Below are 112954 nucleotides of genomic sequence, written 5' to 3'. Positions count from 1 at the left end.
TGTGTGTGTGTGTGTGTGTGTGTGTGTGTGTGTGTGTGTGTGTGTGTGTGCAGTTTAATATACTGTTTAAAAATCAGAAAAATCTAAGAAACTTAAGGGTCAGTATCTTAAAAACATCTGTCCAACAATAGATCAAGAAAAGTATTTGAAGATAAGAAAAAGAAAACTATTTGAAATAAAGTATGACATAAAAAGAGTTTTTATAGTTAGTTTGTAAAGCGTTCATATAAATTGAGAAGCAAGGCATTAATTAAAGCTGAGTATAAAATCTGAAAAGCATATGAACAATGTTTATATGAAAGTTCAAATGAGAAAGATATGAAAGGTGTTTAAACTTCATTTGTAAACAAAGAAATGCAGATTAAGGTTTTTTTTAAAACCTAAACTTTTATTTTTAACCAATAACATTAATGAAAATTGAAAAAAATACTCAGTGCTGTCAGTTCAGTGGAGCAGGCATGAGCATTGCTGATGTACATACAACATTTTCCAGAAGCATTTTGGAGAGAAGATTCAGTCGCTTTAACTAAGCCCATAACTTTCCACCCAAGAAAGCCCTGGAAACCTTTCCAAAAGAAATAATTAGAAACCCAAAGATAGTCACAGCAGTATTATCTTTAACAGCAAAAATTAGCCTAAATGCTAAACAACTGAGAATAGTTAAAGTATCCTCAGTGAAAATTAAGCAATCATTAGCAATGGTGTTTCCGAAACGTATTTACTAAAATGGGGGAATGCTCATGCTATGTGAAAATTGTTTGTACTACACAATTTTAGATTTGTAAAATACATGTATATATACACACACACAAAGAAAAACTCATGAAAGGTGTCAAAAGATTTAAATAGCAATCTCTGCATTATGAGCTCGTGTGTGGTTTTTAGTTTCTCCTTTATTTCCTTCCATGGTTCCTACATTTTTTAGTTTAATAAGAACATATAATTATTTCTTGAGATAATAGAAAGTATCTACAATACAGGGGCAGGCATTTCCTGTAACATAACCGTGCTGAATCATAAAATTTCCATTATAGGGTGATTGACTCTCCCTGTTTTCTTGGGGGTCTCCCAGTTTCATCAACAAAAGTGTCACATTCTAGGAACCCTCTCAGCCCCAGGGAAAATTGAGACTGTTGGTCTTCCTCCTGTTCAGCCTTAAAAAAATCATAGAAGTGGAACTGTAAACTGCACCAGTAGTCTTGATAGTCCCTTCAGCCTCCCCAAAGAAGTGGCTATTTTGACCTTGCAGATTTATGAAGATGGCTAAATAAGTCCCATCTTTAAAGAGCTAGATGAAAGTAGAGTGGATTGCATAAATGTTAAATAGGCTGGTTAAGCAACTTTATACAAGCTCTGAACGTTTACTCAAATAGGTCAGGAACAAGAACTACCTCTTGTCTTAGGGAAGAGAAGCCCATTTGTTTCTCGTGTGTGTGTGTGTGTGTGTGTGTGTGTGTGTGTGTGTGTGTGTGTGTGTGTGTGTGTGTGTTCTTTCCTTTTGCAAGAGAAGGAGTGGCAAGTGTATCATGTCACCCGAGGAAAACTGAGCTCTGGGGAATCAGCTTAGAGGATCAACTCTCCGGTTAGAGCCAAAGCCCAATGGAAGAACAAGGATTCAGGTTAGAGCTGCTTTTACCTGCCTTTCTTACACAGTCAGGACTAATCCCCTTCCATGTTCAATCTCCAAGAAGCTTTCCCACATCTTTGCATAGGATAGCATCCCGGAGATATGATAGAACTAAGGTATTGTGTGTGCTAAGAGCAATGTGTGTGTCACAGAGGAGAATTATGCGTAGCAGCTCAGGGGTGGCAGAGACCTCAGATGTCAGTGTTGGAGTCAAGCCTTGCCACTTCCCGGCTGTAGGAGTACCTTGGGCATCCAGTTAGCCACACTGTGCCTCAGTTTCTTTACATATACAATGGGGATGCTAATACTACCTACCATAAGTTTATAGATAAGGGCTTGGAGCAGTGCTTGGAGATGGGCATGTGGGTGGTTTATTAGGACCATTCCTAAAATCAGCACCAGGTGTAGCTAAAGGATGGAAGCAGAGTTGAGCAGAGTTTAGTTGTGATGAAATCTTGACAGAGCCGCAGTGGGGGCCCTCCAGATCTGTGTCCTGAGTTGGGGGAGAGTTCATTTGGCCTTGAAAGGCCTACAATCAATCAGAGTGTGACTCTGGTGTGGCAGCTGTGAGTCACCTCTCAGGACTCCTGCTGCAGTCCCAGGGGCTGGGATTTGAAATCCAGCAGGTCCCTTCCTGGGAGGTTGGGGACTGATCTGATAGCTGATTTTTGTCTGCAGAATTCCCCGATGGCCTTGCTGAGCCCTCCTTAGGTTTCACAGCATTCTAGGATGACCTCACCCAGCCTTCTGTCCTAGTCTCCTCTACTTAGGACCTGATTCCTTAAAATCTGTAGTGAGCACTGTGATGGTCTGCCCCAACCCCCTTGAGGAACAAATTTTAAAGTTTGGTTATGTTTTTAGTCCTCTTTTATTTTATGTTTTGAATATGTAAAACTTTGCTATGTAAAAACCAAAACTAAAAATATTAAACAAATAGAAAAAAGAAATAAACTCAGGGAATTCAGATGCCCACCCTGAAAGGCAGAAAACAGGGTAGAGGAATTGTTTTAGACTAAAAGAAACTAAAGAAACACAGTGACCAGTTATTTCGGGGTGGGGGAGTGGGGGGAGGAATCTAGCTATCTATAGCTAGCTATAAAAAACTAATATGGCAAAATGCTAACAATTGTTGATCTACATAAGGAACATTGTATTAGTCTTTGAGTCTTTCTGTGGATTTTGAAAGTTTTCAAAACTGTAAACACAGGGGAAAGGTAAGAAATCTCTCCTGGTTGAAGTATCTGGCACTTGGGTTCATATTTAATTGCAAAACAGAAAAAATAACAATGTAATCTGAAAGGAGCACATAAGTCAAACACTTAAACTACATCTTGATTTCTTACAAGCCAAGCAGGAATTAGTACAGGGAGATCTCTGGGTTTTAATATACAGAACCCTTTAATTCTCAGTGAAATTACAGACAGAAATTAAACACATAATGTGGGAGAACTTAGAAAGGAAAGCAATGATCACTAGGAGACGGCATACGCTCATGAAGAAAAAGTCATGCAAAATACACCTTCCCCAGTGGGGAACATCAGAGGTATAATTTACTTACAACAAAGTGTTTGAAAAAGTCGATCATATTGGCTGTGTGATTAAAATGGAGAAAAATAAGCCGAGTCATTAGCTGAGCTTTCCTTCCCATCCTTCATTCCTGTATCTCATCACTCATTCATTCAGTGTTAATCATGTGTCCAGCACTGCAGTAGACAACCCTATGAGAATTAATGAACACATTACTGTCTACTTAGGCTTGAAGGAAATTCCTAAAGATGTTTCTAAAGTGTGACCTAGAACCAAAAGCATCAGAATCATATGAGCTTGTTACAAACGCCCCTTCCTGGAGTTTCATCCCACACTCACTGAAAATTTCTGAAAATGAGACTTAGAAATCTTCATGTTATACAAATGTTCTAGATAATTATTTTTTACCCTAAAATTTGAGAGCCACACCAAAGTTCTCTGTCCTCTGTCCTGAAATCTTAAACATACTGATCAGCAAATTAGATAAACTCTGATATAAATTTTACCAACAAATTTGTAGAGGACTGAAAGTTGGAGGAAAAACTGATAAACCATATTAACTTGAAAAAGACCTTGACAAAGGAGAATGATAGAGTAAAATTAACAATATACAACTTAATAGGGTTAAATGTTAAGTTCTGCATCTAAGTTCAAAGAATCAACTACTTAAATACAAGGTAGGAAAGACCTGGACTGACAGCAGTTCACTTGAAAAAGATTTAAAGTTCAATGAGAGTCAAAAATGTGATATTATTTTTTTAAAAAAACTAATACAAATTTTAGACTGTGTTAATAGAAACTAAAATTAAGGAAGGGATGAGTAAGGTTATAACCATCATGTTTTGCATTGGCAGAGCACATCTATTTTTAAATATTTAAATACCTATTTTTTAAAAAGACTGTCAAACGAGAGTGTGTCCAAAGGAAGGTGACTAATAAAGTGTTTTAAATCCCCATGATATGAAGAATTAATTAAGGAATAGAATATGTTTTATATAAAAAAGTGAAGATTTATATGTCATGATAGCTAACATTATGGGATTGAAAGGCTATCAAGTTGAGGATTTAATTTATTTTTTCGGTTTGGTTCCTCAGGAAAGAGCTGGGAATATTGGGGCAAAGTTATAGGAAAGTTATTTTTGGTTTAATGTAAAAAAGAATTATATAAGAATTAGAAGGTTCTGTATAGGTATAGGGTGTTCCCTTTAGAGATAGTGAGTCCCAGCAGTGGGTTAAAGCTTCCATCAGAGATATTATGGAGAGGATCCCAAAGAATCAATAAATCAATCAAGGGAGGCCTTGCGTGGACCAATAGTGATGGTGGGCTAGAAACTAAGGAGTATGTTTAACTCTATTAACTGTAACTAAAATACAAAACTTTCTTTCTTTTCTTCCTTTTCTTTCTTTCTTTCTTTCTTTCTTTCTTTCTTTCTTTCTTTCTTTCTTTCTTTCTTTCTTTCTTTCTTTTTTCTTTCTTTCTCTCTCTTTCTTTTCTTTCTTTCTTTCTAAAATGAAAACAAACAAAAAAGGATACCTGCATTACATAGGTGCTCCCTTCAAACAAAGTTTCCATTATTTAAATTTCTGTATAAGTTTACCCAGAATTTTGGTTTCAATGAAAACTTTTCAGAATCTTATCTGGTGATATCAGTTGTTTACCCTTCTAATGAGATCCTTCCTGGCACCTTTTAAAGGGACTGTTTTGGAGAAGGCAAGAGTAACAATGCCCATGACACACTTTTCCTGCAGAGGAAAACTGGCTGTGGTGAATCCTTAAACTGACATAATTCTAATCTTTAAACAGTGGTACTTCACTGTTTAAGAGCCAACCTCACCAGAAGAGGGAATGAATGTCAGGGCAAACAAAGTGTAGGCTGGATGGTGCTCTATAAGGCAGCTTGGTACAAAATCTATGTTAAAATAGGCATCATGTGATTAATTGAAGGAATTACATTCTCACTTTTAGAGAGTTTACATTTAATATACAAATTGGTTTGCACATTTAGAAAATGGAGCAGAAACAAAAGATACCCAAAAACAAAGTAGGCTGAGGAGGCTATGAAAGATCACTGAACGTACTAAAATTATTGGGCAAAAGTTATAACAAAGTAGAAAACAAAAGATATATAAAGGAGTGGGAGGATGGCTGGCTAGTGGGAGAAAGTACTGTTGAAGGAGGCATATAGACCCTTGCCAGAGTTTTCTTCAGGGCAGGGGATGAAACATTCAGCTGCTGAGGGTTTTTCAAGATATTGATAATTCATTTGCCAGAGCCATCTTGAATTTTTTTAGCTAACTTTATTTTTTAACAACATTCTAATCTCAAACATTAACTGTTGTGCAGTTCTTGCTATTTATTGTCCGTATTTTTTTAACTTTAATTTTTTTTTCAATTACAGAAAGACACACAACATTATATTAGCTTCAGGAGTACAACACAGTGATTAGACAGGACTGTGTCCTGCCTAGGGCCACCTGCGATGAGCCACAAAACAATTTGAAAATGGCCACCACCTGCACAGGAGTTGCTGGTGCTTTTGGAGGCCAAGCCACTAAAGGAGACTGACTGCCACTAGTGCTGGGTTTGGGGCTGCCTAGCAAGATGTACGAGACACGCTGAAGCCCGGTGCTGCTTGTTTGGGATTTGTGAACCTTTGAGAGATTTTAGAAAAGTTCTCAGCATGAGCCATTTGTATGGAAAAGCCACTTGAAGCTGCTTGGATGAGCCCACTAGTTAGGTGGGGTAGGGTCTCAGGGAATCATCAGGTTGGGGAAAATGGTGTCTGCCAGGTTGATGGAGACTCAGATAGGGTGGATCCCTGGTCTGCATGCTGGGAGTGGGGAGGGCTCAATAAAGAAACAACGCATTCTGCCAGCATTTCTGTCTGGAAGAAAGCTGCCCCTCCAGCGCATCCTTTAGCCAGATAATTCAGTTCCTCCCTGTATATCCCTGACACGTTTTGAGCTGCTGCGTTAGAGCTGAAGTTCAGAGCTAGTAAGTCTATCAGCAAGTAAGTCCATGGACAGACCCTTTATGAGGAATGCCAGGGACTTCAGCCACCCTCATCTCACTCAGCCACAATCACTGCTGGCTTTCACAGCCAGAAGTTGTGGGGACTTCCCTTCTTGGCACTGGATTCCTGAGCTGGGGAGCCAGCTGTGGGGTTGGGACACTGCGCTCCTCCAGAGACAGGGCTCTACAGCTGAGGTGTCTCCTCTAACTTTTAATCACCACATGTGGGTATGGGATCAGCCTGTTTTGGGTCTCTGCCACTCGTACCAATCTCGATGTGGCTTCTTCTGTATATCCTTAGTTATAAGACCTCTGTTTAGCTAAACGTCAGGTGATTCTCAATGATAGCTGTTCTGTAGTTTAGTTGTATAATAATTTTGATGTGGTCATGAGAGGAGGCAAGCACAGCATTTACCTCTCCACCATCTTGACCAGAAATCCATTGTCCTAATTTCTATGTGAATCCTATACATTACTTCTCTGACTTTTCCACTTAACCAAAGAAAAGAACATACAAGTATACTATTGGTAGTCTGTGACATAGCCCAAGCAGTTTATCACAAGTTCAACATTTTGCAGTCTTGTGTTATTTTTATCTTTAAAAGTTTAAAAATTTCTTTAAAAGAGAAATTTTCATTCTCCTCCTTAAGAGACCTGTACTAATGTTTATATAAAAATTAATGTTTAATCCATTGACTTAAATTAACAATTTAGGGAGATATGCCACATTTTTTTTCCTTCCCATCCATAACTCCTGGCTGATAGCTCATGTAATCCTCTGAGGTATGGCTACTTACATTTGAGAAATATGATCTTATAATAAGCTTACATTACTTGAGATTATCTAAGTAACTGTTCCCTGAAGATTCTAACTAATACAGTGGTTTTAGAGAGATGTGTGTGTGTGTGTGTGTGTGTGTGTGTGTGTATGTGTGTGCATGTATACCCCATTCCAGAACCTCTTCTGAATCACAAAAACCAGAACAGACAGCACTCTAAATGTTTTAAATACTTATTAATTGATTATAAAATTAAACACATGCTACAGAAAATGGAATTTAATATTTAAACTCAATTTTTTTTTTAAGATTTTTTTATTGGGGAATTGGGAAGATGGGAACAGTGCTGGGGAATTGGGGGAAGGGGAACAGACAAGTTGCTGTCGTTTTGTTCTTCAGTCTAGTTGTGGAGGACGTTGCTTCACTGGCCCAAGTTGGCACCATCATTGCGCTCTTCCCTGGTGAGGCAGATCAGTCGCCGGCTTCTGGACGGCCGCTCACTGAGGCTGCTGGCAGCTCACACTGGCTGCTGGCTACACATGGTAGCCCATGACAATCCACTGCAGCAGGGGCTGCAGCCTACGCCGTCGCCGGNGACTCACGGCAGCCCAGCTCCAGGTTGAGCTGTTGTTCAGCATCTTAGCTGTAGAGGGCAGTGTCACTGGCCCTCACATGTGGGATCCGAACTGGGCCCTCTGGCGTCCCAAGCCAGCTCTTAACCAATGCGCCACTCAGCCGGCCCTAAACTCAAATATTCTTATCTGTAGACATTTTTATATCTTCCTATATATTAAAAGTAAATATATGTTGTTTGTTTTTCTTAAGTTAGTGTTTATTTCCCCCACTTTGTTGTGGTCCATCTTCTTTCTCTTAAACTCCACTAAAGAAATAATAGAAAAAAAGAAAGAGAAAGTCACAGACAAGAGCAATACAAAGAGAACCAAGGATGAGAATTAGAGTTAAAACTTGGTTAAGGTTTAGAGATGCATGTACAGTAATTGTTTCCATTACATTTTATTTAAAAATTAATTGTGTTAAAAATTAAGTGTTTTTATGTGCTGAAGTGTCATTGGTAGTTATTAAAAGTTATTATTTATTAAAAACACAATAAGAATTAGATTTTAATTAAATATTGACTCCCAGTAAACTAAATTTAAATAATTAAGCCTAATATTAATGGTGAAGAATTATGGGAGAGGAAGAAGTCCATTCTGAAACTCACTTTTTATTGAAAAATTTATATATAAATAATATGTTAAAAATTACCAACCCACCTTTTTTGCCCATTGCTAGTGTCTACTTTCTTTAGAGACAGGTTTATACTTCCCAGGCACTATAACATCCAGGGAAATTTACTGAGAACCCACTAATGATTATACACACCAGTTTAGTTCGAAAGCCCTTGCTGCACAGTAATATGCACCTAAGACAGTAAGGGAGGAGCACTGAGCTATAGCCTTGACCTTCAGGAGCCCACAGCCTGGAGAGAAGGAAAAACACGTAAACACATAATTACAGTGCAGCATGATACACACAAGAGGGAAATGTCCACAGAGCATCAAGTTAGGAGGCCCAGAAGAGTCTTTATAGATACGGTGGTCCCTGGGTAGGATTTTGACAGAATACTAAGTAAGACGTTGACAGTAGACTATTAGAGAGGAGGATTCCAGGCAGAAGCATTCAGTATGTGCAGAGGTGTGAAGCAGCATGGGGTGTTAGAGGCAGCTATTATTTTAGTATGACTGGGAGAGGTTAGCGGAAATGAACTGTAGCATGAGTGAGAAAATAAATGAGGTCAAGGTTAAATGTGTCCTTTCTTCTCTCTGTGTGACCTTAGGCAAATTACCTGACCTCTATCAGCTTCAGTTTCCTTATTTATAAAATGTCATCTTAAAATTGTTTTGAAAATTGAATGAGATAAAGCAGTTCAGTATTATGGACAAAAATTGGCCCCTAGCACTAGGTAAAGACTAGCTGCTTATGATGTTTATGGAGTTTGATGCATTTAAATACAGGAATAGACCACCAGACTCATGACCTCACAGGACCACCTCAAACTCACTGCCACGCCAACATCTGTAAATTGGGAGCAGAGCAAAGATGGAACTCATGTGTATTAACCTTGGGAAGCAGGAAATTTATTCCACCTTGTCTTATCCTCTGACACCCAGGTGATTATAATACTTAATCTACTTTCTATAATAAAATAAGTATGTTAGTACAACACCTGGCTTGGACAACCATGGAGTTTGTAGGGATTGCACGTTCTTCCTCCACACTCTCGGAAATCCACTGGACTACAGCAAGTGAACATAGCTGTATGAGTGACACCTGTTAAAGTGAAATACAATACACATTTTTACCACTTTATTGAAGTGTGATTTGCATACAAAAAATTGTACATAATTGGGCCAGCCGGGTGGCGCGTTGGTTAAGAGCTGGCTTGGGACTCCAGAGGGCCCCAGTTCGGATCCCACATATGAGAGCCAGTGACACTGCCCTCTACAGCTAAAATGCTGAACAACAGCTCAACCTGGAGCTGGGCGGTCGTGAGTCACCAGCAACGGCATAGGCTGCAGCCCCTGCTGCAGTAGGTTGCCATGGGCTACCATGTGTAGCCAGCAGCCAGCGTGAGCAGCCAGCAGCCAGCATGAGCGGCCGTCCAAAAGCCGGCGAATGATTTGCCTCGCCCGGGAAGAGTGCAATGATGGTGCCAACTTGGGCCAGTGAAGCAACGTCCTCCACAACTAGACTGAAGAACAAAAAGGATAGCAACTTGTCTGTTCCCCATCCCCCAATTCCCCAATAAAAAAAATGTTTTAAAAAATTGTACATAATTAATATATACCACTTGATGGGTTTGGAGATAAGTATACATCCATGAAACCATCACCACAATCTATGCCATAAACATATTACCTCCAAAGGTTTCCTTCCACCTTCTTATTTATTATTTTTTGTGTTAAGAAATGTTAACATAAGATCTACCTTCTTAGCAAATTTTAGGTCTACAATGCAGTATTGTATATAAGCATTTTGCTATACAGCAGATCTCTAGCATTATTCATTTTGTATATCTGAAACTTTGTACCCTTTTTTAAAAAATATTTTTATTGGGGATTATTGGGGAACAGTGTTTCTCCAGTACCCATCAGCTCCAAGTCAAGTAGTTGTTTCAGTCCAGTTGTGGAGGGCACGCCTCAGTGGCTCATGTGGGAATTGAATTGGCAACCCTGGTGGTATGAGCACTGTGCCCTGTGCTCTAACCACATGAACTAACCTGCCGTCCCAACTTTGTACCCTTTGACTAATACCTCTCCACTTAGCCCTCTGCACAACCCCAACCACCACCATTTTACTCTCTGCTTCTATGAGATTGACTAATTCAGATTCCTCATATAGGTGGTATTGTGTATTATTTGTCTTTCTGTGTCTGGATTATTTCATTTAGTTTAATGTCTTCCAAGGTTCATCTAAGTTGTAGAAAATGGCAGGATTTCCTTCTTTTTTGAGACCGAAAATATTCATTGTATGTATATACCACATTGTTTTTATCCATTCATCCATTGATGGACATATAAGTTGTATCCATGTCTTGGCTATTGAGAATAATGCTGAAATAAATATGGGAGTGCCGATATCTATTTGAGATCCTAATCTTTATTCCTTTGAGAATATACCCAGAAGTGAGATTGCTGGATCATATGGTAGTTTTGTTTTTAATTTTTAAAGGACCCTCTAAGCTGATTCCCATAGCAGTTGCACAAATTTATATTCCCACCAACAGTGTACAAGAGTTCCCTTTTCTCCACAACACAATACACTCTTAATAAAAGTCTTCACATCAAAGTCCAATTGGACATCTTTATGTTTTTTGATAGGATAGTCACCAAGAGTTCATTGATCTGACAGCCAATTTCACTGAAGCTTGCCCCCAAGCTTGCATCTCTTCTTGGCTCCCTATGCTGGTCATGGCTTCATTCTACACCCAGCGCTCTTACCAGGAACATGTAAGTCACCCTTGATCCTCACTCTCCTTCACCACTCACACTCAATCAATTACTAAGTCCCAGTAAATCTAACCCCAAAACACCAAGCCTGTCTTCTTCCTTCCACTTCTAATGTGGCTTCCATCTTCTATTTTTATGTTCAGACAACATAATTGTAAAAGTTTCACTGAACTCCCTGCATCCAGCAGAGTTATCCACATGGTGACAGAGAGATCTAACATCACACACCTCTACGTAAAATCCTTCCAGGGTGCTCTCTGTTATCTACAAAGTGAAGCCCAACAGGGTGGACACGGGTCTGCCTGCTCTGACCCTGCCTTTCTTTCTAACCTCTTCTCTCACCACTCAACACTTTGCACTCTGGGCTCTGATTATATCAAGTGACTAGTTGTTTTCCAGAAAAAACTCTTCCAATCCTCCATATCTTTGCACATTCATCTCCCTTTGTCTAGAACCTTGTTATTCAAAGTGTGTCCATGGACCAACAACATCAGCATCACCTGGGAGCTTGCTAATAGAAATGTATGTTCTCAGGCCTCACCCCAGACCTACTGAACTGGAATCCACATTTCAACAAGATCTTCAGGTGATTTTCATAAACATTAAATTTTTAGAGTACAGTAAGCCCTCACTTAACATCATCAATAAGTTCTGCAACTTTAAGCAAAACAATGTCTAACAAAACCAATTTTACCATAGGCCAATTGATATAAACAAGAGTTAAGTTCCTATAGCATTTTATCAACCATATAATGAAAGAATGTTATTCAAGGACCTGCTGTCCTGCCTAGAATGCTCTTTCCACCTACTTTGCCTGTCTCACTGGTTCTCAGCCTTAGAGACCTAACACCCTCTTTTTTATTTACTAAAAAAATAACCTGCCCTTTACTGTCTTGAAATAAATGACATGGATAACATAATATTAAAGATCCAATATAATAGTTTAATTGTAATAATAAAAAAGGCAAGTGATCTGAAATAAAATATGTATTTCTGTATGTAAATTCTTGGAGACAACTACTCTCAACAACATAACAAAATGATGAAATGTTTACCTAGAATCACTGGGGATTGACAGATATAAATGAAGACTGACTCAGGTGTATTGTATAGGTGACACAAATACCATGAGCAATGAGACAGTCAGTGATATGACTTTTCAAGATGGTGAGTGGCTCTTGGCAACGTTCCAGAGAGAGCAAAACACAATCTTCCTTTGGCTCATAAGGGAGTCATATTCCTGGAAAATATAGTTTTTATTGAAACTGTGCAAAGCATGCTTTGTATTTAAATGTGACAGGAGTTGGGTTTGGGGCTCATATCATTATAATAACCAGATCTCACCTACATGAATGCCTGGGGGAGACACTCAAACAAGATGATTCATTGTTCTACAGGACTAAATCATGCATAGCAGGACATCTAGCATCTCTGGCCTCCATCCACTAAATGCCAAAGCTATCCTCCCATCAGCGACCAGTCAGTGACCACCGGTAATGCTCCCTAAGATTTCCAAACTCCCCAAGGGGGAGATACCTCTCCTGTGGAGAATTGGTGTTCTACTTGATCAACTTAATGCTTTCTTCAAGCTCAATTTACACAGTCACCCTCTCTATCCCCAGTGCTTCTCTGGCTCTTTCCTTCTATGGTGCTCTCTTAGCTCCCCTGAGTTGTTCTGGCCAAGCCCATTGTAGTGCAGGAGGGCAGGTTCATAGGGCAAGACTGTCTCTTAATCACTTTCTTACCCCCTCAGGGAATTGCACAGTCTGAAACTGAGTAAATGTTCAACAAATGTTTTTGAATAAATGATTTGAAAATAATAATAATAAACAACTTAGAGCTTGTAGATTAGAGATATTGCAATCCGTAACAACTGAATGTTTTCTAATATACATAATTTACCCTGAAGATAACATGAGAAATACGGGCAACATTTGGTAATCTTTTTGGTTCTTCTTTATAACTGCAAGTATTTCTGCAATCTTTATTCTTTAATTCCATGTATTCAGTTCCAGTTGTGTCAGGCACTGAGCCGCACATTCCTTTGAGGAATTCACGGTGAATCATGAGAAACAGCAAAATATATAACTTGGTATGTTTAAGTCTGATGTTATGCCTCCCTCGTGGCACCAAGGGAAGGAGTGATTAATTCTAACCAGGGGATTTGAGATCACGTCTTCCTCATGATAATAGTGAAAAGGTTCACATTTTAGGACTCACATATAAAGGCAATATGAAGAAATATGTGATTTCTTCACTGATGGCACTTTTAAAAATCTCTCTTAAAAAAAAAAAAAGAAAAAGAAAAAAAGCTAGAAAATAGGCATTCCCCCAGAGGTTCACTGTTATGGGTAAACTATCTGCCCTTCGTTGTATGACTTGCGGCCCTTTTACAGACCTTAGGTCAACTGCTAAAATTGGCCTTCTAAATGGGATGGCCTCATCAGAGCACTCTTGTCAAGCAGGCAATTTGAAATTAATATCATTGTGTTTTTTTTCCCACTAATGCATTGAGTTTTGTACTTGTGCTCTGAGGAATGTACCACTAAAAAATACTTCTTTAGTTCAAATAGTAAACAGGATAGGTCTTGAATATGTTTGTACTTTTAGGGATGGGTTGTGGGGATGGTGATAAAAAAATTAAAACAAAAATACTTTTGGCAGTTCTAATATTTAAGAATTACAACATAGATATTTGCCTGGTTTTTCTCTGTGCCAGAGTATCCCATAGCTCTTGGCATATCTGAGGCATATAACAAATATTTGTTGAATGAATTAATGCATGCCTACATGAATGAAATGGCCTATATTTCCATTTGTTCTGAACTTCAGAATTTTTATTAAAATGACTAAGCTTTAGGGGAGTCAGAAAATGTTAAGGAACACGACCATGGAAGAGTTTCCTTCCCACCCTGGAGTGAATGCAGTCTTTGAGGCACCAAGGACTCTCGGTCAGGGAATGCTATGACCTCCCAAACCTAGCACAAAGGTGATCTTTTTTGTTTTCCTCCCTCTTTTCACTGGCTTCATGAGCTGGTGCCAGCTGAGTCTAGATGGTGTGCACTTTACACTTGAATGAAACACTCCCTGCCCTCGGTTCTGGGAGCTCCACTCTGTTGCCTCCATCTGCTGCTTCTGATAAATGCTCACATTTTAAATATATTACTCTCAGCTCACTCCCAAAGTGGTTTGCCAGCTCTCCACACAGCAAACAACCCCACTGGCACAGAGCCACTTCTTGGGTGGAAAGGATTTGGGCAGACAGAAGACATATCTCCCAGTGAGGACGGATGAGAGACAAGAGGGAGGAAATTGCCTGGAGAAGCTTCTGACAACAGCCCCGTCTGTATCCTGTGAGTCTCCAGGGGCCCTCAAGACCAGCGCAGCGCTCCAGGGTATCCATGCAGAGGGGGACGGGGTTTGAAGCGTGGCTGTTCTGAGAGTGGGGCAGAGGTGACGTTGAAGAAGATGCTTTGCGTTTTCTCTGAAAATGAGTTGAATGTCGAATGTCCTTAGCCCTGGTTGGCTGAAAACTCTGAATTACGAATAGCCTCCAGGAAAGGAAGATACAAGGAAATTTGCCTCTAGCCCTCAAAGCCTCCTTGGGCACATACCCCATTTAAACAGCTCTTCCAAGTCCCCCTGATAATTTCAGCTGGCAGGGCCTCCCATTCAGTGTTTCTTCCTCCCAGCAACTGATCTCTAGCCAGCATAATCACCAATTGCATTTGGGGAAGATGGAGTAATGCAGTGTGGAAAGTCTCCCTGAAGAACACAATCACAGCAGAAGCCAGCAGGGTAGATGTTTATTCTCTCACAATTATGGAATTGTAGAATAGGAGAGCTAGAAGGAGAGTTAGGGAACATTTAATCCGACCCCTTTATCCTAAAGGCATCTTAAATTTTCATGTCCCAAACTGACTCCTGATACCTTCTCAACTCCCTCACCAAAGTTTCCCTCTTGGGTTTTCACCATTTCAGTAGGGGTGACTCCATTTCTCCAGTTGCTCAGGACGAAAACCTTGGAGTCATTCTTGGTTTCTCTCACACCCCACATCTGGCACAACAGCAAATCCTGTGGGCTCTATCTTCAAAATATAACCAGTATCTGACCTTTTCTTGCCACCTCCACTGCTACCACCCTGGTTCTAGCCACCTCCATGTCTCCTCTGTATTATAACAGACCAAGGATCAGCACGGGCCAAATCTGGCCTGCCACCTGATTTTATAAATAAAGCTTTATTGGAACACAGTCATACTCTTTAGTTAGCTTTATGCTATAAATGGCCTGTGGATTTGGGGAGGTACTTTATTTCCCACTTCCTGTTTCCATCTTACTTCTTACCATGTAACTAATGTCGTTGTGCTATTTCTTGAGTCGATAGCTATAGTTTCTGTAGTGTTTCAGATCTTGCTCTTTCTTTTCCACCTATCATTATTAAAACATATTTCTCTGTCTTCTATTACCAAAGACTCTGGTCCCATTCCCTTCTAAGCTGATAAACTCATTAAAGCCCAAATATTAATGAATAATAATGTCTCTACCTCCTAGAAAATAATTTGCATTTAAACAACTTTCAGTGCCTGAATCCAAAGAGGCCAGCGATGTGGGAATTTCCAGCAGGCAAAGGGCCTGGGCTGGCTGGGGCAGTAATGGAGAGGTCCCTGCAGCAAAATCCAATCACAGCCCATCGGCAGCTGTCCACTTTGCCTCTACAGGGTGAGTCCAGCCACGTATATTTCCATTAGATGTGCAAGCACACAGATACGCAGGGTGTCAGTTAGAGGCACTGAGAACGTCTTAACTTGCATGGAAATGAGCCTGTCACTTGTGATATATGTACACACTTATATATATTGCAATCGATTCCTTCCCTTCGTGCTTTGATAGCGCTCGTCTAGCTTACAGTTTCACTAGCACAAGGGCACTTCTTGGGGAGGAAGAAGAAGTTGGATAGGAATAGAACTCACCCTCCAAAGAGACAAGAGAGGAGAAAAGGGAGGTGACTATTTGAGCACAAACCACAAGCATGTTCCATTGGCCATCTGGGGCCATACTTACCATGCTCCAAAGCACAGTGAGGGTTCTGAGGAAGAAAAGATTGAGAAGAGCAACGTTTTTTGTCGTTTTTTTTAAAAAAGGTTTTATTGGGGAATTGGGGAAGCGGAACAGTGTTGGAGAATTGGGGAAAGGGAACAGCCAAGATGTTGTCCTTCAATCTTAGTTGTGGAGGGTGCAGCTAGCTCAGCTGCAAGTCTAGTCGCCATCGCCTGTAGGCAGCTCGCGGCTGCTCAGCTCACGGTGCCGTGTTCAATCTTAGTGGTGGTGCATAGCCCACCATCCCATTCAGGAGTCACACTGGCAACCTTGTTGTTAGGAACATGTGCCCTAGCCAGCTGAACCATCCTGTCACCTGTTGGCAGCTCAGCTCAGGTGCAGCTCACTGGCCCACGTGGGAATCGAACCAACAACCCTGTTGCTCAGAGCTTGTGCTCTTAACCAACTGAGCCACTCGGCTGGCCCCGAGAAGAGCAACCTTTTCACCAAAAAAGGATCTCCCCTTAAAAAATTCCTGATTCACAAGATTCTGTGCTGTGCAAGGAAACCAGTAGACTTTTTCAGGCAATTCAGTACTGCCAAACAAAATTAAGAGAATCACCTGAACATCTGAAGAAGAGGAAGATATCTATTAGAAAATCTGACTGATGTGTGTATCAGGGGCCCTTCTCACATCTTCAGAGGAAGAGGCACTCACTCTCACCCCATAGACAAGGATGCCGAATGCCTTTGAGGCTAGTGTAGGTTAAGATGAGCCCTTTACCTACCATCATTTGCCAGAACCAGCTCCAGGTGGCCTAGCCTATATGGCTGTCATAAATGAATGAATCATTTTCTTTTGAATTATGATAGAGTATGACTAGTTTCTCTCCTACTTCACATACTGCAATGGAGGTGCCTCTGAATTTATCATCTGGTGAAATGGGTAATTGATCTGTCATTCCTCCAGGGATCTTCTGGTTTCTTGACTTCATTCTCTAGACAAAGAGACACAATTATGTGTCCATATGTAAGATTTGTATATTTTATCAAAATGGCATTAGCACAGATTTCAGATACTAAAGTACCTTGATGGACACACAAAATAGGCAGTTTGTAGACTACAGTGAAACCAGCTTCTCAGACCACTCCTAAACTCACTAAATATAGAACTAAGGAGATCCTCAAGCCTCCTGGAAATACACATTGGTTTCTATCGGAACAGAAGTAGGATATGCATCCCTTCAGCACAAGACATCACAGAAACCCTGCTTCCACAGGGGGTCTTCTCCTGGAGCTGACAGGAGTCTCTCCAGGGCACTGCCACAGCCCAGTGGAATTTGTGGCCACAGCTAATACAAAATGTCCAGTGGGCCAGGAGACAACCGGGGTTCCCAGGTGTGATCCACTATTCTATAGGTAGGTCTTTCCCACCAACTCAAAGGGAACAGAGTTGGTGATGATATTTTTACCAAGATGGATCACCTCCTAGGCAAGCCACCTGACTGCTGAGGTCAGATCCTAAGTGAGTAACTTCAATGTGCACCAATGTTACCTGGAAGACTCCCTAAACCACAGATTGCTAGGCCCAACTCCATAGTTTTTTATTTAACAGGTTCGAGCTAGGGCCCAAGATTTTGCATTTCTCCCAAATTCCTAGTACTGTACTGCAGGTGCTGCTGATCAAGGTACCACATTTTGAGAATCATCCCTCTAAGCCCAGTGTTTAACTTTTTCGTTTCCTCCTACTATTGTGGTTCATGGGGCCTGTGTTTAGGGAAGAGAGGGTGAAAGTTGCAGCTGTGATAGCAGCAGCTGGCAAATGGGGGCCTTCAAGTTCAGGCTACCACTCAAGACAAACAGATAAGTGAGGTTAAAGGGGCGTGGAATCAAGCAACCTTTCTCACGATTCCAAGTGTGCATGTCTGCCTTGTCGAGCAGTTTGATCCTCATCTTTCCACTTCACTTTTAAAGCCCATCTGATGATAGTTTGAGTCTGCTGGTCCTCACCCACAGCAATTAGGCCAGTATTAGAGAAAAAAAGATTGGCAGATGTACCCAGAGAACTCATGTTGCATCAATAAACAAACTTCATGAAGCACAGTGTCTCAAGTAATTTTGCACAAGTGGCCATAGCAGGACAGGGAGGAACGCACCTAGAGATCCCCAGTTCCAGAAGAGAACAAAAGTTTCTGAGCAGAGTTTCTTGGCTGCTGCAGGTGGGGCTCGCTTCTGAAACTGGAGATGAGACTGTCAGCCTGAAATACAGACAGATACTCTGCAGCTAATTTCAAAGAACGCCCATGCATTCTTGCCTTCATTCTTTTTTTTCTCTAGAAAACTTGCCCCTCTAGGGATACGAAAGGCTGTCTTTAAAATCTATTTCTTTCTACACCTTGGCCCCAAAGAAGAACGATAATGCAGTAAAATATTGCCAGTGGAGTTGGGTCCAAGAGGAACAATGAAACTGCAAAGTGGTTTTGGTTAATGGCAGTGTTCAAGTGTGTGTTCATATATAAGGAAGGAAGTGGGGAGCTGCCTTAGCTGCTGGAAATGCCTCTAAAGGGCTGCACTATGGTTATTAAATGCTGTCATTGGTGTCTGTGAGGAGAGATAACGCATTTACTTCTATACTTGTTGCATTTCCTTTGTAGATCAGCTGGGGCTCTGCTTTGCCTCATCCTCACCCAAGGACCCAGGCTGAGGGAACACCCACTGTCTGGGGCACTGCTGATTGCCTTGGAGGAGGGAAAGAAAAAGTGGCAAATTGCATGCTATGTCTTGAGCTTTTGCCCAGAAGTAACACATTTACTGGCTATATGGGTTGAATAGTATTCCCCCAAAATTCATGTCCACTTCCAGAAACTCAGTGTGACCTTATTTGGAAATAGGGTCTTTGCAGATGGATTTAGTTAAAGATCTGGAGATAATATCATACTGGATTTAGGGTGGGCCCTGAATCCAATGACTGCTGTCCTTCCTAATTAAAAGCAGAGGACAGAGAGACAGAGAAGACGGCCATGTGAAGATGGAGGCAGAGGGTGGAGTGTTGCAGCTCAAGCTAAGGAGCTCCAAGGATTGCCAGGATCTTCCAGAAGCTGGAAGAAGCAAGGAAGTTTCTTCTCTAGAGCCTTCAGAGAGAGTGTGGCTCTGTTGATATGTTAATTTCAGACATCTAGCCACCAGAACTATGAGAAAATTAATTTCTCTTATTTTAAGCCCTCTTGTTTATGGCAACTTGTTAGGGTAGCCCTAGGAAACGAATACACTGGACAAAGCAAGTCATATTATCATACCCAATTTCAAGGCAATGGGGAGCGACAGTCCCGCTGTGCTGAACAGTCTCCCTCAGATCCACTATCCATCCTTCCATGCTCTGAGCCTAGAAAGCTAAACTTCAACAACTACTTGAACAGACCATTTTCCCTCTGACTTCTGGCTGAGATTTGCCCAAAGCAGGTGTTCAGAGGGTGGGAGGAAAGTGAAGTCAGAGTATTTACTTGGCCACCTTCCTCTCCACCAGGCTAGGAGTGGCTCTGTTACTCTACCAACAGTCATAACCCCTGCCAGGCAGCCCTCCTTCCGTTTCTCCTTTCTCTAGGGGTTCTCATAGCCATTCTCCCCCTTGCACCTCCAGAGCTAGAGACCTACGAGCAGCAGTTGTTGTTAGCTAACGGCACCTCCATTCCTTGTCGGTTTCCATTAACCCTGCCCACACCCTGGTAAATAGTTCCTTCTTCTCAGTAGCTTCATTTGAGTATGCCATCTGTTTTCTGCTGAGACCCAGTGGGTACACATATCGTGCAATGAGGAGCAGAACTGGAAAGTTGGTGGACATGCTGGGGACAACCTCAGAGTTGAGAAATCGCCCTAGTGAAGCAACAGAGGAAACTGCAGTGAGAATGATGGATCGCATAACTGTTCTGCTGCCACTATTCCTTCATACTAGCAGAGGAAGGAGCATGAGCCCCGAAGCAAAACTGAAACTCCAGCTCCAGCATTTATCACCTGTGATATAAACGTCTCTGAACCTCAATTTCTTCACATGTACAATGGGTATAACCATGCTCCCCTTATTGGGCTGTTCAAGGATTCAGGGAGACAAATATAAAAAAGAATCTAACTGTGGTAGGCAGAATAATGCCTCCCAAAGATTTCCAAGCCCCGGGCCAGCCGAGTGGCGCGATGGTTAAGAACTGGCTTGGGATGCCAGAGTGCGCCGGTTTGGATCCCACATATGAGGGCCAGTGACACTGCCCTCTACAGCTAAGATGCTGAACAACAGCTCAACCTGGAGCTGGGCTGCCCGTGGGTCGCTGGCGATGGCGTAGGCTGCAGCCCCTGCTGCAGTGGGTTGCCATGGCCTGCCGTGTGTAGCCAGCAGCCAGCGTGAGCTGCCAGCAGCCTCAGTGAGCGGCCGTCCAGAAGCCGGCGACTGATCTGCCTCGCCCAGGAAGAGCGCAATGATGGTGCCAACTTGGGCCAGTGAAGCAACGTCCTCCACAACTAGACTGAAGAACAAAAGGATAGCAACTTGTCTATTCCCCTTCCCCCGATTCTCCAGCGCTGTTCCCCTCCCCCAATTCCCTAATAAAATCTTTAAAAAAAAAGATTTCCAAGCCCCAACCCTGGGAATCTTTGAATACATTACTTTATATGGCAAAAGAGACTTTGTGGATGTGATTAAGGTTGCAGACCTTCATATAGGGAGATTATCCCGGATTACGTGAGGGATATAATCTAATCAATTGCTTACTCAAAAGTAAAAGGGAAAGCAGAGGAGTCAGTCACAGAAATGTGGCAGAAGAAGAGGCAGAAGAGACATTGTAAACAAGAGAAGGCTTTATGTACCCATTGCTAGTTCCAAGATGCTCGGAGACTACACGCAACTAAATACAATGATCCAAAGCAGGCCTCCTGATGCTAACCACCACCAAGATGGCAGCCAGCAGGGTAATGGGCACCTCAGTCCCACAGACACTGAATTCTGCCAACCACCTGATGGAACCTGAAAAGGGATTCTCCTCTTATAGCTTTCAGAAGCGAAAGCAACCCAGCCAATACTTTGATTTTGGCCCCAGGAGATCAGAAGCTGAGAAAGAAACCACTGGACTTCTGACCTACAGAACTGTGAGATAATAAATGGGTGTTGTTCGAAGGCCCTCAATTTGTGGTAATTTTTTCTGGCAGCAATAGAAAATAAATATGCAAGCATGGTAAGGTCTTGGTGCATAATATGTACCCACTACATGTATGTTATCTGTCCTCAAAGAAGAGAGTTAAGGAAGGTACAAAAAGGCCTTCCCAGGACCCCAAACATTCATTAAGTGCTCTCAAAGAAATAATTCTGCTGTGATTTTACAACTCACCTAGAAGCTGGCTTTCCTAGTGCTTTCCAGCTGTCATGAGTATGGGCCCCCTACCAGCAACAGCAGCAGGAGGAGGACCAAAAAATGCCATGCTCCTCCCTGACCCCAGGCAAAAGTAGCCTATGCACATCAGACATCCAGAAGAAAATTTATGACAGATCAGACTGTCATCTCTCTGGTAGGATATCCTCTACCTGAAACCCTCAGTCCCACCATCCTCCTACCTGGAGGCAGTTTCTATTTCTAATATTTGTCCATAATTGAAGCACAAGCTAGGAAGAAGATCATTTCCTGCTGCTGGAGCTTCCTTCTGTTTCCCTCAGCCAAATCCATCTAATTGCACATCAATATCTTCCAGCTGCCTAGCCATCTAAACCCAGTCCTTGCACACTGAGCACAGACCCTCATTGCTACACTGCTTGATTTGATGACTGGGACAATTATGCTCTCATAACTGGTTCAAGTTGAAATAACACCCTAGGACACCGGGACCTGAGCCAGGTGTCAGAGATGTGGGTCCCTTTGTGTTCAATCACCAACAAAATGTGCAGGAGACCACAAGGATTAAGGGCTACCCACTGGGCACAGACTTGTACCTCTAGCTTGAATAAAAATTGTAGACACTTGGGGCAGCTGGGTGGCTCAGTTGGTTAGAGCATGTGCTCTGAGCAATAGGGTTGCTGGTTTGATTCCTACTTGGGTCAGTAAGCTGTGCCCTCTGCAACTAGATTGAAGACAACAACTTGAGCTGAGCTGCAACTGAGCTGCCGGTGGGCGGCCAGATGGCTCAGTTGGTTAGAGTGCGTGCTGTTAGGAACTCCCGCATGGGATGGTGGTCTACGCACCCCGCAACTAGATTGAAAATGGTGACTGAACTTTGAGCTGAGCTGCACCTTCCACAACTAAGCTTGAAAGGCAACAACTTGACTTGGAGCTGATTGGTCCTGGAGAAAACACATTGTTCCCCAATAAAGTTTTACTAAAACAACAAAAACAAAAACAAAAACAAAAAAACTCTAGACACTTGCCAATTCAGTGCTTCTTCAAGGCTTCAGGCCAGCAACTGGTGATCCTTTAGATAATAATTTCCACTGTCCTTCTAGGACACTCATCATCTCACTGTAAGAAGATTGCAATAATAAGAGCTAATATTGATTGTGTGTTTACTGTGCACCAAGCACTGCTCTGTGTAGCTATGAAAGTGTTAACATTAAATTCTCAAGGCAATTTAAAAGGGTTAATAACTTCTATTATTTTTATCATCGAGCTTTACAAACGAGGACATGAGGGCTCAGAAAAGTTAAGTAACTTGTCCAAAGCTAACCAATAGTACATGGCTGGAGCTCCAACTCAAACCTAGGCTAAAGTGTTTCTGTATCCTACATATTGCACTGATTTTCTTGGTTGATTCAACACACACAGAGCCTTAGGTCTCAAACAGGTACTGTGCCAGACCCTGGAAATACAAATGTACCCGGGAAAAATTTCATTTTTTCCTACTTAACACAATAAAAAAGGAGAGAGGCATGTACAAAGAAATCTATAGATACACTTTATTAGCAGCATAAACAAAACGTAATGAAAGAGATAATTAGATGTTATAGAGTGAAAAAAAGTAGGGGAAAGAGGACATAAACAATAGAGATGGAGAGAGAGAGAAGTATCACATATAACCGTGAGTAAAGTGCTCACTATCCCCTTCCCTTTGTTTCCTCATTGTTAAAATGGAGACCATAATACCCATTCCAAAGCTGTTATGAAGACTAATCTAGGTAATAAATCAAATGTGTACTACCTCTGTTTAAAACATTCTACTATGCATTACTCTGTCACCTTCCACCCAAGAAACCCCTTACATAAAGATAAGATGAGCTCATAGTCCACATAAGAATGCTTGGAAACGTTAAAACGGAAACACAAATGGAAAGTAGTTAGATACTTGAGAAAGTAGCCCAAGGTTACCTCAGAAAGAAGATAATCAAACCTAGGCAGCTTGCTTTGGATTCTCTCTCCTGTCCCACCATCAACACATCCCAGCTAGATTTCAAAGAGCAGGGGTGGTCACCCAGGAGGGTTCTTATTCACAGGACTTAAACCTATTCTATTTTTCATACAAATCTACATTAAGTACATAGCCCCAGTAGCTCCCAGTATAAGATAGAGCATCACTCGAAGTCTACCTCTGAAGGTTGGGGACAGCCCTTCCCTGTCACTCTTTAACTTTCGGGGTGTCGGTTGGTCTCAGGGACAGCTGACAGCCTTATTTAGCCAACCAGCTGCTCTGTGATACACAGTGTCCCAAATGCTCAAAGTCTGGTGGACGATTCTTTTGTATCCATATAAGCAGCCGTTGGAGGAAAATCTATCAGCCCCTTTGGTAGCCTCAGGATGTCAAAGCTGCCATTCAAATCATTTCTACCATAATTATTAACCATTGTTTTAGCGAGATACCTGCTTGTCTTTCTTTTTTTTAACCATTAAAAACAATCAAATTTCAGGGGAGCAATGCTTGCCTCAAGTCACATCAACACTTGAATTAAACCTCTTCTGTTTGCCCGGTTCAACAGGAAGTCTTAGAGGAAGGAATACTTAAAATACTCTCTCTGGTTTTAAAAATTGATGTGCTGTGGGGAAGAGGTACACACCAAAAAAAGAAAAAAAAATGTAAGGAAAAGTTACGTAGTATATATATAAATAAAATACGCTGCTGCAGAGTGTCAGAGAGTGACAATTTTATTTCCTGGATTTTATTACTATGGGGCAGGGATGCAATGGAGGAGATACCATCAGTAGAGGATTTGGAGAAGTGGGATATTGTAGCGGGAAATTGCTTTCTTTTCCAGCAGGTAAGAGAAAAACAACCTAAGGAGAGGACAGGTTATGCAGCCCATTAGAGTAGCCACCAGAGCCTGACTTTGTGACAAGACAGTTCATCATTTGGGATAAACGTTACAGGTAGTTTTAAAGGGAGCTTTTGCTTCGGTTTGAATGATGTGGGCTCTGTGATTCGGTGAGATATTCAAAGGCCTTGTTCTTGTTCATATTGCGGCTTGCAGCCACATTTTGAACCCATTTTTCAAGCATGCTAAAGCCAAACAGCGCAGTGGCTGGCTGCCCGTGGCGCTGTCACAAATCAGGCTGAAAGGCGTTGGTGGAAGGGATGTCTTGAATGTCAGCTAACGTTTGTGACCACGCCTGATCGCCCCTGGGGTTTCAGCGTTAACCATGTCTTTAAATGTTTACCACATCGGGTGGAACTTGTTTGAGTAACTCTGTGCAATGGATGAAAACACTAAAACAAGGGGAGAAAGATGAGAACTGCAGGGGAAGCAAAAGCAGGTGGGGGCGGATGAAAGCAGCAGAACGCGGGAGCCTTCCACCCGCGAGTGGAAGCTCCCTGCGGACAGAGACCAGCCATCGCCTGCCCTCGGCGTGGCGCCCTCCTGCTCGCTGACCGCGTAGGAAGTGCAGAGACGCCCCCACGCGCGGTGCGCCTCTGGGACAGGCGGCGGAGTTCAGGGGGAACCGCGTAGAGGTGAGAGGCGAGGATACATCGGGGTCGACGCGCGCGGCAGACCTCCAACTCCAGGAGAGCGATCAGGGGCTCAGGCTGGGCCACGGCACCGAGGTCCGGGCGAACAGCGCCCGGCCCAGTTCCGGAAGCGTGACGGTGGGAGCGAAAGCCAGGAGAGGACAGTGGAGGGAGGACAGTGGGGCCCAGGGCGGTGCGAGAAAAAGAAAGGGGGCCGCGGACAGAGGCGGGTGCAATGATGTCTCCGTAGCGCGTGGGAACACATGCTCAGCCTCCCATGGCAGGCGGCGGGGCGTGCCCAGGAAGCCTGGCCCGCGCCACCTCCCGGGAGCGGTCTCTGGGTCTCGGCGGAGCCGGGGCGGGGGCGTGGACTCGAGTCGGCGAGTTGGGAGGACCCGCGTCAGCAGCCACCGCGGCGGGGCGGGGGCGAGTGCGCGTGCGCGTGCGCGGCTTGCGCGGGCGGGGGAGCGGGCGTGGAGGCACCGGGGCGCGCGCGCGCAGCCAAGGAGCCTGGGCGGTGGGTCCTGCTTGTGACCAGCGGCGGCGCGCGGTCCTGATTGTGACAGCGGCGGCTGCTCCAGACACGGGCGGCGGTGGCGGCGGCGGCGGCAAGGCAGCAGCAGCAGCGGCGGCGGCGGCGACCCCGTGGCGGGCGCGGAGATGTGGCCCCTGGTGGTGCTGCAGCTGCTGAACTTAGCGTACTGCGGTGAGTGGTCCCTCGCCCCAGGTTCTGCGGCTCACAGCCTCTGCGGTTCACCGCCTCCGCGGCGCCCCCGCGGGCGTGTGGGCTGCGCCCAGGCTGGCCCCGCGGCGCCCTAGAGAGGGTGGCCGGGGCGCGCGAGGCGCGGGCAGTGCACGCCCGGGTGTGAACGTGGGAGGGCCCCGCGGGTAATCAGGCACCCCCGTCCTTTTCTTTCTTTCCCTCCTTTCCCTCTTCCCCCCCTGGATGGAAGCGGGGCTCATCTCCTTCCCCTGTTCTCCGCCTCCAGATGCATACCCCGACAAAGACTTCAAACCGTTCACCTTGCTCAGAAATCAACTGTAGAGAGAAAAGGCGCGATCGGAAGCGAGTGGGTGGCAGCTTTTAGGGTCCCCCCCCACCCTCTTTCGCACCCCTCTTCCGCCTCAGTGCTTATACGCAGTTAGGATGAAGGAGGGAGAGTGGGAGGGCCTGGGCCTCCTGCGATGGAAGGGTGCATTTTGGCGAAGTCTGCAAGAAGGGGGTTTCTCCTGTTCGCCCTCCCACGTGAGCATGGGAGTTAAGGGGACATAAGGAACACAATTAAGTTTTATTCCCAACCCACCATTTAATCAGAAGAATGTACTGGCTGCCTTTTTTTTTTTTTTCTTTTTCTTTCTTTTTCAATTAAACCCTAGAAATACGCTTCCTGGAAACTCTCGCTATCCCCGCGCCCCATCAGCCACTTTTAATATAGTCCAAATTGTACGTTCACGTTTCCCCACTTTATTTGGGGGAACCGTTTTTAAAGTAATACAGATTTTGCTTGAAATATGAAACAATAACCTCTAGTCAAAACATTTGCAGCTGAGTGGGATTTGGTGTTTTTCCACGCCAAAGGCGTTTTGGCCCCCAAGCTTTTGGAACCCATTTCGCTGTTTAAAAACGTGTGCTTCGTTAAGAACTGAGGAAGGAATAAGAATTTTCGTGACTCTATATTCAGTGTTTGTCACACTTCACATCAATAGAGCCTTTTGTGAACTTCTTGTTAAGATTCAGAATTGAGTTTGAGTAATAGTAACAAGCAATTGTTGTATTTAATTCTAGAAGGCTAAATTAATTAGATTTTAAACTGGTTATTAGTCACACTGTGCCGTTCGTTCATAAAGGCTTATGACTTCAGTTATTTTCAAGATGTCTTTGAGACCCTGCTTACCACTTTCCCCACTCTGAATGTTCTGGGATGTTGGAGCTGTAATCACTATGTTATCTAAAGGGTTAATATTAGGCGACAAAGTAGTGTTTCCTGTCATTAATGGCTTGTTGACATTACTGTTGTTATAGCTAAAATAATACTGCTTTCAGAAACCTGTTGTAGGATCAGAAAGCATATTGAACCAGATTATAAGTTTGTTATAAAATATCACTAATTTAGACTGTAGGCATCAAAGCTAGTCTGAAGGATAAACACTGTAAAAATGGGGTCCTATTTTCAAGTATATTAGAAAGAACCCCTAGTATGGTACTTTTGGAATTCTGTTAGGCCTCCTTTAGTAATAGTTAAGATCATGTATAACTAACACTTATTTACATGCAATATTAATGGACTCAAGTCCATAGAGTCCTAGATTCAGAATTTATGGTGTTTTGTACTTAGTTAATAATAACCTTAAAAAAAAAACAAAATAGAGGCGTTATGCATTTGAATTCTGTTATGTTTTGAATATAAACCAGGAAGTGATAGCATTTGTCATAATATATCATGGAGAGAGAGGGAGAGAGTGTTAGTTTAAAAACGACAATTGTCGTTTTAAAAGGACAGGTATGAAGAGATGCTAACAGTCTCAGAACACAGGTAGTAATAAACCAAGGTATTTGGGAGACTGAATTAAGAATCTAGAATGAGTAAGAAAGTCCATGGATTTGTAGGTTTAGTTCTGCTTGAATGTAGATTTTGCTTTCAGTTTCATTTATAAATGACTGGCAATGGTGTTACTGGGCTGTGATCATTTTTCCTCGATTCTTGACTTCTGGAGGGAAAGAATTCAGTCGAGAGACAGAGTTTTGTGCAAATATAGGATAGTAAGAAGTTTATTAGTAATGGCAGCTACACTCCCAAGATGTGGAGCGGACCAATCCTAGGAGGGGAAAGGCCTCTCTTTACATTGTATGAAGGCTTTTATGTCTATGGGTAGAATTGCCTCTCCTCTCCCTTCTTCTTCTCTCTTTCTCTCCTGCTGAGATGCTCAGTCCTCCCTTTTGGTTTTCAATGTAGTTTCTGTCAATTTTCTTTTTGTGATTTGTTGGAGAAACTCACTAAAATGGTCCTGATAGGCAGGATGTATATTCTGATAAGGGGGATGTCTTCTTTCCTTCTCTGGCTTCTAACAACACATCTCTTTGATTTAGGGGCATGTGTGAGTCTGGAATCCTGCTGGGCTAATAAGGCATTGGTGCCCTAAGTGAGGGCAGCTGCAAGTGGTCTTGATCCCAGTAGGAGCTGCAACAAGAGGCTTTCTAACCCGGGCTAGGTCTCTTCTTCTCCTCCTCATTTCTAGCTACCTACCCTATCCATCAGAGGCCATTTCCTGGTAGCCACTACAGTTTACCTTTATAGTAAAATAAGTTATCTAAAAGGCCCTTTCCGTGTAATTACAGGCAAACTGCAACCCCCTGTATTGGTTTACAAGATGCAGAATGAATTACTATGCTACTTTCCTTCCCCTTGCCCCATATGTCCAATTATGCTTTGTTTAAAAGCACATCAACAGTTTCAGTGGTATTCACAAATTGGTAAATAAAATCTTAAATAATGAGGGTCTGTGAACTGTCTTTGCAGTGTTTGGATTATTTTTCTTTGTTCAAAGTGAGGTTTAAAAGCCAAGGGTACATGTGATTAAAATACATTTTTATTGTCTAAGTCTAGTAGTAATTTGGCTTGGTTAAACAGAAATATTTTCTTTTCTCCTAAACAGCGTATTACTTTTAAACACAAGTTGCCATTTTAAGGAAGTAAATGCCTATTTAAAAGCACTTATTTATGGGGCTGCCCCAGTAGTCTAGAGGAAGTGTGTTAAACCATTGTACTAAATGCCTACCATTTAGGACATTTGCTCATGCTGTCATATGTATTTTGGCAGATGTTTTATCTTTGCTACTGAGTTGTTCATGGAAAGGGCAGGTTCTAAAGATGAAAAATAGTTCGTTTTCCTGAAATTGATAAATATTCTAAATCCAAAATAATCACTCATTATTTTTGCATTCCTTAATGTTAATTCAACTATTGTTAGTATAGGCATTGTTTTTAATACATCAATGTTATTTTTTATGACATAATTGTCATAAAACCATTTTACACATCTTTTAGGTTTTTGCTGTCATAGCTTTTTATACAAGATCAAATCCTCTATATCTTTATATCTTGTATCTCAGCCTAATATAATGCACTCTTGGGTTGTTATACAGCTACTTTGACTCGTAGTAGTGCAGATATTTCTTTTACGAGAAAAGCACAAGAATAATAGTGTAGGATCAATTTTGCTAAACCCATTGTAGTACTAAAGTAGAAAATATAGAGCACCCAGGAAATTTGATTCTGACATACCTAGACTAAGACAATAGAACCTGGAGTTCCCTCCTTTGTGGTTTCCTGGAGTTGAACGAGAAGCTACACCCTCTTCTATTTCATTCCATATCTATGGAGCAGTTGTATAAGACTCAGGATCTGGCCCACTCCAGGGTTTGAGAATAAATGTGCATATTTGAATACATGCCACATTTATGGGATAAAAGACAAGGCAGGGAATGTGGCAGGCTCTGTCCATATTGCCTTTTCTATTTCAAGCAAGCATGAGCCCTGGCTGTGTATGCTCTTGTGCACTTTGTTAGGCCTCCTTGGACATATAGACACATTTCAGACCCTATGCCTCTTAATAACATAATGTGCAGTTCACAGAGAGTAGGAATTCTTTGTTTTTATCTTTCAGTGGTATTTAATATATTTTAAGTGCTTGATAAGGCCATTATTCTGGGTGTTGCTGACTTGAAACTGTCCTTCCCCAAGAATTCTAGGTGGACCACTTCCATTCTTGTAAGGCCACTTTTAAATCTAGTAGGGGAATACTCGGAGTCAGAAGTAAACACTTTGTGGACATTCTCACTTTACCCCAGACCTTATATGATTTCTGTTCAGGAGAGATCTGACTCAATCCTCCTTTTTGACCTTAATTCTAATCTGATTCAGTTTGAGGCTCCAGTTTTCATACCAAGGTGAAGGTCTGATGGCAAAAACTGGTAGGATTCATTTATAGCAGGTATCTTTACTCATGAGATTTGCTGCATTTACCTTAGTGATTGCTGGGGCTTGTTACCCCATTCCTGAACATCCATTCCAAGCAGACAATTAAATTGGTACTCCACTGCAAAACAAGTGATGTGTGGTATAGACTCTCAACTTTCCTGCCCCCATTGCTACACTTATCTGCAATATCTTAGGCAACCTTCATATCTTTCTCCTTTCTCACCCAGTTCCAGAAGTATACCTAGTCACTCACCTTTTTAAGTATACCTACCTGTCTACAGCTCTTTCATTTCCACCATCTTGGATGCCTACCTAATCACCTTAATTCTTTAGTCTTGTGTCTTAGACCTTTCCCTCTCCATTGGTTCCTTTACCTTAGCTGGCAGACATGCTCAAGTTTTACCCAATTTTAAAAGCAAACAAGAAAAAACAAAAAACTTTGCCCTTGTCCCTGCCTCCACAGTCCTTCCATTATTGCCTTCTCTTTGCTTTTTTACATTGCCAAATTTATTGAAAGAATCACGGCCTCTTCTTTCTCCCCTCCCATTCACTTCCCAAATGCAATCTGACTTCTGATCCCACTACTGTATTGACATTGCTGCAGATAAAGAAGCCAGTAATTTTCAATCTAGAGCTCTACTCACCCCACTTAACATCTACTGTATTTCCCCATGTATAAGACGTTCCCATGTATAAGACGCACCTTAATTTTGGGGCCCAAAATTTGAAAAAGAAATGTATTACATAAAGGTATTGAACTCAAGTTTTATTCATCATAAAATTCATATAACTCCTCATAACTGTCCAAACTCCCAACCATTAGCTTGTCCTCATCTGTGTCTGATGACGAATCACTGTCTTCATATATTGCCTCTCATGGCCTTCTTCTGCTGTGGCGTTTTCAGTAGGGTTTCTTCTTCCCGTAGCCAGTCTCCGATTGTTTTCTCAGTTGGAGGAGGACCAAACTTACATTCAGCAGCACGATTTCCATTCACTTTTGCAAGCTGGATCACTTTTAACTTGAATTCAGCACTGTACGAAAATCTTTTCAGAGCCACTTCTGGGCAGAACGTGGCAAAACATAACCTACTGTAATATACTGGTAACTAGTGCGAAACAATGAGCGCAAATACAACAAGCGCAAAAAAGTGGGAAATGCAAGTAAAACTATCTACAACCACTGTATAAGACACACCCTGTATTTAGACCCCAAATTTTTCGAAAAAGTGTGCGTCTTATACATGGGGAAATACAGTATTTTGTCCACAGTTTAAGACCCTTCCTTGGTGTCTGCAGTGGAGTTCTTTGCTGCCTCACCTACTTCTCTCACTTCTCATTTCCTTAGTTTGTTCTTTTTTAAATTAACTATTTGCTCCATAGATACTGGTATTTTCCCAACATTTTATTCTCTGGTACCTGCCCTATTTGCTCTGGAAGGACTCGGGGCAATCTTGTTTATGCTCACAATTTCAATTACCAGCTGTATTCATGGTAATTCCCAGATCTTTGTCGCTCTGTCCTTTCTCCTTAAATATAGATCCATATATCTTGGTATCTACTGGACATCTCCATTTCATTATACCGCAGGCACTTTAATACTCAGCCCATTAAATATTAAAAGAATGTTCCCCCCAATTCTCCTAAATGTCTTTTCTCTATAGTTAATCCATAACCTAACTAGTTACACATACTCTTGGTTAACAACTAATTCTTCCCTCTTTTTCTCCCTTACCTTTTTATTTCTTTGTTTTTTACTGTAATTTTGGTCTCATCTCCAGCTGTCATTTACCTGGATTATTGCAATGATCTCTTAATAGGCTTCTCGTTCTTATCTCCCTTTCTGCCCTCAAGCCACCCTTCATATTGCTGTATTATTTTTTTAATTCAAGTAAATCTGAGTACTTTGCTTATGTTATCAAGTCCAAGCATCTCAGAATGATATTCAAGGAAGCCTTTACAATATTTCTTAGCCATCTTTTCCACTCCCCTTTTCTAGAGCTCACCTGAATAATATTTTGCTTCCAGTTATTCCCTTTCATGCCACTGTACACGATACTCCTCTGCCTAGAAAGCCTTTCCTTTTCCATAATATTTTTACTCATCTTTCAAGACCCAGTTTAAACATCACCCTCTAGAAGGATCGTTCTTAGATACATTCATGTATTTGTTAAGGAACTCTTCCATCCAACCTGCAACTGACTTAATTGAGATTTTCCATTAAATTCTTTAGCTTTATGTTTACATAATCAGGCCTATAGACGTGAGAACCGGTGGAGGATTCTCTTGATGTATGGAAGTAGAGTGAATCCTCTCTGATAATGATTTTAAAATTTTCCTTTTTGGGATTCATACTTTAACTTTTTTACATTTGTAAGGAACATTGAGTCCTACTTGCTGGACTCTGGGTTAGATCTATAGGGCACCAAATGAAGACATTGTTCTTGCTATTCTACCTTTTGTGCCTAATGGAGAGATAAGTAAAACAGTAATTACAAGATTCAGTAGTAAGTGCAGTGACAGCATTTGAGCAGGGGGCAGTGGGACTAATAAGCTGAGGATGAATACAATTGAGTAGTGGTAGGGAAGGGGAACAGGATTAAACATCTCAACTGTGCATTAGCAGGAAGAGCCCAGGTTAGCCAACTAGAGCTGCCATTTATCAAGCATTTGCTATGTATGTGAAAGACACTGCAATGAGAACTTAATGTTCATTATTTAATTGAATCATAACAAAATATGAGGTATATATTATCATTATCCACATCTTATAGATGAGAAAACTTAGGTACAGATGTTAAATAACTTGCCTAAGGTTATACCTCTAGGAAGGGCTAAGGCTTGAGCCAAGATCTGACTCCAAGTATTCATGGTAACACACTTAGAATTTAGCATGAAAAGAAGGAAGGGTGTTGTTAAAGTATATTAAGCAAAGGAATGTACATTTGTATGTAGAACATTTATTTGGGGGAACTGTGGCAAATAAGTTGGGGCTGGGATGGGGAAGTATTGAGACTGAAGGCAGGGATCTAGTTAAATGGTAACAGTTCAAGGGAGAAATGATGAATGTCTCATTCATTCATACAATAGACATTGGCTTTAGGAACTATGAAATAGGTTGGGTCCACCCAAAATTCTCCATGCTAAAAAGAGGGAAGAATCCAGCATGAATGATTCTTAGGTCCAGGTCTGGTTGACTGGTGGATAATAGAATATACCTTAGGGTGGTGACGATGTGGAGAGGAGTAGGAGGAGGGTAAATAGATTTTGGACCTGTTGACTTTGCAATAATGGTAGTACATCCAAGTGGATATGTACAATAGACAGTTGGCTTTCTAGAGTCTTAAGTTAAGGAGAAAGGTGGGGGGCCTGGTTAGTACCGTATTTGCCAGCGTATAAGACGACTGGGCGTATAAGACGACCCCCTAACATTTCCACTCAAAATACAGAGTTTGTTATATACTCGCCGTATAAGACTACCCCCTCTTCCGCACACCTTCCACACACCAAATAAAAAGTAAAACAATATCAGATTTGATTTCAACATTTATATTTATATTCAAATGCTTATGACATGCAGGAAAACTGTCACAAGGCTGTATGCAATCAAACATATACATAAATCGCGATTCGCGATTTTGCGCTATCATACTGGGTGTATGGTCGGCTGTGTGTGATTTTGCGAGTGTGGTAAAATCGCATAACAGCAAAATCGCATAACAGCCGAGCATACACCCAGCAGCGCTGCTTATGCCTGAACGGTATGTGGAATGAAGTGGGAGGGCATCCGGAGGCCACTATGGCACGGGGCAAGCACTATGGGCAGTCTACCTGAAGTGTACCTGGCGTATAAGACGACCCCCCACTTGGAGGCATATTTTTCAGGGCCAAAAAATCGTCTTATACGCTGGCAAATACGGTAGTTAAAACCATAGAGTATGGGAGAATACTGGGGGTAGGGGGGTATTGCTGAATATGAAGCTTCAGGAATACTAATATTTATTGTGAGTCAAGGAATAGATTTCAGTAAAGAAAGGAAACTAGGATGGATGGACAAAACAGGAGGAGGACAGCCAGAATCAGGAGATGATACAGAGGCCAAGGGACAAGAGGGAGAAAGGATTGCCCGTTGGCCCAAGAGCTGTAGTGAAGTTAAGCTAGAAAATGAACCATGCACATTTGATTTTTCACAAGGGATTATTGGTGACTTTGGCAAGAACTGTTGTAGTCAAGTACAGAGGTAGAGAGGTGGTGGCCAGATGGCAGAGATCGAAGAAGTGAACGTGAGGTGAAGGAATGCTTTTAGATTATTATTTTAGGATGCTAGGGAAGAGAGAGAGAGAGAGATGATGGGTTTTTGTTTTTGTTTTTGTTTTTTTTTAGAAAGTTGGTGAATATTCAAACATTCCTTAAATGCTAAAAAAACCCCCAAAAACTTATGTAAATGAATTGGGGGATGTGGGAGGCTGATAATGAACTATGGGAAGTCCTTGAGGAGATTGATGGCTGTAGTGGCAGAAATGGAAACCAGCTCTGGGGTGAAGGGAATCGTTTCTGAAGAGGGGGAGGTGCGGAGGAAAGAAGTGCGGGTAGTCGGGGTTGCAGGTAAATTTCTAGGTGGGGGGCAGTGGAAGCTTTGGCTCCTCGTTTGAAGGACTCAACTTGAATTAAATGAGAGAGGGCTCCCTTGGAGAGTATAGGGTTAGCTCTTGCCAAGGAGAGTGATTTAAAAGCTGTTACAAAGGAGAGAAAATTTACATGGACTCTGTGGAAAAGATTGAAGACCCTGATGGGTTGTGACTATGACAACTTCCTGTTGATTGCCTAGTATCCACACACATTTTCTTAGCCGTCTGTAAGGCTGATTCCTCTCCTGCCCTTCTGTAGCACTTTGTTCATACAGGAAGGATAGCACTTCTCATCACGTTATAGAAAGTAGAAATCATTCCCCCAAGTGAGGATTGTAAGCTTTGAGAAGATAATTCATACTTTTTTTTTCTTCTTCAATGTATCCCCATATCCTATCATGATGTTTCAGATTAGATAATTCTCAATAAATGTTTGTTGTTTTTTTTCAATTTCTGAGCTGGACTTCAGTGCTGTGACTACCATGTATTGAGCTTTCTCTGCAGGGGTTGTTTTCAGGACTGTGGTATGAGGTGATTTCGGTTGGTGACCTGTATTCACACAGGTTATAAGGTCCAATGTTTTTGGCATTTGATGTAAAATAATTTCTCCATTTCGTTTCTAATTTATTGGTAACCCTGCCATCACTGATGGTTATAGTTATCTATTCCTATCTGATGTAGACTGCTATAGGCATATCTTGATTACTCAGAATTTCCTCATTCATATTAATTATCTATGTTCCTTTATTTGCTCTCTATATTTCAAATCTTTTCTCCACTTTGCTGTTTCATCAGAAAGCAGTAGGCAGAAAAGAGAAAACCCAAATCAGATAATTGGACAAAATAATAGTTTTGAAATAAACATTTGTAGAAGATGAAGTTGTAGTGAACAGCTAGTGGAGTGAATTTTTTGGACTGCCCTTATTTATTAATTATTAGTGTAAGGGCTATTCAACTTATGGCTTATCCAGGTCAGTTTTACTTTGAATTTTATTGACAGCATTTATTCTATTTAAACTGCTTCAGCTATAAGATTTTTTTCTTGCAACGATGCAGTGCATTAGTGCTTTCCCATATTTAGAGAATTCATTCTCTAAACGTAAGTTATGAAATTGTACAGTGTTTGCTGACCACTTCTTGCTTACCTAGAGCCTTCTCAAAAAGTTCACCAGGATAACTGAGCTCTTTACGTGTATCTCTTTTATTGAAGGATGATTTTTAGAAAGTAAAATCTTGAGTCAGACAAATATAACATGAACACGGGTCAAAGATTTTATTCCACGCATTAATAAGTAAACCACCAAGATGGTAAGACCATCTTGGTTTTTAAAGAAAATTGGAAGAACAGACACATTTATAGGCAATCAGGAATGCTAAAATGAATTCGTAAATTTATGCAAATTGGTCAATATCCTCAGGGCGATAAAATGTAATTTTTTGAAATCCTTTCTTCCACCAGGCAGAAATCAATTGCAGAACAAAGTTTATTTGCATCTCTGTGGACATGAATCATTTGCATTACCATCAGTTTTCTGCAACTTACAAAATTGTAAAATAGCCCAAACACAGTGAAAGGCACAGGCTCCTATAGAATCAGATACTCCCCAAAGAGTTGTCAGACACTGCCCAGCACGCAGTTGAAAGGACACCTAGTAATCCTTTTGTCTATTTCAAAATTGTTCTCCACATTTTCTGACACTGCCTTTCTGATTCCAACATCACAGTCACTTACTTCTCTCCTTTTTGTACACTATAATCTCCCCCTCAATGCTTCTTTCTCAGGGGAAGTAATTCAGAACCCCAGGGTTTTTAAGAATGCAAATGGAAGTCCAGGTTTTGTGCAGGGCTTTCTGATATTTGGATGGCTAGAAATGTAGAGAACCAGGACAAGGTGAACTGTAGACGCCCACAACCTTGGTTCAGACTGCAAATTCTCAGAAATATAACAGTTTGGACTTGCCAGTCCGAGAAGGTCTAGATCAATACATGAAAATACTGTGTTGCTTAGTTGTTATAGTATCACCTTGCATATTTATAGCCCAATATTGTTTAGAGGGCACTTGCCCATAGATTAATATTTTTTTCCCTTGATGCTCACCACAATTCTGTGAAGTAGTCCAGTGTTAATTTTGGATCCTCTTACTTAGAGAGTAAACCAAGGCACAGAAAAGTGAATTGCTTAAGGTCACACACATACTGAAAGTGACAGGATTTGTACCCAGGCCTTCTGAATATTGTCCAGTTCATATTCCACTATGCATCCTAGCATTCACTTCCATGGGCATTTACTGAATAATATGTTCCTAGAATAATAACATCCTGTGCCCCTGATTTTTATTCCTAGTTTATATAGAAGGAAGAACTCTTAAGGATGAACTGTTAGAGTTGATATTTATATTTGTTAGTGCTTTTTTTTTTTTGAGGGAAAAAACCAACTAGCTACTTAGATAAAAGTTGATAAATGGATGAAGAATATGGAAGACGACTACAGTTTCTCCACATTCTTGCACATTTTAGATGTAAAATGAGTAATTGCATTTTCTTTCCCAACCCCTGTTTTACAAGGCAACAACTGGTAGTTTATCCTATTGAAAAGAGTTGATAGAATAAACCCTACTTATTATGAGTATCTCTCATGGTTTCAACTTGTTTCTTAGCTTTATTGTGAGTGGTTTATGGTTTCTAGGGTGAAGGAATACCTGGGCTATACATTTGGAAATTGTATGGAGGTGAGAAAGTGCCTTTCAATTGTATATAATCCTTTATAATACTTGCATTTAAAGTGTCTATTGCCGTCTATATTTTTCAGTAGGAAAATAGCCATAGAGAATATTGTTTTCTCCTTAGCATTCTAAGACTTTCCATCCTAGTGGAAAGATGTGCTTTGATTCATCTGATTTACTTCTTATATTAAAGTATGGTACAGCCCACCACCTTTTTTGGAAATGCAACATAAAAATAGAGATAAACTTGTATCGGTTTAGCAAGTTCTGTTTGGAGGAAGTGTATAGAAGTTGAGACTGTATATAGTATGTGATTTGAATTTCTGTTCAAAAATTTCCTATGGTAAGGACAGTAGTTTTCTACATACATTAGTAGGCAGTAATGATTACTTCAAAGCTTCCAAAACCAGATACTATACCTGCATATTCCAATACAGGTTGCTGAATTTATTCCCAAGATACATGGTAATGTATACTTGGTATTACTGAGAATGAATAAGGAAAAGTTACAATATTGTCCACCAGCTGTACACCTTAATATTAAAATAATTTGTTTCTCTTTTTCACCTTGCCTATGTTCTCTCTGTGGCTGCACTGCTAGCTTAAGTAAACAATTGAAGCATTTGTCTTGTATCTTAAGGATTTGTAACATACCTCAGATCTCATAGTAAATAATTCTATAATGAAATGAAACTTTTCTTTTTCTTTTCCAGGTTCAGCTCAGCTATTATTGAATGTAACCAAATTTGTAGAATACACCAACTGCAACAATACTATTCTCCTCCCATGCATCGTTTATAATATAGAGGCAACTGCCCTTGCCGATCTCTTTGTAAAGTGGAAATTAGGAGGAAGCTACATTTTTACCTATAATGGAGCTACCAATGAGTCCATCCCCTTCAACTTTACGAGTGCAAAGATCTCAACACGAGATTTACTAAAAGGCAATGCCTCTTTGGAGATGGATAGGAAGGATGCCGTTCCAGGAAACTACACCTGTGAAGTAACAGAATTAAGCAGAGAAGGTGAAACCACCGTTGAACTAAGATATCATACTGGTAAGACTTCTATAAAAGCTTCCCTGTTATTTGTCCTGCAGCAGCCTGCTCCTGTTAGAAAAGGGGCAAAATGGGACCAGGAACTCCTTTGAATGAAAAAACAGGCTAGTAATAATAAATGTTGATGTAATGTTGAGCAGCTTTAAGATATGAGTTTTATCTGGTTTCCTTTTTTTTTTTTATAGTAAAACTTTTTGCTGTTGGTAATTTATATGTTGTGTGGTTCCCAGACTTTGGGTCTGAGGACTATTCTGTTGGGGCAAGCAGTCCTGGGATCATCTACTCTGCATTTCTGTTTGCTGCCATCAAAAGCATTTTCTTTGATATGATTCATTTTCCAGGCTGTTTCCAATTATTTAGCCTTTTTGTTTGTTTGTTTGTTTGATCAAGGGTTGACAAGCCATGCCTGTGCTGGAAAGAATAGATTAGGAGGAGAATCAAGAGATTGGAAATCAGGTAATCATGGACGATCCCTTGCGACTTCCTTTGCCTTGCTATGGTGTTCTCCTTGGCAAAGATGTGAGAGAGCTAGGGATCCAGTTGAATTTATTTGAATTCATCCTGGATTATTGCACCTTGCTTCTGCCCTTTCTTCATAAACTTGGGTTGGTGAGTTTTATAAAGCAGTACAGTTAGCAAAAGTAGACAGTCTCTTTCTTTTCTATTCTTTGCTGCACCAGCTGATTTCTTTAACCACATACAGGTGCATTCTGACTTGATATTTTGAAAGCTCTTTAGAATCACTAGACATATTACTGATCTCAGGGTAAGACCATCCTTTGAGAACCTCTGCTTTATATGGGATCAGAACAGTTTAATTGGATCAACTATTTGCCTTCTATTCTTCTAGCGTTTGCTGTTTCAAATTGTCCATTACCAGATTGGGAATGGGGTGTTTAGTTTGATGGACTGTTTTGACATTGTTTAGGGTTGGGAATTGGGAGGTCTGAGTTATAACCCCTGTTCTGCAACTTAACTATTGGCCTGTATTGAACTTGAGAAGTTACTTCACTGAGTCAAGTTAACCTTTATCTCTAAAACGGGAATGAAAACAGATTCCTGCTTCCAGTATTCCACAGTCTAATGAGCATCAAATGAGATCCCTTGTATACAAGTCCTTTGTAAACCGAAGTGTTTTGCAAATGTTAGTTGTGTTCCTGGAACATTTATTTTATAAAGTAAGAGTTGTTGAAGCTGGTATGTTGCGAGAGCGAAGTTTGTGCAGTGAGGAGCGGGCAGGAGATGGCTTAGACTTTGGGGATTTAGGCAATAGAAATCATTTTTACTGTGTTGTGCTTTTTTTTGCAAATATAGTTATAAATGAGAACTAGAAATTGCTTAATAGAGAATTAATAATAGTAGAACGTAAAGTAATGGTGGCCATTCTTTGTTCCCTTTTGGGGTGCACTAGGACTGGATATGGAAATACTGTCTACGAGGTATAGTTTTATATACCTCTGGTGTCTATGTACAGTATAGTATCATGGAAGGAACATAGAACTTGAATTTAGAAAGCTTTTCCTGTACTGCACCATTTTCTAGTTTATGAAAACTTAGATAAGAAAAAACAAACGCAAAAAAGAAATTCAATCTTTTTGGCCCTCAGTTTTTACCTATAAAATGGGGATATCATCTCCATCACAGGATTGTTAGAGATATAAATAAGTTCATGTCTCTGTTACTAAAAAAAAAGATTTATTGAGTGCCTACTATGTGCCAGGCACTGTGCTAGGCACTTTGGATTCAGTGATGACTAAGATATGATCCTTGCTTTCAAGGAAGTGATAACAGTACAAATAAGAACAGTAATGTAACCTAACATTTATTTGAGCACATGCCAGATACTTTATGTATGCTGCATCCTGTGATATTCTAGGACAGTGATATGAGTCTTCCCATTGAACAGATGAAACATGCTAGGAGATGCATATAGGCCTTCGCAGGAACTCTAGGAGCTAGATATAGGCCTTACCATTTAACAGAAGAGGGATTTAGGGTACTTATTCAAGGTCAGAGTCATAACCAAGGGTTTAACCTAGATCTGTCTGTCTTCAAAACCTAGGTTTTTTTTTTTGTTTTTTTTTTTACCACTATGGCATATGGTTTCTGTGAAAACACCTTGTAAACAACCAAATACTAAATGTAAATATAGTTATAAAATTTGTTATTAACATCTATATTTATATTATTAATGATACAAAAACTTAGAATGTAACATTTTACATTTTTCCAAGTAAGCTATTAGAGTTTTGTTTAAAAATATCAGTTCATGTTCAGCAGAGCTGCTTTTTCCATCATTGTCAGCATTATATACGTTATGTTCATAATGTTGACATGAAGGCATTACAAGATTACTGTATTAGTTTTTAGTGCTGGACAACAAATAACTACAAATGTAGCAGCTTAAAACAACACCCATTCATTAGCTCATGGTTTTGTAGGTGACAACTCTGGTCATGGCGTCGCTGGGTTCTCCACTCAGTTTTACACGACTAAAATCAAAGCGTTGGCCAAGCTGTATTCTCAGGAGCTTGGAGTCCTGTTCCAGGCTCATGTGATTGTGGCAGAATTCAATTCCTTATAGTTGTAGGACTGAGGTCCCTGTTTCTTTGCCACATGTCTGCAAGGGCCTTCTCTCAGATTTTAGAGATCGCTCCCATTCCTTGCCATACAGGCTCTTCCATATTTAAGCCAGCGATAGAAAATCTTCCTCTTGTTGAATTCCACTCACATGTTGAATTTCTTTTGCCAGGAAGAGCCCAGACCCTTTTGAAGGCTAACTTGATTAGGTCAGCCCCCTCTATCCCAAGGACTATCTCTTTTTCTTAAAGTCACCCGATTTGAGGACCTTAATTCCACCAGCAAAATCCCTTTTGCCATATGACACAACATAATCATGGGAATGAAATCCATCCTATTCACAGTACCTTGTCCTTCAAGGAACAGTGGTTATATGAAAGACTGATTTCAGGAGGCCAGGGATTTGGGGAGCCACCTGGGTTTGATCAAATAACTGGGACTAGAGCCTAGCCAAGTCAGTGTACCTCAAAAAAAAAAAATCACAATCCTGAATTATCAAATAAACATTTGGCTTGAATTTTAGTGTTTTAACTTTTATTGTCATCTTCTTTGTGGAAACTGGTGTTTCCTATGTTGACGAAGGGTTACCATGTACAGGTGTACCTTGGAAATGTTGTGGGTTCAGTTCTAGACCACTGTAATAAAGCGAGTTTTACTGGTGGAGGGTTTTACCTTCAATGTGTAAAAAAATGCAACATCTCTGAAGCATAATAAGCGAAGTACAATAAAATGAGGTTTGCCTGTATATGTTTGAGGGAGAGGCACTCTTGGTTGGAGTGACTTCTTCACTTTTTGGGGTTTATCTCATTTTGTGCACAATGATAAGAGAAATGGAGTACTGGGTTTTCATAATTCTTAGGCTGTGAAGCTAAATTTAAAGACTCACCCATAGACCACACCCACTTAATACCATTTCTTTGCCTTCCCGCTAATAAGAAGGTTATCTTCCTGGGAGCCACTCTACTAGACCAGGAATTGGAGGAGAGTAATGGGCAGAGTTGTCAGCCATAGCTTGGATAGGATGACAGTATAGATGCCCTTGAATTATTTTTCTTAGCCCTGCGGTGGAAAAATATCTGATATTGTTTAGTCCATTGTAAGCTTAATTTATTCTCTTAGTGCCATAGAAATTTAGAGCTGAAAAAGGGCCTTAGAGAAGTATCTTGTCTCCTTCTCCCCTTGGGAAACAAGAGTTAAAGTCACCTGACAGTACGACCATAACAAATCAATAGCTTAATGGACATATGAGTGGTTTTATATAAAACATTGGGTTTTCCTCCAGTATCTCATTTAGTACTTGACCGTCTAATTCAATGATCCTCAAACTCTTCCCACTTTTAACAAATTAGACACAAGTAAAACATTCATGTAAATTACAGCAGAAGTCTACAGCAGTGACTTTTAACCTGAGAGAATCATTGACACCCCCCTCCCGCCACACACACACACACACACACACACACACACACACAGAAATTTGCCATGATGAACATATTAAAATCTTGGGGTGGGAGCTGAGAGGGGAGAGTGTGAAAGTTTAAATAAACCCTCCCATGATTCTGATAAGCTTTATTTAAGAATCACTTAGACGATAAGATTCTTTGTTCTATGATCCTACCCTCTTCTGTCATTGAACTATTATTTCTGCACAGAGGCTTGGAGTCCTCTCGTTGTCATCTAGTCTATCTTGCCATCTAATTCAGGAATTGCTTCTATCACACCCCAGGTAATTGATCATTCATACTTTTTACCTAAATGCTTGACATGATGAGACCATTACTTCCTAAAGGATCTTGTTATCAGGCAGTTAGGATTCTTCTGTTCGTCAAGCTAAGACTTGCAGTCAGGCAATTTCTCACTCACTAGGAGGGCTGTGGTATTTCTCTCCCAAGTTTATTCTTCTTTAAGGTAAGAATCTCTGCTGCTTTCAGCCATTGCTCCTGGTTTCAGGATCCCCATTCTAGCCACCTGCCTTTGGAATTATTCTTTGTTATGTCTTTAAATATGATGAGTAAACTCAGGACTGCCTTTGTGGGCCACATCTTCTCTCCTGTCTCTACCCAATTGCTGCAGTCACTTTCTGATAGGTCCTGCTTCTCTAGAATTCATTTTTCACAGGGTCACCAAAGAAGATTTTAAATACATCAGGTCATTTTTCTTCTGCATTTGAGGCTTTCCAATCACTTATCCTTGCTCTTAGAATAAAATGCAAATTCTCTTAACAAGGTGTTAAGACCCAGCATGGCCTTGGCCCAGCAAACGCTTCGCATCTCCTGTTGTATCTCTAAATTCTAGCCACAGTGGCCACCATTTGGTTTCTCGAAATTGCTGTTCCTTTGGAGTCCCTTCTTCCCTGTCTTCACATGGCAGACTCCTTCCTATCCAAGGCTCAGACCCAGCCTCTCCGCAGAGGCCTTTCCTTACTACCCACAAGAGTCTGTTCTTCCACCCGTCTCCTTCCTCAAGCTAGTGCCCCCCCCCCTTGTTCTGTGCTAGTGAGTATCCTGCCCATGTTGGGCTTTCGGTGAATGTTTGTGGAATAAGTGCAAAATGAGTGATCACTAGTAGATTTCTGTTACTAGAGCCCAAAGATTGTTATGTTGTGTTGGGGGAGAGGTCAGGGAAAGAGCATTTCCTTGTCAGCTCATCTTGAACATGAGATCAGATACTGGCTATATTTTGAAGGGAGAACCTGCAGGACCAGATGTGGGGTGTGAGAGAAACCAAGGAGTCAAGGATGACTCCAGGGTTCTTGGCCTGAGCAACTGGGGAAACGGAGCCTCCACCACTCAAATGGCGCAAACCAAGAGGGGAGGTCTTGCGGGGAGAAAGAGGGCAGTAACCAGGAGTCAGTTTGGGACATGAAAATGTAAGATACTTAAATTAAGATCCTTAATTTACTGTTCTTCAGTTTCCTCAGCCTTAAGAAAGGGTTAATAATTCCTCATGTAATAATTATGAGGATTTGAGAAGTCAATGTACCCAACTCGAAACATAATAATAGAGAAAGTAGGTAGAGAAAAGTAAGAATAGTCATTAGATCATAGAGCTTTTACCAAATCCTTTGGGCATTATATATGAAAACCTAAGCATAATTCACAAAGGTTTTCCCTGGTAGGATTTTAGGCTGAATTGAAATGGATTTTCCATGCTATAGGAAGATATTCAGTAATTCAGTTGGCAGTTAAGGTGGTGTTGGTTCGTATATCTGAAAACGTCTCTGTCTTGGTGGAGATCTGCAACCACGGGAGCATAAAAATAAACAAGTGTCTTATATTCACTTACTAACCTATCTTATGACCATTGCAACCTTCACCAGCAAACCTATTGAGTCTCTACCATGTATAGGTCAAAATGCTAGATACCAGAAAGCTAATATCTCTAAGCTAAGCATGTGTAGTGTTATATTCTGGGGATTATTGTGACTATTTACCAGAGTTTAACATGATAAGCTTAACACATGAAATGCACTCTAGCATTATGGTATGATAACCCACAATGCTGGGTCACATGCTGATACAGAGAGGCAGAATGGCGGAGGGCTTGAAAGGGTTAATTTGAAAGGACCACTGTGCTTGCTTTGGCCAGTACTCTGAAGTGCGCTTCACACAGCAGCCTCTTACCCTGCACAGGCAAACACTGAAATACTTTCAGTGCATTTACTTGGCTTTATTGTTACAGAAGAAAGTTTGAGAGTTGACAAGATGCAATTAAACTTAACTTTTACAAGTTCTCAACAAATTTCATTTGAAGTCTTACTATCACAATTTCCTTTATATAGAATGGATGGCGATAGTTTCACTATCTAGGTATCATGTGAACCACTTACTAGAAGCTTCCCTAATACCTAAAGCTCTTCATGTTACTTTGCATGTAAATACTCATTTTAAGCCTAATTATTCACAAATATACCTTCTATTCAAGAGTAAGTTTCAGAAAAGCTGGGGCTCCCATCTGTCTGGGTCTTAAGTCTCAGTAGGGGAGAGTACTCAGCTGTATAGCTTCCTCTCTTCCATCCCCTGAGTTGGTCTTTACAGGAAGACTTACTTCACTATTGCTTTAAGGTAAACCCTTGGCACTCTACACACACGGGCATTTACCGTAAGAGCATATACTAATAATTGTAGTTAATGTTTACTGAGTACTTGGTAAGGGCCAAGCTTTGTTTTAAGCCGTTTTCATATCTTAACTCTGTTAATCATTACCATAGTCCTTCAAGATGTAGGTACTGGGTTGTACTGGCGGCATAACAATTGAAGGACAGAGAGGTGCTGAGGTCACAAAGATTGTAAGTTAGAATTGGGTTTCAAACCCAGGCAGTGTGGCTGCAGAGCCTTGTTCTCAGCTCCTGTGGCATACTAGCTCATTCCATAAATCCTAGGTTAGGAAAAATGTGGTGAAAAACACTTAAATAACCAGTTTGTGTTTCACAAGTAAAATGTGTCATATAAGTAAATTATACATGTAATTACGTATGTATGTATTTTAAGGCCACAGTTTTAATAATTTTTATTTTTTATCTCCACAATAAAATATATTGTTGACCATTCGTTGGCAGGACTTAAAGTTATTATAGTAAATATTAATTGTGATTTTTGTTTTCTTTCTTCCCAGTTTCATGGTTTTCTCCAAATGAAAATATCCTTATTGTTATTTTCCCAATGTTGGCTATACTTCTGTTCTGGGGACAGTTTGGTATTGTGAGTAAGTATTAATTTCTATTTTTCATTTATATTTTAGTGATGAAATTATTATTTCTGGGAGGCAATATTAGTGAAAAATTTTATTTAACCAAGTTGTATTAGGAAGTGTGATCGTGTTATAAACATGTGTATAGTCACCCATAATTTGCAGCAGTTCCTAAGTATTTAAAAAAAAAAAAACAATGAATACAATGAATAGTGGGAATCCTAATATCATACCTAAAACTCATGCTGATTTTAATATTTACAGAGAATTAGACACACATTACTTTCTTTGGTGAAGTAATGGTCACAATTTACATTATAGTGTTAAGATAGGATGTTGCACTTTTGAGCATTAAGACATCCCTCTATTTATTTTCCCAGTTTGAACTTCTTTGTATACCTGTGTTCATCCTTGGAAAAGTCTAATTTGAACCGTGCTTACCACCGTTACTGTTTATTCTGCAGCCTCTGAGGAAGTAGCCACAGGAGGGTTGTGTTCTTTGATCATGTTTTGCTGTAATAATCATGTGACCAGACTTCTCAGGGCAGATCTTAATGCTGTATCAGATTTAGCATTAACGATGTAGCCTTGTCACTACTCAGTAAAAAGGAATATGCATTCTGGTTGATGATTATACTGAGCCATACAGTTCACCCTTAAACAACAGGGTTAAACTGTGTGGGTCAACTTATACGTGGATTTTTTTTTTCCAGTAAATACTGTAAATGTATTTTCTCTTCCTTATGATTTTCTCAACATTTTCTATTCTCTAGCTTACTTTATTGTAAGAATACAGTATATACATATAACATACAAAATATGTGTTGATCAACTGTTGAGTTAATCAGTGAAGCTTCCAACAATAGGCTATTAGTAGTTAAGTTTTTAGGGAGTCATATGCTGATTTTTGACTGCAGCTCTCCTAACCCCTGTGTTGTTGAAGCGTAAACTGTATTTCCATACCAACTTGATAAAGGAAATTTATTAAATTAGTGAAGTTTTGAGGTGACAGTCTAAACTTTTAAACTTTTAAAATATAAGATTTATTACTTATCTCCCAATAGTGCACTGAAGTCATGGAAAGCCAGTTAACATTTATGCAAGCAAGGAGTAAAAAAATGCTGATTTCGTTTATTTATTTTACTCTGCAACCTTTAAAACAAAGTGAAAGCTAGTAAAATATTGTAGTGGATTGGTTGGTTGTGTATTTCATGGATTTTACTTTTACTCAGAAGTTGAAGGCGTGTATATCTAAAGTGATATATAAAAATGAAAAAGGAGATGATTGGGTACATCTTTTTAAGGGCTCTTCTCAGTGGATGGCACTTTGGAAGTGCGTTGTGATTTCAAAGCTACTCTCAACCTTTGTCTAAAGAGCAAAAAAGGGGAAAGAAAGGGCTAATGGTGACAGTGATCAAGACATTTCACAACTCTCACTGTCAAAATGGTGTCTAGAATTCTTGTGGAAAACTTCTTAGAATTTTGGGAAGCGAAAGACTGGTGTAGCATCACTGACTGACTTGAAGGGAAGGCCTTTAACTCTATTGGCTGACCCAGGCCTTCAGACCTACGACATTTAATTTAGGGAGGAAATTGACTATTTTTAAGATCATGAAATTATTTCACAGGGTGTGATTTGTTGTTTTTGGGTTGATGACAGTTTGCTGATTATGGCATTTTCATTAGTGACATTATTTTTAGTAGACTGAACCAGGAGTGAGTCTGTTCCTGTTAGCCCTATTTTTACTAAATAAGCTTGACAAATTTTTTTCTGACTTAGCACTTTAGGATACCTTATACAATATAGAGAAAAAAAAACAAAAATCATCTAAAGTTCCCACAACCTAGAAATAAACTATTGGTGTATTCTAGTGAATTTCCTGCTTCCTTTTCTGTCTTTTTTTTCTATGTATTTTTGATATCTCTCTTAAAAAAAGAAAAACTATAAATGGACTTATATAGCTCATATACTTATACATTCTGATTTCCCTTTCAATGTTTTCAGAAATCATTTTATAGCTGCCTATGCTCTTTTAGGAATGCACTATAATTTTCTTAACTCTCATCTTGATAGATATTAAGGATGTTTCCAGGTTTTCTTTGTTTTTTTTTTTTTTTTTTTTTGATACTGTGAAAGTACTATAGTACCAAAGTATCACTCTGCTAAAGACATGTGAGACTGGAAATGGTAGAGATTTTTAAGGCTTTTGATACATACTGACAAATGTTTTCTAGATACATTGTATCAATTACTACTGTAGATGAGAATACCTGTCTTTTACCTTACAATCCTGACATTATAATTCTAAAATGTTTGCTAGTTTGATTGGTAAAAAAAAATCTTGTTTTAATTTTCACTTTTGTGTTAGTGAGGTAAATGTTCTTTTTTATATTCATTTTACTGATCATATTTTAAGGAATGTGCTTATGAACCTGGAAATATTTTGGTGGCAATTTTTTTTTTAGGCTCATTTTAGAACAAATAACTGTGTGTGTGTGTGTGTGTGTGTGTGTGTGTATGTAGAAGATACATATATACCTGATTCGCCTAGCCTGTACTGACTTTTAAAGGTGTTTACGATAGATAATAATAATACCTAAACATTTGTGGAGCTCTTGCTCTGTGTGGTAGTTACTGTGCAAAGTTCTCTCCATCTGAAATCATACTCAGTTCTCCCAGGAACTTTATGGGAGTAGGTACTATTAATAATTACCATTCCCACTTTATGGATAAGAATCAGGCACAGATAGATTAGATAGTTCGCCTACAATCATCCATCCAGGTGTTTCTTTGTGGTACTGGGATTTGAACCATTGTTATTTACCACTACGCTATAGTTCCTCCCTGTCTTGAACTTATTTTTTTTTTAATTAAAGTTTATTGGAGTGACAGTGGTTAGTAAAGTTACATAGGTTTCCAGTGTACAATTCTATAATAATAATACATCATCTGTTCAGTTGTCGGAAAAGTCATGATGCATTTTTGCAACGAAAAACAGAAAACAATACATCATGACTTTTCTGACAACCCAATATATATCACATTGTGTGTTCACCATCTGGAGTCAGTTCTCCTTCCATCACCATATATTTGATCCTGTTTGTCTTGAACTTATTTTGAGAATGTTTTTTTTCCCCCTGAAGAGTGAACCTGTATCTGGGTACACAGACTGAATAAATTAAACTGATATTGATAGAGCAGAATGTGGACCTGCTTGGTTTGTTTAGTCAACAAATGTCTATTAACAGATGCCTACTGATTGCTAGGCACGGGCGATATGCACAAAATATGGAGGTAAACTGCATAGTGCCCCTAGCTTTGTAGCACTCACATTTCTGTTGAGGGGACAAGTAAGTGGGCATGTTCTGTGCCTTCTGGGACATCTTTGGGATAGACATGGATCTAACCCTACTTTTCTTTTGGTACCTTTTGTAAGAGGCCACCTGTTTATGCCCTGGGGATTCAACCAGCAAGAGAGTCCCTCTGGTTTCCATTCGTTGCTTCATTACACACTTTTTGGGGTGTGGTATCTTACAGTCCCTAGAGTAGTAATAGTAACTCAGACACGTGACTGCCACTTTTTAGATCTCTAGTTCTCCTTAACTTCTCCTGATTACCATTTATGGTCTGTACTTGACCACAGGGGTTTCTCATGGTGGTTTTTCTATCTCAGCATGTCAGATAAAACCTGAACCTTCTGTAGGCTAAAGAAACATTCAGTAAAGGCAGCAGGTTATGCTTTCACTTTGAGGAGAAAGAGTTTCTTTATACCAGAATGGTATCTTGAACTGATTTCGGGATGCCATTGAGCCTATTGAGGAAGACTGAGAAGATGTTTGAGCTCCTGAAGCCAGCGAAGGGCTCTCAGATATGGTGAGCTCTAGACTTTTCGCCTTTTAAAGACAAAGGTCTCTTAACAGGGAAATGTTCCTAAATACCTTTTCCTTTAGCTTCAAATTACGAACTTTTAAGCAGACTCTTATGCTTAGCAAAGAGCTCGGAGATTACTAGAATCAAACAACTAAGCCTTAACCGAAATAACAAATCTCTCATATCATTGAAGGTCAGACACTTTGTTTTTTGTTCTGACTCACAATTTTCCACTCCACTGACAATTAAGTTCCTGGCTGTTTTTCAGGGATCTTTTTCTCCACTCTGACCATATAACAGGTACTTTCCATCATTTAGATATTTGGTAAATGATTTCAAGAATGCTGCCTACCGAAACCTCTAGTTCCTATAAGATTAAGGTTCAATTCCATATTAAGAACTGGCTGACATTTTGATGTCTTTGAGATAGGTGTATCTGGGCTTACTTTTCCCTCCTTGGAACTTTGGTCGTATACAAGGAGTCCTCCATTTACACAGACTTGGGGACCATAAGCATGACCATGTAAGACAAAACTCTGTAAAGTATTCTAATAAATGGGAAAAATTACTATTGCTCCATGACCTCTAAAATTTTTTGTCAAAACATTTAAAACACCTCCTATGTACATCTGAAACTAATACAATATATTGTATGTCAACTGTAATTGAAAAGTAGTTTTTTTTTAACTCTTACTGTCAGTAATAACTGTATTCGGTAATGAAAAAATAGTAAAACTAATATTTAGTACATAGTAAATTAAAACATTGAAAACTGAAAATTAAAGTGTTTTATCCAAGAGTCGTTTTAACATTGCTTGTCTTCTTGTCATAGGACTTCGAATACAGAGCAAGCATCTTTCCAGTGCCTTGGTGAATTGCCATACTCCTTCTAAGTTTGAATTAGCTTCCAGCATTTTATCCGTTGCGTTTTCAGTGTCATGAACTATCTCTGAGAGTTCCTTTCATGTAAAGCTTTTTGCCAGAGTCACTTCTTCTGGGATATCTTTATTCTTTGTGTCACAACCTCCTCCCTGTTCTAATGTATGCCAGTAAGTTTGCTTTTCCGAAGTTCCTCTGGCTGTACATCTAGAATCTCTTGAAAGGCAGTAGTTGACATTCCCACAGTCAGCCCTTTCTTCTATAATGCCATTTATGTTCTATTCGAATTCCAGTTTTAGCATTATCACTTTTCATTTCTTTGCTCTTTCATCTTTATTGCCCCGTTTCCTCCTTTGATTATCCATTGTAAAATGTCACAGTGGTTTATTACTGGGAAATAGGAGGTAATACAACATAGGCTTTGCTGTCTGGGCATGAATTAAGTAACAGATGTGCAGTGACCAGTCGCCAACAGTCTTTAAAAGAAGTGACATGATTAGTCTTCTTTGAAAGAAGTGACATGATTGGTCAGTGATCACGATGCACATCTGTTCCTTATGTAGTGATTTGTGAATGGAAGAGATAGCAGTGATGTTTGCACTTTATCAGTTACTCATTTTATATATTGTGATAGCTGAGATGTGAACTGTGTTTTTAGGGGACTTGTGTTACTTAACTAACTCATGGTAACTGAAATTCATGCATATCAGAACTATGCAAAGCCAGCACTGCTGTAATGTATTTAAACTCATGCCTTCTAGGCGTCTTTTATTTTCTAATTTCCTAGTCCCTGCACAAGATTATTCCACAAGGATTTTGGATACTGATCAAGGTATTTGGTTAGATGTCCCTGTAAAAATTATTGTTGGGGAATTCAAGGAAAAAAATTATCTGTCACAACAGCCTTGCGATCCTACTAAGTCCTTGAGTTTAATTTTGAGGACTTAGCTTAATATTGAAAGTAATTAGGCCATGAAAGCACATTAAAAAAAAAAAAGCAATGAAACAGGGAATTTCCTTATAGATTAGAAAAATCATTCTGAAGAAGTGAGGGCATACACCAACTTGCATCAGGAAATTTCTATCCAGGAAGGTAAAATATCATCACAATAAATATTACAAAGAATCATTCTGTGACTTGGTTGCTGACCCTATTAATAAGACTTCTTTTATTAAGTTTATTTTGAATTCCATTAAATAATCTTGAACTCTCAGTGTTTTTCCTTGGTCCTGTCCACGTAATTATCACATTCTATTAATAAGTAATGTTCTATGCACTGATTTTATTGTGGGAGAAGCCAAAAAAAACAAAAAACTATAGCTCAGCAATACACTCTTGTAGAAATGTAGTTGCTATTCCTTTGATCTTTTCGAAATTCAAACTTCCCAACTTCCTGCATCCACTCTGAAGTTAGGACACCATCCACAAGACCAGCGAACACTTGAAATCAAGAAAAGGAAGTTAGTGGGGGCCGGCCAGGTGGCGCAGTTGGTTAGAGCTCTGAGCAATGGGGTCACCGGTTCGATTCCCACATGGGCCAGTGAGCTGCGCCCAAGCTGAGCTGACAGCGGGTGGCCAGATGGCTCAGCTGGTGAGAGCACATGCTCCTAACAACAAGGTTGCCGGTTCGACTCCCACATGGGCTGGGGGGCTGCACTGCCCCTTCCCTCCCCCCACCACTGGATTGAAAGTGGCGACTGGGCTTGGAACTGAGCTGCGCCCTCCACAGCTAAGATTGATGGACAACAACTTGACTTGGAGCTGATGGGTCCTGGAAAAACACAGTATTCCCCTTCCCCAATTCCCCAGTAAAATCTTAAAAAAAAAGAAAAAGAAAAGGAAGTTAGTGCATTGGACAGCCTCTTCTTCAATCTTTTATATTCGAAGTACTTACTGTACCAAGCCTGGGCTATTTTCTTTCTGGGTCCAATAGACTGAGAATGTGATTTCTAGTTATATTCATTTGACAAAATTGTTTCATCACAGCAAGTTGGATAGTGTATGGAGTTTATTATGAAATTATTTCACTTGTGTTCTGGCAAGTAACCAGTTTACCATTGGCATTACTATTTTTTTCCTAGTACCAGCTTCACAAAGCCTTCTTATATGTTTTATGAGAATGTTAAGTATTTTTTTAATAGTATTTTCAATTTAATTAATGTTAAAATTTGAAATTGTAATTTAAAAAAAAATCATATGTGCTTTATCCTACATTGAAGACAGTATTGATTTTCAGCTCAGCAGATACTAAAAAGATCCTAAAATTACTTTCCTAGTGTTATCAGAAAATAACACTATAATAATAAAATTAAACATATCAACCCTTTATGATTTATTCCTAGTCTGATATGCATTATACTTCACTGGTTAGCCTTCTTGTATTCATCATTAAATTACTAATTACTTAGTAAGGGATCATCTAAATGTCATATCTTTGAGCAGGCATTGAATTCTTAGGTTTTTGGGTTTTGTTTATAGACTGTGGTCTGTGTGGACCTGTATCTTCAGAATATCATGAAAACTAAGATGATAGGTATTATTTGATCTCCATTGAATTGACCTGCTAATTTCACTAAGTTTCATGAACCACAACCTGCATCTATCTTATATGTGTGCTTTCTATCAGTGATTAGGGGATGAGAAAACCCTAATGGATCGTCTCTTTCTGACATTAGCTGTTTCTTCAGGTCATGCCATTTCTTCATTCACATGAATTTGAAAGATTACATAAAAGGGCTATCTTAGGCTAGAGTACACCCACACTTTTTATTTAACTGGGAAAGAAAATCTAGGAGTAACACTTCCCATCATTCACTCCCCCCACCCCAAACATACCCACTCACTCACACATTAGAATCAAAGGGGCTTGAGGCAGGAGTATTTGTCTTTGTCAGCTGTCAGCACTTAGAATAGTGATTGTCACGTAGTAGGTGCTCGCTCAATTCTCCAATACAGTAATCTTCTGTACCTTGATTTGGTTGAGATGGACTGATAAAAGGGCCTTGTAGCTATACACTAAATATTTATAGAACAAGTGAATGAACCAACCTAGCTCATTTCTGAGAAAGAGCTGACTAGATTTATTTTTCAGAAGAAATAAAAGGGGAAACTTTAGAACTCCTAATTTGTTGACAAAAATATAATATCGTCTCCCCATGTATTTAGTATTTCTGTGTCAGGAGCACTAAGTTCATACATTTTCTTAAAAATGTGAATACTAACAACACCAAATGTTAGTGAGGATGTGGAGCAACAGGAACTCTTCACACACTGCTGGTGGGAATGCACAATGGTACAGCCACTCTGGAAGACAGCGTGGCAGTTTGTTACAAAACTAAACAAACTCTTTCATATGATGATCCAGCAGTTGTGCTCCTTGGTATTTACCCAAATGGAGTTGAAAACTTATGTCCACACAGAAACCTGCACATGGATGTTTATAGTAGTTTTATTCGTAATTGCCAAAACTTGGAAGCAACCAAGATGTTTTTCAATAGGAGTGTGGATAAATGCACTATGATACACCCAGACAATGTAATAATATTCAGCACTAAAAAAATAAAAATAAAAATGAGCTACCAGGCCACAGAAAGACATGGAGGAACCTTAAATGCATGTTACTAAGTGAAAGAAGCCAATATATATGCTGTATAATTTAAACTATAAGACATTTTGGAAGGGCCGGATGAGTGGCTCAGTTGGTTAAGAGCTCGCTCAAGAGTTTGAGCTCTGAGCAACAGTGGTTTGAGTCCCAGCCCGAGCTGAGCAGCCGCTGAGCAGCCAACAGAAAAAAAAAAAAAAAAAGTTAAACAAAAAGACATTCTGGAAAAGGAAAAACTGGAGACGATGAAAAGATAAATGGTTGTTAGAAGTGGGGTGCAGGGAGAGAGCACAGAGGATTTTTAAGGCAGTGAAAATACCCTGTATTATACTGTAATGATGGATATATTTCATTATACATTTGTCCAAACCTATAAAATGCACAAAACCAAGAGTGAAACCTAATTAAACTATGAATTTGGGGTGATTATGGCATGTCATTATAGGTAAAATATGTGCCATTCTGGGAGTGATATTGATAATGGGGGAGTTATGTATGTGTGGGGGCAAGGAATATATGGGAGTTCTCTGTACCTCCCTTGAAATTTTGTTGTAAACCTAAAACTGTGCTTTAAAAAAGTATTTAAAAAGTGTTAAGTACTGTTATTTCTCTTATTTTGTGTGCTATTTCATTGACTGTAGTTACTTAAGTAGATCCCACTAACATATTTGTTGGAAACAGCTGCTTAATTTAAGGAACAGTTAAAGGTAGCCTTGGAAATGAATAGTAGTTGAACCAATCAATAGAAACTAAAGCTACCTCCAATACTTACATGCAAAGATTTTGAAAAGGTCGATCTGTGATAAAACACTGTAAATAATATTTTTGTGGTATTTGTTGCTATTGTTGGCATTATTTTTTTCCTATAACTCTTATAAGCCTGAAGAGATTGAACTCTTATTTTTATTAAAAATAGTATAAGTCAGCAATTTTTTTTTTTTTTTTTTTTTTTTTTTTTTTAGCTGAGCCATCCTGCTACCTGTTGGCAGCTCAGCGGCTGCTCAGCTCAGGCCGGGCATCAGACCGCTGTTGCTCAGAGCTCAAACTCTTGAGCGAGCTCTTAACCAACTGAGCCACTCAGCCAGCCCTTAAGTCAGCAATTTTAAAAAAAGTTGTTTTAACTTTTTAATTACAGTTGACATACAATATTATATTAGTTTCAGGTGTACAACATACTGATTAGACATTTATATAACTTACAAAATAATCAACCCAATAAATCTAGTACCCATCTGACACCATACATATAGTTATTACAATATTACTGACTATATTCGTTATGCTATACCCTACATCCCATGAATACTTTATAACAACCAATTTGTACTTCTTAATCTCTTCTCCCTTTTTACCCACCACTCCAACACCCCTCCCATCTGGCCACCATCAAAATGTTGTCTGCATCTGTGAGTCTGTTTCTGTTTTGTTTGTTTTGTTCTTTAGATCCCACATATAAGTGAAATCATATGCATTTATCTTTCTCTATCTGACTTCACTCAGCACAGTACTCTCTAGTTCCATCCATGTTGTTGCAAATGGCAAGATTTCATTCTTTTTTATGGCTGAGTAATAGTCCATTGTATATATGTACCATCTCTTCTTTATCCAGTCATCCATTGATGGACTTCCATGTTGCCTCCATATCTTGGTTATTGTAAATAACGCTGTAATGAACATAAGGATGCTCATGTCTCTTTGAAGTAGTGTTTTGCGTCTCTTTGGATAAATACCCAGAAGTGGGATTCCTGGGTCTGGGTCCTTCTTTGTCTCTTGTTATAGCCTTTGTTTTAAAGTTTATTTTGTCTGGTATAAGCACTGCTATGCAAGTTATTCTTTTGTTTCCATTTTCATGAAATATCTTTTTCCCATTCCTTTACTCTCAGCCTGTGTGCCTTTCAATCTTTAGTGAGTCTCTTTGTAGGCAGCATATATAAGGTTCTTGTTTTCTTATCCATTCAGCCACCCTGTCTTTTGATTGGAGCATTTCATCCATTTACATTTGAAGTAATTGTTGATAGATACAATATATGTAGTTATTGCCCTTTTTATTATTTATATTTTTTATATATTTTTTGTCATCGTTGTCTTCTTAAAGAAGTCCCTTTAACATTTCTTTTAATACTGGTTTGGTGGTTATGAGCTCCTTTAGCTTTTTCTTGCCTGGGAAGCTCTTTATCTCTCCTTCAATTTTAAATAATAGCCTTGGTGGATAGAGTAGTCTTTATTGTACATCCTTGCTTTTCACCACTTTGAATATTACCTGCCAATCCCTTCTAGCCTGCAAAGTTTCTGTTGAGAAATCAGATGTCAGTCTTATGGGAGCTCCCTTGTAGGTAATTAACTGGTTTTCTCTTGCTGCTTTTTAAGAGTCTCCCTTTATCTTTAAGCTTTGTCATTTTAATTATGATGTGTCTTGGTGTGGGCCTCTTCAGGTTGATACTGTTTGGGACTATGTGCATCTTGGGCTTGTATGTCTATTTCTTTTGCCAGGTTAGGGAAGTATTCCATCATTATTCCTTCTAATAGGTTTCCAATTTCTTGCCCTCTGTCTTCTCCTTCTGGTACCCCTATGTTGTGAATGTTGGTATACTTAGTGTAGTCCCCAGAGACCCTTTACACTCTCCTCACTTATTGGATTCTTTTTTCTATGTGTTGTTCTGACTGGGTGTTCTCTGCTACCTTTTCTTCTAAATCACCGATTGAAACCACTGCTTCATCTGATCTACTGTTGATTCCCTCTAATGTATTCTTCATTTCAGTTCTTCTGTTATTTCTGACTATTTTTTTATATTCTCTATCTCCACTTTCATGTTTCCTGTCTCTTTGATGAAATTCTCAGTGAGATCATTGAGCATCTTTATAAGCAGTGTTTTGAACTCTGCATCTGGTGTATTGCTTTTCTCCATTTTGTTTAGTTCTTTTTCTGGAGTTTTGTTCTATTCTTTCATTTGGGACATGTTTCTCTGTCTCCCCATTTTGGCTGCCTCCTATGTATTAGGTAGAGCCGCCATATCTCCCAGTCTTAGTAGAGTGGCCTTATGTAGTAAGTGCCCTGTGGGACCCAGTGGTGCATTCTCCCTGGTCACCTGAGCCAGGTGCTGCAGGTGTGTCCCTTGTGGGGGTTGTATGTGCCCTCCTGTTTGTTGTTGAACCTTGGTTGCTGCTTACACACAGGAGGGATTGATTCTAAGCTGATTGGTTGTGAGGAATGGCCATGACTACAGTGGAGGACTGTTGTGCGGGGGCTGACTCTACCGACCAGAATTGGCTTTAGCAGAGCTCTGGTGCCTGCCCAGTCTGCCCTTTGGGTGTATTTTCTGTGGCTCTAGCCAGGTGATTTCTCCAGCATGCTGTCCAAAGCCAGCCACTTGGTGTGCCAGCCCTGAGGCCTCCGAGGAGGGGCCCTGCCACAGGCTAAGTTCAGCCTCTGCCTGTTCCCTGCTCAGGGCCACTTGGCCTTAGCCATAAAGCATTTCACAGATGTCTTCCTCCGCTTGCCCTGGGCTTAGAGGTGCCTGGTAAAGGCTAAGCTACAGACCCAGGAGGGCTGCCGCTAGTGCCCAGCTTGAGGCTGCTTAGCAAGTACATGGCATGCTGAAGTGAATGCTGCTTGTTTGGGTTTTATGAACCTTTAAGAAATTTTAGGAAAGTCTGCAACAAGAGCCAAGACAGGCCATTTGTGTGGAAAAGCCACTGGAAGTGGCTTAGGTGGGCCTGCAAATTGGGTGTGGCAGGATTTCAGGGAATCATCAGGGTGGGCTGAACAATTTTAGCTAGGTTGATGGAGACTCAGATATGGTGGCTCCCTGCGTCTGCATGCCAGTAGTGGGGAGGGCTCAACAAAGACATAATGGCTTCTGCCAGCACTTCTGTCTGGAGAAAGCTACCTCTCCAGCCTGCCCTGAAGCCAGACAACTCAGTTCCTCCAGGTTTGTCCCTGGCACCTTTCAAGCTGCTTTCCCATAGCTGGAGCCCAGAGTAAGCAAGTCTGTCAGCAAGTAAGTCCGTGTGCAGGCCCTTTAAGAGGAGAGTCTGAGACATCAGCCACCCTCCCTTTTACTCAGCCACCACCGCACTTGTTTTCACAACCAGAAGTTGTGGGGACTTCTTTTCCTGGCTCTGGAACCCTGGGCTGGGGAACCTGGTGTGGGGCGGGGCCCTCTCGCTCTTCAGAGGAAACCTCCACAACTGAGATAGCGCTTCTGATTTTTAACCACCATGTGGATGTGGGACCAGCCGGTTCTGCATCTCCTCTCCTCCTCCCAGTCTCGATATGGCTTCTTCTGTATGTCCTTAGTTATAGGACTTCTGTTCAGCTAGATAGACTTCAGGCGGTTCTCAAAGATGATTGCCCTGTAGTTGTAATTTTGATGTGGTCATGAGAGGAGGCAAGCAAAGCGTTTATGTACTCCACCATCTTGACCAGAAATCTAAGTCATCCTTTTTACATGAATTTCTACTGCACTCTAAAATGAATTGTTGCTGCTTGATCTTATAGCTCTTTTATGTATTGAATTAAACCTGGAAGAGTATCTTTTGAATGTTTGATTAATTGTGAGGTGCATTTGAAACAGCTTCTATTTTATAACCCTTTTGCAGAACGCTCTAACTTTATTTAGGTAACAAGATGCATTGAATTAAAATTGAAAACCTGACATATGTCTAGAGAAAGTTTATTTTTCTATCTGTGCCTGTGCCTTTTGTAACCTGTACATGAAATTTCATCCTAGCCAGTGTATGATTCTAGAATATAGGGAAGCTGTGGAAATCTGTGCCCTATAAGTGTCATGACTGAGTCACAGTCATGAATCCTGTAACTAACTGAGTGGTGAGTTCCAAGTCTGGATGAATCAAATGAAAGCTTGAGGAACTTGCCATATTGTTTGTCACTCTTTTCTGATCAATGTGGAGCTCAGTTAACTCAGCTTTACAATTGATAAGATGGAGATTAACCCTCCATCTCCCCCTAAAGATTTAAAATAAAGGTGAGGTTTCAATCTAAAGTATGAGTAGGTAGAGATTTAAAAATCTTCAGGTGCCTGTATTATACCTTGAGTACCTTAGCCATGGGTTATATAACCCTAGGTTATAATACCTTAAAAAATAGATTTTAGCATGGCCATTTAAGGTGTTATGTGTTGTTTTTACTGTGTTTGATCTGTTTGTCATTTTAGTGGAAGCGAGTTTAATGCTAAATATAACATTTTAAAAAAATTTCCCCTCAGGACGTTGATTAATGGCCTGGAGGAAATGAAGCAGAATTTTAAGTCATACACTGTTTTTCTTTGCTGCTCAGTCTGCTTTTAGATTACTTTAAACAACTTTCTTGGTTAAAAAATAATTATAATATTAGCCAAAACAAAACCCAAATAGTGAAGATATAATAAAAGAAATAATATGTTTAGGCATATCCATTACATTATTCTTTCAGGGAGGACACCAGATACTTGACATTAGAGCTAGCATCAAAAACAGTAACATATATGATCAGTCCTGTGGAGTATTTATAGTTTATTTTTAGGAAGTTATTTTAGTTGAACAATTTAAGCATTTCCCCCCTCAGGATTTCAAGAGGGTGTGATTTGTCCAATGTGTTTATTCTACTTTTTCAAAGCGAAGTATCTAGCTTTCCAGATGCTTTACTAATTTTATATTAGGTGGAACAAAGTTTTGTTTTTCTCAGTATTACTAATTGATTAGTCAATTATTTCCCATCAGCATTATCTATATCAGTTGTAAACCTGAGGCAGTTTTTCTCCTCAGGGGACATTTGACAATGTCTTAAAACATTGATGGTTGACACAATTAGGAGGCTGTTACTGGCATGTAGTTTGTAGGGGCCAGGGATGCTATTAAACATTCTGTAATGCACAGAGCAGCCCCCTCCCCCAACAAAGAATCATCTGGCCCAAAATGTTAATGATCCAGTTTGAGAAAGTATGATGTATAAGACTTCATCGTTAAAGTGTAGGGGAATAAAAGCATCACCTATAAATTCAGCATCCATATTTATACTGCCATCACACTGTTTAGCTATTGACTTATTATGAAAAAGATTTGAGGTGGCTTGACATGACATGAAGCAGTTGTTCCTCAAAGGTTATTCAGTTATATATAGGAAGTTATCAGTTTATCTCTGCACTTTTTAAGTTACGGAAATGGCTTCACTTCTTGTTACTGATTTCATTCAATTCTTTCTTTGTTTTTTCAAGCACTTAAATATAATTCCAGTATTATGAAGGAGAAAACCATTCTTTTGTTTATTGCTGGACTGGTGCTCACTGTAATTGTCATTGTTGGAGCCATTCTTTTCATCCCAGGTAAGATGTACAGTTACTATGAGGGAAGGCCAGGTTGATAAGTTGAGGACATTCAGGGGGAAAGGGAGAATATTAGTTTTCTAGGACTGCTAAAGCAAATCGCTACAAACTGAGTATCTTAAAACTACAGCAATGCTTTCACAGTTCTGAAGGCCATAAGTCAGACGTAAAGGTGTCATCAGGACCATACTCCCTCCCAAAACTCTAAGGGAGAATCCATTCCTTGCCTCTTCTAGTTTACTGGAAATCTTTGCAATTTCTTGGTTTATGGCAACATAGCTCCAGTTTCCTCCATGTTAATCTCCCCCAGCCTCCCTCCTCCAAAAACACTTGTCATTGGATTAAGAGCCCACCGGGATAATCCAGCATAAGTTCTTTCTTTCAAGATCCTTAATTTAATCATACCTTTCGCCATATAATGTAGTACTCAGTCTTTGGCTATATAAATTAATATTCACAGTTTCCGGAGATTTAAGAGGTGAACACATCTTAAGGGCCACCATTCAACCCACTACAAAAGCAAACGTCGTTGGCCAAAATATGGAAGTGGGAATGAATGTGAGAAACAAATGGATCTGAAACAGCATTTACATTTGGAGGATGGGAATGGGAGTGGGAAGTAAGGGTATGCGGCACCTGGAAGGAACAGCAGAGACAGGCTAGGACTCAAAGTATAGGCTGTTTAAAGCCGTTTTGTTTTGTTTTGTTTTTTTGAGCACAATACAGTATGAATGTAACGTTTAGGAACATTAGTTTAGCAGCTCTATTTGTACCTGGAGTTAGGACACGGGGAGTAAGGTCATGAATTCCGAAGACAGCTGGGAAGAATAACTGCTTTGACTTTGGGACAGATTGAATATAAGAAATGAGGGGCTTGGTAAGAGAGGCTCCAAAGTTTCTCACTGGAATTCTGTAAGGTGGTTAAGAAGGAGGCAGAGCCAGTTCAAGTGTTCAACATGCTGAGATTTACATGTTGACATTTAGATGTCTTAAGTTTGGTCTTAAATAATCAAGAGGTAACCACTTAGTTTATGTGAAGTTTTGGGGGAAACATTTTTAAAAGTTTAAAGCAATATATAAGAGTAGTATTGAGATTAATACATTTAATAAATTAAGTAGTTTAACTTCCTGTAGAGTAGGAATTATGTAGAAAAATATTTTAAATGTTATTTTTATTTATTAACAGGTGAATATTCAACAAAGAGAGCTAGTGGACTTGGTTTAATTGTTGTTCCTACAGTGATGTTAATAATACTTCAGTACTCTATATTTATTATAAGTGAGTATTTGTTGTTTTAGCACTATTTTGCCTACCTTTTTCATTTAAAAAAACAGCAATTTTGATTCAAATATTCTTGTATGGTTTTTCTTATAGTAAAATTTGGTTTATTGATATGTTTCCTAAGCTATTCTTAGTTATGTTTGCCCCATATGGAATAATTTTAAGGTCAGAATAGATTTTCAAGATATTTAGTTATTTTGTAAAAACTAATTTTTGTATATATGTTTGATGCCAGTCAATGGATTTTTTAAATTATGCTATATAATTTCTTAATGATTAACTTTGTATTCTTATTTCAATTTTTTGAAATTATAAGTAGATAATTAAACATACCCTTTCTCTTCTTTTGCTAAGGCTCTCCTTTAAAAAAAACCCAAAAAACTAGTTCTACAAAATAGTGTTTAAATCATAGATAGTGAAAATATATATATTTTTAATTATTGGCAAATCTTAAAATTGTAGATTTAATACATATAAATAGCCAGCCTATAATTGGTAACATTTTCACTGCATTTGGGGAGTAAATCACTAACATTTTTTTGTTAATATGAAAGAATTTTTTTTCCTATTTGTACATTTAACTCTCAGTCTTAGAGCCTATCTCTGGGTGGCTGTATATTGGAAAGGTATTAATTTGTTATATAAAAACACAGATCTAGATGCACAATATGAGGTATGATGTTTACACGGGCATGCTTGTGGAATGATTCTCTCCACCAGAGCAATTTGTGTGCACGTGGCAAATCCATGCATAATAGCCATTTATATTATAAAATGCACAAGTATAGTGAAAGCAGCATTGTTCCAAGATTTGGACTAAAAACTGCTAGTCCAGCTCAGCTCACTGTGAAATAAAAGACTGTGAGTGTGTGAATCTTTAGCTGACTGCTTGTGTCGAAAGGCATGGTGTCCATCACTGGGAAAGCATCTTCCATCTGACAAGGAACTCCCGAGTCAGTCCTCGGTCATAGGATATTATTCTTGATTGCACAAAATACAAGTCAGAGTGATTGCTTCTTCAACCCTTGCAACATGCTTTTTCTTCAAAGCTCCAGGTATTGGAATGTCCTCCTACAGCATTGCTATATTGATCCTTCAGATCCTGGGCTTCGTGCTCTCTGTGGTTGGGCTAAGCCTCTGTGTTACAGGTAAGAGTCACATTATCTCTCATCCCAATTTGTCTTTTTACTAGGAATTTCTCTTGGATAAAGCTTCTTTTCTTTTTCTTCTTCTTTTTTTAATATATAGACGTTATCTTTTGGAGCAGTTTTAGGTTCACAGCAAAATTGAGTAGAAAATACAGAGTGCCCGTATACATGTACCCCACATACTCACTGCCTCCTCCACTATCAACTTCTACCTCCCTCCCCACAGATTTGCTTCAGTCCGTTGAACCAACATTGTCATGGCATTATCACCCAAAGTCCATAGTTTACATTAGGGTTCACTCTTAGTGTTGTACATTCTAGAACTTTGATAAATGTATATTGACATGAATCATAGTCATAGAAGACAATACAGAAAAGTTACACTGCCCTAAAAATCCTCTGTGTTCTTCCTGTTCGTCTTCCCTACCCTGAAACCCCTGGCAACCCCTGATCTTTTTACTGTCTCTATATTTTTTCATTTTCCAGAATGTCATATAGCTGGAATCATAACAGGATGTAGCCTTTTCAGATTGGCTCCTTTCACTTAGTAATTTGCATTTACGATTCCTCCATGTCTTTTTGTGGACTGATAGTTCATTTATTTTTAGCACTGGATAATATTCCATTGCGTGGATATAGCACAGTTTGTTTATGCATTCACCTATCGAGGGACATCTTGGTTGCTTTCAATACATTGGAAAGGTATTAATTCGTTTTAACGTCACAGATCTAGACAACACAGTGTCTAGAGCTTTTCTCTTTGAACTCTTGTTTTGCACCCACTGAGAACAGTGCTTTCCACATTGCCCTGAGAGTATTGGTTGTATGTGGCTTATGGGCTGGCTGACTGTTTTAGCAGCCAAACAGCTATACCTATATTCGTGGGAGAGCTTTTAAAGTAACTAGGCTCCAATTGGTTAGAGACTTCGGCTTTACACACTATTTTCCATTCATTTTGATATAATAAGGTACATGTCATGAAAGCCAAGGCTTTTTTTATTTTAATAATTTGGAGTCATTTTACTAAGTTAATAATGGATGAACATGTGTAGATAATTTTTTTTCTTGATAAATAGAAAAATAATTGCTCTCCTTAAAACGCGACATCATTACTGTTATTGCTGGTTCTTTTAAAATGTTGTTATTTCATGTGAATTTCTAATACAAAATTTCATTTGTTTTTACAGAGTGTGCCCCAGTGCATGGCCCTCTTCTGATTTCAGGTTTGGGTATTGTAGCTCTAGCAGAATTACTTGGATTAGTTTATATGAAATTGACTGGTAAGTCAACCTTATTTTTGATAGTCTATGCCAAGAATTGCAAATATACAATTTGGGAAATGCTTCAGTTTGTTCTTACAGTTTCAGATTAAAGAAATACATTGGTAACCAATGAAATAGGGTAGAATTCATAGGAATTAATGAAAAGTTTATATGATGGACTAGTTTAAAAGAAAATGCCTTTATGTTTTAAAATGTATAGACCTTAGTAAAAGGAGATCAGGTTGAGGGTTCATTTTAATAAATAGAAAAAAGATTTTTAATTGGTCCATTATTTCTATGCTAGAGCTCTTTCACAGACACCTATTTGTCACTTGCTCTTCTTATAGACTGCCCTAAGAAGACAGGAATTGAAATTCAAAATCTGTCACTTATGTTAATTAAAGAACCGTTATCTTCTGACACTTGACTTCAAAATATATTTAGTTAAAACCAATACAATAAAAACATTGAGTTTTAAAATTTAAGCTTTTGTTACTTTCATTTTCCCTTTTTTAATTTTTCAATTACAGTTGATTTTCAGTGTTATTTTATATTAATTTCAGGTGGACAACATAGTGGTTAGACATTTATATAATTTATATAACTTAAGAATTGATCCCCCTAACTAGTCTAGTCTGGCACTATACATAGTTATTACCATATTATTGACTATATTTCCTATACTTTACATCCCCATGACTATTTTGTAACTACCAATTTGTACTTCTTAATCTCTTTACCTTTTTCATCCATCTGTCACCCTGAGAAACCTAGTACCAATCTGACACCATACCTAGTTATTACAATATTATTGACATTGTTCCTTTTGCCATACCCTACATCCCCATGACTACTTTGTAATGACCAATTTATGCTTCTTAATCCCTTCTCCTTTTTCACCCACCGCCCCAACCCCCCATCTGGCCACCATCAAAATGTTCTCTGTATATATGAGTTTGTTTCTATTTTGTTTGTTTGTTTTGTTCTTTAGATTCCACCTATAAGTGAAATCATATTTCATCTGTCTTTATCTCTCTGACATACTCCACTCAGCACAGTGCCCTCCAGGTCCATCCATGCCGCCACAGTTGGCAAGAACCCATTACCTTCCATGGCCAAGCAATATTCCATTAGATATATGTACTACCTACTTTTTATTTATTCATCCATTGATGGGTACCCAGGCTGCCTTCACATCTTGGCCATTGTAAACAGTGCTGCAATGAACATGTGGATGGATACACACGTCCCCTCAAAGTAGCATTTTGGGTTTTGTCAGCTAAATGCCCAGAAGTGAAATTACTAGGCCCTTCTTTATCTCTAGTTATAGCTTTTGTTTTAAAGTTTATTTTATCTGGTATAAATATTGCTACCATAGCTTTTGTTTTGTTTCTATTTTCATAAAATATCTTTTCAATCCCTTTACTTTCAGTCTGTGTGTGTCTTTCAATCTGAAGTGAGTTTCTTGTAGGCAGCATATGTAAGGGTTTCATTTTCTTACCCATTCAGCCACCCTGTGTCTGTTGATTGGAGCATTTCATCCATTTGCATTTAAAGTAATTGTTGATAGTAATGTAGTTATTGCCATTTTATTATTCATATATTTTTTTCTTCTTAAAGACGTCTCTAACATTTCTTATAATACTGGTTTGGTGGTGATGAACTCCTTTAGCTTTTTCTTGTCTGGGAAGCTCTTTATCTGTCCTTCGATTCTAAATGATAGCTTTGCTGGGTAGAGTAATCTTGGTTGTAGGTCCTTGCTTTTTCATTCTGTTGAATATTTTGTGCAAGTCCCTTCTGGCCTACAAAGTTTCTGTTGAGAAATCCGCTGGCAGTCTTATATGAGCTCCCTTGTATGTAACTAACTGACTTTCTCTTGCTGCTTTTAAGATTCTTTCTTTGTCTTTAAGCTTTGTCATTTTAATTATGATGTGTCTTGGTGTGCGCTTTTTTGAGTTGACCTTGTTTGGGACTCTGTTCTTGGGCTTCTATGACTATTTCCTTCTCCAGATTAGCAAGGTTTTCCGTCATTATTCCTTCAAATAGGTTTTCAATTCCTTGCCCTCTGTCTTCTCCTTCTGGTACCCCTATGATGTGAATGTTGGTACGCTTGATGTTGCCCCAGAGGCCCCTTACACTCTCCTCATTTTTTGGATTCTTTTTTCTATGTGCTTTTCTGACTGGGTGTTCTGTGCTACTCTATCTACTAAATCACTGGTTGAAACCTCTGCTTCATCTAATTTACTGTTGATTCCTTCTAATGTACTCTTCATTTCAGTTATTGTATTCTTTATTTCTGAGTATTTCTTTTTCATGTTTTCTATCCCCATTTTTGAGTTTCCTATCTCTTTGTTGAAATTCTCACTGCTGTCATTGATCATCCTTATAAGCAGTATTTTGAACTCTGCATCTGGTAGATTGCTTTTCTCCATTTTGTCTAGGTGTTTTTCTGGAATTTTGTTGTTTTCTTTCATTTCGGACATGTTTCTTTGTCTCCCTATTTTTGCTGCTTTCCTTTGTTTGTTGCTATATATTAGGTATGGTCGTAGGAGAGTGGCCTAATGTAGTAGGTGTCCTATTGAGCCCAGTAGTGCATTCTCCCTGGTCACCTGAGCCAGGTGTTACAGGTGTTTCCCTTGTGTGGGTTGTATATGCCCTCCTGTTGTAGTTGAGCCTTGGTTGCTGCTTGCACATCAGTAGGAGGGTGTGGCCCTTAGGCTGATTGGTTGTAAGGACTGGCTCTGTCTGACAACAGTGGAAATGCTGTTGTGCATGGGCTGACCCTACAGAGCAGGATTGGCTTAGCAGGGCTCTGGTGCCTGCCCAGCCTGCCCTCTGGGTGTGTCATACTTGGAAGTGGCTGGTGAAGTCCGTGTTCCCTCTGAAGTTGGTCACTGGGCCTGCGAACCCAGGGGCCTCCTGGGAAGGGCCCTACCACAGGCCAAGTTCAGCCACAGCCTGTACTCTGCCTGTGGCCACCTACCATGAGCCACAAAGCATTGACAAATGGCCGCCACCCACACTGGGCTTGGAGCTGCCTCGATAGGCCAACCCATGAACCGAGGCTGGCTGTTGCTAGTGCTGGGCCTAGGACTGCTCGGCCAGAGGTACAGGACATGCTGAAGCCAGATGCTGCTTGTTTGAGTTTTGTGAACCTTTGCGAGATTTAAGAAAGCCTGAAGCATGAGCCACGACAGCTCATTTGTATGAAAAAGCCACTGGAAGTGCCTTGGGTGGGTTGGAAAGTTGGGTGGGGTTTCAGGGAATCACCAGGGCAGGGTGAACAAACAGTGTTCGCCAGGTTGATGGAGACTCAGATATGGCAGCCACCTGTGCTTACATGTGGGTAGAAGGGAGGGCTCAACAAACAAACATTGGCTTCCGCCAGCTCTTCCATCAAGAGAAAGCTCCTCCTCCAGCCCCTGCCCTGAAGCCAGACAATTCAGTTCCTACCCATATGTCCCTGGCACATTTCAAGCTGCTGCCCCAGTGTTGGAGCTCAAAGAAAGTGAGTCCATGACGGGCCCTTTAAGAGGAATGCCTGGACTGCAGCAGCCCTCGCCTCACTCAGCAGTAATCTGCTGATTTTCACAGCCAGAGGTTATAGGGACTTCTCTCCCGGCTCTGAAATGCTGGGTTGGGGAGCCTGCCTGGTGTGGGGCTGAGACCTCTCGCTCCTCCAGGGTCGGGGGGGACCTTCAAAGTGGAAAGATATCCCTCCTAATTTTTAACGGTCACTTGCGGGTGTGGGACTAGCTCGTTCTGCCTCTCTGCCCCTCCTACTAGTCCTGATGTGGCTTCTTCTGTATGTCCTTAGTTGTAGGACTTCCATTCAGCTAGACTTCAGGCGATTCTCAATGGTGGTGGTTCTGTAGTTTAGTTGTAGCTTTGATGTGGTCATTAGAGGATGGAAACACAACATTTACCTACTCTGCCATCTTGACTAGAAATCTCCGGGCTTTCATTACTTCTAAAATCAATTTTTGATAAGTTTGGAATTAGGTTATTGTTTCTAAACTGTATTTAATCTGCCAATTTTCAATTGACAGGTTTCTGTATGTTATTTTAATACATATGTATAGAGATAGATGCTTTTAATAGTGCCTAAAACTAGGGTGTTGGCTTACTTAAGCTAAAGATGTTCCCTACAATCTGGTTTATATTAGTGTCTCTTAAAAAAATAAAACAAAAAACTCTATTTTTTTATTTATGAAGTAAAGCAAACTCTTAAACATTTATCAAAATAATCAAAAGTTACAAACTAATGGAGTAAAAAAAAGTCTTTCTGCTTTGCTTTATGCAAAGTTTACTGTATGTGTTTCTAAGAATTCACACAAACCTTGAATTGTTACAGTCAAATAATTTTCCATATGTCTTGCCTAGTACATTCAAATAAATTTTATCTTTATTTCTGAACTTCAGCTTTTGCTGACTGATAATTAAGTTGAATTATGTAATATATTCTTTGTCTCCCTTTAATGCTTATGAGATAAACAATTAAAATACAGTACTTACCTAAAATTTACCTGTCTTTAATTTGTGTTCATAATATCAGAGTTGTTTTGTCAATACAATTTTCTTAGTTCGTGCCTCATAAGTCCCTAAATACAATTAAGACTTCTGAAGCTGAATGACATTCATTTGGTGGCTATCGTGAGCATCACATTGTGAATGTTGATATAAATTCTATTTTGGTTGAGTCTTCTAATCACCGTTTGCCTGGTTCTTGAAGATAACACAGTTGATTATGCTGTTCCCAGTGAATGCCCGAGAACAGTATATGACCTGCAGTAGCCATGCAACATGATGTAGTATTAGATGTCATTGACTGAATGTCAGCTCTCTCTGTTCTTTTTCCCCTCACTATCTGGATCGCCCTCTCCTTCATTGCCATGCCTTCCATGTCTAACAAAGAATGATGCTCAGTACACTTCTGAACAGGTCTGGAGATGCTAAGTCAAGTGGAAATAGGCATTGCCTAGCATTCCGCCCTTTCCTATTGCTTACATCCCTAAGAAGCCTGTGAAACCAGTGTAATTACAAACTTACTGTTCTCAAAGTGAAAGTGAAATTATGAGAAGTTCCCTGAGTTATTTTTTTAATCATAGTTGAACATAGAAATATATGTACGAGGTATGATCAATAAATACAGGGACTGTTTAAATAAAAAAATTATTATAGTAAAAGACACATTGCCATTAATCCTCCTCAGAATACTCCCCCTCACTTTAAACACACTTATTCCATCATTCTTGCCACTTTCTGAAGCAGTTCTGGAAGTCCTCTTTCGTGAGTGTCTTTAATTGCACTGTTGTGGCTGCCCCGTTGTTCTGAATTGATTCAAAACGTTTACCTTTCGTGGTCATTGTGACTTTGGGGAAGAGTCAGAAGCCGCACAGTACCAGGTCTGGTGAATAAGGTGGATGAGGAAACGATATAATGTTTTTATTTGACAGAAATTGCTGTATACCAGAAGGTATGTGTGACACGGAGCCTTTCCATTGTGATAAAAACATATGGTGAATGCTGCTGCCGAGTGCCGTCCAACAGAAAGGCAGGGATTTCAATACGGAAAGTGGCATGTCTTACCTTAGTAACAGAGTGTGACAAGTTTCAACTTGTTTGGTGCAATTAGTCGGGTGTGAGCTGTGGTTGAGAGAAGGTGTGTTTTAAAGTGTGCCGTAAATCATCCTCCATCATGACAATGCTCCGTGTCACACATCGCTTCTGGTGTATGGCAATTTCTGTCAAATAAAAATATTAGAGTGTGTCCTCATCCACCTTATTCACCGGATCTGGCACCATGCGACTTCTGGCTCTCCCCAAAGTCAAAATGATTCAGGACATGGAGGCAGCCACAGCAGCACAACTAAAGACACTCACGAGGGAGGACTTCCAGAACTGCTTCAGGAAGTGGCAAGAACGATGAGATAAGTGTGTTCTAAGCAAGGGGGAGTATTTTGAGGTGGATTAATGGTAATGTGCCTTTTACCATATTTTATTTTTAATTTAAACATCCACCGTATTGTTTGATCACACCTCATTAAGTTAAGAATTTAGTCTGATTTTATTGACATGTTGAGAATATTCTAAATTAACTTTCAATATCAACTTGTCTGATGCCAGAGTTCAGAAGCATACCTTTCTTCAGCTGAAGGCAAGAAGAGAAAAAGGTACAGGAAAGCTGCTCCTTAGATACGGTAGTAGACTAAGAGAACGGATATGTTTGCCTTTCTTCACCTGAATTTTTAAATCTGAGTATAGATAGCATTAAGGTTGCAAATTTGAGCATTTGAATCAGGAAGTAAAAATTATAAATGTTTTGAAAATAACTTTTATTCATTGCAGATGCTCTGTTTTAAAAAAGCCTAATGAATGCGCATTGACTTAAGTGCAATAAAATCCTCAGATAGTTTAAAAAAAAAATTCCAGCTCTCTAAGATTAAGCTAATGTCCCTATGAGAAGTTTAACTTGTGTCATTCTCATTATTTCCAAGTTTAAATTTGTAGCCTTAATTGTTGCTTTAAAGAGTAGAATTTTAACTTTCATTTTTTTCTGGTCTTTTAACAGTTTGATTTTTTTTCAGTGGAAGCACTTAAATTTTATAAAATGAAATTAGGGACTGGGAACAATAACAATGTGAGAGCATATAGAAAAGTAAAAGAATTGAGTAAACTTGGTAAAATTGGGCTTTTTTATTTATTGGGTTGTCAGAAAAGTCATGACGTATTTTTTCTATGTTTTTCGTTGCAAAAATGCGTCATGACTTTCCCAACAACCCAATATATGTGGTGTTTATATTTATTCTTTATAAGGGTAAATTCTCATTTTTTAAAAGCCATTTGCAGTATATGGGCATATAATTATGTTTTGATATAAATCAACCTACTAGCACTCAGAAACCATATTTACCACATCTCAGGTAATTTAGAATGACACAGAGTAGGCTATAGATAGATAATAGATATCAAAAATTCAGTGATGTTTTCTTTTCCCCATTGTCGAGGAGAGGTGAAGCTGTGTCAATAGAAAAAGTATTCCTGGAAATTCAAAACCTACAAATATATTTATGGCATGTGTAAGTGTTTCAGGGAGAGAAGAACAAATCAAGAAGCATTGCAAGCGAGCTTATGAATGCTTAATGATTGTGGTTTAAAAATATGTAGATATGGCTTTCAAAGCCTTAGGCCCATGGTGGCAGCAGATAAATCACAGTCATTCTTTTGTCACATAGGTCATATGCTTATTGGAGAGGATTAACTCAAGCAAAATTAACTTCTGCACTGTTTGGTTTTATAACATTAGAGGGATCACAGCTGACTCGTGTCCCTTTGAATCAATGTTCTTTATAGATATCTCTTTTCTTCAGAAAGGCCTAGCCAAATGTGATGTTTCCTGTGCCTGAAAGTTGGAACTCAGAAACTATTCTTTATACATTATTAGGGTAGCAAAGGAGTTGCTTGGCAATTCTTAATACTAATTCTGATGAATCAATTTCTGAGCTCAAAAATTTAACTCTAAAATCTTACCTATGACCCTTCACATTACCAATCAGAAATTTACATAGCTGTTCTCTTTTCCTTGCTAGAACATAGATAGTGGGCATGGTTTAGTTGAAGTAAGTTGTATTATATATACATGTGACAATCATGATGGTGCTTAAAGCCTATAATTCTGCCTGGTTTATTTGAAAAGCTGCTAAAATGTGAATTGGCTCTTCTTCCCAACCCATTTCACTTCATAGTACTTTAAAAAGAGGTTTCCTTCTTGTTTGTTCGTAAGGACCATACCACTCTGTAAGGGAGATTTACTTTAAAGCCACACGTGAAACTAACAGAGATGGAAATCTCATGAGAGCAGACACATAACTGGGCCTGACAGAGGATGGAACAGTAAGTATTGGGTTGTCGGAAAGCCCCATGACGTATTTTTTTATGTTTTTCATTGCAAAAATGCGTCATGATTTTCTGACAGCCCAATAGTTTAGAAATTGGAAGGATTCAGTACATCTCAAAGGACTGAGTCATCACATTGCCCCCTCAGTAACTAGAGTTAGTTAGCCCTTCTGCCCTAGTTATAGTTACTTAGTTCTTCCTTCTGTGGTCCTTTACCTACTAGCCAACTAGTTCATCCTCTCCTTTATGTCCTTATTTTTCATCCTATTTACATGTTCTCACTGATAGCTTTTCTTACCTATAGCTTTAAGCTTTGAGCTCCTTACTTACTTTCTCTTCTTGTCACCTTCCTTTACCATCACCAGCTTTCTACTCTTCTTTCTGTTTCTCTCCCTTCACATTTTAGTAGGAGAGAGAAACGTTTCAGGCTAGTCACTTGCCATTTTCCCTGTTTGAGAGAGCCTTATCAGGTCCTGGCTAGCCGAGAGAGAGTGGCTGCCCTTTGGTCCAGTCTCACCCCCATTTCCCATCCGCTTCGGAACCTTGATAGAGTAGACATGGAGGAGTGGTAGTAAATATACTTATTTGCATAGAAAGCTAGGGCAGTTCTGGAGGCCTGCCTCAATCAAATCCAGCACTGTCATCCAATTCAGAGAACACTGGGATTGACGACTCTAACCAGTAGCACCACCCTCCTATGGAGTCATTCACAGGATGCTGCCAGTTGATGCTTTTGTATCTGTAGGGCTCTGATTCTGTATTAAGGACTGGTTTTAGCTGCCCTGCTCTGGGTCCTCCTCACTTGGTTGTGTAAGGAAGCTCTCTCTTCTTCTCTATGCAAGTAGAGCAGCTCTTTTTCCTTCAATCACTTTTTTTATGCCCTATTTTCCTTCATCTTCATTAACAAATCCATTCAGAGGCAGTGAAGGGTCAGCTAAGAAGGAATGCACAGAGAAGGGCTTGATTGTAGCTAAAACTAGCTGTCTAGAATAATTCTTTAAGCTCAGAGGGACCTGAATATTTTCTTTCATTTGTTAGCTATCTGGAGCTTTGAAAACTGGAAAGATAGAAGAAGAAGAAGAAATAAGCCAAGGCCACAAGGAACAAGAGCAGGGAACTAAGGGTGGGCAATGTAGTGGAGGCAGTGATTGGTCACTGCCACTTTCCACTTTGCGGCTGGGTTGAGTAGAGTCTACAGTGGGGGTGAGGACGGTACAGCGTTTTTCCACCACAAGGTGTAACAAGTGACTGATTTGGGGAAGATGCACAAATGAGAGAATATGTATTTTTATTACTTGATCTAGGTAACGCATTTGCACCCTTTTATTCCATCAATTCATATAATCAAGAATATTCTATATTTTTTAATAGACTATTAAAGCTGGAACTCTTTCAGTGGAATTTCAGGCACCTCTAGTTTTAGCCCTGATCATTGTATTTTAAAATTTAACATTATATTGCCTTAATTTCATTTATCCATTTTCTTATATTTTTATTTTATCAGCGGCCAATCAGAGGACTATACAACCACCTAGGGTAAGTTAAATTTTCTTAAATGAATTGGTCTGATCACATGATAGTTTTAGAGACTGAGGAATGGTAATTGATATACTTGAACACTTTCACTGTTTAGTGTAATGTCAAATTAAGAGAACGTTGAAGTTATTTCATGACCTTTTCATAAAAAGATCCAGTTTTATTTTAAAACCTGTGGTCATAGGGATAGCAATGGGATAGAATAAATGATTTCTTAAGAATATGCTGACTTCTTGAAAGTTTACATGTAAGAATAACCGTCATTATCTCTACTGAAGGAAAGCTGATTCTAATATATTATACATCACCAGTTGGATTCATTTGATGTGCATATGCAAAATGACATTTCAGGCTTAAAAATGAGGGAGGGAGATTTATATTAAATTGATTTCATTAAATAATCTATAAAATAAATGAAATATTGCTTAAAAATAACTACTCTGAATGATGATTCATTTCCCTCCTTCCCCCATTTTATAAGCATTTTTCTTCCTCCAAGCTGTGCCGTAGTTATACCTTGAATACCTTAGTAAGCTATCTGAGAAAACTCCAAGAAAAGGAATAAATTTAGGAGGTAAACTGAGAGGGACAAATAGGGGGTGTTTAAAAAAAATCCCTTTATAAATAGAGATTCATCATGGTGACAGGCACGAGAACTACTTTATGGAAATGAGATCTGGAAAAGACTATATTGTAGTCATCTTCCTATGAAAGATTTAATGATAGCTCTATCTGGAATGCCAAAAGCGAGACTCCTGGGTGTGCCAGGAATGGAGATTACATATGCTCCTAAATCTGATGAGCCTCAACAAACATGACTGAAGGGCAAGAGGGTGGGGGTGCATCTACCACAGGTGTTTATTCTAAAATGATCAGTGCCATATCTACACTGGTCACAAACACACAGCAGTTTTTAATATGTCTCTGTTTGAGATAATCCAGCCGTTAAGACCCTTAAATCCTAATACATTTTCTTTCCCTGTTACTGAGTTCAAGTTGCATGACTTAAAAATGATTCTGTTTTGCTCTCGTCTCTTGTATAACTGTATTATTTATATGTTGCTATTTATGTTTGCACTTTAACAATTTTTTTGAGAAGTTAGGATTTCTTGAACTGAGAGGCTGGGTAGGATGGGAAATTCTGCATAGAAAAAAAATAGTAAGAGAATAATACATTTATTATTAAACTATTAGTGAAACTTGGCAAGCTTTGCTTTTTCGCCTTGGTTTTATACTATAAGACTCACTGTTTACTATATACTTTTAGTGTACATACATTTAGTAGAAAAGAACATGAAATAAATTCTATTTTTATATACATCTATTTTAAATATTTTCCAGAAAGCTGTAGAGGAACCCCTTAATGGTATGTGGTTATTACAAACTTGTGTATTTTTCTTAATTACCAGATCATAATTTGAACTGGCCCCAAAAGCAGTTAGAATGTTCTGTCTATGCCTTGGGAAGAATCTAGGTGATTTTTTGTTTTGTTTTTTTTCCCTTGCCTTGACCTCTTTTTTATTATTATTATTTATCAAGAATTAACAGTATTGCTTTTGTAGTGTTCTTATCTCTGAGAAAAATACACTGTCTCCCAAGTAGCTGCTTGCACTAACCAAGTGATACTGGGCGAGGGGACCTTTCATTGCCTTTTCATATTGGCCAAGATAATGTGTCACACCCCCAGTAGAGAAGAATTTCAATTCATTTTAATTTCTGATTTATAAATTTCAGAAAGATAGAGACTGTCACCATGGAGTGAGACCAGAACATCTCACTTGCTTTCTCCCTAAATCTAGAGCTGTGTTCCCATCTGACTTTGTTTCCTTGTGGGGGCTGTGTGTATGATCCATGGAAAGGCATTTGGAATAAAATGCCTTAAAATTAATTTGGATTTATAGCTGGGGAGTAGTTGGCATGATATTATAGCATATTTAGAAATGGTTTTTAATTGTGGAACCTTACTAACTGCTTACTTGGTTTGTTACTAATTCTTAGCATTTAAAGAATCAAAAGGAATGATGAATGATGGTAAGTATAAAAAATGCACCTACAATTATAGATTGGTTTAAAATATGGCCAGTGAAAAGAAATCAAATTGCTTCTTGAAAATGTTTTTTTTTAATAAAAGGGACACTGTCAAATCATAAAGGTTTATATTTCTTGATTTATAAAACTTAAATCTACTGTTAAAATTGCAAAACTAGTAATATAAAAGCTGTAGGTGTCAGTAATCCGACTCTCCAGTCATATTGCTCATAGCAAAATTAATGCTTTTTAAAAAACCTTTTTAAATGTGGTGTCTGGTGACTGTAACTTTAAAATAGTTCTTACAAGACACATAGATAATCTGGCACAAATTTTGATCATCTTGACAGAGTTTCATTTGTCCTGTGTTGCTGATTTTGTTGCATTTAACCCATGGTGACTTAATAGCTCTACTTTTCTAAGCAGGAACTTGGTTCTAACCTTTTAGCAGAGGATTTAACAAGAGAGTGGCGAAAATGTTTAGTCACTCCAGCTTTTGCTTCTTTCTGGGGACTCTGGGCTAACATCTTAAAATTTTTCATAAATACTGTGAAGACTTCCAATTGTTCTTAAAGATAAATAAGCCAGAGATATTGAGTACTGTATTTCATTTTGATTTTATCTTAACATGCTATTGATACTTCAGTTCTGTTTACATTTTAATGTGTTTGTATCTTATCAAGAATTTCTTCATACCTTTGGTATTTGCAGTCATGCCTTGATCATATAAATAGTTCACTTTCCATTTTACTGTTTTCAAATCTGTGACTTACCTGCTCACCTCTATAGCAAAGTACAGCATTTAATTTAAGAGGCTGTCGCCCCAAGTACAATTCATTTTTGCATAAGATTAAAAACACACCGATTGTGTGTTGCTGGATTAAGTTTACAGAATGATCCCACTTTGTAGGTTGTGTCACAGCCTTTGTTACAAAAATGCATGTTTTGTTATACTAACCATGGCCCTCCTAAAAAAAAAAATCGTAGTTAATAGGAATAAATTAAATGCCATTAAAAAAAACACTGGTGCTGGGAATTGTGGCATGGTTTGTCTTTGTTTTTATTCTGATGTTCTGTTTTTTTAATTCCTTTGTTCTTTCCTTTTCCTAACGTGGTGTCATTTTCCTGTAGTTGTATGAAAAAACTAAATTCCTTTTCTCCACTGTCAGAAAACCAGTATAAGAACCTTGAGTAGCTCTTCCTTTGTTAGCTTCCCTTAAGATGTGACTTTTTTTCAACCACTATATCAGGAGATACAGCAGTTTTTCTTTGTTCATAGCACATAAAATCTATAATGACTTGAAATTCCCTTAATTTTGCTAACATTTAACTGTTCAGAATTTGTTACTTTCAAATGTCTGTCCGGTGGCTTTTCCAACTGACAACTGCACGATGCTTATAGTACGTCTGTCTTGTCAGTGAATGAGGTTCAGAATACCCTCCTAGGGACCATAGTACCATTTCCACTTTTACTTGTACCTAATCACAGGGTTGGTTCACATACATTAAATGAAATAGATCTAAGGTGAATGTGATAGAATATTAGTCTATGATCAATATCTTTTGCTTTGAAAAATCAGCATCTTTTGGCTTCTCCTCAACTAATCCAGCAAATGGAAATGATCAGACTTTGTTGATCTTTATTTTCATTTGACATTGGCCTTTTACTTCAACTAAAAAGGCTAACAATTTGCCTGATTTATGCCTGCGACCGTTACAAATACTTTTCCTTTATTTTTAGATATTATGTACCTGAAATCATTCTAAATTTTTGTAATAAAATACATCAACTTGTTAATGCATAGAAAATAGACTGAATAGTGATTACATGTTCATTTTTCAATTTTGCAGAGTAACTGAAGTGATGGACTCTGATTTGGGGAAAGTAAGGTGAAAAGAATATACTTTCTAAAGCACCATGGCCTTGATTCACTGTTCAAGAGAAGAAAACAAGAAAAGTAACTGGTTTTCACTTATGAAAGTAAATCATTTAAATGGTTGTTGAAGTTATGTTTTTATTCAAAGCATTTTTAATTTAGTTAATAAAATAATTATGATATGTGTTGTGTGCCCAATTGAGATCCAGTTTTTTGTTGTGATTTTTATTCAATTAGGCGCAAAAAGTAGAGTTGGCAGCTTCCAAGAATGATGCCTTTCAGATCCTAGGACCTCTTGATCCTAGGTCACCAGAAGAGAATCAGTTGAAGAAGAGAATTACCTGGCACTAATTTGGTGGCTACCCAGAGATATCTTTGAAAAACAGTGGCTTCCATCGAACCTTAGCAAACTCAGGTTCATAGCCACTTTGGCAGTCACGGTGTTCACTGAATAATGTGTCTGCCAATTCCGGGTCAAGGGAAGAGCAAATTAAGTACATATAGTTGGTTGGGAACATTTTGTATGCTGCCTTCGTGTGATGTAATACTGATGGAGATCGTGGTCTTCATTCTTGGGGTTGCCATTCACACATTCTTCCTTCAACATACAGTGTAACAGATTCTTTGCAGTGTAAGGGTAATTGATGTATGTGTTTTTCTTTTATTCACACAACTCTTTAAACCCTGTCTTGTCCTCCTGTTATTTGCTTCTGCTGTACCAAGATATAGCACCTTTTCTCCTCTTTGAACGTGGTCCAGTGATACAGTAGCATCATTGCAGAAAGGAGCCAGACTTGTTCTCAGAGAACTATGTTCACACTTTTCAGCAAAAATAGTGATGGTTGTAACATATGCATTCCCTTCCTTGGATTTGAAGGCACAATCTACAGTGTTTCTTCACTTCTTTTGTGACCTGGGGCATGAAAAACCAAGATTGAGATTTGAACTATGAGTCTCCTGCATGGCAACATAACGTGCGTCACCGTCTGGCCAATAGACCAGCCCTCGAAAGGGTGGTTTTATTACTGTTGTATCTATGTTGCATGATAAACATTCATCATCTTCCTCCTGTAGTCCTGCCTCGTATTCCCCTGACTCTGAGATTGAAAAGTAAAACAAAACCCCCACATTTCCTACCCCCATTAGAAGAAAATTAACATTCTGACAGTTGTGATCGCCTGGAGTACTTTTAGACTATTAGCACTCGTTTTCCTCCTTTGTGGGTGTGTGTTTGTATGTGCACATGTATCAGATAGGCACATGCGTCTTCTGTATGGACAACCATGGGGTACCTACAGGAGAGCAAATGCTATTCATGCTTTTAGCAAAAACATTTAAAAACAAAGATCTTTATTGGGTGGGATTATAGTTGATGCGAATATTTGATCTCGCAAAACTTTAAAAACTTCTAGGTAATTTGCCAAGTTTTTTGACTGCTCACCAGTACCCTCTAAAAATACTAGAGATTCTTTCTCTTTGTGTAATAATAAGACATTCACATTTGTAGTTGTATTACTAATAGACATTTCGTAGTCCACTGAATGTTCCCATGTGCCTCTTTTATGCCAAATTGTCACATTTCATGTTGGGACCAAGTGGTTTGCCCATGGCAGCCCTAACTTTATGACCTGCTGATGCCTCTCTGAAAACTGAACACACTATGAAAACAGCTCTTCTTGAAAAAAACAAATAAATGAAAATAATGTTTTCCTAATTGTGTTGCTGTTCAAAATATTATCATACGTAGAGGGAGCTGTATTCCTTTATACAGATCTTGTGGCTTCTGCTGCTCTTTTTCCTTCTGAAAATATTTCTATTTTAGTAATATCATTTGTTACTTTAAAAATCAATTTTGTTGAAAGGAGGAAAACAGCAGATGGACTTGAAAAAGATCCAAATTCCTATTCTGTATTAAGAAAAAGTCAGGTATGAAAATCTTTATAGTAAACTTTTTTATAAACTAACGTACCTTTTAATATGCAGTAAACTCCTTTATTTGGGATCCAGCATTGGGACTTATCCATCCTTTGAGTTCTCTGTAATGCTGCCTATTTTTTGAGGCATTCACTGCCCTAGACAACGCACAGAGGTAGCAGGAGAAATGCCAGAGGAAATCAACTCTTGTTCTTACTAGTTGTCAGCTTCCCTGAAAAAGGGACCACAGCAGCAGGAGCCCTCTTGCTTGGGCATCATTGGGCCAGTTCATTCTTTTTCAATCAGACTTGTAATGGCTCTAAATTTTCTATCACACCTAATTAAAATTGCTAACAATATTTTGGGCATCATGGACCTGTTCCCCCCCACCACCACCACCACCACCGTAATCTGCTTTGGACTCATTCCAATTTTTGCCATTGACTCTTCTGTTCAGTTTTATTTTATGTCCCCAGTGTGACGCCATTTGTCATTTTTGCAACAACTGTTTCAACTTTTTTGGCCAAATCAAATTTATTCTGTCCTTCAAAACAGTATCCTCCAGTCCTTCCTCCTCCACTGGCTCCTCTTTGCAGCCTATCCCCATCTGTCTAGCTGTCCCTTTCATCTTTACATACCTTTCCCAGTGCTTCATGTCTCTCTGCTTAGCTCAACTGGTTTATTTGTATTGCTTCTCTCACTTGATTTTAAAATTTCTCCATCGCAAGAGCTGTTTTTTTATTCTTCCTGCAGTGTTTTATATACATTAGATACTCAGTATATGTTTGATGATTGAGAGTTGACTGTATGTAGGTATCCCACTATTTTTAATAGGGTAAGCTAGAGAGTTTTGTTGTTTTTTGTTTTTTGACAAATTTCACAGGCTCTGAAAACCTTAAAAGATGATGATTTGTCACCTGGGAACTCCAGGTCCATTTTGTTTAAATTTCTGAGAATGTTAGAATTCAAATAATGAGGCTGTCCCATAATTGGGAGCGTTGCTCTTTTTAGGATGCTGTAGTCAATCCAGTAAATGACCAAATTGCAGTTTGAGTTAATAAAGCTCAAAAAGTGATAAGTTTGCTCCTCTATCTCATTAATAAGAATTAAGCTCTATATCACCTTCTAGATTTCTCTTATACTAAAATTAATATTAAAAAACGGACATCTGTGGTGTATGTGTGGGAATACATACCCCTTTATTTACCTGTCCTTGGAAACTGGCGAAATGATTGCTGGGAAACCCTTTATTCTTTTATTGTATTTGATGGAGAGTATGTTGAGAAAGTTTTACATGTGTCAGATTTTCAAAATCACTAACTGACATCACCCACTGGAGTCCTTTGTTAAGTCATTTTCCATGGCTGATAGGGACAATCCAGGTAACTTTTAAGAGATGAGCAGTGAACAGGAGGTTTTCCTGCCTTTGGTTTTTGACAGCTCTTACTTATCATGTAAAACCAGCTTTCCCACAAATTTAGCCTTTAAAAACAAACAAACAAAAAAAAAACATTTGCAATCAGCTTCTCTGTAAGGCAGCCGCAGTGGAATCTTAGAAGTGTTGTTACCAGAGTTGGTGAGAGAGGGAAACATTTTTGTTTTTATTAAATGGAGCATTATTTACAAAAAGCCATTGTCAAGAATTAGATCCCACACCGGATGAATATCCATTATCCATTTTAAGTAAAGAAAAGTCCAGTGTTGCTATGTGCAAGATCCTCTCTTGGGGTCTTTTTTCCGTAGCAATTAAAGGTGTGCTATTTGTCAGTAGCCATTTTTTGCAGTGATTTAAAGACCAAAGTTGTTTTACAGCTGTTACTGTTAAAGTTTTTTTTTATATGTATTAAATCAATTTATCACTGTTTGAAGCTTTGAATATCTGCAGTCTTTGCCAAGATACTTTTTTTATTTAAAAAAAACATAACTTTGTAAATATTACCCTGTAATATTCTATATACTTAATAAAACCTTTTAAGCTATTTTGTTGGGCTATTTCTATTGCTGCTACAGCAGACCACAAGCACGTTTCTGAGAAATTTCATTTATTAAATGTATTTTCAACTCCATATCCTAGGTAACAATGCAAAGGATGACTTAAAATATTAATTTATAAATTATTTTTAAAGTATAATGCCCAATAAGTAAACTTCATTGGAACAAAGTTTTAATTAAAAGTTTAAACAAGTCCAATGTGTTCATTTTTCCCACGGTGTAGTGAAAACATTACGTGAGCAAGCAGCAGGCCTGGGCTGAGTCCTAGCTGTACTTCTAACACAGGACCTCGGCAGGTAAGGCAAGCCACCTACCTGTGTCTCAGTGTCCCTCCTCATCTGTAGAATGAGATAAGCCTCTTCCAAGACTGAAATGTAGATTAAAACAGTTCTCCATTTTCAGGTTATCAATTAGGGTTATTTTGATTGCCAAGTGAAAGAAAACCTAAATCTAAGAAAAATGGGATTTATTAGCTACTGTAACTGAAATTCCAGATACACGGTTGGATTCTGGGCCCAAAACCATGTCATAAGGACCCAGTTTTCAGCCTTCCTCACCTCCCTGTTGCCTTCCTTCACAGGTTACATGTGATGACAAAAGGCTGGCGGTAGTCCCAGACGACCTTCTCCCAAGGTCAAGGAGAGTAGAAGGGAGAAAAGAGACAGTGTGTCTCTTTCTCAGCAGTGCCATTCACCCCAGACTGCACCTCAGAGCTCTGGCTGGGTCATGTGCCTCCCTCACCCAGTCACAGAGGCCGAGCATCTCTGATGCTGACTGAGCCGGCCTGAGGCCCCATGGCTAGCCTAGAAAGGCGGCTCTGTCTGGAGTAGGAGTGGGGGACTGAGGAGAAGTTAACTTGAAGCAAAATTAGGGGATTGTTACCAGATGATGAGATGTCATTAGATTTCTGGGCACAGGCTTCCTAGCCAGTGCTGCATTCCTTGCAGGTATGTACTCTGATTCTGCGTTGTATGTGTGATTGTGGACCATTTGAACGGAAAATAATATTTGGCAGCAAAGGACTGTCTCATCCCCTTACGTCATAGGCAATTTAATTTTTATGCATTTATGAGGACTTTTTCACTCTCAGCAGGAGTAACTAATGGGGTTCAGAAAGCATTTAATGGCCTACCTCCTGCACTGAAAGCTGTTCTGTGTAGCACAGAACCTTACTCAACCTGATTAGAACTCCCACAGAGGTGGAGCCTTCCAAATGCAACTGGATTTCATTTTTGTGGGGCACCTTTCCAGTTCAAGGCCTTAAGTTTGACAGCTTTGGAAAAGAATGGATTATGGTAACTCCATGATTTCACCAGTAGCTCAGATTTAAGCACAATTGACAATATTCGATGTAAGAAGTTGAGACTGTGCCGGAACGCTACATCCAGTGTTTTGCATATATAAGCTTCATGCTCAAGCACCCATCCACCAGATCAAAGGGAAGTGAAGTATTTAACCCTGACTTACAGATAATTGGACTGAGGATAATGTTGAAAACAGCACTACAGACTGCATAGGAGTGAGAGTGGACTTAATGATCATAATTCAACTTACTTAGCAATCATTCATTTATTTGGCCATTTTGATTAGAAGGCAGGAGCTCTGATAATAGGAGCTCAGCTCTGATAATAGCCAGTAGGAGAACAGGTATCTTTTCCCAATTTGGACAAGAGGAAATGCTTTGTACGGAACCCAATTTGGAGAGAGATGATTCGTACGTCTGTACACTGCAATCTGGTGCCAGTCTTGATGCCAGATAGCATGCCAGTGTTCAGAAGTGCAAAGCTGCTGCTGTTGTTCTCTTAGATGTTGCAACACCATGGCATGGTGCTGGGCTCTGGGATCTTCCTTAAAATAGTAATATTTGATCACAGGCCTGCCTTCCAAAAAAGACAACTATTGTTTTTTGCTTTCTAATTTTCTGTGACTTGCCTACGAGCTTCCTCAAGATTAAACTGACAACATGTAAGCTGATCAACTCCCTAAACAAATGGATTGTTTGGAAAGTTGAAGTGTATCTGTTTAAAACATGGAGTATATCTTCCATGGAAGCTCTCTACTTGTTTTAAAAATAAATAGTAATTTAGCTCTTTTGATCATTTTTATTAAAAACATTGTTTATTTGGGGGATGCCCTAGTTAAGCTGCACTATGGGTGAAGGGAACTTTTGCATGCAAACCAATCATCGTATTCGTAATGCATTCTGTGAGGAAATATATCTCTCATGCTAAGGGCCACTAGAAAGTGCTGGAACCTTTGCTTTCCTCACTACTGCACCTCTCCCTAGCATTTGTAAGACTAGCTGCCCCACTGTGTTGGGTGAGCGCCCCATGCTGGCACACCTCCAACCCCACCCACCTCCTCGGCAGATTTTCAGGCTAGGCTCCTTACTCCCCAGGGAGTTTCCACCCTCAGATCAAGCAGACATTTTTAGAATGTAATGTTCATAAGCCTCATTTTTGCAAGTGAGAGGATACATAAATTTGGTTACCCGAAGAAACCTTTTTTTATTGCAATGTTATCAAGTATTCACTTCTCACAGTTGAACTGGTTAGGTATATATCTTGGATTTTTAAAAATTTGATTATCCTGGTTTCAGTAGAGCCCGTGTCTCATATCTTTAGCTATATGCCTAGCTATAAACAGGGATTGTTCTGGTAACAGCTATTACTAAATCGAACAGAAAATATTAGTCTGAGTCCTATGCAGGAATATATTTGAAAATATCAACAAATACCAATTTTTCTCCTATTCAAAAAACATTGTCAGAAAATTATGGAATCTTTCCTTATGCTTTAAGTTGATTGATAAGATTGTGAGGCATTTATTAATTGCCTGAAAAAATTGTTTGAAATTACACAAAATTTATTCAGTTTTCTCAAAAGCATCACATTTAGTAAAATTTAATACTCTTGTATTATTTTTATGTCTCTGGAAAAAAAATATTAAATACACTCTCCTGGGAAACATTTGGCTAAAGGGTTTGAATGGAACAGTTACCAAATCTCATCCCTGGGCCTTCTGGTTAGAATTATTTTCTTCATAAATAGACTAGACAGTACAGAGACCAACAAGCCCTTGGCCTCGCTCCTCAGAAGAAACTGGGACTCTGCAAAGAATTCATAGTATAAGGTGGTAGGAAGGTCTCTGAACAGATTTTTCCTGAGTGACTGGGTCCCATGGGAGACCACTCATTTGCTTTAACAGGTGTTAATGAGGCCAGCATCTCCACCTGAGCCAGGTCCTTATTTATGTGATGCTGTCTTGTTCCTCAAAGGATTTAAAGCGCTCCTTTTGAGTCAGGTAGTCTCACACAGAGGAAATCTGCTTTCTATGATTACACCTTCTTTGGTGAGGTCACAAATCGGCCTTTGGGGTCCAAGGACACTAGAACAATGGTTGGTAAAGAACTCTGCAAAACCCCGCCTCTAAATGCCACGCTCAGCTGGGAGGCCAAGAGATTAATTTATTCATATAAAGAATTATTTTTCCCTTGAGACGCAAAACCATCACAATAATTTTCACTATGCATGGAAAACACATTTAGAAAAATAAAAACTAAAAATGAAACAAAATTCCTGAGTTGACACATTCCAAGTGCCTGGATGCTGTCCAAATGAACCTGGCAGCAGCACAGGTGCTGATGAAAACATTTTATGAATCTACCTTCCCTAGTCCTCCTGGGTATTTTTTTATTCTTCAAATTGGAGATAAAAATAAGGGCTGATCTCTCAACGTGAGGAGAGAGAGAGAGCAGCGTGTGTTCTTCAAAAGACTCCACAAGATAATGAATTTTTTTTAAAGCTGTTGCTGAGTATAGCTGACTTGTAGTTTCAAAGGGCTTTTGAGAAACAAAATCTTTGCAAGCAATAGTAAAGCAACCTAGAAACCCCTGGGGTGACAGTTAGAGTCTTGTCAGGGATTTAAATCTAATTATTAGCTTGAAAGTAACGAAGAGAAAGAACCGGCCAAGTGTCAGCCCAGAAAACAATAATAGCCGTGGTGATGTTCAGCGGCCCAGTCATTAGTGCCCTAAAGGATAGCTCAGCACATTTATTCTTACCCTGGAAAGAAGGCCACAGAGATTTCAGTGCTCTCTGGTAATAGTTTCTTTTTCTAAGGAGTAGAGGCACTGCCTCTGCTTCTAGATATCATGTCTTCTGAGCATCTGGCCAACCTGGAGCTGGCTGTGACGGCAGGCGCTTAGAGAAGAGGCTCTAAGCCTCATGGGGGGTCAGGGCACCCACACCCTGCACGTCACCAGCAGTGTGACCCTGTGCAAGTCACTTGACTGTGCCTCTGTCTCCACTTGTGAAATGAAAATGAAATGTGAAGATTAAATGAGAGACTGCCTGTGAAGCATTTAGCACACTGCCTGGCCCAAGGTAAACACTCAGGAACTATAAGTTATCTCTCTATGTCATCTTTTTATTAAACATTGGCTGGGGAGGAAAATAATTAACATGAGCCATCTAGAGATACGCAATACATGTACTGGAACGTGTATTTCCCCGTCCTGGGTTATTGCCACAGAAGCAAATCGAATACAAAATGGCAGTGTAAAGTGATGTCCTGATGAGTGCAGCTACGCTGCAGACATGTTCACTCTGAGTGCAATGTTCTTTTTAGGACACCCTCTGGTTCCCTTAGAGAAACGAAAGGACAGGAAGGGACTTTAGAGAATGGCATCAAATAACCCTATTTACCCTTGGAATACAAGGAAGGTGAAAGAGAAGGACCTCATCCTTGCGGAACACAGCAGGTCTTTGAAACCCCACTTCTCCTGCCAGCATTACTCAGCTCATCCATTTACTCATTCATGTCAGTGGCTGATTATCAAAATTTCTAAAATGAGTTAAGGGCAGGCCCTCCAATCACTCTATTTGGAATACGATTAAGAACTTAGATCTGTCTTTAGGCTGATAGCCAGCAGAAACTAAATCCAAGAATATGGGAGTGAAGATGGAAGTGAAAATATTGAAGCCTGGTAAATATTATATTTCACAAACAAAAATACTTCAACTGGGGGACTTTGCTTAGGTTATACTGTAACCAGCCCTCTCCCTTCTCTAAAATGATGTGGCTGCTCTATCAGTCCTGGGTGGCTGTAGAAAGCAAAAAAAGGGAGCCAGAGACATTCTGTGAATCGGTAGTGGCTTCTACTTACTAATCCTCCGCCTACTCATATGGACTCAACGATGCACAGTTCATGGGGAATTAAATGGCAAGTGGGGCTGTTTGGCCTAAGTCCTTGGTGCCAGTGCAGCAGCTTGATTTGGAGAGTGCTTTATTAAAGGCCCCAAATTCATTTGAAGGCATAGTTTTCTATTAAACTTTTAATGCCTACAATATAATATAGTGTCCATAGAAAGGGAATCTGAACTCTCCTAATATGCCAGTGTTTTACCTCCTAACTCCTAACTTGGCCAGAGATGTGTGGTAAATCGATATGTCATAGTCCATTAAAAGATGCTTCACTGCTCATGTTTGTTGGGTGTTTAGAGATGCAATAACTATACGGGAGTCTTCATCTGTCATCTGTTTCTGAGGGAACAGAGAGTAATGCACAGAGAGCCAATCACAGCACCATAATTATATGAAAAAGTGGGTGCTTCATTAGGACATGCTACCAAATGCTGAGTATTTTACGGACACCTCCCTCTCATTACTCCCACCAAACCAATCCCTCTCTTCCTTCCACCCAAAATAAAAGTACACTGTGAGTCGTGGTATTGTCAGTGAATTTTCAGTGGGAAGGATGTTATGAGCAGTGAGAACTATAAATAAATTGGCTCTACACTGGAATTAACTGTGGAACCCGGAAGACAAACACAGCACAATTAACTGCATCCAAGCAGTATTGACAAGAGTGTTGTTCTCTGGAAAGAAAAAGAAAAAAAAAAAATCAACAGCATTGATGAAAATTCAGCAATTTCTCAGTGGAATTAGTAAATAAATAAATATATATCAATATGTTTAGTTAAAAGCAAGACCCAATTATGTCTCGCTTCTTACTGAGCTGCTTAAATCAAGAAAGTCTAATATTAAATGAGAAAAATCAACTCAGGACATCTTGTCATCTGCATTTAATCAACACGTCTGTGTCTCAGAAAAGCTTTCTAAGACAGGTAGAGGCAAGGGTGTCTTTACGAGTCTCATGTGACCTTCCCATGGCTTCTAGTTTACAGGCCTACAGATTTCCAGTTTGGATACAGAAATCTAGAAGTATTATGACTATAAAAAGCCACTTCCGCTATAACTTTCATTCTGTGACTTTGATGAAAAGAGAGTATAAACAAAGCTTATATCAATGGCTATAGCTAAAATTATTGGTATGTTTTTCTCTGATAATGAAAGCAATGCAGAAATGCTCAGCAAAGCATTTAATTGAGGTTTTGCTTCTTTTAGGCTCAATTCCCTGCAATGTTCTAGGCATCACATTAAAGTTTAACATTAAAATTCAGATTTTGAGTAGAAGACAGNACTCCCCAGTGCTGTTCCCATCCCCCCCAATTCCCCAATTTAAAAAAAAAAAAAAAGAACTTAGATCTGTCTTTAGGCTGATAGCCAGCAGAAACTAAATCCAAGAATATGGGAGTGAAGATGGAAGTGAAAATATTGAAGCCTGGTAAATATTATATTTCACAAACAAAAATACTTCAACTGGGGGACTTTGCTTAGGTTATACTGTAACCAGCCCTCTCCCTTCTCTAAAATGATGTGGCTGCTCTATCAGTCCTGGGTGGCTGTAGAAAGCAAAAAAAGGGAGCCAGAGACATTCTGTGAATCGGTAGTGGCTTCTACTTACTAATCCTCCGCCTACTCATATGGACTCAACGATGCACAGTTCATGGGGAATTAAATGGCAAGTGGGGCTGTTTGGCCTAAGTCCTTGGTGCCAGTGCAGCAGCTTGATTTGGAGAGTGCTTTATTAAAGGCCCCAAATTCATTTGAAGGCATAGTTTTCTATTAAGCTTTTAATGCCTACAATATAATATAGTGTCCATAGAAAGGGAATCTGAACTCTCCTAATATGCCAGTGTTTTACCTCCTAACTCCTAACTTGGCCAGAGATGTGTGGTAAATCGATATGTCATAGTCCATTAAAAGATGCTTCACTGCTCATGTTTGTTGGGTGTTTAGAGATGCAATAACTATACGGGAGTCTTCATCTGTCATCTGTTTCTGAGGGAACAGAGAGTAATGCACAGAGAGCCAATCACAGCACCATAATTATATGAAAAAGTGGGTGCTTCATTAGGACATGCTACCAAATGCTGAGTATTTTACGGACACCTCCCTCTCATTACTCCCACCAAACCAATCCCTCTCTTCCTTCCACCCAAAATAAAAGTACACTGTGAGTCGTGGTATTGTCAGTGAATTTTCAGTGGGAAGGATGTTATGAGCAGTGAGAACTATAAATAAATTGGCTCTACACTGGAATTAACTGTGGAACCCGGAAGACAAACACAGCACAATTAACTGCATCCAAGCAGTATTGACAAGAGTGTTGTTCTCTGGAAAGAAAAAGAAAAAAAAAAAAACAACAGCATTGATGAAAATTCAGCAATTTCTCAGTGGAATTAGTAAATAAATAAATATATATCAATATGTTTAGTTAAAAGCAAGACCCAATTATGTCTCGCTTCTTACTGAGCTGCTTAAATCAAGAAAGTCTAATATTAAATGAGAAAAATCAACTCAGGACATCTTGTCATCTGCATTTAATCAACACGTCTGTGTCTCAGAAAAGCTTTCTAAGACAGGTAGAGGCAAGGGTGTCTTTACGAGTCTCATGTGACCTTCCCATGGCTTCTAGTTTACAGGCCTACAGATTTCCAGTTTGGATACAGAAATCTAGAAGTATTATGACTATAAAAAGCCACTTCCGCTATAACTTTCATTCTGTGACTTTGATGAAAAGAGAGTATAAACAAAGCTTATATCAATGGCTATAGCTAAAATTATTGGTATGTTTTTCTCTGATAATGAAAGCAATGCAGAAATGCTCAGCAAAGCATTTAATTGAGGTTTTGCTTCTTTTAGGCTCAATTCCCTGCAATGTTCTAGGCATCACATTAAAGTTTAACATTAAAATTCAGATTTTGAGTAGAAGACAGTTTTGGGGGGTTGTCCCCATCTGCTTTGTCTAAATACCTCACCACGGTCAATTTTCTAAATTGTTTACTCTCCATCTACTGAGAGCTGGAGGTGAAATTTGAGTTAATCCTACTTGCTGAGTTTAATGATCATCTACTCGTAAGTGATGAGGGTGGGGTAGCAGGCAGAAGGTGATCTCCCTAGAGGTGCCTGCAGAGAGAGTGCTCTGAAGACTCCAGTGGTGCAGGAAGAAGATAGGAAGCAGATTACAGTGCACTGTCCCTGAGTTGTATGTGTGTCCCTCACTAAATCATTCCTTGACCTATGTCCCCTCACTTGCCTGGAATTCTGCTAGGATTGGTGAAAAGACAAGTGAGGTAACTGTCAAATACTCAACATGTTTGGAAGAAAGATGTGACATACAGAGGGTGCCAAAAAAAAATGAATACACATCTTAAGAAAGGAAAAAACTGTATTAAAGTTGTAATACTGAATATATACAGATAGCAAAAGATGAATGCAAATCATGGGTATACATTTTTTGGCACCCCCAGTATAAATCAGTCATTTCTTAGTTCACCATTAATTATGCAAGCCTCTTTCTTCTTCATTCCACAAGGTCTCATCACTCTGTTTTTTTTCATCTTTCAATGAAGGTCTCATCACTCACTGGCTCTCTCACCCTGGGAAATAACATTATCAGCAACCACTTACTGAGCACTTGTTCTATGCTAGGCAATATACAAGGGCTTAAGAACATAGCCAGCATCTGACAGATACAGTCCCTCCAGGTGTATATATTTAATAAGTGGCTTACTTTTTCTGAGCCTTTATCCCCTCATTTGTTATATAAGAAGAAATAAAAAATAGTAACCACTCCTTCCAGAAATGTTTTGAGGTCTACATGAAATAAGGGATATAAAAGTGTCTAGTGGAAGATAACTAGGAGTTTAATAAATGATACTTCCCTTGTCCCCATCATAAGCTTCTGTTAAGTAAAAAAACAAACAAACAAAAAAAAAAAACAAGTAGAAGATCTGGCCACTCTGGGCCCACCTCCCACCCCCCAGTGGTTAGCTGGGGTTGCACAGCGTCTGCCCTCTTTGGGTGGAGCACGCGCTCCCCAGGTCTCCATAACTCCTTCCGCAGTTGCTACTTGAGCCTATATTTTCATATTTTGGAGGTAGTAAAGAAATAAATTCTTTGTGCTCATGAATCCACAAAACGTGAGAAAACAAATCATGCACCGAGCAGACTGTTTGCTGTACCAACAAGTAGCGGAAGCATCTCTGTGGAAGTGAGGAACAAGGCTAATGTTTACTGTGCAAAGTCCTGGCGTGCTCCACTCACTCACGTGACCTGTCTGGCTCTCAAAGGCATTTTATTTCATGTCCTCTTCCTGGAAAACTTGGAGGCTGAAAATCTGCAGATTGTCTGCAGCTTTCATCCAGCCATCCCTCCTCCAGAGCTATCCAAGGTCATGGTGGGATTGCCTTGGCACCTCATCTTGGCAGGAGTTCTGTTGTCTTTAGCCCTTGCTTGCATCCTCACTTGCAGCAAACTTAACAAACCTCATCCAGCAGTCTTCAGACAGGTAGAAATTTGGCTTGTTTGCTTGGAGTATTAATAACATGAATTTCTATTATGATGTCTCTGTCTTTCATGCAGATGAAGAAATTCAGGCTTAGACAGGTAAGTAACGTGCCCAAAAGGTGGAATTTCAGTCTCAGCTGATGTAGTAAGGGGGTTGGGAGGGGAACCTCTTCTTGCTCCTTTCCCTGGGGAAAGAAAGCAAGGTGTCCTTCTTCCCCAACCCCCTTCCCTCTTCTCCCAGCCCATATGCAATATGTGTACACACTAGCCCTCAGGTTGTAAGCGGGCCAGCTCCTCCCAGCCTCTCCCAGCATCACCCTCAGCTAACAGATGGGTTGGTGCAGGGAGAGGAGCCAGCTGGCGTCCTCATGCTGTGGGCCTGCTGCCTGTGGGATGGCCGCTGCTAGCCACTGCCAACCGAGGCGGGTCACGAAGGGCCGGGCCCTAGAGTCCTCGGCAGAGCCACTGACCAGGCGTGGACAAGGATGGGCCAGAAGCTCTCCCTGTTCTCTACCCAGGGCTGCCCAGTGCTGCTGGTTTCCAACAGGGCAGACATGGGGAAGGGTGTAAACACTCATCCCAGCTCTGAAATGGAATTGAGACCACTCTGCCAGGATTCGGAGAAGCAAGATCAGTAAACACATGATGTGTGGAGGGCATAGACACATCCTAGAAAGAGAGCAGCCCTACAGCATTGGCGTTGGTGGGGCGAAAGTACAGCCCCAGAAGCGGACTCTGGGAGACCTCTTTCCAGTCACACTCACTCAGTCCCTATTTGAGAAGCACCTACTATGTGGTAGGTACCTAGACAAACACAGTTTCCTTAGCATCTCTGGCTAAAGCCACATCATCCACAGGAAAACTTATTTACTGAGTGTAAGTCAGATCTGGAGAAAATCCTGAGAATGCTCTGAGGCTTCTTTGTCTGAAATCCTAAGTCAGTGTGAAAACAGCCAATTCACCTGTTATGAATTGAATGCGTCCCCCCAATTCACATATTTAAACCCTAATTCCAATATGATGGTGTTTGGAGACTTTTAGGAAGTGACTAGGGTTAGATTAGGTAATGAGAGTAGGGAGGGCACTCCTGGGATTAATGGCCTTTTAAAAGAGAAAGGCAGCAGCCATCTGCAAACCAGGAAGCGGACTCCTATCAGACACCAAATCTGTAAGCACTTTGATCTTGGGCTTCCCAGCCTTCAAAACCGTGAGAAATAAATGTTTGTTGTTTAAGCCATCCCATCTATGGTATTTTGTTATAGCAACCTGAGCTAAGATATCACCCAAACTCAATTCTTTGGCAAACGATCACTTTGTAGAAACACTGGTTAAATGCAGGTACCAGTCAGATGGTTGGGCCACAAACTGCCACCCAGAGTATGTGTCAATGGAAGCTGACTTGGATTCCAGAAAAAAGAAGAAAAAAATAAAAAAATGGTAAGATAAACTTAGCATTAAACATAGTTTCTACTATGTCCTAACACAGCGTTAGGGGCTTTTAAGTATGTTGTTATTTTAATTAAACTCAGAACACTCAACAGTAGGTTTCTCCAGAGATTATTATCCATGAAGCGTGAGGCTCAGGGCAGGTAAGAAACACATGTAAGCTCGCCCAGTTTGTAACTGATACAGTCAGGTTTCAATCCAGCTCCTTTGGCTCAAAGTCCCAGCTCTGTTCTCCGCAGCTGTGCCTGGGAAGGCTGTGCTAAAGAAACCTCTCTGGGTCTCAGACTATTGAATTCACCTTCAATCCTTGGAAGCATTTTAAACCAGCTGCAAACAGTTTCTGAAGAGTGTACCCATAATTCCTTCTCGTGTCAGTGTCTTCTTCCAGATGGCTGAGACAGGTTTGCTGGTGATAAGACCGTAATAACCTATTTCAACTTGATAACTTGATGACTAGATTCCGATACACTGGAAAAAAAAAGAAAGAAAAAAAAAGTACATAAAGTACAAAAACTACAGTTGTTACCCTGGACACAATATTTTCTCTTAGGAAACCTTCAGGTTTTACAACCAAATATTTACTACAGACACAAAAGAAAATAAGAATTACCATTTTTCTTTGAATTCAAGATCTACAGTTTGGATAGCCTGAAGTCAGGGTGTGTCTTAAAATGAAAGTATAATTTTAACGTGGCAGTCATTCCTCTTCTTATCCCCCACCCAAAGCGAGCTTTCACCTTCAAGTCAGGAAGCATCAAAAAGGGCAGTTAAAACGATTTTGTGTTTGAAAGATCAATGGCGTCTTAGAAAGAGGAAATATGAAGTAATGGAAAGAAGTCTGGCCAGAGAACACTAATACGATTTCAATATGTTTGTTAAAAGGACAAGTACCTCAACAAAATAGAATTATTTTATTAAGAAAAGCTTCAAACACATACCAAAATATAGCATGTATTATAATGAACCCCCATTACCCAGTCTCAGTATTTTCAACTTGTAGTCTATCTGTTTCTACCCCTACACCCTCCCTGCCCCAGGTAATTTTGAAGCCAATCCCAGATGCCTGGACATTTCATTGGTTAATGCTTCAGTGCACATCTATAAAAAACGAAGACTACCATTTTAAAAGTAGTAATGATATCAGGGTCACACTTCCCTAAAAATGAACGAATGTCCTTAAAATCAATACCAATAATTCTTTATTATCCAATATCCATTTAGTATTTACATTTCCCTGATCATCCTATAAATAGTGCCTCTCTCTCTCTCTCTCTCTCTCCCTCCCTCTCTCTCTCTCTCTCTCTCTCTCTCTCTCTCTCTCTCTCTCCCTCTCTCTCTCTCTCTCCCCCTCTCCCTCTCCCTCTTCCCCCCTCCCCTTTTTCTTCCTCACCCCCCTTTCGTCAAGATCCAAATAAAGTCCATACTCTGTTCCCCTGTTTGTTGAATTGTTGTTGTTGAAGGAACCAATTCTCTTTGTCTGGTAGAGTTTCCCACCAGACAGAGTTTGGCTTCTGATGATGGCTTTCTCATGATAACATTGTTTAATATGATTGATTTTCTCCTATATTTCTTGTCAAGTGGTACTTAGAGCTGAAGATTTTGGGTTATTTTTTACTTCCATCAGGAGGTATGCAGTGCTTGGTTCTCTGTCTTTGGATGTGATTAGCTATTGATGATGATTACTTAGGTCATAACCAGCACCTTTGAAATGACTGTTCCATTTAATAAAACTACCCCCAAAATATACATTAAAAAAATCATGAATCTGAGGTGTTGGGTATGATACCTGTTCAGCTTTGATTACAAGGAAGTATGGTTCCCCTGGATTGGCCCCCAAAATAGCAGGCTTTACTACAGTCATCTGCAGTGATGTAAGAGCCATGTACCCAGGCAAGCAAACTTTCCTTAACAAAAGAGCATTTTAAAAACTTGTTCTTCAGTAAAAAAAAAAAAATAATAAAAAATAAAAAATTGGGGGGCATGAAGACTGTAGGAATGGCTATAGCAAATTCATTATTTATACAGTTTCAAGCGTATAGCTAAAATACTTCAACGTACACATAAAAATACAGCTTGAGATTTCATCTAGCTCTCACTCAAGAATCAGTCTTAAGCCATCACCAGCACAGCACTTCTTACACATTTCCATTACTTTTAGCAGATTGTGACACTTGTGCGACAGGTCCTTCCCACTGCCTACGCAATCTACTTTTCTTTTGGTCGTAAGCGTCTACACATGTCCCCCGGTTAATTGGCCATGTTAGGTCCCCTTTATCTATTCATGCTGTGTACACACATAGCAATGAGGGACAACGGGATCTCATAGGCGTTCAGGGAAGGAGCCAAGTGTATGCACAAACCTCCTGGAGACCTCAGCTGCGTCTGAGGGCACTGCAGGACCAGAGGAGCTACTTTTAGTGCACCTCTGTGAGCTCAGTTTTGGGCTCTACTTCTCTTTTCGGTATAGACTATCTTCATTATGCCTTTCTCTGTAGGTGAGATAGGCATTAGAATGCCCCATACATACAGCAGAAGCTTTCAAACATTTTTGGCTCGCATTTCATAAAGTTCCATCATAACCAAGTACACACGAACATGTAGGCGTGTAAATGAGCCTGTATGCTGTGATAGAGATATGCACACACGTCATCATTCAAGACAAAGTTTCACACATGATCATCCATGCTTGGTGTGATATATTCTGATATTTTCTTTTCTATTATACTCCTTTAAAAAAAATGCTGGTTGTGACCCACTAAATTTATTTCGAAACCCATTGGTGAGTCGTAACTTTCATCTTGAAAACCGAACCCGACAGTGAAGGCAGAGATTGAAGAGCATCAACGTAAAGCTCTTGGGAACTAGACTGATTCCAAATGTAAGAATTAAGACTCTTAAGGGACTGGCATCTCATTACACTGTGAATTAGATCAGAAATTGGAGCATCTTTATATTTGTCATGTAATAGGACATCACGATTTCCACTTGAGGTGACCAGACAGCCCTTTCTTTGGTTGCAATTTGCGATCAGGTTAGCCTGGGGAGTCAATCTATCAGGGAGGGAGAAACCCACCAGCCCCTGCAGTCTGTCCGGTATCCCTGCCTCTCCTGTTTTTTTGTGATGGATCTGCACTTCTAAACAATAATCGTCCATCACATGAACCCAATTCTATTTTTCTAGCTCGACAGGGCACACTGTGCTCTCTGGAGCCACAAGGGGAGAAAATATTCCCTTCACCGCTCCAGCGTGATGAATTCTTCCCCCTTTACATAAAGCCCTGATTACAGGACTCGTCTTTTTGGCTTTTCGAATGTCCCAACACTGACAGGAGAACTGGGAGAAGAACAATAATGATACTGCTGCAGCCAAATCATATTGCCTTACATTTTTCACCTCATTCCTTATAAAGAGCTCCCAGCTCTAGGGAGAAAAAAGAAAAGATAAGAGGAAAGGGAAACCTACACCGTATCAATAAGTTTACTCTTGAGATTAAGTCACTTTCTCAGATGGTGTTTTTACAACATAATTTTTTTATACATTCTGCTTAGATTTTAAGATATTTAGAAATCAATTTTCCTTTTGGCTGTAATTCAGCGCTACCTCCTAACACACACACACACACACACACACACACACACACATGTAGAAAGTGACATACGACAGAGTTAATTTCCCATTTACTGGGAACAGGGAGGTCTTTCTCCAGATATGAGCAACTTAGAGGTGTTAGTGTACAAGTGTATAATAATATTTCTGGTAACTAGAAAGAAGGAAATAGCCCATGAGTCATGAAAAACCTGAAAAGATTATTCTGATGTTTGTTTATCTTGAACTAAATTTGCAGGGAAATAAAATCACTCTGGCTTTGAAAACTGCACACTCACATTCTTTTGTATGAATTAATTATACTTAACTGCACTATAATGTCCTGATTAATTATTTCCTGTTCCAGTTGGTTTCTTGTGCAGTTTTGATATGAAACCTGCATCATGATGAGAATCTGAGACTTCTTTCTCATCTTGCTGGAGGCCCCCGTGGAGCTGATCTGAACAGCTAGCTTCAAAGGAAGCCTGCATCTTCAGTAGCGTCCTAGGAGGGCTGTGTGTCAGCTCAGACCATGACAGTGAGACTGTACTTCGGGCTCAAGGCACAGAATCACCATGTATACGTGTGCAGCAGTGAGCTGGAGATTTTAACACTGAAGTGTTTGTGAGAAGCCTAACTCTCACCCTGCACAAATGCTGGGTGCCTTGTCTCCCATCAACAGGCTCTCTGATGTGTCTGGGGTCATGGGTCTAGCCAGCAGGGTGGACATTGCCAAGTAGGAGAATCTGAGTCTATCAGTTTCTTATTGCTGCTGTAACAAACCACCATAAATGTAGCAGCGTTGAGCAACACAAATTTAGTACACCTGAGTTCTATATGCTAGAAGTCCTAAAATCAAGATGTCAGCAAGGTTGTGTTTCTTCTAAAGACTCGAGGGGACAATCTGTTTCCTTACCTTTTCCAGCTTCTAGAGGCTGCCCATTCCTTGGTTTGTGTTTCTTCCTTAATCTCCAAAGCCAATAGAATAACATCTTCAAACCTCTCTCCCTCTCCCTCTCCCTCTCCCTCTCTCTCCCCTCTTGATTCTATCATTGCATCTCTTTCTCTCACTTTCCTGTCTCCTTATTCTCCTGATAAGGACTCTTGTGATTACATTGGATTCAGATAATCCACAAAATCTCCTCATCTCAAGATCCTTAACCATATAAATCCCTTGGCTGTGTGAGGTAAGTATTCACAGGTTCCAGGGATTAGAATGTGGACATATTGGATGGGGAGGTGAGAGTTGGGGGTGTTGTCATTGTTCTGCCTCCCATACTAAGTATCCAGGCAGAGAAGGAGTCAGTGTAGGTCAAACTGGGTGACAAGACAGCACTTAGCCAGGCCTGCACAAGCACCAGGGCGAGGGTGGAACAGAAGTCAGGGGGTGTGCGTTCATATCTTGGCAGGATGACTTCAATTATACCCCAATGCTACCCTGCTTTTTACCTGGTTAAAGGTTGATTTGCATTCAGTTTGCCCTAAAACCATATGTGTAGGTGTTATTCCAATGACCCAAGATACCGAATTAGCTTATAAACATGGAACAAGCATAGCAGAAAGGTGATGCCAAGAACCTGAACAATGGAAGTACCCCTAGAGTTCAATGACTAAAATCAACACACATGGTTGGTTTTATAAAGTTATGCTGTATACGGGTTAATCCCAAGCTACAGTTAACATCAACACATTTAAAGGAAGAGAATGAGAATCAGGAAGGTTAATAAGTCTTGGAGCAGAGAGGTACAGAGAGGTCAGGGTGGACTGACCACCCACCTTGCCTCTTTCCCCTGACAAGCCCACTGAGCCTGTCCCCGACAAGAGATGGACACATCAGACACAGAGCCTGAAGTTCTTAAGTCCTCAGGTTGTGTAACTAACTGCTCTTTCCTCTGATTCCAGGCTCACCATGAAACCCTGGGATAATTGGCTTCCCAGGGAGCCCCCCCCTCCGCCCCCCACCAAACCCCACACAGAGAAAAGACGGGCTGTCAATCTCTGGTCTGCTTGACAGATCGACTCTGTTTCTCAGAGAAAATTAACAAACTGGCATGCGGGCTTGCATATATTAATGGCTTGGGAGTTTAGTTAGCATGAGTCAGCACCTCAAAGCTGTCAATCTCTGGTCTGCGTGACAGATATATACTCTAATTTCTCATGAAAATTAGCAAACAGCTATGCTGGTTTATATGAGTTTAGTTAGCATGACTCAATACCTAAACTCGGATCAGCTCAAGGGTCCCTCCCACCATCTGGTCCCCCACCCCACCGCCACCACATTTCCCAGCCCATGTGCTGGGCTGTTTCCTCCCACATCTCCAGAGTACAGTGTGAAAGGCACCCCCACACACACACGCACCACGCCCTCACCCCCGCAGTTGTGCAGCCCTACAGCATGGCAGTCCTGCCCTGAATCACCCCCAAGTATCCTTCAGGGCTTCACTTCTATGCTGCTTCTCTTAAAGCCTCCCAAAGTTGTATAATGCCTCATGTCCCTTTCTTACACTCATCTCACCCTTCTTTGGGGTCTATATTCCCCACTGTGAAGTGGATTGGGTTTGTTTTAGTCATCTTAGACATTCAATGCCATGCACAGTGTCTGGCACAAAGTAAATGCTCAATAAATATTGGTTGGACAAATAAATCAATGGACACTGTCCTGACTTCTCTTCATGCCTCTTTTTCAGCCACTAGAGTGTGGAAAATGGATGGTAATACACCAAAAGATCCAGGAGCAGATATCATAAATTAAGGAAAGGTCACATTGGAGATAAGACAGAGAATCCTTTGTGAAGTTAACAGGAGGCTGTCTTCCCAGGAGCAATGGAGAGACAGCCCATTAGGACAGGCTGTGACAGGACAATGCTGCCGCAGTGACAGGGCAGCAATGACGCACCTCTAACAAACAGCTGGACGTTTCTATTTTAATGTCCTGACATTACCACAACGCAAATGTCTCAGAGCAGGCTCATGGTCTTTTTAATCTTGACGCCCAAGTGATCCTACTTCTGGGTGTTTCCCAGGATCTTAACTTGGGAGTTATTTAAGATTCCTCTCCCTTTAAAGTTCACACCAATTAATAAAGCAACACCTCAGCTGGCTCTCTAATATCACTGCTACCTTCATTCCAAGCCCCATCACATACATCTGGCCATTGGCAGCAGCGTCCTGAGTTGGCTTCCAGTTTCTGGTCTCTCGCCTTTCCTTACTTATACTGTGTCTCAAATAACTTTCCTAAAACAACAAATACCACTCTCACAGCCTCATCTCCTCCCTTTTCGGAAGTTCCTTCGATGGCCCTGGGACTCCACACTGTCAGCAGACCTGCCTTTGAGACCCTGCATACCTGCCTGTTTTCCCCATCCTAGCTCCTGCTGTTTCATGCCTAAAACCTTGATCTTCTTTCTGTTCTTCCTGAGCCACCTCTCACCTCGTCCTCCTTTAGGGCAGGCGAATCCTATCCTTCTCCCTCGAGACGACCCTCTAGCCCCCATACTTTTGTTTGAGCTGGACTGTCTCCCTTCTTTTCCTCTTGCTGACACCCCATCTCTCTTTCACAGCCCGGCTTAAGTCCGAAGACCTTCCTAAGACTTTCCTTGGTTATTTCAACCCACATGCAGAGACTCACAGAGCAGAACTGACAGCTGAAAAGACTTAGACCTCAGTGCAGCCCCTCTTTACAGCTCAGGAAATTGAGGCTGACAGAAACTAACCTTGCTCCCTTTCTGAAGCCGTCACTTTTCCTTACCATTCACCATGGCACTTAATCATCAGCTGCCTGTGTTCGTCTGCTCCCCGTCTTCCCTATTAGGAAGCTTGGCTCCAGAAGGACAAGAGGATCTATTAGGCTTCTTCTATGGCAACCTCAACATCTCACTCAGTGAGAAGTTTAAAAGCCTCTCGACAAATACTCGCATTGAAAGAAACTAGAGAAAGTGGGTCATGGCGAGTATAAGGAAATGAAAGTTAACAGAGAAAGAATTTAGCTATGGGCGTTTCCAACCATTTTCTTATAGACCAAGTGACAAAGTGGCCTAATTGTCGGCGACCCATATCTCAGTTTTCCACAATCAGCCTAACAGGGCCTTCCAATGGAGCTGATCCCTCAGCCCCTGAAGTGGCTGATGGCTAAGCCATTTGCTGAACCTACTGCTCACAGTTAGGCAGTGCAGTAGGTTGAATAAGGGCCCCCCAAAAAGGCATGTCCACCTCCTAAACCCTATAACCTGTGGTTATGACCTTATTTGGAAAAAGGGTCTTTGCAGGTATAATTAAGGATCTTGAGGTGAGATCATCCTGTGTTACCCAGATAGGCCCAAAATTCCAATGACAAGTGTCCATATAAGGGACAAAAGAGGCAAAGAGACAGAGAAGATAAGAAGGCCTTGTGAAGATAGCAGCAGAGATAGAAGTTATGCAGCCACAAGCCAAGGAGCAGGTGGAGCCACCGGAAGCTGGAAGCGGCAAGGAAGGATTCTTCCCTAGAGCCTTGGAGGGAGCTCGGCCCTGCTGACACCTTGAATTCAGACTCCTATCCTCTCGAACCATGAGACAATACATCTCTATTGTTTGAAGCCAACTGGTTTCTGGAAATTTGTTTCAGCAGCCTTAGGACACTACTATAAACAGCTCTACCTTGAAGGGTAAGCTGGGAAGTGCATCTGTCTTTTCCTCACTGTCCTCAAAAACATTATGAGCTGTCACTCATAAACAGGTCATTATAACTTGATACGATCGGTGTTGGGGTAGTATTCCCAGGGTGCAGTGCACACACAGGAGATGCACTTGTCCAATCAGTGCTGGAATGGGGGTGGGGCAACAGGAAAGGGTAAAGAGAGACAAAGTGAAGGAAGATTTTTAAGGAAGCCTTCTGGAAGGAGGAAGCCCTGAAGTGAATCTTGAGGAAAGAGACATTAGCTGGGGGAGGAAGTTGGAGGAGATGTCACAACAGTCCCTGTTAACAGAGAACCCCAGTGTGCAGGAGCAGTATAGCAGGCCAGCAGTCTAGGTGGGGCTCAGGAGGACTTGGCAGACCATATTAAGAAACACGGACTTTTTCTCATAGAGGTGATTGTCAAAACGGGTGGCACTTGGGCAGGTCTGAGAACGTGTGTGTGCATTTCTTGGTTGTTGCAATGACTGGGGGTTTCTACTGGCAGTTAGTAGCTTATGTCCAAGCATGCTCAATATCCTGCAGTATGAATGGATGGTCCAGCACAAGGAAGAATTTCTTGCCCCTTCCAAATGTTCAAAAGAGCGCCATCCCTTTGACAGAAACTGCTGGTGACAATAAGAAACCACTGAAGGGGGTTTGATAAGGGAAGTGACAAGCTGGGAATTGTGGTGGTGCAACGGGAGTGTAAGGTTCAGAAACACAGGGGTGCAGGCCTGAGAAAAAATTAAGAGGCTATAGTCCAAGGCCAGTGAAAGTGTGGTGAGGATAGGAAGACCCGAGCAAACAGGGGAAGGTGGGAGGGCTGGCGGGGAAAGACTAGGGAGGGGATTGGGATGCAAATTTAAATGACATTTAGGTTAAAAATGCAGTAATTTATAGTTGAATAAGAGATTGCATCTCAGATTTCTAGTTCCAAAGCATCATTAACAGATATTAAGAATAAAAAAAGAATAAAAAAAGTTAATAAAAAGAGAATTACTGCGTCATAATTCAGTTTGGGACCTGTTGATATTGAGTTGCCTATGAGATGCTAAACAGAAGTGCCCATTAAGCAACTGAAACCTAACATTCAAAAGATGGCATGAACATTGTAATCTCTAAGGAGGATATTTTCAAACAGACTAGCAGAAGGTGGTTTCCATAAGTGGACAATCTGAAGCCTGTAAAATTACTAGTCTCGCCCTAAGTGGATTGGGTGTTTAAAATTTAGTGCCATTTCACAAGAACTTGGTTTCTTTAAGGGTGAAAGATAACCTTGACCTTCAAATGAAGGGTTTTGTTTGCACTCAGATTAATGTATGAAAGGAAGGTAACTGCTCAGGTGCTCAGAGTTCATGGCTCTTGTATAACAAGGAACTAGATTGTTCTTGTTTTAAAAAAAAAAAGCTGGAAAAAACAAAGCATTACAATGTTTTAGGCAACTAAGACTTGAGCAAATGTTGACTCGGCCTTTGAAAGAAGAATTTAACCTAAAGAAGGTAGTATTTCATTTTTAAAATATTTTTCTTGTTATGATACCTAGAGCAGTTGAGATATTTCTATTAGTTTATGTTTAATTATAAAAATAACTTTACTATTCTGCTTCAGTTTAGTGGGGGTAAAATTCCAATACTGTTCATTTTCTTTAGTTACATCCAATCCATGAGAGCTCCCAAAAGATCTAGGATCTTATTCTCAGTTCTTAATTTGGTAGCTTTATGGAAAATCCATAAAGACGTGGACCAAATCTGTCTGGTTTACCACTGAATCCCCAATAGCCAGCATACCATCATGCACATAGCAGGCATCTAGTAAATATTTGATTTTTTTAGAAAAGCTTTTATTCCAGTGAATGAAGAAAATGGGCAATTAACAACTAACTACAGCAGTAACCCCTGAATTGCTTTTTTAAAAATTAAATTTAGTGGGTGACAATGATTAGTAAAATTACATAGGTTTCAAGTCTACAATTCTATATCATTTGTATATCACATTGTGTGCACACCACCCAGAGTCAGTTTTCTTTTCATTACCACATATTTGACCTCCTTTACCCTCTTCTGGTAACCACTAAACTGTTCTCTGTGTCTATGAGTTTTGGTTTCTTTGTTTGTCTTGTTCCTTTGTTGCTTTCAGTTTTATATCCCACATGTGAGTGAAGCCATATGGTTCTCAACTTTTTCTGTCTGACTTTATTTCGCTTAGCATAATAATTGCTTTTTGATGAAGTCTTCTAAGGGGAAAAACAGGTAGCTCTGGGAAAGGATAGCCCATAGGATTGGTCTATTCTGGAAAGAGAAAGGTTGAAAAAAAAGTCATTTGAGTTGAGATTTGAAGGCTAAGATGAGTAGCTGTTAAGACAGGAACTAGGAGGAACAGAAGCAGGGGATGGTGAAGTGCTCTGATGGATAAAACAGATGAGTGATGTAAATAGGAAATTAAGAAAGAGAGAGAGGTTAGGCTCTGTCAGCCTCAATTTCCTGAGCTGCAAACAAGGGCTGCATTCTGAAAAGCAAGTCCTTTCTACACTTGGTTTTGCTCTATGAGTTTCTGTATACGGGTTGAAATAATCAAGGAAAGTTGCATGAATGCCTTTGGACTTAAGCTGAGTGTGAAGATAAGTCAGGCTTCAACAGGGGGAAGAGAAAGGAGGACACAGGTGGTGGGAATACTCTAAACAAAACTACCAAAGCAGAAAGGAGCACGGGCCTTCTGGATGGGGGATACGATTTGCCTGTAAAAGAAGGGGAGAAGACATTTAGGAATAAAGGAAGAGAAAGATGTACAGTAGAAAATATTAGGCCAAGTTATTAACTGAGCCAGGAATAGATGATCTCCAAAACTATTTGAGACCAGGGCTGCACTCTTATTGCCCTAATGCTATAAATGAGAACATTAAGGCACAGAGAAATAACAGAACATGCCCAAAGACATGTGACAATCAAGTGGTGGAGCCAGGAATGCAACATGAGCAATCTGACTCCCCAGCTACTACAGGAAGCAGGGCACATGGCACAGATAACCAGTGAGATGCTTTTTTGATACAGTCCTGCAAGATGTCTCATTGCATGACTTAGGTTTTTATCTCCTTTCTCCCCAATAAGTTTATAAGCCCTATGAGTGCAGGAAGAAAGAGTCTATCATGTTTCTTCTAATTCTTTGTAGTTCTAGAGCCTAGGCAAGGACGCAAACCTACATTTTTGATTGAAGAGGAATCTATTATCATGACCCTGTGCTTGCCACACACAGGACTTCCTTTTGTCCATGTGCTTTTGCCAGCCTGCCCAGGAGTGGACACCTGTGGCAAAGTCAGCCTATGACCTTGACTTTAATTATTGCTGAGGATCTTCCCAACAAAAATGACCTCTATTAGGTAGCGTCTATTTCAACCTATCAGACCCTCTCTTATGTAGGCTCTGAAAATGAGGTATTCAGGGAAAATCATTAGTCAGTAGCAGGACAGAGGCCAAGCGACACACAGAAAGGAGGTAAGAAGCAGACACTGTAAAGCAACAAAAACAGAGTAGCATCTATAAAGAGTCAAAGAAGTTGAAACAGGATAGCTGAGTTACCATAGTGGAAACTACTAGGACAGAGAAGGTAGTATATGGCTGGAGCAGAGCTGGCTTCACGGATGTATGACATGCACAGCCTCATAGCCCTGTGCTCAGAAAGTCCCCACCCCCCTCCCCTTGCTGCTTTTGTCTTAAAATTCTTAGTAATTTTTAGACAAAGGTCTCTGAATTTTTATTTTGTACTGGGCCCTGTACCTTATGATAATAAAAGTGACCAAATAACAACAGAGATTACTATAAAAAAAAAAAGGAAATTAAACGGGGTTGGGAATTTGGGTAGACTTGAGATTGGGAGGTGCTAATATGGTCCCCTTCACCCTTTCCATCCTCAGTTCTCCAGATGCATCAATCACGGCCCATGCAGGATTGTGCCCACTGCCTCCAGGGCAGTCAGCTTAGAACACAAACCGTATCACTCCATTTAAAACCCTCCAATGGCTCCCAATTCCGTTAGCTCAATGCTCCATGTGATCATGAAGTTGATGCTCTCCCATTCACCTATCCTTGTCTCATAGACAGGTTAAGGACAGGCTCGGAGCAATTCCATTAGAGCCTTTGTAAGAGACACCAAAATATAACGGGCACAAAACTGTTACCAGAGAAATATGTCCTCTCAGAAATTACTGCATGTTTTTGGAAGGATTAATATGCTTGAGGGTGGGGAGCAGCTGAGCAGGGGAATTGAACAGGGCCCTCAGGAGTGTTGGGGGGAGGATGAGACCCCCAAGAGGTTTGCTGTAGGAAAAATAGATAATGGCTAGGACCAGATCTGAGGTCTGTTGAGAAGGACAATATGAAATAGGAAGATCCTAGTTACCATAAAACCTCTGCTTGGCTGACTTATACATAGTGTTTGGAGTCAGAGCTAAAATAGGGCAGTGGAACAAATGAGCAGTGGAACAAATGAGCGTAGCCTCTTCTGCCATTTTCCCAGGCAGAGCTCAGCCTCTCATTTAAACAAATGTTGAGTAAATATTTAAAGAACAAAGTTTTAAAGGGTGCCAAGTTCTTGGACTGCAGGGCTGAATAACATGTTTCGGTCCCGCCTTTCAACTCCCTTTGCTTTCTCTCTCTCTCTCTCTCTCTCTCCCCCCCCCCCCCCCCCCCCCCCCCCCCCCCCCCAACACACACACACACCACTTTTTTCTCAATTTCTGGAAAATGTAACCTCAGGGACTTCTCAGAGACTCTTTTCTCTGCCTAGAAAATGCTTTCTTTCTTCTGCATTTTGGTTCAATCATCTGTGGACACGACGGCAGGATCACATGGACAGGAGGCTTTGTAAGGATGGCAGATACAAGGCAAAATAGACTTCTATCCAGTTCCAAAGGAAAACTCTAGAACTACAAAGAAGTATAAGAAGTACAGCAGCATCTGGGTGCTTGCTAGGAGTCATCTCAATGGGCTGTGAGCTTCTCAATGATGGAGATTGTGTCTTGCCATCTTTGTCCCCCCACTCCCACCCAGCCCCAGCCCTCCCAGCAATGGCTAAGAGCACAGACTGACGAGTTGTATTTCTGGCTTCACTGCTTAATGTTTGTGTGTCCTTGGGCATAATTTTGTTTTATTTTATTTATTTATTTATTTATTTATTTTTTAATCTCTGTGCCTGGTTCCTCTTTTGTGAAGTTGAGAAAACAGTAGGACAATATCAATGGCACAGCCGATAGGATTAAATGAGATCATTCATTACCTGGCACCATAATTGCATAAAACATTTTAATTACTAACGAAGTGTCTGACACTTTGTATTATTTTGAACCACTCAACCCAATAAGTGCTCCATGGATGTTCCTTGCATTGAATTAAATTCTAAGTCCCAATGGTAAGCGCCTATGACCACAGCCTCACCTCTCTCTACCCTCTGCTAGAACCCTACCTCAAGTCAAGGTAAAAATAAAAGGAATAATCCAAATTCCCCAGTCTTAGACCCCATAAAATATTTTTAATTGCAAACAGGAGCATAATTTTTTCTAATGGAATACTTGTATATTTTCTTGACTCTTTAAAAATATACATCTACCATACTTAGTAAAAGAGGTCCAATTTACAGAGCAGGTGAAAGATATTATGAAGTTCTCTGTTAAGCAGTAGAAGAGTGTCAGTTCATGGGAATTTACTGTGTGCGTTCATGAGGCCCCAGGGTTGTGATGCTGGCATTTAAACGTTAGCAAGAATAGCGCTGAAAGCAAAGCTGACATATGTAATAATGAGTGGGCCCCGGTGCTGCCTTTTCGTTCTTTCAGAAAGATCATAGCATATTAATGGTAGCTACTCCTAATTCTCCCTCAGTGGCTGCCACATCAGTCTGAACACACCAGCCTTCAGTCCTCTAGATAGTCTATTTGATTATAATGAAATGAATTTTAACAGGGCCCTCCCTCCGTACCCTCCATCCTCCCCACTTCCTTCTTTTTCCCTTTCCTTTATTCATTCACTCAAGAATATTTATGGCCATTTACCAAAGGCCAGACAGTAAACCATATCGAATCTGATAACCTTGTTAATCTTACAGTCTAGCAAGGTATATAGACACTAAACATTAGTATATTAGAAGTTGCTATGGGCGTGAGAAGATACTGGACCCAAACTGGTCTGGAGTGTGAGACAGTGGGAGCCTGAAGCCCCCGGGGGAAATAATTTTCCTCTGAGATCTGAAAGATGACCAGTTCAGCTCGGGGAGACTGGTTAGGAAGAGAGGGTGAGGGGGTCGGCAAGGGCAGTGGGAGAGGGCTCTGGATCCCTTTGGCCTAAACCTGCAGCTGCCCTGGGGACTCCCAGCACCCTTCACTTCTACTGCATGCTGTACTAGGGATGATTTTCAGGTAAAATCAGCTGCCACCTTCTGTTGTGATCTGAGGAAATGCTGCACCCCACTCTGGGCAATGAGAAGCGATCACTTCCAGCTTGCACACATGAAGCCTAGCAACTTGCCCCAGGCTCAAAGCTCTAAGAGGTGGAGCTAGAATTGAAACCCAGGATTCATGTCTCTAAAACATGTGTCTGTCCCACAGTATTGAGGTAACTCCCACAGAGCCTTCTTAGGAAAATCTTCCTACCTGAAAACACCACCTTTTTCCTTACACGATGCCTGAAATCCCTCCACCCAGAGAACATTTAATACCTTAGAACAGGATGCGGTCCTTTCCCTATATCCCTGTTTTTTTTGTGTTTTCTTTTGTTTTGTTTTTTTAAGCTGAGCCATCCTGCTACCTATTGGCAGCTCAGCGGCTGCTCAGCTCGGGCTGGACTCGAACCGCTGTTGCTCAGAGCTCAAACTCTTGAGCGAGCTCTTAACCAACTGAGCCACTCGGCCGGCCCTACCCCTATATCACTGTTTTAAAACAAACACTGAGTAAGCTTTGGAATGTTGAAAATGCTCACAATGAAGAAAGGGAACCGAACGCTTCTTAAAATTGTCCTTACTGTTTCTTTTTTTCTTTTTCTTTTTTTGTCCTTACTGCTTCAATCATGACTATTCCATGTCTTGAGTTCTTCTATACCTTAAACAAATACATAATTTAAGAATTTTTTTAAAAGCAAATACCCTTGGGAGAAGTAACCTGTTAAGTCAGTAACACTTAAGAATATATACGTTTATTGGGAAATTTTGAACTAACAAGACAAATGAAGGCAGCAATGAATTCTGGGTGCCCACCAAAGTTTGAGATGCAGAGGCAGAGATTATAATGCTAAGTATAAATATAGTGTTCTTCAGGATTTTATCTCATACCAACTCTTCTAAGTTATCTATAAAATATTCTGCATTTTTTGAGCTTCACTCACATTTCCACTGGACATTTGCTCCGTGTATTGTCTCTGGGTGGAATATCTTCTTACTCCTTGATATTGATGTCACCTTCTCCAATAAACGTTTGCAGATCTTCTTAGTCTGAAATTATCTGTGCCCCCTCTCTTCCCATACTGTGTGGTAATATCTCTATTATTAAGCCCTATTGCATTAGTACTTGTCTTAAAGTTAATTAGGCATTCATCTGTTTCCTCTTCTAAATTGTGAATTCTAAAGAATCATAGTTCATTAATTTGTATATCTCTCACAGGGCCCAGCTCAGTGCTGTGTACATAGTAGGAGCTTAATAAATGATTAAGAACTTGAAATAAAAACATATTCTTCTTAGCTTGATTAATCTTTAGTAGGAATTTCTCCATAAATGGTTATATAATGAACAGTTTTTCAGTTTGAGCCATTTACAGGATTGCTTTGGCCTTGAATTTTCTTTGATAGAAAAAAAAAAGTAACCCAAATACTCTTTCCTGTGATAAGAATAATAATTGCAAGAGACAGAGCTGTTCATAGGTAAACATTTTGAATTCTGTACTATCTTCTGAGCCAATTAGAAGCAATTAGATTTATGAATTTTTTATTTTCCTGATTGATTTTCTATTTAGTTTCTCCTGAATAGTACTTAAAAATCTTTCCATAGCATTCACCCTTTTCGTTGATTTTCAGCCCTAGAGAACCAACCTTTCAGCAATTATACAAACCCTTCACACTTTTTTTCATTTTGCATTCCACTTCTTTTAAAGTAGTTTATTGAAATCCTCTCCAGATAAAAACCTTGAAATCATTAAGCAGATCACTGTTCAGAACCACATTAATTCTTCTATTTTTCTCTTTAAAAGAAGATGACTGGTGGAGAGCTTAGAATAGCAATGAGGTGTATTATTTATCTATAATACCTCCTCCATGATGAATAACTAATTTATTTAAAATCCCATTACTCGAACGTTTCAATCATGGTAGAATGAGGTCTGATTTGGGTCCTGGTTAATTTAGAAATGGCCTCCTTCCCTGGGGACATGAAGAGCTTCTAATGCCAGCTGGTGATGGGGCCTGAATTTAAACACTGCGAAGCTACGAATGTGAGCAAGAGCTTCTTAACTCCTGGCTTTAAATAACCCAGGTCTGGAGCTTTGCCGACCTCCATTTTCTCCAGGGATTTCAGCCCCATTCCAAAGATACTCTCCAGAGCTGCCACAACTGTCCTGATGGGCTTTGGTGTACAGGGAACTGGGTTTCATCAGCATTAAACGCTGCTGAACTACGAAGTGCTCTGACTCTAGGAATCCCCTCCTTGACCACAATTTCTCCTGGCCTGGCCCTGGCTCTGAGAAGCCATGTTCTTAAACCCCATGGCAGCACCCACCATTTATTCCTTTCTCATGGAAGACAAGCCCTTTGAGAGCACCCCGCTCAGGGATTTTTGTCTAGGAATACTTTCCTTGAATGAAATCATACATGGAAGCCTCATAAGAAACAGCAACGAGGATAGAGCTGCTGTGACTAAAGTGTGTGTGTAGGCCCCAAACCGCTCATCATGTCTTTTGTTCTGGATTTTTAGATCACAGAAGAGAGACCTAAGCACATAACATTTTGAATAAATTAGGTTTGTAGTCCTAGGCTTTTATTTCTACTGGTAAAGCAGAGCCTCAGTTCCTAGCAAATCCCCTTTCATAGTCACCTTTTCCCTCATGTTCTTGGAAGGCTGCAGAGAGTTTCTCTTATATGAATGCAGAAGTTCCTCTTGTGAATTCAATCATTTAGCTCCCCACATGGGTCCATTGTGCTGTCTCCACTCTGTTCTCCTCTCTTCTTGCCCTTGTTGCTTTCTTGAGTTGCTAAATCCCACAGGCATTTCTGTTGTCTTTGCTGGGCACATCTGCCACCTTCGGCAGGCACCACTCAGCTTCAGCTAGAACCCCTGCTAGGCAGTGGAGAGGTGGAGACCCTAAGGTTGACCTCCTCCTTTATGCATAACATTCTGTTAAAAGGGTGCCAAGTTAATCTCTTAGAGAATCATTCATGAAAAGAGCTTTTTGTATTTGTTCATAGCCTTCTCTCTCCAACGTCCTGAATATCAAGTCAGTTGTGGTCTGTGATGAGAACACACCTGTGTTACTGAGAACTAAGGCTTTGGTCTTGAGTCTGGCTTATCAGCTGGATTCTGCCTCTAAGATGAGCTCCTGTCTGCAGGCTCTTCCTTTTCTCAGGCAAATAGTTTCTTCTGACAGCTCACTAGATGCATTGACTCGCAGGGTTGGATAAGGTATAAACATAAGCTGAGCCATCTCCTCTGGCCCCATCTCTGATCTCCTCCCTACTCATCCCTGCACCCTAATACACAGGAGAAAAAAATATATAAGGAACTTAATTTAAATTTGATTGATCTTTACCAAAATGAGAGTTCAGGGTATTTTGAGAGAAGACAAGTTTCTGAAAGTAGAAATTGTATTTATCATGGCTATGCATCAATGAGAACTAATATATATTGATAACAAAAGATGAATACAAGTAACGCTTGACTTCTGCAATTACAAGAGGTGACCAAAGTGGTTACCATCAGCATCCAGACACTTCTGATTCTAGCAAACTACTGCTTGAGCAACGTTGATCAAAGTGTCCACTTGTATACATTTTTTCTGGCACCCCCGGTATATATTGGTCTCAGCCCCCAGCTCCTGACAAGGGCTCCTGAAACCCTTGTAGATTCCTAAGTAATAAGAACGCTAGAAACATCTTTGGTTCTAATAAGGTGACTCTTGGATAGCTCCTGGAGAGGGGACTGGTTACCAGAAAGACCAGTCATGACTAGAAGCTTAGAATCTCCAGGCCCATCCTCCATTCTTCAGAGGGGCTAGAAGTGAAGTTAATAACTGATCATGCATATGAGATGAAGTCTCCATAAAATCCCAAAAGTATAGGGGTCAGAGACCTTCCAGGTGGGTGAACACGTCTGTGTTTATGTGGAGGGTGATGCATGTCAACTCTATGGGGACAGAAGTTTCTGCACTCTGAACCCTCCCACCCCCCATTTTGTCTGGCTGTTCATCTGTATCCTTTATCATATCATTTAACAAACTGGTGAACCTAAATGTTTTCCTGAGTTCTGTGAGCTGCTCTAGCAAAATATTGAACCTGAGGGGGAGGAGGTCATGGAAATCTCTGACTTGTAGCCAAGTAGGACAGAAGTTGTGGTAACCTGGGGACCTATTACTACTTGTGATTGGCATCTGAAGGGGGGGGCCCCGCGGGGGGGGGCAGTCCCCTGGGACTGAGCCCTTAACCTGAGGGATCTGACGCTATTTCCGCGTAGATAGTGTTAGTATTCAGTTAAACTAGCTGAACTAGCTGAATTCAGTTAAACACCCAGCTGGAGTCACAGAGAATTGCTCAGAATGGGGCAAACCCACCCATCCAGTGTCAGAAGTGTTGTGAGTGTAGTAGTAATAAGACAGTAAAGAAGAAACACACAAGGAGGACTGGAGGTTTTTCCAACACACCTCTCAACATGCGGCTTTAGACCAGCCACATCAGCGTCACCTGGGAACTTGTTAGAAATGCAGAATCTCCGCCCCCGCCCCGAAGCTGCTAACTGAGAGTCTGCATTTTAACTCTGCAGGAGGTTCAAACACACTCTGAGGCTGTGAAGCACCACTCTGGATGGCGCCAACCACTTACACGTATAGACAACATGTCTCTGATCCTGTCAGAGTTCACATGTGGATGAGGCACAGGAGGGAAGAAGCCTCGGGGAACTTGGAGAGAAATAAAGAGAAAAAGGGATTAAGAGGGATGCTGGGAATGCTAGAGGGAAAAAAAGACTTCATACTTTTCAGTTTGCCAAAGATTGGCTCTGGGCACCAGCCTTTACAGTTAAAGCCAAGAGAAACACCATCCAACTGTATTAATTTCAAATAGGAACTGTGCATTTTCTCCAACCCCAGGGCTCAGCTGAGATCAGGACCCGGGCTTCCCCATTGCTGACAGATTACAGCCCTGGAAGCCCTGTTTAAGAGACTGGTAACTGACGGGCTTAGGAAACAACAAGAAGACATATTATTCACTATTGCTTTTCCTTTGAATGGAATCAATGAATGCTCTGCCTCACGATTTATTTCCAGCCACTGACAATAACGTTCAAGACATGTAGGTGGGAAAAGAAAAGCCTAACTTTAGTAGATAACAATGATACATCCCATTCTGTTTAATCCTCCTTATGCGAAGGCAGTTAGACATCTGCAGAATAGTAGGTAAGTAGCTGGCTTTGCCAAATAATACTATCTCATTTGCAGAAGATGGGTGAAGGTCAGCAACTAGAATGTCTGAAAGCAGATCACATCTCTCCTCTGGGCTCTTCTATTCCTAGGCATGCTGTCCTAATGATGAATTTCTCCCAGGGAAAGCACCAGAAAATGCAGGAGTCAGGGCAAAACCCTCACAAGCGTGCCTTTGCTGCACCTCGCCTGGCTCACACTTTGTCCACAACGAGATCAGTCAGGGACAAGACTGCTGCTGCACACACACCCTGTGCTCACACCTCCCCCACCCCACCCCGCCCCGGGGAGATGCCATGGCCCTGGATCATTGGCTTTTCCCCTCAGAGCATCTGTATTTGCGACTCAGGAAATCCAGGGTTTTCAGCCAGACACAGTGCTGTGGACACAAGGCCTCCGCTTGGCCAAACAGCTGCCTGTGACAATGCAGAATTAGAAGTGGAGTCAGATCAAGGCGTGTCACCCACCACTCTCAGAGCTCTGGAGACAGGCTGCTATTAATCACTCCACGGCAGCTACCGGGCTCCTCTCATTTGGCCACAGCTCAACATCACAGAGGCACAGCCAGGGTCTCCTGGCAAATCAAATCCAACAGTTATGTGATAAGGATGACACAGGTGAACAGGGGACAAAAGTGTACAGTTCTAGCCATGTGTTCACAGTATTAAAAAAATGAAGGAAGAAAATGTCTGCTGATTGCCAATCAAATGCCAAAGACTATTAATCTCTCTCCCTCTCTCTCTCTCTCTCTCTCTCTCTCTCTCT

General features: G+C 40.1%; 1 protein-coding gene across 9 annotated transcripts; it reads left to right on the top strand.

Moving 5' to 3' along the window:
- The first annotated feature begins 25455 nt into the window (after window positions 1-25455).
- CD47 (CD47 molecule) lies at window positions 25456-81143 on the top strand. Of its 9 annotated transcripts, XR_002124971.1 has the most exons (13): window positions 25456-25601; window positions 37936-38280; window positions 38671-38736; window positions 45475-45564; window positions 60114-60221; window positions 61408-61500; window positions 62553-62651; window positions 63839-63931; window positions 70040-70086; window positions 73314-73345; window positions 74755-74819; window positions 75344-75376; window positions 77225-81143. XR_002124971.1 is itself a non-coding variant. In XM_019651175.1 (12 exons), exons 1-12 carry the CDS (start codon window positions 25556-25558, stop codon window positions 77227-77229), a joined length of 1035 nt encoding a protein of 344 aa, XP_019506720.1. In that variant the 5' UTR covers window positions 25456-25555; the 3' UTR covers window positions 77230-81143. The 9 variants fall into 9 exon arrangements, 5 of the variants coding, with proteins under 5 accessions (XP_019506720.1, XP_019506724.1, XP_019506722.1 ...); XR_002124970.1 differs by lacking the exon at window positions 70040-70086; XR_002124972.1 differs by lacking the exons at window positions 74755-74819; window positions 75344-75376 and adding an exon at window positions 74687-74711.
- Window positions 81144-112954: the final 31811 nt, after the last annotated feature.

Source organism: Hipposideros armiger, unplaced genomic scaffold, assembly GCF_001890085.2.
Source record: "Hipposideros armiger isolate ML-2016 unplaced genomic scaffold, ASM189008v1 scaffold_154, whole genome shotgun sequence".
Lineage (NCBI taxonomy): Eukaryota > Metazoa > Chordata > Mammalia > Chiroptera > Hipposideridae > Hipposideros > Hipposideros armiger.
The sequence above is the reverse complement of the archived record's forward strand: the minus strand, read 5'-3'. Positions and strand labels throughout refer to the sequence as shown.

Coding starts and splice junctions, on each gene's coding strand:
- CD47 (XM_019651175.1), top strand. CDS start 25,556: ATGTGGCCCCTGGTGGTGCTGCAGCTGCTGAACTTAGCGTACTGCG. Junction 61,501..62,552: donor GTACTCTATATTTATTATAA/GTGAGTATTTGT, acceptor TTTTCTTCAAAG/CTCCAGGTATTGGAATGTCC. Junction 73,346..74,686: donor GGACTATACAACCACCTAGG/GTAAGTTAAATT, acceptor AATATTTTCCAG/AAAGCTGTAGAGGAACCCCT.